This window comes from Chamaea fasciata, unplaced genomic scaffold (genome assembly GCF_029207755.1).
Source record: "Chamaea fasciata isolate MVZ Bird 193981 ecotype frontalis unplaced genomic scaffold, bChaFas1.0.hap1 SCAF_4, whole genome shotgun sequence".
Taxonomy (NCBI): Eukaryota; Metazoa; Chordata; class Aves; order Passeriformes; family Sylviidae; genus Chamaea; species Chamaea fasciata.
In genome coordinates, this window is record NW_027094089.1 from 14751311 (window position 1) to 14895489 (window position 144179).

The window sequence follows — 144179 nt, forward strand, 5'->3', positions numbered from 1 at the left end:
GAATGGTCACAGCATGAAGCCTGATGGAGGTTCAAGAAGTGTTTGGTCAATGCGCTCAGCTACATCATGGAATTCTTGGGCTGCCCTGTGCAGGGCCAAGAGTTGGACTTGATGATCCTTGTGGGTCTCTTCCAGCTTAGGATATTAAGTGATTCTATGATGCCTAGTACTTTGGATAGGGTCCACTGTGGGATCACATTTACAGGAAAGTGGACCAGCTTAATCTTCTGGAATTAAAGAACGAGGTCATCTTTGTGAATAAAAAAACCTGGTGTTGCAAGAAGAAAGAAGAAGCAGAAAAGTTGCTGACAGACATAGGGATCTCAACCCAAGTAAAATGATTCCTACAGTATCAACCAATTAGATTAAGAAAAAGATGTGTGGTTGCCTCATAGACAAGATAGAGCCACCAGTCAAATGAGATGTATGGATAAAGCGGAGCTACTAATCAAATAATGTGTGACTGTGTGTAAACCAAGAAAAGAAGTAAATATGAACAGTGTTTGGAAGCATAGTAAACAGCTTTTGCTAGATTCACATTGAATCGTGTCCTTTGTCTTCTCTCGTCACTCCACCAGCCAGGTGGAGTTTGAACTCCCATTCCTGTGTGACCTAACACAAAGTATCAGGTAGGAGAATAGGAACTGTCTCTTCATAAGATTAAAAGGAAAAAAAAAAAAAAAAAAACTAACAAAAACTTAGTCCCAGAACTGGACTTTCTATGGACATACATGCTCACTGCTTTCAGACGCATCCCACCTACTGTGTGTTCTCTGCTGCATTTGCTCAGTCGTTGGATTCTCCTAGACGTGAATCTAGGCTGCCTAATACTGAGGGGTCCAAAACTTATTTGGATGATGGGGTACAAAACTCTAAATTTGAAAGAGCCTGTGTCCAATCTCTGTTTCCTTCTCAAAAACAGGATTTAAAATTTTAATACTGTAACACAAATTCTAGGGCTTCAGCAACCTGGGGGTGGCCTAGACAACACTGCACTCTGTCACTGTTTGTATTGAGATGTGTGTTTTCAAAGGCCAGACAACTTTTAAGAGATTAATACAGCTGCAACCAATTTCACATACAGAGGTCTGGGACTTCCCTTTGCATATTCAGTAAAACACACAGCAAATGGACACCTAAGATACCTATCAGCACAGATTCATAGATCTCAAAGGAGAATTGATCATAGCCCTCTGCAAGCATGACCTCCTGTTTAACACAGGCCATATGATTTCACCTACTGTGGCAGAGGGAATTATTTTTTCTCTCTCCCTAACTGAACACTATCAGGCCCAATAGTTTGCTGGTGGCTGAACTATAGTTTATCATTAAGTAAGACATTTATTCTTGGTGTAAATGCTCCATTATGTATTTACCAAGCTTACAAAGTGCTTAAACACCTTGACTGAATTTATTCTTTACCATTTGAATTTATTTGACGTAACCTTCCTGCCATCCAATTTTATTATGCTTTAGTGCACTGGACTGAATACTCCTTAATATAATGTCCCTGGCTAAGACTGTTAAACAAACTATCACCCACCAGACACCAGAGACCAAAATGGGCACTTTCAGTGTAAAATCTGCTGTATCAACTGTCTGAGGTAGTTCAAGGTTCTGTTCCATGGCAGAATAAATTAAACTGAGACTGCCACAGAGAGATACCCTGTCCCACTTGTACCACCCCTGGTGTTCCTGAGCTCGCTGAGTAAATCATTTCAGTGAGTTCAGCCTTAAGAAATCCAATACTATAAAAGTGATGGATCAGGATTTTGTTGGCTTGCTGCCTGAACTCTGTAGGTGCAGGCCCTACCCAGCACTGGGACAGGCAAAAAAGGCAGCTCTGACAGATGGAATTAGGCTGAGAGGAATTCACAGTTTCAGGGAACCGCGGTAGATTTGCACCATCTGTGCAGAATGGTCACAAAACACACAGTAGCCAGTATGTTAAAGCTGATCTTAGGATCTGAAAATGCAATCCTGAACTTAACGTATGTCTTCCAAAAAAGCAAATCAAACTAAACCAAACCAACCCAAACCTCCTTGCTTCAACTAGTTATTCCTGAATTGATCTTCACTGTTGGTCAGGGTATTCACCACCATGTGTAGACTTCCAGTAACGAAAGAGCATGGGAGGAGTGACAATTTATAAATAGAGTTTGAAAACCAAGATGGATAATCAATCCCAGAATGCATCTCTAAGACACTACATCCTGAATAAACACGAAAAAGAGCTGCTGTGTCTGAAGTGAACTAATGCAAGGCAGATTAATGAACTGACCTGAATAAAGGGAATCCATTTTTCATATTCTTTTAAAATGTTACTTTTCCCCCCTTTTCTAAATAAGCAGCTGGAATGTTAAATCAGTTAAGTGCATCAATTTGATAAAAACTATGCAAATCTTTAAATATATAAAGACACCATCTATAACATTGACAGTTCAGATAAAGGGCTTAGTTTTAGTTGGAAGTAAAAGTTCCCAGTATGGAATGTAAATGCAAACATTTGTTTTATTTCTTTTTTGAAGTACTTTGTATTTTGTTCTCTGACAGTTAAAAATTGCATGGGTAATTTATTGAAGTTTTCTCTCACCAGAAACACAGTCCTCCCTTCATGAAAAGGCTTGCTAATGTTGTAGGAGGCTGGATAGAATTGCAGAACTTGAGGGACAGTGGGAAGGAAGATAATGAACATTGACAAATGACACAGATAGTAAAACAAATAGCAGGCAGCAGTTCAAATTACAAAATGCTGGGGTATTAAAAAGAAATCTATCATATGTGCCAAGAAAATGCATACACTACACAGCATTCCTGTGCTTCCTTCCTAACTTGGGGGTCACTATCCATCTTTTTTACCCTTTAAAAGGGAACTGACTATTACTGATGTGCCCAGCTCAAACTCTTGCCTATCAAGAAAGAAAGGAGCACAGCAAAAAAAAAAAAAAAAATGGAGGTACATACACTCCTTCAGTCTCCTTCTCTAAAGGAAACTTCTCCTTCCCCTTCCTTCCCCTTCCTCTCCCATCTGCTGTATCAGTACAACAGAGTCTAACAGTGATACTGAACAAGACTAAAACATAAAAGTGATGCAATAAATAAGGTTTTGCTGTTTGTTTTAACCCAAATAATTTCACAGACCTGGTTTACACAGCAGTTGTATCAACAGGGCTGAAGGGATGGCAGGGAACTTTGTGTGCTGCAGAAAAAATGTAGGATGTAACTACTTCCAGGGGAACCATTCAGACAAATGGTTTGTTCTGCCCATTCTGCCTGGGGAGAACAAATTTTAGGACAGATTCAGCTCAATGAGATTGCATGGCAGTTAAGACTTTGCTCAGTGCCAAAGTGTTGTGTGGTGGGATTTTATTTCCCTGAGTTAATGTACATAAATGGTCTTTCAAAACTAGTGTCTCTAATCTAATTTTGACTTCACAGAATCTAAATGAGGATGAGAAGAAATTATACAGGCGATGTGAAAATCTGAAGAGTCACCTAAAGACCCAAGAAAAAATGTTATGAAAATTACTGTGAATTAGATGCTCATTTATCTAATTCACAGTAATAAAGTGTTTTATTACTGGAAATAGTTTTGTGCCTTCCCAAACAACAAAGTAGAAGGCAGGCTAGAAATTCTACCCTCTGAAGTCTACTCCTGTATAAAACAGCACAAAACTCACTTTTACAGGGTCTTCTGTAAATTAAAAATATGGAGCTCAGAGCACTTCACATGTCTGCAATCAAGCCAGCACCATCAGGTACCTATGATCAATGAAATGAATGTATTTCTTGATATTTAGGTGTCAGAAATCATGTAAAAGGTCCAATTTAAAACAACCGAGCCAACATATCTTTGGCAGAACTTTTTCTTTCTTTCTTTCTTTCTTTCTTTCTTTCTTTCTTGCTTTCTTTCTTTCTTGCTTTCTTTCTTGCTTTCTTTCTTGCTTTCTTGCTTTTTTGCTTTCTTGCTTTCTTTCTTGCTTTCTTTCTTTCTTGCTTTCTTTCTTTCTTGCTTTCTTGCTTTCTTTCTTGCTTTCTTGCTTTCTTGCTTTCTTTCTTTCTTGCTTTCTTTCTTGCTTTCTTGCTTTCTTGCTTTCTTGCTTTCTTTCTTGCTTTCATTTTTTTTCCCCCCCAAGAAACCACTGTTTCTTGAAAACCTCCTCTCCCTGCCTTTTGGGTACATTTTGTTTTGAACTTTTTCCTTTAAAGAACATAAGGAGCCATAAAAAACCCAGTGCTCTGAGGTCTAAACTACTTAATTAACTTTTTCTAGGGCGTTACAGAATAATTATTACTTAGAAACACAAAATCATTATGGTTGGAAAGACCTGTAATACCATCAAATCCAACCATTAACCCACCACTGGCAGGTTCACTCTGAAAACACCTCCCCAGGTACCACATCTAAACCATTTTTTAACATTTCCTGAGACAGATTCCACCATTTCCCCAGGGCAGCCTGTTCCAGTGGCTTGACCACCTTTTTGGAGAAAAATTTTTCCCTAATATACAGTTTAAACCTTCCCTGTCTCAGCTTCTTTCTTTACGGCTGACTCTCTCTGCTTCTAAGACAAGACTAGGATTCAACACATGTCTTTGTCAGTCTGCCAGAAAAAAACTGAAGATCAGAAAGGTGGCTTGATAACTATCAGTCTTTATCTCACAGCCTACAGTTTTGAAAGTCAGTAATGCAGACAGATGGTGGCAAAACAAGCCAAATTCCATGGGAAACTCAGAACTGACATTTTTTCATTATCATTGTTAAGTTACATCAGAAAACAGAAGCAGTAAAACAGCTTAATATGCACAAAGCATTTGCTCAGTCTGCAAACAGCTCAGAGATTATAGTGAATAACTCCATGGACCAAACAAACTGTCCAGGCAGATTTTGCAGCATTCTACAGCAACAGGAACCTTATGCAAGAAAGGTTTTGGGTGGTTAAACTTATTTGATTAGAAAGAGGGATATGCATGGGATGTAGCTCATTTTAACTTGGCATTGGTGGTGGGAAAGGGCCCTGCCCTTTTTGTGCCCAGCTCTCCACATCCTCCTGGATGGAGGACAGGTCTGTTCTCAGCAGCAGTTCAGAGCAGCCTTCAGACTGCCTCTAAAATGGAGGAAATGTTAAATGACTCGAAATGGGTATGAAATGAGTGCTTTAGATACTTGCTCCTATCAGAAAGGTGGGACCCATATCCTCTCTGCTCGAGCAAGGTTTCAGCACAGTGCTGGGTCAGTGGTTGGACTTGAGGATTTTAGAGGTCTTTTCCAACTTCAGTGATTCAACAGTGGGGATTGTGGAGCACACACATCCCTGGAGCTCTGCAGTCTGTTCCTCCCCTCCCAGACTGCACACTGGGCTCTCATGGAAGGAAGCAAATGCTGCAGCTGAGCGCCTGCTGAAGCAGCACCATCAGCAGCAGCAGGGGCATCAGGGAGCCTTGGGGAGGAAGAGCCCTTTCTGTATGTCATCAGGGGATTTCCATCAAATCCTACCGAGTGCCCTCAAAGCCCTGGCTGAGCCACGCGCTGTGCACTGATTTTCAGCATTTTCACCCCCACTCTTTGCTGCACCAAAATCCTTAATTATTCTTTTCTTTTGTCTTTCCTCCCTCCCAAGCCTGCTGCCTCCCCATCAAAGCCTCATCTTGCCTTCAGTCCCTGATCCAGTTTGTTCCCGAAGCACACCTGGGTCCTGCGTGCTGGGCTGGCGATTCCTGTGACACTCCGATATCCCACGCAATTGCCTCAGTTAGTTTCCACTGTACATGGGTGTAGCATTACTGTGGCATCTGTGCAGCTCAGGTGTGGTGGTGCAGGTTTTGGTTTTCTATTTGTTTCTCTGTAGTGGTTTATTCCTTGTACTCCCTCCTGCTCATTTCCCTTAGTTCATTTAAAGTTGCTTGTCCAGTCCCTTTAGTTGCCAATCATATGTTACATAACCAGCAGGTCCTGTCCATCAATCGGGGGCCTCTCCCTGCATCCAGAAAGTTCCAGGAGAGGCGTTGAGTGATTGGGCAGGATTCAGGCTTCCCCCTCCCCTTTCCCTATGATTCGTTGTTATCCCTGTATGTTAAGTGTTGAGTCACTCCCTGACTGTTTCTCATTGGTCTCATGTTATACCCACCCATTTGTACCACCCCCCTTTATAAGCCGGGTCACTCAGGTGCTTTGGGTCTCTCCTGAGGCGGGGCCCTGGGGTGTGGATCTGGCGTCCAATAAACTCAGTTGCTTCATCTCAGTTGAGTTCTTCCTTTTGTGCTTCCTGCCTTCACCGTATCCCTGCTTCTGGTGACAAGATCCCCGGTGTTGCTGTGGTGCCAGGGCTGGCCAGAGCTGAGTGACACGGGGCACCGCGTCACTCAGGGAATATCTGCTCCATTGTGGAGCTTTTCCATTACTTCTAGGAGAGAAAGATTACTGTGCTCTTAACTGTATCACTGCTTTAGCCGGAGCGATCATCCTCTGCCTCCTTGTCTTGCCTACAGCCACTCAAGCTCCTCTGCAGGTGTTGAAACTTGGAAAAAATGGGTTCTCTGCAAGGGAGGTGAAATCACAGACCATCAAGGCTGTAGAAAGGTATTTCATTGGAAACCTTAAAGCCCGAATCACAGAGCTGGACAAGGCTGTTATAATTGCTGTGCCTTGATTGAACTTTGTGTAATCCCAGCCAAAGTGCAGCTCTTTGCCCCATTTGAGCTGTCTGTAAAGCTGAAGAGCTCCTCACGCTGCAGGGTAGGACTTAAAAACCTCATCAGGCTCAGACTGCTCAAGCTATTTGCAATAAAACATAGACAAGAATTTTCTTGCAGGGGATAGGTCCAGGCTTTATCATGTATATTTTCCATTTGAACCCATGAAAGCGCTGCCCAAATTTGCCCCGTGGCCTTCAATGGGAGACTGAAGGACAGTGGGATGGGCATACTCAGAAGGTGAAACTACAGACAATGTGGATTGTTTTAACTATAATAGTAGCAATAAAGTGTCTAAAAAAGTAGTTTTGTTCAGTAGAGGTGATAAGAAGTGAGGGCTAATGCTTTCTGACAAAGCTGATAGGTTTTCCTTGGATCCAAGGTGATAAAACAGCGTTTTTCAGTAAGACAGCATGTTGGGTTCAGAGTTGTATTGGGGTTTTTTTAAATGTAAAATCTAAGCTCCTAATATCCCTTATTCTGGGGATTGGTAGAGGAGAAATTAGCTGGCATAATTTTATTTGACAGACACCAAAGCTAAAGAAAACATTTTCAGTGCTGGAAGGTTTACGTTATCATTTTTCATCTGTCTTAGCTTCTTCACAGTATAACTGCTGAAGCTGCTGGCTGGTTTCTAATATATCTGATGTTGTACTGAGGAGGTCACAAAGAGATTTTATGGATGTGTGTTGAATGGAAATGAATCTCTTAATCAAGAGAGGAGACTTTTAATTTCTTTTCCAATTAAAACAGCTGCAGTGTGAGAGCAAGAATCAAGAATCTCCTAAAAAGAGAAAGTGTCCCAGACATTTTTATAATCCCCCTAGCTTTAGGAGACAAACTCCCAAAACTGAAGCACAAAATGTCACAATTTGAAGATTCAGCTGAGTGACCACCCTATAGCAGACCAGTCACCTCTGTTTTTAAAACTTCCACTACTCAAAGAACCAGTTGTTCCCATGCAGTTTTTGGGTGACCAAGAGATGCCCCCTCGGATTTGATCTGTACCTAGAAGGAAGCAAAGCCAACACTGTCTTTTTTCTCCTTTCGTAACTGATTCTGATTTTGCTTACTTCCCTTCATATGTGCATGTCTCCTAGAAGACTGCTTTAGTACACCTAAATCAAACTCCACAGCAGTCTCCAATAACTTTGCTGGTGGGTCTGAGGCAAATACAAGAGCTTGATGATTTTTAACGGCTGTTAAACCCTTTGTTTCCAAGATTTTTAATCCATTTCATTAAATGTTTCTTAGCCATTCATTTATCCCACTAGATTATTTGACATCATCTAGTTAAAAGACTAGACATCAAGACAAATGGGCACCAAAATTCTAAACCACCCTCAGCCCATAACAAAATTTTTCAAAAGCATTACAACTCTTCCCAGAAAGCCCTTAAAAGGCAGTGGGATCATGGAGACAGAACTGGACTTATTCTAGAAACTCTGCTGCCTTTCCAAAATACAGGGACATTACCCAAGGGCTGGCAAAGACAGAGCTCTGTAGTTTCCTTCCATAGTACTGCTCAGCAGGTATGTGCATTCCTCAACATGTAAGGAATTTTTTTCATTCATATTACAGTTTTTGGGGCTCTAAGCAGTGTACAGAAATTGATTTATCTTCATTTAAGTGTTAACAAGGCATATCTTCCTTTGAACTGGAAATACTTTAACTACATTCATCACTTCTCCCAATTAAACTTTTTTCATCCAGTTTCTTCATTCAGGAGAACCGTGTATTTTTCGCTATGTTTCGTGTTAGTTCATATGATTTCATTGCTCAGAATCTCACTGTGTAACACAAGAGGCAAGAATAAGCCATGGGACAATAGAAAGAAAAGGCTGTCCTAGAGTGGGTTTGCTGCTAGAAACAATCTCCTGTGGAAACTCACTATGAGAAAGATCTGAAAAGCACAGGTGTCCTCTCCTCATCCTTTAGGAAGAAACAAAATTAGAGAAGCCCTTTTTCTAAGGGAGCTGTGCTGAGGCAGTAAATCAGTCCCCACAGAAGCAGCACATCATTTTTCATGTCTCAGACAGTATGATCTGCAGGCAGTAATTCCCTTTTGATTTGGGCCTTTTTTTACATACTGAGAGACTACAGCACATGATTAAAGTGGAATCCCAAAATGAGATCTACTGCCTTCAGGGGAAAACTGTTTCTTCCAGAGCAGCCTCTCATGTCCTGCTGTGTCACTCTGGGTCTTTTCCTGTGGCAGATACTATTTTCATATACTATAGTTAATTTCAGCTAATCAAACAGCTCCACCAGTTGAAAACATTATGCTGAAAACTGACCTTAACCAAATATACATATAAAATATGTATCTCTATTTTTGACTTACTCTGGTAGAGGGAGAAAAACCTCAATATCCTCAGTTCTGTTTTTCAGCAGTGCCAGGTTTGCTTTCATAGTGGGTCCCTCTGTGGAAAAGTGATTAAAGGGAACAGAATCACTGTGTGCTGAGTTTTAGAAAAGTCTGTCCAAGTCATCTGACTCACTGGAATACAGGCTTGTCTTGACAACTGGACTAAAAGTTGTTTTACAAAGCTCTTTATGTTCATAAATACTATCAATAACATCTTTCATGGTGCCTTTTCTGCAAGGTACAATGTGAGCTCACACACAGTGAATAATTAACAGCCAGTGGGTTAAGAATAGTGGATATGGAAGCAGTTCCCAAGAGGGATTTTTTCCTCTTTTTCTCACTTGACTTTTCAGAAGAGTATTTAAATAGTTAGAGACAAGAGGGATTATATCTTAGAGGTAATTAATATCAATCAATCATCAAAACTAGATGCTTTTGTGAGCTCTAATGAATGAGGAGTCCAACAGCTTGGGGGATTGTGCCACACAGTGTATTTCTGGCCGTGTCCTCGCTCTTGTCCCTGGAGTATGGTGGGACTTTCACTCCGTACAGGGGTTTCTGAGAGAAATCACAGCCCATGGAGAGAAGCAGTACTCAGGGAAACTGTGTCAGCCTGGAGTCCAGGAAGGACACAGGCTTTGGCTCTCCTTCGGCAGAACGTTCATCAATAGCTGACAACTGTTGTAAAATGTGTGATGAATTTCTGTGTGATGTCTGATTCTCCTGAAGGGCACTTTCTTTCCCATTTCTTCAGAGCAAACCCATCAGATTGAGGCTGCCACAAACTGAAAGCTTACCTGCTCTCAGAGCCCTGATTTAAGTGCTGGTGGCGTTTAAACCCAGCAAAACAGGCATAATACCATGCTCAACCTGAGGCACAAACTTTAAGGTCAAAGAGAGTGACTGAGTGATTTGTCAAAGTGATCTTACTCAGTGGGTGGAGTAAGTGCCACAGACACTCAAATTCTGTTCAAGAACTGTTCTAAGCAATCAGGTTCCTCCTTTTTCTTTCCTTACGGTCTCAGCATTTAAATAAAGAGAGTTTTTATCCTGCTTCCAGCACAGTTAGATGTTTCTTTTGTGTGGCTTTAAATGTTCTTTAATTATCATCACACATAATCAAATAATATTATCAAAGAAATCAGCCCTTCAGACAAAGGGACTAAGAACAGTTACAGTTGTGTTCAGCTCTTCAGATGAAGCTCACAACAGCTTCAAGACACAGCATGGATGAGGTTCAGGTGCTGGCCACTGAAGTCAGGGCAGATATGGGGGGGGAGGGAGCGGGGGGAAGAAAGAAAACAAAACCAAAACCCCAAAACGTAAAGCTGGAATATTCTAAGTGAATTTAGAGGAAGAAAGAGGTAAAATATTCCATGGGATTCTTCCTACCCAAACAAAACTTACAGCCTTCCTGGGTTAGTAACCTGGAGTTCCTCTTTTTCTGCCATCTCATTCCAAAGACTTGTAGTGAAGGTAAAAGCAGTAAAAAACACAACCTTAATATATACTGAAGCATAATTGATCTGGTTCATAATCACTGCTCCATGGGGACTGGCCATGCTTTAAAATCAAGATATATTTAATCACAGTGTTCCACTGACATCAGTTCAAAGGCAGCTTCAGATGCTCTCATCTTCAAGAGAAAACTTGCTTGCCCAGACTTCAGTTAATCCCCACACTGCCCAATTTCTCAACATTTTCAACCTTGTTCAGAATCTTTGCACAAAATCCTGTCACATCAACTTATTCTTCTGTTTGAGCACACAGGTCTTCAGCCAAAACAGAAGTATGAAAACTCTTCCCCAGACTTTTTCTTCCCTGCAGCGTAAATCAGTGGTGTAGCTGCTTATTAACTTGTTTATTTGACATAATTGAAGCTAAAGAAAACCCCCAGGGTTCAATCTCCTCAATTTTAGTCCATTACAGAGACAGCCAGTCTTCTGGCTTATGCAAATCAAATTCTTCCCTCTTTTGCCTAAAAATTAATTTTGATAAAACATTTCTTCAGCACGTGCTTCTGATTTTCTTATAACTGTAAGATTTGCGTTTTTAAACAGGAAAATCTTCAGTCTCCTGATATACTCTTGTGTTTTGCAAAAGTTAAACATTTTATAATTCCCATTTGACATTAAGTCATTTAAGTAATTTTATTTAAACTTCTGTACTTTGGAAGTAGACCAAATCTCTGAAAAGCATATTAAATATTCCCTTATGTTTGAATAGTTTTCAGCACGGAATTTCCTATATTATATATATATATATATATATGTGTATTTTTTTAAAAAAGCCTTTGCACTCATCAAAAGGAGATATGAGTATGGAACTTTCTTGCTGAACAAACCGGACCTCTATGCAAATAATTTATTTTTCTTCTTAAGGCACATTTTCTTCTTCTAAGACAAACACTGATTTATCTCTCCTTCCTTCCTTCCTTCCTTCCTTCCTTCCTTCCTTCCTTCCTTCCTTCCTTCCTTCCTTCCTTCCTTCCTTCCTTCCTTCCTTCCTTCCTTCCTTCCTTCCTTCCTTCCTTCCTTCCTTCCTTCCTTCCTTCCTTCCTTCCTTCCCTCCTTCCCTCCTTCCCTCCTTCCCTCCTTCCCTCCTTCCCTCCTTCCCTCCTTCCTTCCTTCCCTCCTTCCCTCCTTCCCTCCTTCCCTCCTTCCTTCCCTCCTTCCCTCCTTCCTTCCCTCCCTCCCTCCCTCCCTCCCTCCCTTCCCTCCCTTCCCTCCCTTCCCTCCTCCCTTCCCTCCTCCCTTCCCTCCTCCCTTCCCTCCTCCCTCCCTCCCTCCCTCCCTCCCTCCCTCCCTTCCTTCCTTCCTTCCTTCCTTCCTTCCTTCCTTCCTTCCTTCCTTCCTTCCTTCCTTCCTTCCTTCCTTCCTTCCTTCCTTCCTTCCTTCCTTCCTTCCTTCCTTCCTTCCTTCCTTCCTTCCTTCCTTCCTTCCTTCCTTCCTTCCTTCCTTCCTTCCTTCCCTCCCCAGAGCATTTACAGTGAAATGGATTACAAAATGCACATATGCACATGCAGTATACTTCTAAACATAGGAGCAGCTATGCAAGGTTGGCTGTATCACGTCATGCCCTCAACTGTGACAATTAACAGAAGTTGAGAGTGAGACTACATTGGTAAGAATAAATGAATATTTTCCTGTTTATTCTCTCAGTTTCCAATGACTTGTAGATTCAGGATATCCATGAATTGTGGGTAATACTGTATTTAACTGACCTTGATGGATGTTTCTTCCATCTGTTTATCTAATTGCTATTTAGCATCCACAAACACTACGATAAAGAGCTCCATAGTTCAATTATGCATTGTGTAAAAAGCTCTTTTATTTGTTTCCAACCTTTGTCTTGTTAACTTCCTTTTGATACCATCTGTTCACCAAGAAAAATAAAATAATTTCTTTTTTACTGCTTTTTTTCCTTACAAGTCAGGATTTTCAAGATAGCTTAGGATAGAAGGGCCCTCTGGAGACCACCTGGCCCAACTCTTTTGCTCAGACAGAGCCACTTGGAGCAGATGTCCAGTTGGGTTTTGTGCACATCTACTGACGGAGATTTCAACACTTCTCTGGGCAGCCTGTCCCCAAATTTGACCACCTCCCCACCTCTTGTCATGCCACTGCACATGGCACTATGGGGAACAGTCTGACCCTTCTCTTCCTTCCTTCCTACTAGCTGTTTATAAGGTACCCCTGTGGGTAAGATACCCCTGTGTCTCTCTTCTCTAGGCTGAGCAGCCCCAGCTCTCTCAGCCTCTCCTCACAGTAAAGTCCCTTCCTCAGCAAGTTTTTGTCTTTCTTGTACTGGGTAGCCCAGAACTGGACACAGCACTGCAGATTTAAAGAACTCTTTCCCAGCCTTCTTCATTCATCTCCTTCCTAGTCTGAAGCTTCCTGGTCCAGCTATTGGTCCTGTGTTAGGAGGCATTTTCTTCCCTTGCTTATGGTTTTTACTTAGCTTCCTTTTCTCTAGGCCCAATCCATTTTGAAATCCATCTTGCAATCCATTTTGGAATGGGACAGCCATGGCTTTTCTTGCATTCAGTGTGTGGATGCACATGCATACATGCAGCAGCATGAGGATGCTTTCTTTACATTCTCAAATTCTAGCCAATCCTAACATTCAACTGCTCTTTGACTACTGAGCATGAAAAGATTTTTCCTTAAAATATTCTGGGTATTAGAACTTTGAAATCTCTTACCTGAATAAGCATTTCACCAGTTGGAGCTGCATAATACCAGTTTTCTCTTTTGGTGATTGTCATGCTCCCCTAAGCAGACTTTCAAAACTAACAGGGTGCTGCTAAGAAAGATGGGGACAGACTTTTTGTTTCGACTTATAGCAACAGGAAAACGGATAGTGCTTTTAAGCTAAAAGAAGGTTAATTTAGACTAGATATTAGGAAGAAAATTTTACAATGAGAGTGGTGAGGCCCTGGCACAGGTCAACCACAGCAGCTGTGGCTGCCCCATCCCTGGGAGTGTCCCTGGGCAGGTTGGATGGGGCTCTGAGCAACTTGCTCTAGTGGAAGGTGTCCCTGCCCATGGAAGGGGGTATGGAATTGCATGGTCTGTAAACATCCATTTAAACCCAAATTATTCCACCATTCCATCATTTTGTTACAGATAAACTTTGGATAACTGTCTTTGCAATCCAGCACATGGCTTCATGGTGTGGAGTCAGTCGTAGGAAGGCATTACTGCCCTTTTAACAATAATTTTTCAGGTTTAACTTTTGGATATCTCTTTCCAGCTCTATCTTTTGTGACGGTAAGGTTTCTGAATATATTACCTGGTTTGTTCTCCACCAGAAGTCATTTGGCGAAGTGTAGAAATCTGACTAAAAAGATTTTACAGTGTGCTTACTCAGTTTGGTTTAAAACCAGTAGTTGACAGCTGTTCTCACTGTGAATTTGAAAACAAAACCTTAATTTCTGTTTTCTGGTATTTTCAAGATGATGAGAATGAAGATGTGCAAGTATACATTTTCTTCACAGGCAGCTATCCAGTGTCCCTTCTGATTTTACAGTGAATTTAACTATCAAGATCTAGCTATGTTATTTCCAAATGCCTTGTCATTTGGGCTTGGATTGCTAGTTTTTGCTGTAACTACTTATATTATAGGAACACTCACTGATTCCAGACCTTTGGTAATAATCACTCTGCGAATGTAATGATATGATCCTTGCTCAGAAGATCTTGCAGATTTAAAAGGTCAAGAGACAACAACACCAATGGATGCAAGAGATGAAATAAGAACCATTTGGATACCTGATGCCAGATAGATAGGATTTAAAGGAGACTATTAAAACTCTTCATACATATGAAATGGGAAACAGCTGGCATGGTATCCATGGAGCACTGGGATGAAGTCTGTCCTTTCTTGTGCCAGGAGGAATTCACTGTAATTATTTCAAATTCAAGTAAACCAAATTTCTTCAATTATTCAAATAAATATTAATAAGAAAAAAATCCTCCTTATTCTCAGTCATGATGGATTTTATAGAATTAAACAAAATATGAAGGGAATAACCAATTAAATCCTCAAGAGATATTTGAAAACTGCAGTATATGTACTGTACTTTGTGAGTAGAAATTAATGTTTAATTTCACATAATTCATGCAAATCTCTGCCTTAGAAAAGTTAATAATTTATGCCTCCTCTAGCATCTTTCCACTACCAGGAACTGAACACCTTTGCTATTTTAAGCTTCACAAAACACCTGAAAGCAGGTAAATGAGAGAGATCAGAGAAAGCACATCTGAAGCCTAGCTATCGTGGCAACTGGATGCTATGGGAAGATTCAGAGCCCAAGCTGGGCATAAGAGAACAGCTACTTGGGGCTGTGTAATTTCGTGGGGCTACGTAATTATCTCCTCTGTGATTTAAGCTTGGTTGAGGTGCCCACTTGTGTGAAATACACTTGAATCTGCTTTCGCTTCTGAGAAGTTAGCATTTCTAGAATGTGGTGCTCTTTGCTACAACACCATCCATTAATAAATTCAGGGAAAAGCAGTCTGTCTTCTTGAGACACCACCATCTCCCATGGTTCTGGGGGGAGACTGCTCATTATAGCTAGCACAGAATCTCAGAATGGTTTGGGTTCGAAGGAGCCTTAAAAACCATCTCTTTTTCAAGCCCCTGCCAATGGGAAGGGACATCTTCCACTAGCCCAGCATGCTCCAAGCCCCATCCATGGGCATTTGAGTACGGGAAAAGTATCACTGTGCTCAGTGATGGGGCTTGTGCTACTTAATTGTATGTGAAGGTCTCAATTTCTGGTGAAGATGGGCCCATGGAAACAAAGATCTTTTGGGCTCATGGAAACAAAGGTAACAAGCTGGATGAAAACGTGATGGGATTAACCCTTTCCCTGAAAATTCCTGTACCTATGACCCCTCTTGGAAAGCAAGTGTGTGACTATAGAGTCAAACAAATTAAAGCCTAAACATGAGCTGGATGCACACCTAATCCACACCTCACAGTGAATTCCACTGCTCAGAGTCTGCATGCCCATGGCTATGACCTCCTCTTAGAGATGAAGATTGTCGCTGCCCGGGTCTAGCTGCGGGGAGCGGCAGTAGATTCTTGTCAGCAGGGAGACAAGGGCTAAGATGTTCCTGCCAGCAGGAGTCACTAATGTCGATAATTAAGAAGTGGGAACAATGAAGATAGCTCAAAAAGCAAAAACTTTAATAGCAAAACAAAGAAATACGCCGTACATATAGGGCTCCTTCTAAGACCCAAAACTGAGGAGAACGTGACAATATATAGGGTAGGTCGAGCGTAAGGGTCCAATCAGAAACCTGAACTGGCAACGTAACCATATTTGTAAAACATAACAGACTAATCATAATAACATGACCTTATTTGGAGTAACTTCATTAACATGCAAACTCCCATGAACCTTTACTACTCGCCACAACTAGAAAGGGGTTTCCACACAGCCTTGAGTTTAGAGTTGCTTCAGCTTGGCCAACTCCCACAGGAGATGGCCCAGTGCTTTGAACCTCTCTGCAGACAACTGAGAGGACCTGACTCCTTAAAATTATCCAAACCTCCCATGGCTGGGACATCCAGTTAGGAATACCCTCTGTCTGGTTCTTGCAAGGAATATGCCAGTACGGGAAAGCAGAACTGTCACATGTGTATTTTTGCTTCATAGAAATACCTGCATCAAGTTCTCAGCGTGGTCCACAGAAGTCTATTCAGTATGGTCAGTGGAATTTAGTAATTTCAGAATCAGCTTGTACTAAAGCAGGCACATGGGCCTTGATGCAGTTTGGCTAAAATGAAGCACACAGTACCATTTGAAATGGCCCAAGGTAGCCAAGACTGCCATGGCAGGGTGACAAAGACAACATGGAAAATACGGGTAATCCATGCTCCTGTAGAGCAATACTTAGAGTCCAGGAGGGATAGTGGCTAAATGAAGCACCTACGTTGAAGAAATCTCCTTCAGAAATCCTAATCCGTGATTAAAATAAAAAATTAAGGTTGGTGATCCTTACCTGCTTGTCTGGCAAGGCAGATGGGAAGAGGAGATCTTCAGCAGCTGTCCAAGGGTAGTGAAGAACTGAATAGAATCCTGTAAATACTGAAATATACTGGATCAGAACATGCATACAGCTGGCAGCTTAAATCTAGTATAATTAAAGTAGGGGTAATTGCCCCAAATCTGTGTCGATGTGGCAGCAACTGTAGTGGCCCAAGATTCCTCCTTCACGCTCATGCATTACAGTATTTTGTGCAAAATGAATTCAAGCATTAACCAGTGACTGCATCTTCAGAGAATCTAATCCAAGACTGACACTGCAGTCACAAAACTCAGGACAGCTGGTCCCTGCCTTTGCCCCAGTACCAATACTAGGGCTGAAAAATGACAATGGTTACAACATAACTTTGTATAAGCAACAAAATCAACAACCTTTATGACTGAACAGAAGGCTCAACATTAAAACTATTGAGGAACATTAATAGGTACATGACCAGGAATATAAACATGGACAACCAAATAATGAAATAGTGGAAAAGCATGTGTTAAGCAAGCCTTTTGTATACACACATAATAGAGATGTAAGACTAAGTTGTAGGCATCCTGATTTATGCTTATTTCAAAGTTTTAAATGTTGTTCCTGCTCATTTATACATCTGAAACTGTAAACAAGAAAGTAATCCTTGGGACTCATAATTCTCAGTTGTTCTTGTACAGCCCCATTTGCATCCCATGTGGCAATAAAGCAGAAACAAAATCATAAAACTTTTAGCTGTTCTTCTGGCTGTATCTCTTCAATGAATGAAATAATTTATCTGTTACAACATACTAAATCAGGATCAGGTACACACTAAGCTGGATGACACAGATGCAGGAAACATGGACACTGATGAAAAGGCCTGACAATGTGTCTTGTGGCTATTGCTTGCTTAAGCTGAAAAACTGCTGTATTTCAGTCAAGCTTTACTTGTGCACGTACAGTACTCTAGGATTAATTAATTAATGAAGGCACAGAAACATATTAATTTTCCCTATTTTTACTAGAGCTTTCTAAGACAGACGGGTGGTAAGACCTGCCAGAATACTGTTTGACAGGAACAGTGTTTTCAGCAAATATGTTTCTTCAGGCATCTTTGAGCTCTAAGGTACGGAACAAACAAAAGTCAATGAACCAAGTCTGAACACAAAATGCAATCAAAACACACTGGTATTTGGCAAGTTATAATGGCACTTCCCAGATCATCTCAAATTAAAGCCCCAAGCTGTGATACTTTTTGTATGAGACAAGTTAAAAATGGGTTCTGCACCACTGAGTTTACAGAGCTGGGAGGGAAATGGAAGTTCAAGGAGCAAAAAATCTTCAAGGCCAATGGACGACATGCCATGATTGTAGCACAGAGCCTCTCAGTTCTTGTTTCAAAGGTAGCATTTGTCAAGTTAAAAGCAGAACATGAGCTGAGACCTGTCATCTCCTTGTTTGGAGAGTAAGATGCCACGCTGCACCTTGTTACTGGCACCCTGCAATTTGGAAAAGGTAAGTGCAATATGGCCCAATATCCTTGAAAACACACCACCTACAGGTCTTAGCAAATTTTGTGAATTAACTATGCAAAACACCTCTGAACTATATAACCACATTTTTTCCCTATATTGAGGATTTCAACAAGTACAGGTCTTGGAGGTCTCCATAGCCAGGTCTCTGCTATGTAGTTGCCTTTTAAGACAACCTCATTCACTGTCCCAAGGTTTGCAGCTGTGCTTTCCCTTGGAAAAACAGAACGTCACCAGAGACCAAATGTGAATCATTCCTAAAGAAAGAGCTTCCTGCCATGCCTTCCTGCCATGCGATGTCCTCATCCCTGAAGTTGGTGAATGACTCAGACAACCATCACTGCACCAATATCTCCCACTTGCTGCCCTGTGGTCAGAAAACTCAGCATCTGAGTCTGTCACTGCAGGATCAAGGAAGTTATCTACATAAGAGTGGCTCCCAACAGGGACAGAAAACAGGAGAAAAATTCCAAGTTTAAGATTAAAGGGAAGGTGCCTACTTCAGGGAGTAGACACTGCCACTAGACCACTGTTTTCATCAGAAATTTCTCACTTGTATGTCAGTTAATGAAAATACAGCATTAGAAAAATGACAGGACAGCTGAATGCACTGAATAAGTACAACTGACATTACCAGATAAGGGGAAAAACCCAATCCAGTATTTATTGGAAAAGCAAAAAAGCTCTCTCCCTGCCCTGCCCTGAGGACACAGGACAAGATGTTATGCCATCAGGTAGGCAAGATGCACAGCCATCTCTCTATACATGCACCCAGATATGAAACTTATGTTACCTCACCTGAACGTCACAGGAAAGAAATTTGTGGATGGTGTGTTAAAAGCAGAGATTCCATGTAATTGCTTCCTAGAAAACTGTTCATATATGTGTGTGCAAGAAAATAAACTTACTTTTAAAACTCATTTTTTTGTGATGTGAGTTTTTGAGTCTGTAATCATGAGAGATGTTAAACTAACTGTGAGAGAGAAAACTCTTTAGTTACAATTACCTTAAATACTGATGCCCAGTGAAAGAAGACGCATCAAAAAAAGACTGTGGTGAATTATTTTCACACTTTATAGATGAGGTAGGAACAAAGCAGTTTGTTTGTCACTTTGGGATATTTGTCTGTACGATTTACTGATTACATAGTCCAATCAACATCTACACAGACAGCAAGACAAGGAAAGTGAAATTATCTGTCACTTGTAAGAACTGATAAAAACAGGGCAGGAGACTTTCTCCTTTTTAATGCCTTTATTGGATCGGCTTAGGGCGGGGGCCTGATGGGTCGCATGTACTCCACCAGTGCTCCCAGAACTGACTCAGAGGAGGAGGCGAGCAGCTCTGTCTGCTGAAGTGCAATGCAGGTAGAGCCAGGACTTCCATCCTCATGGGAACACCCGGAGTCACAGCTAGCTCAAAAGTCCAGGGGTGTCACTCTGGGTCAGTCTCATATTGGTCATGGCGAGAAGAGCGAAGCCAGGGAATGATGTCCCTTCTCGACTTTAACATGTCCTTTTAGGTTTTTCTTTTCAAGAGTTGGCTTGTTGTTTGTTGGGGCTTTTCTGTTGGGATGGTGTTTTGCCAGAAGCCAATTTGCATATACTTCCAGTCACCATTTTGGGAAGCAGCAGGGCTCAACAGTGACCCAATGGAAAGGGAAACAGAACAGGGGGTTACAGGGAACACTGAACTGTTAATATAGAACACTGAGCTGACAACCCGGAACACAATATGAAATACTGAACAACAACCACAATTCTAATTATTTCTTTGGTAAGGCTTATTCATCTCAAGAACTACAGGCTGGACTGAAGTGAATTGCCTGACCATGGAAGAAAGGATTCCAGAGCTACCCAGAGTGCCCACATTAGTTCAGCCAGACCTTCATATCACTTTTCCTACACAGCAGGTTATGAACATTGACCCTCATAAACTGCCACCTTCAGATTCCTCACCACTGATGAACAGGACACTCCTGTATCAAAGGAAGGAATTTCCAACGGCTCTGCTGAATTTTGCACAGCTTCCAATTGCAGAGGTGTTTTATGTGGAATTTAAGTACCTCCCTGGGGTATAGCTTAATTCCATTTGGAAAGGAGTGTCCCACACACAGCTGAAGTGACTAATGCCTGTTTGTAGATGAGCTGATGTGGTGGTGCATTTTAGTTGTTAAAATAATTAATGGTTACGAGTTCTGTACCCCTCTGTTCTAGTTTCTGTACTCTGCTGTTCATATTTTGAAGATGGTTTATCCTGGAAGTTGTACCCTCCCTTGAGCTGTCCATCTATTCTCGCCCTGCCCACTTTTCCAGACTCTTTGTCAGTCTCCCACCATGGGCCAACTCCTATCTAAACCCCTCCTTGGAATTCCCCTAAACCATGATGCCCCATTGGGCCATGTGACCCCTTCTCCTCCCCTTGTCCTCCCCATTGGCTCCTAAACTGTGTCATTCTGTGGTGAAATCCTCCCACTGCTTTCCCTCATTGGTTGTGTTCAAGTTTCCACGCCTTGGTCCTCCCCTATTTATTAGTCAGTGTACCTTAAGATCTGGGCTCTCTTCTGCATTTTCCCTTTGAGAGTTTTTTGTGAGAATAAACCATTTGGATTACACAAGCAGGAGTGCCTCCTCTTCATTCTTGCCTCAGGCCTGTGTCTGTTAACCGTCTCAGTGCTGTAGAGCAACAGTTGTAAGCCGCTGCTCCCATCAGCCTGCTTGGGAATAGTGTCCCTCTGGCACCAGCGCTGGGGTGGCAGAGAGCTAGCCCGAAACTCTGGCACAGCGTCAAGCTATGAATGCTTCACCAAGCAGTGTTCTTGCTATTTCCAGTTTGAACCCAGGCAGGTGAACCACTTCACTACTACTACTCAGGAGGCAACTGGGGCTGGGATTTTTATCCTCCAATATGAAGTTTCTTTTCTTATGCCCTTGCAGGGTCCAGTCTAAATGATGGAAGAACAGGAGGGCACCAATATCACACTTCAAGTAGCCTCACTATTACAAAGAATCATCACATCAGCTGAAGAGGTTAAAAAATCTATTTTAACACAATCCACCAGCAATCTGTTTTCAATTACTCCCTTAAGACTCCTTAAATGTAGACGCTTCAGATACTTCTTAATAACCACAGTATTTTACCATCTGCTGATGATACAGGTCTTGTGAGTAAAACCTCTCCTGACTACAAAAGGCAGGTCATTTAGACTACTTCTCTGATATCCCCACTCTGCCAGGGGGTGTTAAGATTCCCATTCACTGTTCCTTTTTCCCTTTTCCAAAGTCGTCATTCCTGTAAAGCCTCACAAAAGCACTTCTTATTTTAAATTGCACACAAGAACAACAAAAACAGGTAACTGTCTATAAGAACAGGGGTGTTTCTTGTCAACAGGATAGAGGCCTTTTGTATTAAAAGTACAGAGCACATCTACATTTCATTCCCCTACCCTGCCTTCCCCCAAAATACTACTTCGGCAGTTAGTGTTTCTTTCCCCCCAAAAGAAAAGCCTACTGTGGCACTTTCTGCACTTGATGCACTAGCAGTTGAAAACAACCAATGAGAGTCTACAGTAGAGAAGAAAAAATGAAATTATTTCACTTGCTTCTCTCACCCTTAATCCCAAAGAATCACTACAGATTCTGTAAGAAAAAAAGAAAAATATGAGACCAAGTTGAATGCTGAAAGGCAAATAAAGGACCCACAAGGCAGTTTTATTGTACTTTTTTATCTCTAGTAATATAAAATACAACTGCTGGTCAAAATAAGTCCATGGCAAAATTACTGACTTTTATTTCTTTTGCTCTGTAACAGGGTGAGTTTTGACAAGTTACTCTGTGACACAACTGGTACAGCCTACTTTCCTACCACACATTGCACCACACTCCAATACACATCATGGAGCTCCCTGCCTCGTTCCACGCAGAGCTCTAAGTGTGTCTGTGTTTACCCCCTGCTTATGCACTCACACAAACAGAAGTGCAGGGTAAAACTCCTGTGGGGGCCTTCACCTGACTGGGGTTCTATGTTCATGAAATACACAAGGATTTCACCTTCAAGAATTGTACTCCAAAAGACAGAATTTTATATAGTTATTCAAGGGATTCAGAATATATTAGAGAAAACAGCCATGTAATACAGTCATGGTATTACACAGTGATATCAAGCCATGATAGATAACCTATTACACATATTAATTCCAGTGAGGCAAAGATTTCAATTAAAATAAAAAGTTTTATTTAAAACAAGGTAACTTACTTCCCCTTTAGCAACCCAGCTTGTTTGTTTTTTCTTCAACTGCCTGTCTTACTTTAAATAAATGATGCCACATGAAGTGCTAAGAGCCATGAGATTTTACAAAACAACATCAGAATTTTGTATAAGGCTGTTAAAAAGATAAACCTATTGATGTTTTTCAATTTTCAACAATACTTCGTATTTAGAAGACAAGGCTTAAAGTATAAATTTACGTACATCTAGTATGTTATAGCAGCCTCAGTGCTGTCCTGTTCTTCATTCTATAAGCGTTCCTAAGAGCTAGGAACAGAATATGCACATCAGCCTAAAAAAAGCCACTAGCTGGATGACAGACATATACAGTTAGTTTGTTTGTCAGTGCTCACTCTTCTACAAAATTCTTTAGCAAATACAATGAAAATTTGTGCAGAGTCACTCAACATGCAGAAACACAGATGAACACACTGGTTGGACTATTTTCCACTGGTTCAAGCAAGCTTTTCTGCTTCTGTGCCTACTATTCTCCATTTAAGAAGTGGACAGTGAACTACAGTGAAGTCTGGCTCTTCCTAAGCCTTACCTACTGCAATCACATTCCTCTTGGGTTCACATGCTAACATTTATAACTTAAGAGTATAGTTTTAATAGGCTGTTGCATAGTCCAGCATATGAACAGGATAATTGTGTTTAGGCTGTTGCATAGTCCAGCATATAAACAGGATATTCTAAAACACAAGACATCGTGAACAACCATGCATTAATACGTAATGTGTTTTATAAAGGTCAGTATTTAGCAGTTTATAAACATCTCTGCAAAGTGAAATGTGTTGTAGGATCGAGTTGATGTCTTTTGGGTTTTAATAAGGAGAAAACCTTGGTCTGTCTAGTCAACTGGTACACAGTGGGTCATGCCTATATCCTTCAAAATTAGACTTGAACAGGAGGAACAGAAGTTTTCTTCAAAAGAAATGGATAAAAAAATCCCACAGTATGTACAGTTGAAAGGGCTGGGGGCGTCATAGACAAGACTTCAAGTCAAATAAAGTGTGGCTCCTTCATAAAGATTAAAAGTTGTCTGAGCATGTAGGATGCACATTCAAAACATATTCAAAGAACAAAAAAGACCTTTTTTTTTTTTTTTTTTTTTGCCAGAATTCTCTCTGAACATCTGAAAAGTTCAGGCTCTCAGAATTATACTTGGAAGATACCACAAAGCACTGCATGTAGAACAAGTTCATGCAAAAGTGAGGCAGTAGAGGAGTATGTAAGTCTGACAGAAAAAAACCCAAAACAAACAACAATAACAACAAAAAAACCCAAAAACCACAAGAAAATGATAATTACTACTTCTCCAAAGAAGAATGAGCTAAAGACAAGAGAGGTAATACTGTGGTTCCTCTGTGGCACTTGTGTGTCCCCAGACAACCACGAGCATTAAACAGCTAAGGTAATGCAGTTCTTAAGTCACACATGCAGGGGAAAAAAGGGAGAAAAGCACAAAGCAAAATTGACTCACAAATACCGGTCAGATTCACATTCAAATCAGACTCTCTTGTATTTGTAATTGGGACGGATTTCTTCTGACTTAAAATGTTACTTAAAAAAAGACAGGACTATTAGAGCACCCTTTGAAGAGAGCCACACATTTATGAAGCGCTAATTACTTTACTGATCATACAAACTATATTAATTATTAACTCAGTATGTGACACAGAAGTTATTTCGTGAGTGGCCTTATTCCAGCATCAAGTAAACTGAGAAGTGAAAACCTTTGCAAAAAGACAGTAGTTACAAACATAATCCTCTAGTGTGCCATGTCTCAGCAGGTAAGATTAAAAAGACGAAACAGAACAGCTCAAGACTTCAACAACAAAGGTTTTTATTAGAGTGAAGAATATATAATCACTGTACAGAAAACATTTAAAGCATGAAATACTGAACTGCTCTTTGTGCATTCCCGTTGCTGAGCCTGTTAGTGATCATTTAATTGTCTGTTTACCGCTGGGATAACTTACTAGCACTTAAAAACACTTTTGTAAGCAGGCATAAAATGATTGTCCTTTTTAAAAGATAACATTGCCCAAGGCAGAAATAAATGATCATATGAATTAAATTTCAAACTTATTCAAGGAACAAAGTGGGTGGGGAGGGATGAGAGGGGATTGCTGTGGTTTTGTGAGGGGTTTTTCTGCACCAAGAAACTGTAGCCTTCCTGCTTTAGCTTTGCATCTACTTCTATTTTAAATAAGAAAATATATTAACACGTACAAGAATTCACCATTAAATTCAGCCTCTTCCAGTTATCTTTGGCTTGAGAGGAAGTTGCTTACTTCAATCTTTGAGGCTCCCAAGGATGGTACAATCATCTTCCTTTAAAAAATGGTTGGTTTTAAACCTTTAATGAACAGAGACTCAAAAAGCTTCTCTACCTTCTGACTTCTCAGTTCTTCGAAATATTAAGTCTGCAGCTTTTGCCTTCCAAAGCTGTTAGGTGAAGTCCACAAGGGCTTGAGAAAGTCTCTGTTTTGAGCATTTGCTTGTTTCCACCATCACCAGGATAAAAGCTTATTTTCTCCAATACTAAAAGAAAAGAAAAAACCACAACAGCACAGAGATTACTCAATCTGGTTTACTCTCAAAAAACAAATGCTATGCACAAATTGAACTCTGTGATTAAAAACATGGTGAAATGCCTACGGGTAGATGATTTTCACAACCTTTCAAGGGAAAAAGCATGGAAGCCAACTCTATGCCCCTTGACAAATTATTTCACCCAAGACACACAGTCCTGCTGGTAGACATTCCCTATCTTACTTTGGCATCCAGTATGAAATAAAACAGAAACTGTGCTGAGGTGTCTGCATTCTGTGATGCAAAAGCACTGTGGTTACAGCCTGGAGATACTCTAAATCCATGCAACTTCTACAGCTGAAACTGAGTTCGCTCCTAAAAAGGTATCAGCCAAGCATTAATAAACCCCCAAAATTGTACAGTTACACTATAGGTGAGACACGCTGCATCCCACAAGATTTCACTTTTCTAATCACTGGTTACCATTTCAGCCCTGAATGCAACTGTCTTGATTTGTAAATTCACAAGGGAAGTAAAACATGAAATTATACACTTGAACTGTAGATTTTCTCCTTCCTCTACAGAAATAAAAAATGCTGCTAAAATTAAAATTACTCTCCAGGGAGAAATGGCTATCCAGTCTTCATTAGTATCACTAAAATTAGTATGCACCTTTTCCTCCTCTAGAGAACTATTGTACATCCCAATTAGCTTATTTTAAATGTTGAATTTATTTACTTTTGAGACAACTTTTTTTGATAACCATTAAGGAGACAGGCAGTGCATGAAAAGGTCTGTAAAATATCTGATAACAGATTAGAGACACATTAGAAACTAAAGGCTTCATAACACAGCTGTAAACTGAGAACAATTTAGAATATTGTTATAAAAGAACAATACTGAGCTGATTCCAGAACATCTAGAGTACTTTATCCAAGAGCTTTACTTACCTACAGAGTGACATACAGAATACTGAAACACCATGGTTACTATAATAACCAACCTTGTTAAAAAGCTTTTAAGTGCTGCAGTAGACTGCACAAATTCCTCACAGGCCTATTTTGGAGGCAGTAAGAGAATAAATACCTACTGATAAACAAAAAATGTGTTGAACAGCATTTTAAATGAAATATTGTGTGGCATTAGGCCAAATCTGCTGTTTACACTTGTGCCATAACACCTGTGTAGTGCTGGGTTTTTTTCCAGACAACTTATAATGCTATGAAGAACAAGGCCACTGGCAGTTCAATGCAGAATTCTAGATTAACAAATTGAAAGCTTCAATTGGCCATTGAGTAAGATGACCCCTTTACAGCAAATTCAAGACCCATTAATTAACAATTTGCAGACTCCATGAAGACTACAGCAGCAAATTCTTAAAGACTGACTCAGACAAAAAGGAAGGATAATGATTTTGACTGATGAAGTAATAATTATTGCTAAGAAGCAGCCTATTTCACCCATAATATAAAGAGAACAAACATTAATTATACTTACTTTTAACGGGTCTTTTTTAAGTTTTGGATTTTTTTGAAATATATTAATAGAACACAGATTCTTAAGACTTGTCAACTGATTAATCTCTGTCTATTCTTTTTGCATTCTCCTCCCACTTGCAATCCAGCATCTTCACAGAAGAAAGCCTGCAAGCCTAAATTTTTTTAGAGTATGAATAAAGGCAGTAACTGGAACTCCAAAATTATCATCACATGGAGTCATGAGATGCCTTGCACTTACAAATCAAGATACTTGTTTTTCATTCTAGGCACCAGATGCCTGAAGCAGAAAGGAAAGCTGAAACACACAGGTTGCATGCTCTGCAGCAGTGCACAAAGATTGCACAGAGCCTCAGAAAAACGTCTCTGTGCTGAAATTCAGGATGGGTCAGCTAGAGAGGTAAAAAATCCCAGACTAAGGTAACTATATCAGGCCTACATTAGTGGCTGTCACATCTGCTTATTCAGTATCCAAAGTGTCATACACCAGTGGGCTTGCATATAAACTCCCAAAAATATGAATGGAAGATGCAATCAGTGCCTGATGGAATGTGTATCAGCTTTTTGCTTAGAACACCATTCCCAGGAGCCAGAATCACAGAATGGTTTGGTTGGAAGGGACCTTAAAGATAAACTAATCCCAACTAATCTGCCATAGGCAGGAACACCCTCCACTAGACCAGGTTGCTCAGAGCCACCTGGAGAGAAAACCTGGAGTAACATTCTTGAGTACTTTTAAATATTGTAAACAAATCTGTCCTGTGATTTTAAAAGCAGGGTTAAGAACTGAAGAAAGATCAAACAAAAACAAGCCTGAATGGAAAAAGAAAAGGTTACCGGAATCAAACCTGTAAACTCTGACTTACTAATACACTTTCACAAACACAGTAACAATTACCTGGGAGAGTGTGGCAGTCACCTAAGGCCAGTGAAGTTAAAAAGACATGTTTTTTAAAAAGTGACCATCAGTATGTGATGAGAATAAAGGCCTACACAATACACTAGACAAACTTAAAACGTCAATCTTGAAAATTTCTAATTTTTTTTTTTTTAATTTGAACCTTAAGGCAGATGCCAGGCATTTTTCACTTTTTCTTATGAAATTATCATCCTCCATCCGAAGTTCAAAGTAATCCATAGTGAATTACAGTAATACAAATAATTACACTTCCTTTTTTCACATCGCATAAAACGTCCCCTTTATTAAATATGTAGACATTATTTCTTTTCATCCTGCACCACAGTGCAATTCTTCAAAATAAAAACTAAGTTTGAAGAAAAGAACAGATACTTTTTAGCAGAATGGACAGCCATAACAATAGTTCTCCTTAGTTCATATCAGAATTTGACTAGCCTTTTGAAGAAAGAATCAGTTAAAAACCAGGATAATGACTGGCTTTTCAGAGCAGTTTTATTTTCCCTCTTAATTCCATTTCTTGTCATGGTCTAATACTTAAGGCAGTGTATTATCTTAAATCCCTGATAAACACCAACCAAATGTCAAATCGTTTTAAGGAAAAACCAAAACATCGGAAACTCAAAGCAGAAATGCTTTTGTGAACACAGTTTTATTTAACATGGGAATCAAGTATTTTATTGTCTTACTGTGTATTGTAGTAAGACAGCACAGAGTAAGATGACTTCATTCTTCATACGGGGTATATTGTAGTAACAAAAATAACAGAGGCAATAATCTGTTGTCAACTCAGATCATCAGCAAGAAGGCTGCTATAAGGTCTTCCTGGAGCTTTCTCCAGTCTGAACAGTCGCACCTCCCTCAGACTGCCTGCCTAGCAGAGGTGCTCCAGCCCTCTGGACTTGCTCCAACAGGTCACTGTCCCTCCTGTGCGGGGACCCCAGAGCTGGATGCACTGCTCCAGGGTCTCACCAGAGCAGAGCAGAGGGGCAGAATCCTCTCCCTCCCCTGCTGCCCACAGGGCTCTGGATGCAGCTCAGGACACGTTTGGCTCTCTGGGCTGTGAGTTCCATGGCTGGGGCATGTCCAGCCTCTCACCCACCAGCACCCCCAAGTCCTTCTGGGCAGGGCTGCTCTTGGTCTTTCATTCCCCAGCCTGGATGGGCATCGGAAGTTGCCTTGTTCCCGATGCCAGACCTTGCGTGATTGCTAAGGTGCTTCAAAAAATTTTACAGGACCTCTACAAGCTTGTTCTCCAGTCCTTACAACTAAAACACAGTTTCACTATCTTGTAGTAAAATGAATTAAAACATCATACAGTGAAACATACAGCCTTAAACCTACCACTCACAACCTCTTACTAGGTTACTTACTGTGATGGTTTACTCAGCTATCACAGCTGGTCTCCAGTGACTGAGAAGAAAATACCTCACCTGTGCAAACTTGTGTATCTGCTCCACAACCGCTGCAAAAAGAGCATGGACACTTTCATCAATTAGACTCTGCATATAATGGACAGCTTCTTCATCAGACAGGTCCAAACGAAACTTGTCCTGCACCTGGAACAGGAGCAGAAGTGGCTAAAATTAGTTCAGCGGTTAAAACCATGCATTATTCTATCCATGTATACAGAAGCAGAGTGATTTTGGCTGTTTAGTGGAGAGTCTCTCTTGTTTCTTAGCTACAGCAGATTATTGGAAATGTACAATGTGATTTAAAACACCTTACTTCAAATCCTTTAATAAAAAGATCACTATTTAAATAAGCTAGAAACAGTCCCCTAATTCAAACTAGTAATTTCAAAGCTCAAGGTGAAAAAGTCAAGAGAAGCACTTGGAAAAAAAGTTTAAGCAGAACTAAATGCTATGAGAAAAAGAGATAACATTCAACATTCACTAGAGAATTAAATGCTGCTTGAGAAACAACAGAGACCTTTGCATATTATATACAAATTTAGGAGAGTCTGGATGATCCTAATAATTTTAGAAAAGATGTATACTTCATTACTCTAAATCTGCTTTCAGGTAATGTTTGTCTTTCAGAAACTGTAAGGCAGTTAAATAAAGAATACAGAATGGGAGGAAAGTGCGAGCAAATCAACTCTTTTAAAACTGACCTTTATATGGTATGTGTGTGAAGTTCATTAACTTCGATTGTATCCACTGCCCACAGACACTTGCTTGGAGACACTGCTACCCCTTATATGTTTTTTTGACAGCAACATTGTACCAGTAACACAGTCTGCTTAGTACTTGAAACTTGTACATGAGTTAAAAGCTGAATGCAGAGTAATTAAGAATATAACAATACCTGTATTTTCCTGATATAACAATACCTGTATTTTCCTATCTCCATCTTGGCAATGCCAAGAACATCTATGAAGGGGCAGTAAATACCTTTCTGTGCCTTCCACCTAATTCCAAGAAAATCGTTCAGAACTGATCCAGACAGCAAATTTCCCTAACATAGTGGAGCCCAGCCTTAACTCCACTGAGCCTGGTTTTTTTAGCCTTTTCCCCCTTGAAATCTCTTCTGATGAGCCTAGATCTAGCAGTCTAAGCAATACTATGGCCATCATTTTAAAGTACTAGTTACCTTGCAAAGTAGCGCTGGTAACAGTATGTAAATTGCACAGCAAATTCGTATTAGTTGTAGAAGATTTATTGCTGCCATATAGTCACATGCTTTATTGTCATAAAGATAAATCTTGAACAATTCAAGCTCTTGTGGAGACCATCATATTCAAGTATTTCACCCTCTTCCATAATGAACTAGGTAAAATGGTATCAAAAGATCTTTTACCCTATCTTTATGCCAAGTCAGAATGTTTCACATCCTAGCTAAATGGTTTCAATGATTAATTGTACTGTTTAACAACTGTGACTTATTTTCTATCTGAATTTGTCCAATTTCCATCAAACAGTTAAGCTCATTAAAAATTTTATATTAAAGAGCTGTCAATCAGAAATCTCTCTCATGTACGTAAATATCAAACGATTTGTTTCTTAACCTTCTTGTGGCTGTGACTTCAAGACAGAGTCAAGTCTGTCTTGAACATTTTCCATTAATTCACTATTTTTTAGCCATTGACAAAAATGTGAGCCAAGTTATTTCAAGAATTTTCATAATAAGGTTGAATTTGTGAGATGATCCTACCTTCGTATCCTATATTGTATGCTTTCTATGCACCAAGGATATCACATACTCAACCACCCTCTTAATGACAGCAAAAATGCTCCAGGATTTCAGTTGAGTGTTAACTGATTTCAGTTTAGTATAACTTTGTGCTCCTTTAAAAGGCAGCATATTCCAAAATAGTGCCCTTCTGTGTCCTTAGGCTTTTTATTAGCACTGCAATAAAAAGCCTAAGTTAGCCAGCACAGTATGGAAAGACTAGAGAATTATAGAATCCTTTAGGTTGGAAAAGAGTTCTACAGTCATAAATTTTCTTCATTCAAAAAACCATTAAAACTCTATTGCTGATATGCCTGAAGGAAGCATAAACTGCATTCTTCCTCAGCTTTCTCTCAAAAAGACATTTGATCAGTATGAAAGAACAGATAAGCCAAAAAAGTTCAAACTTTCAATGAAGCGTGTTACCAGTGAGAGATTCAGCAGTTTATTCCAAGAAGTTCTTGTCATGAAGAACTTTAATCTTCATAACAAACAGGATGAGAAGGAAGTTTATCAACTCCCTCATCAGAAGTTTTAGACAGTGAATGATGCACACAGTAGAATCCAACGGAAATTGTTGGACTACTCACATGCTTGCAAATATGCAAAAGCTTAAATACAGCCCCAAATTACAGCAGAGGTTTGTTTCAGGTCTGATTTAGTGCTCACAGAAAAGGTGATGTTAATGAGAATTCAGCAAAATCACCAACTCCAGTTTCAAAAAAAGAAAAAAAAAAGGGAAAAGAAAAATCACTGTAACACTCTTTTACACAACTTCAGTAATCAAACACTTTGGCAATCTTCTAATTTGTTCATGGAAGACCTCAGAATTTTCGCAGTTAGTTTTTTTAAGATGTAGCTTCATTCTATGGAATTAATAACTAGCTAAACCCACTTCCCATAAAACACACTGGGCACACTGATACATGTGCAAAGAAATTCAGCCATGGTTAGATCTTACAATCAGTTCACAATTAGCAGAAGGATGAAATTATGCCCAGTATTAGACCTTTGCATGAAAGTTTTTCAGCCCTGCATTAAAACTGACTGCTGATGAAAAAAGGTGACCATCATTTGCAGCACAATCACAGAGAAAATGGGAATGTAGCAAGGTAGCAAGTCAAAGAAGGGGAAAAATATTTTACAGGAACAAAAAGAAAGAAACACTACTTCACACTATGATTATCCCAAAAATCTAACTCAGAGGGGAAGAGTGAAACATCTACCAGAATAACAGGCAATGTTAACTGATGGTAAGCTCAGACTCCATTCTTTTACTTGAAGTGTCTTTAAGAACTAAAATGAGTATTGTTTGGAAAATGGCATCAAAGATGTCCTATGAAGCTGATTTCACAGAAAACTCAGAAAACTCACAGTATGCCCCACAAAGCTTTGTAAAGTAGAAAAAAAAAGGATGACAAAAAGAGGACATGAAATATTCAAGAAAATACTAACCATTTTATTAAGAATGGTAATTAAAGATCTGAGAAAATGGGCAGGCCTGTGTGTTCATTCAGTTGAGTGAATCTCCAAGTTCAACCCTCTGTCTTTGAATATTTTGTATTTTTGGAAGTGTGACATATTTAGGATTGAGAAATCATATGAAAACACAATTGGGAGTAGTACTACTGTGAGTAAGTGCACTTCCCTGCAGAGTTCCAAAATTTTCACTTGGGCCTTTTGTTCCCAAAGCACAAGGCTGCCCTCTCCTTCCAGCAAAAGGCAGATTTGTCTGGACTTTTGTCCTCAAATCAGACCTACTGTACAGTATAGACCACAGTTACCATAGTGAACTTAGGAATTTTTCACTAGCAAGCATCTTTTCACTTGTAAAACATTACCTGAAATGGATTAGGTACTTAAGGCTCAAGGTTATAACAAACTTTGGAAATTCTGTGGAAAGTTTTATAATCTTCAGGGCAGCCCCCAAATCCATATTTCATGGCCACTCGTAGCTCTGTTTTTCAGAATTAGTGATTGTAGTAATGAATTTTAAGGTGACATATAATATATGTATATGAGAGTTAATGCTGTTTAGTTTTCAGACAAATTGCAAGTTAGACATTCTGAAGACTGGTGGGTGCTTTAGTATTTATTCTTTCAGCAACATTAAGCAACACTACTTATGTTTATAGAATTTTATCACGCTAGTATGGGATTGCTCATTGAAACTTCAGCTGCTTTATAGAGAAACTTCCGTGTCTGTTTCCAGCGGGTTACAGTATACACTGGATGTAAGCACTACTGAAACAAGACAAAGATCAATTAACAGCAAAACAAGAAAAAACCATAGTATTTTTTCATTATTATTTTTACTGTTTTGCCTTGTAATTATTACAGTAGTCAGCATCCAATATTCACGTGGCAGAAATTGGCATTGTCTGGCTTAATCCTTATCGCATTTCATCTTTTTCAGTAAACAGTTTCTTGCTATCCCTGTTGCTTGCAGTCCAAACAACTCACACCACAAACTATTCAGATGCTTTATTTGCATGAACAACTTCATTTGAGAGGCTATTCTGACAACAGTCTTTGTTTCCAAGGGTTCAATTTGAAAAAAAATGTGGTTTCAAAACGAGCCCATGTAGGCTTCTTTTTTTTTTTTTTTTTTTTTTTTTTTTTTTTTTTTTTTTTAATGATAGAAGACAACAAAGATATTAGTGAACATCTCTAAATTGAACTTCTTTGAGAACTGGGATGAGAATCAGTCACTATGGTACTCAAAGATGACACTGTTCCAGCTCAGAATTTCATCATTCTGGCTAAAAACTTACAATCAACTAAAGACTGTGATATAAAACAGGAGCACAAAGTGTTCTCACACCTGGTTCATGTTTTGGTGTTTACTCCAACTTCTGTATTTTTTCAGTAGTTTGAAATTAATTAATATGCATGAAAAATCAACAGCCTCGAAATAAAAAAGCTGGGTGTGCAGCTGCAGCATCATTACCCAAATGGACAAAGAGATAAACATCTGTCAAAGCAAAATAAGCTCCATGGTAATGTGGCACTTTCACAAAGCATAAACCTCCCTGGAGCAGCAAAAAAAATACTACTAAAATGAACAGACTCTAATCCAGCAGAAGTGACTTTACTTCTGTTGTAAATTTCCTGCTGACGTTAATAAATCTCAGGAAGATTTCCTAGCACCACCTTTTAACAAATACTGCTATTTCTGGTCAGGTGAAAAGTGACAGATATCCACTGCCTAAAAAGGCTTATCAAGTTCCAACTTAGAAAGTCCTTTCCATTTCACTAACGTGAACTGAACTCTCAATTATCCTTTGGCTGACTGGGGAGCACAGGGGGGTGGGAAAGCAGTGTGAGTTTCACTACAAGCCACATGAAAAAAATCTGGAAAAATAAGCTCAGGTTCAGAAACAAGGTAGCTCAGAAGCTTTCTGTTGTACCTCCAGTCACATCTCTGCTTCAGCTTTTATACCTGTGGAATAAAGGTAATTTTTTTTTTAACATGAAATATGTTAAAGTAAAAAAATAACCAACCAAAAAATGTATCTGCTTTCTCTTTTTGCTAGTTTCCAAACAGTTACACTGATCATTTTCTTATCAATGAAGCCCTCATCAGTGTTCACACAGCCTTGTAAACAGAGAGTTCTCTCAGTATTACAGCCCACAGTCAGATGACTTTCCTCTCTTCTGGACAGTTTGATTTTATCCTTTTTTGTGTCTCTCCAAAAGTGGTACCAAAATGAATAGGGCTACTTTGACAAGCAGCAGATAAGCTCCTGCTTATGGGAGCCAGGTATTTGTGCTGTCTGTGCTCACAATAACCTTGCCTATAACACAGCATCTTTGCAGCACCTTCTTTAATCAATGGACATCTGAAACAGAGCTCAGTCAATTAGGACACTGTGCTCCAATGCCTGCTGAATCCTTTGTCTGCCAATGAATCACCGGTCCCTGATGATTTCTCATTTAAAGGTCAAATCTGCTATGAAGGACAGATAGAAACCATCTGGCTTTCCTGTAGAAAAATAAAAAGCTTTTTTTGTTAGGAGGTGACAATGCTGAATCCATTAGCTACATCTGAAGAGTGATGGTGCACCTCTTCCTTACGCAAAACTGGCTACATAATTGACTCCAGATTTTAGTCATTACTACTCAGAATTTATAGCATTGGCTGATTTTACAAAGCCCAACAATTAGCAATTAACACTGCAGCTGTGCTGAAAATGGAAAAGCAAGGAGCAATGGCAGGAAAAAAGTGAGTGTAGTAATATCTTCATTGTATTATCAGTTATGCATTGACAAGTCAATAAAACTATTTCAGCCTAGTCTTCATCCTGAAATCCAAGAAATGGAAAAGCAAATGTGAAGAGTCAAAAATTTAAAGGCAATTATCTCAGAGGCCAAAGAAAGGGAAAAACACACTGAGGAGAATCCTCTGCTACTCTTCAATTTAATTCCATTTTGTGACATTTTTGAGCCAGGTTTTCAGAAAAGCCTAAATCAGAGAGTGGCAGTAGGAGATGGCGTCATGAACTGTATGATGAAGCACACTATACTGACAGCTTTCTTTATAAATAGTATGGAGAGGACAAAAGGACATGAAAGGATCAAAAAGACAACTAATTTTAAGCTTTGCAGTTACGTTTTCTTGGTCAAAAACTGAATTTTACTATAAAACTGAACACCAGGAATCTGAAAAGGGTTTGTCTGGGTTTGAGGATGGAGACAATTTTGTGCAGTTGGTAATCCCTGGTTTCCAGGTTTTCTTAATATAATAAAATATTGAATATAATGAATATAATGAATGGGTGATCAAAAATGGAGTGAGGGAAGTGAGCCAGGACAACAAGCTTTTCTTGTCTTTCTGGGAAAGTACTAGCCTATTTTTCCATAAATACTCAGTAAACTCACTGAGTGATACCGTGTATACTCACTGCAAGCAGACAGCTGGTTCAAAAACCAGTTTTCCAAACACTTTTCAAGAATAGTTGAGAAACTTCAAACAGAGCTTTGTTTGTTTTTGGGTCAATGCTTACTTGCTTATTTTCAGTCCAATTTTAGCTGTGAGAATGCAAGGTTAAGGTCAGCACTGATTTAATTTCTGAAAACAAATGCTCTGCAAAGCAAGTAAGAAGATACTGTCAAATTCTGATGGCTTTAAATCTGTACCTTCAGGTCCAGATTTAAACCATTTAAACAATAGTGAGTTTCTGCTTCTTTTCATGCTAGCAGGAAAAAAATTACCCTCATTGCCAGCTTGCTCTGGTAAGTAAATCAGTTTGTGTAGTTTGCTCTCTTTTGAACAAGAAGATTGTGAAAGCTTCTACAGGGAGGACAGGAGCAGAGCACCCAGATGTGCTTAGACCATCCTCTGCCAATAAACCATTTCAAAGAGGTGCAATCTATACCTATTTCACAGAACACTGTACATGACATAAGCTACTGTTTCAATTTTGCCTTTACTTGATCTGTTTCTCCCAAGACACTTCATAACTTTTGGACAAACACCACTTGGACAATATGCCTTCCATTAGATTTTAAGCTTGATTATGCACTTGAATTCTGTCAGTAGACCCCCTGAGATGTCCCACTGTTATTAGATGGTACAGGATAATTCGGAAAAAAACCTGCCAGAACAGTCTGCCGTTGTTCCTCAGGTTAGTAGTTACAGTCTTAAAGAATATTTTCTGCACTCAGATTTTTCTAAAAGGTTTCATTTAACATTATCAGTATGAAATGCTTAAAAAAAAAGTAATCACGACTCAAATCATCCAAGGCCTCACAGAAGAGGATACGTTTCACTGAAGTTTCCTTATGATCTGACTTGGTTTCCTTCTATGACTAAAAGTAAAAAAGTCTTTCCAACATCTTCTCTTAACTACTCTTAACTAGTGAGCATCCCATTATCAAATACCTGTACACTACAGGAAATGACAAGAGACAATACAACAGATCAAGACATAAAAAAATCAAAGCAGCGTTCTTTATTTTATTTCAATTTCTTTTATTCTAGCCCATGGTAGAATACCATATGGTAGATGCAAAGTTTAGTTTTATTTAGAATATGTGTACTCTTATTAAAATCAAACCTTCATTCTGGCTCTCAGACCACAGTAGATTATTTGCTGAAAATTTAGAAAAGGGGAACACAAAAATTATATCTGGATGCAGTTTTTAACACCTTCTTGTAACCAGCAAGCAGACACTTCCTGCAAAGCATCTCCCTGCTCACTAGTAGCACAGGATGCCCCTTTGCTGAAGACAAAGGTTAGATCGGGAGTTCAGCTACCCTCTAACTATTCTTTCATACATCTAACAATGCTTTCACTTTGACGAAGCAAAATTGTGGCCGTTAAAGAAAAGTCTTTCTTTAGCAATAGCTTTTAGAATAATTCATAATGGCAGTAATATTAATAACAGCATAATATTTCATAACAGCAGCATAGCTATGCCTGCTGAAAAGTTCCAGTATCAAAGATCTTTATGTCAAACTAATTGTTTGACAAAATAATTGCAGTGTAATATTTCAATAGGCATTGTAAGATATATAATATATATACTACTTCAGTAAGCATTCCTTTGTTTTACAAAAAAGGAAATTACTCTCCTTGCAGTTTCATCATCAAACTAGTATTCTCAGTAATCTCCAGACTGAGATAAAGCTAACCTATCTTGTTGCCTGTAAGCCCAGAGCCTGAGTGGCTTCAGGTCCCTAATGCAAAAGAAGGGCCCTACAGAAAAGTGAGCATAAATGCTGCCACTACAGCACCAATGAGGAAAATGCTGACTATGAACTTCACCTCTACTCTTCACCAGGACACCTTCTTAGATCCAGGAACATTTGTAAATCTCCACCTTTGTCTTCTGTAAAAGTGATATCCTGACTGAAATGGCTATTGACTGGTCTCACATATCAAAGGTAATTTAATTTTGCAGGTCAGTCCAAAATGGACCTTTACCTAATCTGAGTCTGTTGAAATATATATGGATTTTTTGTTAAAGCTTTAGGGAAAAAATAAAAATCAATTGAGATGCTGAAAGCATTTATTCAATTTTTCTACAACAAGGTACAGTATTACCTTGTTAAATGACTGAATCAACTTGCCACTCACACCAAGAGAGGCAAGGTACCTTGTTCCTTTTTTTTATTAGTTCTAACAAAACTTATAACTGATTTCAGATGGGCTAATGGGTATTTAACACCCCAAACAAGTTTTCTGGTACGTCATTAAAAAAACCAACAAAACAAACAACAGTAACCTATTCACTGTTATATAACAGGTTAAGATGATTCTGATCCTTGTCCATTTAAAGCTGTTTTCTGATTTATCATTTAGAAGTAAGATAGTAAAATGAAAAATTGAAAACTAAAGAAAACAATTACTTTCACAGGAGCTTTGAACATTGTCATAAGCATCCATCAGATCATAATATCAACAGCTGTTTCATGGAAGACTCCTCTGCTTACCCACTCTTTAGGGGATCCCAGGATGATGTATTATTTTTGCACAAATTTAAGGAGTATACTTAAAGGATAACTTTGAACCAAAAATACCAAACTGTCAACAGGGGTCAGAAATAGCTGAGCTGTCAGAAAAGAAAAAAAAAAAAAAGTTTATATAAGATAACTAAACTTGAGAGAGCTGAACAATTTGGCTATCTTCTGGCAATACCTTATTGTGTGGGTTTTGTTTTTCTTTTTAAAGGAACAAGCACACTCCAAATTAACTTAAAAGAACCTGGCGAAGTAGGATCTTTCTCAAAGTGATTTGCATTCCCTATCAGAAACACTTGCCTTACTTTTTAGTTCTATGTGCTTTGACATTTTAAAGCCTCTGTGAATGGACAGCCTGGAATCTCCCATGAGGATAAACGTCACAGTTCACCAAGATGCAGCACTGTGAAGCTCAGAATCCCAGTAACTAATTTCGGCATTTGATCTAATAGTGATCTGTCATGTAACAACTAAGCTTGTGCTCTTTTCATGCAATGAAAGAAAGCACTGTTATTTCTACTTTGTAATGGAATTTAGAAGTAACTACATGGATCTAATTCAGAGTTCAGGTGGTCAGAGCATGCACTGGTAACGCCACAGTTGCGGGTTTAATCCCACATGGACCACTTACTTAAGAACTGGACCTGATGACCCTTGTGGGTCCTTTCCAACTCAGAATACTCTGTGAATTTCCTTTTCGATTTTGCTGCTTTTCATCATCTCCAAATGTATGCAATACCGTCATGATTTACATAATTTTGATTTTTAACTGTTGTACATAAGTGAACTGTAACATAACTCTCAGCTGCAGAAAAGATTTTCTGGCTTTCAATTCTGTATCGATTTGTTAAGTCAATAAAATTATATTGGAAATTTACATACAGTAAAAGAGTATTCAAGTGTCTGAAAATTCCCAACTATTGCTATATTAAAACTATCCTTTACAAGTACTTTACAGAACCCAACATCCTATTATCATTAATTACTGAAGGCATATACCCTTTGAAAGCATTTCTAGAGAATTTTCCACCATAAAATGCACTGCCAAGATATGAATAAGAAACAAGGATATTGCATGTTAATGAGCAGTAAGTATCAGAAGACTTGGCAAAAATATCAGAGCTCACAAGAACACATTCAAGGCAAGGATAAACAACACTGTCACATGAGCAACCTGCCCTAGTGGAAGTGGCCCATGGCAGGGGGATGGAATGACATCATCTTTAAAATCCCTTCCAGCCCAAGCCATTCTGGGATGATGTGATCAAATGACAGGGAACCCTGGACTAGTAATAAGATTAAAATGTATCCTAAGTCTCCAACTTACTGGTGCAAACACTGAAGAACCAGCACTTCTGAAGTTCAATGAAACCACTGGTTTGAGCTCCTGATGACTGTTACAGTCAAGTACAAACTTGCCCCAAATTAACCCCTGCTCTACCTGTTGATGCGTACTTCAAATTTTACTAGGATTTATGGTGCATTTAATACTAGACTTTGCAATCCAAAAGATCTTCCCCCTCTTTACTGTATCACTCATGTTTTCAATGAGTAAGCAGAGCCAAATGTGTCTTGTTTATAAAGACGAAATTCTTAAGATAGGACTTGCACACTGTTGGGAAGGTCTCTTCCTTGAAAAGAAGATGTGTCTACCTAAGTGTAGTTACTTCCCAAACTTGGCAGGTATTGAACTATTTCAGTTGCCTGCTTCAAGTTTTAATCTCCTATGCTCTATGTAAGTAACCTACACAATCTGTAGGACATTTAGGTACAGAAGTGAGGTCCAAGTATTGATAAGAAGAAATAATTTGCTGTCATTTTCTCAGAAAAACAGCTGAGTGGAGGGAAAATCGTCATCTTTACCACAAAACACAGCACTCGTGACTGGCTTCGCTTCCTGGATTTGGAACTGAACAGCTGCAAGAACTCTGTATCGATTTGAAACCAAGAAACTCTAAACAGAAATGCTTGGATCCTTGAAGAGAAAAGGAAAAATTTGTGCAAGTCACAATTTAGTTTTCTTTAAGGAAATTGTATTAGAACATGAAATATTTGAAGATTCTGAATCTCTGCTATCATAGCTTACTTAAAACAGTGAAGAACAGCCCATCTGAGAGACAATCTACCGCTTGAACAAGAATTACACTAAACTAATTTCCACTGGATACATAGGCTCCACAAAGTCTTTTGGGTAATTAAAACAGATAGCCCTTCACTGTAAATCAGGTTATAAATCAGATTATAAAGCCCCAACATTTGTCTAAAATGTAAGTGTAATGAAATCTAGATGGAGATGTATCTAGTATTTTTCATGTCAACTATTGCTCAAACACCAAATGGAGAAGAATGACTTAAGCTGGTATAAAAGGACAAAGGTAGAATTATGGGACACAAGTCTGCCTTCACAATGAACAAAAATTTCTTGTTGAAGATATACCAGCCTACTGGTTTTAAATCTTCAGTAGACTGAAGATTTAAATCTTTCAGTAGACTTTTTTATCTAGAAGAAGACTAGTTTTATAAACCCATCCATGACTTAAAGGTTTCTAGACCAGATAGAACAATCTTTAATGACACAGTCAGCATTGACTGCTTCACTTTTCCTTAGTTTAGAAAGGTGGAAACACTGGTTTTAGCTAAAATACGCAGTGGAACAGAGTACTAGAACAGAGTATGTAGCATTCTATGTATGATAAAAAGCCATTCTGTATTCACAGGCACACATGCAAAGTGTTCTCCAAGTACATTCTCCTATCTTTAACTTCAGTGTTTCCAGATATTGCTCAAAGCTTATGAAACAGGAGCAAGTATTTTCAGGTGAGACACAAATAAGTCACCATCACAAGTGAATGAAAAATTCATAATGAGATATCCGGGGTTACTGAAAGACAGTGAAAGTTTTGTGATTACCTTTTTTACAGTCTTGTCAGGTTCAAGAGCAATATCTGGAATGTTGGCATCCACCATAAGGGAAAATAAATTCAAGATCAAGTTGGAATACCTAAGCAGAAGAGCAAATTAGATAAAACACATTGTAAATGGTGCAAAAGACATTTTGTAATGTAACTTAAGAACTCATCATCAAACTTGGTAAGAACTGTTAATGCTTCAAAGATCCATTTTTTAATACTAATTGAAAGTATTTGTGTTAAAGAACACAAGATACTGATATAAACTATCAATGTTTACCTTCAAAATCTCTCAAACTGCCAAAACTGAATGAAATGCTCTGATTTTGTTACAACTTTCTAAAATTGTCAGAAAATTTACTCAGAGACACATCAAATACAAACAATGATTTAATATATTTTTAGTTTTAATGCCATTTTCTACCTCTGGTAGGATAAACATATGCTAAAATACTGATTTAAAGGTTATTTTTTATTAACAAATGATACAGCAGCATGATACATATTCTAAGAGATGAAGTCTCCATAAGTAGAAAAAATCATTTTTCCAATCACTGCAAAGGCTTTTGACATAATGAGTTAAATATGTGACCAGATCCAAGTCTTCAGTTGCTCAGTTAAGCTCCAGTAACAGTGGTAGCACAGTACACTTAGAAAGTATAAATGTCATCTATAACCATTAAAAGATACAGGAGTTTTAAGCCATTATAAGAAACAAAACTTTTCATCTTTAAAATGGTATTGGAAGCACTCATGACAATTTTTTTTTAAAGAACACCATTTTGACCTTGCAAAAAATTAGCTGTCAGTTTCTTTATCAAAGGATAATTTTCAAGCAGTTCAATGCAAACTGAAACTCCCTCTGCAAAAAGATCTAGTTCCCTTTAAGACACAAAAGATGTTACTGACTTCACCACTTGAAATACTGCTAAGAGAACCAGGAGCATCACAGATGATAGAAAATGGATGATAGCAGCAAAACTTGTTTACTAGGAAGCTGCTGAATATATATCAGCTGACAACTGCAAGGAGTACAAAGTACTTCAACTAAACAAAAGGTCTGCTTCATAGCTGCATTTTACAAAGTAAATATTGCTCAGAAAGACATCTCTATAGAAAAACCTAATTCCAATAAAAACTCTTGACACTTTATTTATTAACTAACACTGTCTAAGACATTCCAATTTAAGTTTTAAAACATTATAAGGACAGCATTAAAATCAACTGTTTGGCTAGAAATCTTCAGCGCTTTATTTCTTTCAGCAGTTTTACTTCACTTCCCCAGGGGCAGGAGTCAGGAAAATTACTTTTATGACAAATTGAAAGAAGAAAAGTTAACTCTATCATTTTGTTTTGGGTCTGGCTAAGGAATCTGGCAGTAAGGTTGCTCTGCTGCTAGGAACAGACACCACAGATTTTAATGATTTTTTCTTCTACTTGCCTGAAACTCACAAATTTCTTTTTAAACCTGCTTAAATGTTACAGGTACGTGCTCTCAACTCTCTTACCAGGCTATTGGTACCTTCAGTAGTTTTCCCTTCAAACTGATACAGAATCCAAAGTCTCAGAATCCCTTTTGCTCTTCAGCTGTACAAAGGATAAAAGCTTATAAGCACTATAGGTTATTGGAGCTATATATGTGATGGAGGCTTGTGAAAAAAGGTTTTAAAAGTCTAGGCATCATTGTTAGATGCCAGTTAAGAGATGGTTCTGTTCCATACAATGAAGTCTTCTGATTCTTGACCAACAAGATTACCTGAAGAAACACACTTGGGGGGGAAAAAAATCAAGGAAAGGTAATTTGGAGGGAGTGTGGAGTAGAAAAAACCCTAAAATTAAGGAAGAATTTCTCACTATACTATATGCAGGTCTGTCCTCTGCCCTTCACAACATTTCTATTAACTCAGTAATCAACTGCTATCCTTCTTACAGCTAACTTCTTTGGCAAATACGCCGTCAGGTTTACAGCTGGGGAATTGACAGCCCAAACTCACCTAAGGAGAGATTTTGCGGAATCACCCGAGTTAGAAGCCTGACTTGTAAAAAATCAAACACCTTTGTCAAGCAAGGGCTATCACTTATCATTGACGTCTATATTAGAAAGGCCTCTGAAACAGGTGACATCCATCCACAGCCAGAACAAACTGTGAGCCAGGTTTTCCTAGTTTTAAGAAGATTTAATGGAGTACCTAAACCAAAACCTAAATCTTCCTCACATCATTCTTTGCTTTCTTCAAATTCAGTACAAATTAACTCACAAAATAAATGAGGACTCGGCTGCACTGAAGGTTGATTAACTTCTGGTTTGAACATGAAGTACTGTTAAAGAAATTCAACAAAAAGGCACTACTTCTACACAGAAGAGGTCTCATATATCAAGAAAAAAAACCACATCAGACAAAAGGTCAAATTCTCATTGCTGTTTTCTGAGAACAGCAACTTTTGTTTTTAAGTAGTTTATCTCAAATACCTGTTTGATCCTAAGCATTCCTTTATTTATTTTTTCAGTATTTACCAGACCCTTTGCATACAGATGTCCTAAACCAATCAAATATTTAGGGTGTTGACTTTGCAATATTCTACCAAATTTGAAGCTACAAACATCCGCTATTAAGACAAAGACAGGAAGGTATACAGTAATCTGCAGTCCCAAACTAAGGCCCTGCTTACCTGGTCCAACTCAAAATTTCTAAGTTTAAAATGCCTTAATACTAATTCTCTTTCAGTGGAACATGACATCCCCCACAACTCAATTCTCTTCTCAAGAGCATGAACACTCCCTAATCATTGTAATGTTGCAGTTAGCTGTAATAAATTACAGCATTTAGTCTTCCCCAAGTATCTTCTCACAGTCCAAACTCAGTGACTATGGACCTGATCTCACCCAGCTTCACTTTTGCTCTTCTGTCTTCACCATCTAATCCCAGCTTTTAGAACACTATCCAGACCCTGCACTGCCTAGCTACAACCTTTCCAAAGGAGCAGCACTTCCCAAGGGCCATCACAGCTTTCCACTTGTTGCGCACAGTGCTTCCATTCAGATCTGGACAGCACCCTCAGTGACTAAACTGAGAACAGACTGGGGAAAAAAACTGCTCTGGCCAACGGGACAACCTCACCCACACAGGGAAAAAAAATCTCAGCCCAAACTACAGCTTCTGTCCCTACTCCTACTTACCTCCTACTCCTTCGTCCATAACTCAAACTGAACAGCAAGCTTCTCACAGGACTAATGCAGGGGAAACCCTTACTTGGAAGGAACAAAACAATCTAGAGACTCACTCTGGAAAAAAGTTCTGAAATGCTCTGAACTAGATGCTTTGCTGCCACAGATTGCCCAGAGAGGATGCAGAGTCTCCCTCAGTAGAGATATTCCAGAACGTTTTGAACATAACTGTGTGCCATGTGCTCTGGAATGACCCTCCCTGAGCAAGGAGGTAGGACAAATGATCCATTTTGTGACACTAGCTAATCTGCTGAAGATGTGTAAGCAGGAAATTCTTGGTGGAAAGGAAATGCTGACACGTGGTAGGATTTAAACATCTTTAAACAGGCTCAACAAGCATAATGAAAACATAAAAGACTGCTACAACACTAGTGAAGATGCAAGTTCTGCTGACAGCCACAATTTGCCCTGCAACACATTCAGAATGCAGCAGCTGCTCCTTCACTACAGCACTGCTGACAAACACAACTGATTACTGATGCTCAAAAAAGTAGAAAGCACCTCCTTATTCCTACTCCCCACGAAAATCCCCCAAACTAACTAAAGAACATACAATAATGATCATATGCCAAACTGCTTACAACCAGAAACAATGGACAAAACTATTCTTTCACTTGTAACTTTAAAAATTGTTACATTTTTTTCACTATGTAACATCCATTCCACCAGGAATTCTGATACACCAAGATACAACACTTGAAATATGTAGAGAACTGGGTATTCCCCAGGGAAATAAAGAACTAAAATAAAGCACAATCTGATGGAGGTAACAGAGTTTGCATTTTGTTTTAGCTATCAGAGGTTATGATTTCACACTGCTTGGCTGGAAGATGTGTCTGTGAGTAAGTTTCTGTCAATATGCAGAACTGTTAGAACTGAAGTGTTCCACATGCAATTATTATTTTTTAACAAGTAATCCTAATCATTTTTACTTCTAGCTGCTTAAAGTAATAGTTACAATAATCCTAATATTATCATACTGTATTGTTGTAAGCCTTAAGGATATTTATCCCCAGTTATTTAAAAATGTTTTCCGATAAAGTAAAATTCTGGCGATACTATAATTACAACTACAATTCTGGACATTAAAAATGAAACTATCTTGATTTACAGTTTAGTTGTATACCCAAATTACCACTATACTACACATTTACTGATGATCTTTGTAGCAAATCATTACATAAATTAATTCATTTAATAATCTTTCACTGACACAACAGACCTTTCCACTGAAATAGCTAGATTTAAACAATAAGAACAAGTATATGTCAAGTATATGAGAAATAAGAAACACTTATTTAAGCAAAGCAAAGTTCAGAAGTTGGACTGTTCTTTGAAGTCATGAATATTGCTGGCTGGTAACATGCCACTGGTTTTCTGAAATTGCTAAATGGCTTTTTAACCTATTAATAATGTCAGTTCCTAGACCAACTCCTTAGTCTTCTTCCTTTAATCAATTGAAGAACTACCAATGCAGCATTTTATTTCTTATCACTGGCTGCTTTCCATATTCCAGGCACTTTTCCCATAAGCTTTACTGTATTACCAATTTCTTACACATATTTGAAGGCTTCTATTAGGTAATCTTTGATATTAAAATGAAAATCTTTCCGCTTCATTGAAGACATGCTAAATCAGATCCCTGGATAGACCAAGAGTATATACCTGTGCTCTACTCAAACAGAATAAAAATGAGCTACTTATTTCAGAAAGTTGATGGGTAAGTAATACAGTCACTGCAAAAGAATGAAGTTGATTCCAAATTTAAAAGAAAGATCTGTTGGTTCACAGACACCAGAATCTAAAGAGTTTTTAGCTGCCACAATTCTGGGTATTTAAAGAAATTTCTAACATGCTTGATTGTCACTACAAGTTGCTAATTTTTGTTCCACAGGAGCTGAACTGAACTAAGCATATGTACGTGTCATCCTCAAGCCAAAGAATTTGATCATCACTAATTTAAACTGGAGGAGGATAAAGCAGCAAATGAGTCATGACTTAAATTAAAATGACAGTTCCTTGATCATCAATAATCAGAGGAAAAGAAGCTTAAGGGCAAAAACATACCCAAAAAGAAATATAATTTAATATCCGACTTGAGTTATGAAATGAAGCTTTTAAAGTTATTAAACAAGCAAAACTGGGGACTTCAACTTGAACAACTACATTCACCCTCCACATTACACCAACACTGTGATGTTTTCATTCCTTTGTTTCAGACAAATTCTTGTGTTCACATTTAAACAAGGTTTAAATTTTCAACAGAAACATGTCAGCAATTCATTTACTCTTTAGAGTGGCTTTAGAGTGGTTCTAATGAGTTTTGGCATAAACCCAATGCTGTTACCTGCGGAGGTGGAGGAAGGCTGTGTAGCACTGCTTACGGAACTCCTGGTACTGCTCGCTCTGGGTGCCTCCCATGCCTTCCACCATCTCCTTGTTCAGCTTCATCGGGGGAGGAAGGGGCTTGGGGTCCCGGCCCAAAATATAACCAAAGTCAATGTGAAACAGTTTACCTGTAGAAGAAGGAAAGGCAAACACTGCACATAATCAAAGTTCTTGCTCCAAAACTTAGAAAAACAGAATCATTATGAAGATAGTAAGGAGCTCCTAGAAAGTTTTCTCTAAGGCTTATAACAGTATATTTTTTATCTTCAGCTGTTAACTGGAAATGATGGTTTTAAAGGAGCAAAGCTGATTAAGAGTACGAACAAGATCAGTTTTCCTGCTTTTTTGATTTTTAAACATGTGGAGTATATTCACAAAGACAACCAATACTGAAACTGGTCAGTAGATTTAAAATGCAGTTTACATAATAGATACTACTAATTCTTTGGACCTTCATTATAATTTGTTAGCAAATTTAAATATTAATACTTAAATGCATGTGCAATGTGTGTTTTGCATTTGGTTGTTGGCATGAAATATGATAAATTTAACATACAGCTCATATAAAAAAGAGAAAGTAAGACTCATAATCCTATAAACAACCTTTTAAAGCCATTGATCAACAAAGAGGAGTTCTATGCTGCTTACAAAGTCTTTGGTGCTGTTCAAGTAGGGTCAAAAATTATCAGTGGTTTTGAAATACACTGAAGAAACATCATTACAACTTCAAATTTGAAACTGGATTTCAAATCCACCAAAAAGTTTGTCATACCCTTTTTCAGTACTAAGATGTATTGCTTCATTTGACCACTCAGTCAGTTCTCAATTTAACTGACTGCATTTAGAACACTTCTGCAGCATTAACTCAACAAAAATTTGTATATGCCTCCTGTCTTCAAATGCACAAGGCAATTGCCCTTCCTATCAAGAGCCTGCTGTGCTCACCATAATGCTCACACATTACTGGGGGCAGAATTCAGTGTTCCCTTCCAATATTACTGAACTATGCTTGTGATATTATTGATAACAAAATGAACAGCTCAACTTCCCTTGGTAAGCTTCAGTTTACCTGCAACTTCACAAAACCTAAAATATTTAGATTACCTGAAGAATAAGTATTTTATAAATACACAAAAAAATATGTTATAGAAACAAAAGTAAAACAACTAGTAATTCTTAGGTAGCCATTTTTTTTAGAAATAATCTTGACTCAGTTGAATACTGTCCATGTTAAGCAAAAAAAAAGTCTCTGAATGTGTTCTGCAAATGTATTTTCAATCTGGAATGTGTAATTTAAGCAATGACTTGAGCCATATCACAGCTACATTACAAAAAGATGGTTAGACTGCACATATGCATACAGATACAAGATAGAAGATCTTTTAAACAGGAAGGAGGAAAATTATTAGCATGATTGTTATCTAGACAAACACAGAACAGAAGATAGTCTTGTTTCAGAATTACAGAACTGAGCAGCATTACAGACAGGGGTGTATTTGCTATGGGGCATTTTAACCTTCAGCATCTGCATTAATTTTAAGATTTTGTAAGATCTGGAAAAAAAATGGAGCAGTCATATTTTTCAGTTAATCACCTGTCTTTGACTGTTTCATTGAATAATAATGTAGTATCAATAGAAAAGGCTTCTTGAGATCTGTCATAAGCATTTCTTCTTCAATCCAAGAAACAAATTCCATGACAGTGCAATTTCAAAGAGAGATCACAAGTAACCTGAATAAGAGGCAAAGTGTTTGCTGACTGATAAATGCCACAACCATTACATTTTGCATAACTAATTGTGCTATTAAAAAAAGCTTTCCTTCAATACATTCTTTCTGGGCTGGTAGAGGAGATTCTTTTAGAGCTTATTTTTGTACACCAGATTTGTGAAGCAACCACTTTCAGAACCCTTCAAACATTAGGCTAGTAAAAATGTTTAACTAAAAAGTTTTAGGGACCTGCTTTCTCTTCGCTTATTCAAATCTGCCACCTTGAAGAGTCAAGAGACAACATTTTGAATAAAACAGTAACTTTTGTAGCAGTAATTTTTTTTTTTTTCAGTTTGCTCTGGAGATAAGGAATAAAAGATGATAATTAATAATTTACACTGGTAACAAAGACATTTAAAACATCCAAAAATATTTCAATAATCAAGTGATAAACACTTAGAAAGTGAGATGAGGGCATCCTGCATTAACATTATAGGTTTTCTAGCTGTACTTCAAAATTCAGCTGATTTTTAGGCTGCCTTAAAGCGTATGTACAAGCCCACATTTAAATAAATATTTTTACAACCTTTCAAACCTGTCTACTAAACACAGACTTGACTAATTTTAACTCAGCTCCTGCAAGATCAATTAAACTAGCACCCCATGTTACAGAACATGGACAAAAGGCTCTCCCTGGTGCCTGCACAAAGCTGCTACACCAGGAGCACCATAAGGGAGCACTGAAGGTCTAGAGATTTCTACAGTGAAACCTGACTCATGTTACCCTTCAGGACTTAACACCTGAACAAGTGAAGAACAAGCCTGCTTTGGACAAATTAAATTTGCTATATATTTAATAAGGAAGTAGGTGATGTTTATATTCTTATTTAGTTAATAAATGCATCAAGTTAATCAACTCAATGATTTCAAGTCTTTTAATACCTATATAAAAAGGTTGCAACTATGTCAAGTGATCACCCCAAGAGCCATTTGTATCAGGGTGTTACACTGAATATTCCACTTTCATTATATTAATGTGACAATTTTCACTCAGCATAAGTCTTATTTGCAAGAATAAGGGGACCTTTGGAGGACACCTGGTCCAACTCCCTGGTTGAGCAGAGACACCCAGTACCAGGTGCCTTAGCCAGGGCCATGTCCAGACAGTTTCTGAGTATCCCCAGGGATGGTCTCTCTACAACCTGTATCAGTCATTTCCCTGTAACAGTTCATACAGCTCATATCATGGTATTTATATACAGTAATCACCTGTCCTCCCAGTAATCCAGCCTTCATGTGAACTTTATGCAGCAGTACTTTTTCTAAAGGCTTTTAACTACCATGTTTTACAAACAATTACATGTCCTTCCTTCAATATACAATGTGTCATAACACATACACTTCTATCTCCTACACCACGTTTTACCAAGATACTTCTTCTGATTCATTATGCCTTAATTTAAAGGGTCCTAATCTTCAGACATGCCTGTAAATTACAGACAAAACTGGACCTCTACTTTGGTTTACTACAGTTCCCAAATGAGTGCTAAATTATAAAGGTGAGGGGGTTTTTTTGTTTGTTTCAGTCATGATTTAAACTAAAACCAGGAGTTACTTAAGACAGCAGGTGAAACAGATCTCATCTTTAAAACTAGTGCACTAGAAATCACCCTGTCCTCCCCATTTTTTTTACTGTAGAAAAAGCAAGACACAAGGCATTTACTGACTGGAAGAAGGTAAGAAGCTTCCAGGAGTAAGCAGCATGCTCATGTAAAATCATTTAATTGAAAATCTAAAAGCTGATACTGTTGGGTACTTTTGAGCTTTTTTAAAAAAATTCTTTTATTCTATATGTTTGACTGTCTTTTTCCACTCAACACCTGGTATTCTAACATATGGAATAAAGAGGACAGGCCACTGGACACTTCAAGGATATGGCACAAAACACGGACGTTAACTTGACTAACAATCAGGGCAACAGGAATTTCAAAGTCCATACGACTTCCTTTCCGCCTTGAGAGTGATCTTTGATTAAGTCAAGCATGGACCTTGTAGAGAATAAAAACTGATACCTGGTACTTGCAATAGCCAGTAACACCTGACTGCAGCTGGAGAGGGTGATCTGTCCCTCACTTTCACTGCTAATACCTAGATTTTAATACAGGAGAAAGTTCCTATGGGGCAGCACAGAAATTGTTTCATTTTTCTAGGAAAAATCACTGAAAACCAGACAGAACTCTGAAAACCTTAAACAAAATGCAGAGGACAGAGCAAATTAGACGCAATCACTGAAATAAAGTAAGTCTGATGGCAAGTGTCTCTTAACAGTAAAAATGCAAATTACTTCAAACTACTCTGTTCGCATTGTTCAGGAAGAACAAAAAAAAACAACCAAACAAAACACCCCAAAATTTCATTATTTCGTTGTAACCCTCAAACACCACTATTATTTTAACTTGTCCCATATAAAAAATGTACAATTTAGTGATTATGTTAGCTGAATTCCTATTTCAAATTTGAAGCAATAGGATAAAAATGCCTCTGATGAAAATGACTGGATGGATAGGGTGTTTTTCTGGCTTTCCCAGCAAATTCTGATGTTACTGTCAGAATTTCTGTTTTGCTAACAGACCACTGCCATGATGAAAAAAATCGAGATGCCTAATTTGTTGTAGTAATTTTCATTAGCAGCATCTTACAACTTTTCCAGGGCTACACAACAATGAAAGTAAGGTGAATTTTTAAGAACTTATTCAGGATGCAGGTTCTGAAGTCAAATGCAGCAACAGATGGAGGTGAAGTTTAACACTGTCACCCATGTAACTGCTAAGAGCCCAGCTTGTTTTAAGCATTATAACTCACCTCCCTCCCCCAAGCTGTCCATTCTCAAAATACATTCCATACAGGCATATTATAAGAAAAAAATAGGTCTGCTATTTATAACTAGATGACAAATGCTGTTCAAGGTACCTAGAAGAGAAAGTGTTTTAGTGGATCAAAAGCTAAAAGATTATGTTCTTTTTGCAATAAGCACCACAGAAAATTGAATTCCAGAGAAAAATCTAAAGCACCAAAGTATGCATTAGTTTTTACTTTTTTTTTTTTTTTTTAAATAAGGATGTCCCTCTGACAAGACTAGTAACATCTAAAAACATCTTTTAAAATTTATATACTATAGTATTTTGCAACATTAATAAATGTATTTAACAATGTACTTGTCTAAGTACTGATACAGAGTGAATGTTTGAATCCTGCAGGTTTTCCATTTCTACCATCTCAGACCTGCTCTGGGATAGATTTTTCTGACTGAAAAACACAGGAAGTCATTTCATATATGAGTCTGTTCAGGTCTTGCCTGTCTTTGCCTGGCAGCCCTTTCTAACCAAGACCGAAGAATAAGTGTGGTATCAGTTGGTGACCGCAGTTCTACCTCTAAGCATTAAATGAGAAGACAGCCCAGTTCTTTCATCTATTTACACATGATACCAAATGCAAATGTGGTTTTCAGGTTCTGAGCACCCAGTCTTTGACCTGGTCTTATATATTAATAACCGAATTTTATCCACATAGCAATTTTCCCTCCTGCTACAGAGCAATTTCAAGTGTAGGGCTCAGGTCAAAACCCCTATACTTTGGAAACTCATACTGGGAACTTGCATTTTCATGCATGTGACCCGAGGTTACTGAAAGATAAGCAGGCCATCACTAGGGTGAGAGTAAGTTGATCAGACACATACATAAGCAGGACTATCAAGAAAGCCATCTGAATGTCTAGCTTATCGTACAATACCTACACATAGCCTGGACCTTTGTGAAACCTCGGCATGCCTATAAAGAAAGTTGAAATTACTAAGATACCTCTAATGGGACAGGAGACTTCACTTGTCTCTGAAAGCTGAAATACTTTCTAGCTCTCCTTATGACTGTACTGACTGCCTTGCATATATGAAGACATCCATGTCTGGATATTTTATTAGTACCTAGATCCAGACCACAATCAAATCAGAGAGTGTAAGAACTGCAGAACAAAGTGTTCTCAGGGGAAGGCATGGCATAATTGCAATATACTAGCCTAATGCATATTCCACAGAAGTAAACTGAACATGCTACACCTTGTATATCATAATCCAACTTCACAACCACCCAAATGTTCCTTCTAAGTGTGATAGATGTAGTATATAAATTTGCGTATAAAATACTGTACGTAATAAATTTATGAATTGTCACTAAAGATTTGGACTCTCAGAAGCGACTCGAGGGCATCTCCAAAATTCTAAGGTCCATTATGCAGCTGTGAAAACCACAAAATTTGCAACAGAAACAATAAAGTTGGACAGGAGATAGCCCATTCATCAAGGGTGGACCCCACTTCCCCGGTACTCAAAATCTGTTATCAATCTTGGTAGAGGATCCGGGAAGATGACTGAATCAGTGCCTCAGAGAGAGGATCTGGGAGGATTCTTGAGAGATCTTTTCATACCACCAAGAAACCTTTCAAACCTCACTTGGAAATAAAGGAATACATGAATATTCAAACTTTCAATGGACATAGCCGCCAGGCAGAAAAACTGTATAAAAACTGTACACCGAGACCCAGCATTTGTGGGCAAGGTTGGACAGCACCCTTGTTGCTGTTCCTCTGTCCACCCAGCATTCGATTGATGTTGTCCAATTTTATTGTGGCATTTTAAAATTGATCTTGGAAATTGCTAAATAAATTCTTTGATTTTGGATTGGTTCTTAATCATTTATAACATAAGGCAACAAAAGGAACGTTGGCTGTTAAATCAGATGCCAGCTTCAATATATAAATCATTCTGTAACCCTAAAAGGAGGCACTGACGTTGCCTAAACCTGGGCATACTGTGGTGATGTAAGCCCTACACCTCCAGCAGGTGCTTCCAAATAGGGAGAGTCTCAGTTTACCTTCAGACATTTTAGGGAGTTAGCTGGAAAGTTCTGTGGGTTTCTCATTGTAATTGGCTCAGAGCCAGCACAGAAGTGTGGACTGGATTCCTAGAATGTAACTCAAAGTCTGTTGTTCATCTCATTGGGCCAAGGGCCAAAAAGTCCCCACCTAAGTGGTTAAGTACTAAAGAGAGAGAATAAAGAAACTCCACACTTTTTGAGGTGATGTAGCAAGTAGGAGACTTGGCTCTGTGCTGTGCTCGGCTTTGTTTTTGTTTTTTGTACTATTTTCCTTCTTTATTAAAACCTTTTCGATTTTTCAAGACACGCTTGATCATGCCGTCTCGCTAATTAATATTAGACACGTTTCTGCCAGGCTGGCCCTCAGAAGTGTGGGTACAATCCATAGCATTCAGCTGAAAAACAGTGTATTGTTATCTACAAACCACAGTAATATCTGACACAGATTTAGAAACAAGATGTTAAAACACAGAGCAATTGAAAATGCATTTTTTTCTCCATGAGAAGTAAAAAGTTCACAGTTTTCGGAGAAAATAAATATCCCTGTCACGCCATACTAGCATATAATGTGACCTTTGGGTTACCAGCCAAGACACATTTATGAAACTGATGCAAGCCTTTTTGCAATTTTTGACATTAGTGACAGATAAGGATGTTTTGACTGAAGGTTCCCTACATCTCCTTCGAAACACACTTCTGCAGCTATCCTTGAAGTATAATGATACAGCACTTAAAAACCTGAAATTACAGATTTCAGGATGGAATGTTCCATCCTGATGTCTTGTTCAAGACCACTACTACAAAAAAAACCCAGTCTATTTCTAGAACTATAGGCAAAAAAGAATCCTGAAAGAAAAATAAATTATTTTATTAGATTACTGACATTTCATGCAAAAACCCACATTTCTAATGTGTAGAAAACAGTATGTTTTTATGAACTTCTCTACCTAGTGCTTAATATTTAAATTATACAGTATCTATTATAAGCATAGACATCTATGTGTTACAAGATGATGCACCAATTCTGTTGGAAGAAGACTAACAGATGTGGCTACTTTGACCAAACTGCAAGGTTGAGCAAAAAAAATGTAATGATATATATAAGAAATATGTGAACACACAGCTGGTACCCAGCATTCTTACCCTACTGGAAACCTTCAATTCATTAAATAAATATCATCAAAAAAGGATGCATATAGAATTATATAATTTTGAAGGAGGTACTTGGAGCATGCATTCTTCCAGAAAAGAATGAAATTAGCTTTTCCTAACTTAAGGCTAAGCAACTCCCAGTAGCAAGAAACAAGGCTTGGTAGCAAGTCTTTGTAGTACTTAGAACATGTGGAACACAAGTATTTCTCTTGATAGCTCACAAAAGCTCTCAGTTTGTGGTAGATCATGGGTTTTCAAACTTGGAATGTATGATGGATGTGCACTGCCCTCTGCTGTTCTCCCCAAATTCTTACAGTAAAGCCACTGTGCTCTACTTCTTAACAGAGACAGGTAAGATGCACTTTACCCCAAATCAAAACACTGAACTATTACTAGTCTCAGCATGCAAGCAGAGCCTGCTATGGAAAGATTTATACCCACCCCCTCAGATAAATGAGAGACCTCTCAAGACACATCTTTAAATGACTGCCTGGATATTTTCAAACAGGTAAGGTAAAATACACTTGCTTTAGTTGTTCCCCCATGAACTTAGAGCAAGACCTTTTACCCTTATCAAAGCCAATTGTTAATTTTCTACTCTTTCAGACAGACTATCATGGTTAAAAGCAGTATATGCTTCAGCCTTACCTGTAACTAACAAGCCTTCCACATGTATGGGCCTCTTTTTCCAAATAAATCTTTTTTTAAACTTTCTCATGCAATGAAAGTTTCACTTCATAATAAACACTTAACCAAAATTCTTAATTCTTCACCACTATGTAATGAAGGTATCCAAGCAATCAAAACTCCTAGGGAAGCTGTAGTTCAAAAGCAAGCAAGCAAGTGAAAATAAGCCAAACAAAAATTCAGAAAAACATTCCCCTATATGAAATGTTATTTGTCAAAGCTTTGTAAAGCTCATGCAGCTACACATGAACACACTTTCAAATGAAAAAAAAAAAATTGAAATTCCCTCTATCCCAAAGCAGTGATTATAATAGTTGAAGTAGCTTTATTTTCAAATCCTTCATTTTCTCTAGTGAAGAAATCATCTTCTTATTATACACTGAAGTAAATATTACCTTAAATGAGACAATATAACTTACATTTTAAAATATAATCTACTCTGCAATACTCCAAGTGTTATATTCACAAGGAAAATGAAATGAAAAAGTACCAACACATTAAACAACTGTTGCTATAAAATTATACTGCTAAAAAGAATTACCTGTTTTTGTTAGCAACAGATTATCCAGATGTCTATCTCCAACTCCAAGGATGTAAGTAATCACACAATAACCAGCTGTAACAAGTAAGTTGTAAACATTAGCATGAGTACCTTTCCTGGAGAGTAACAAGTTCCACACAATTAACAACAGCACATTACATTATCTTAACTCTAGTTCACTAGCAATAAGTATACCACAGAGACTTAGGGCAGGAGTGGTGCTAGTGAAGAATAATCAGGATTATCAGCACTGTGAAGAACATTTGAAGTACTAAAACTCTGGAACTTATTCAGTACTGTTGAGATTTTATTTTGTCACTATACAGTTACGTGCCTAACCCTAAAAGAACTCAATTAGTTCAATTATTGGGATCCATGTACTTCAAAAGAAGCTGAAATATTTTGAGCAAAGTAACTGTACATGTTTTGAACTGAAGCTATTTTAAGGCCACTGTAGACAAGTGTTAGGCATTGATATGAGCCTGGATATCCACATCAGCAGCATTCACAAGATCAGCAGTGATGAACAACAAACTGTTTTAATTGTTGCTTTCAACCATTAACCAGAACAGGCTGAAGCAGTTCTAAAGACTGCACCATCAGAAAGAGAAGGGCAAAGGAGAAGACACTGTGGAGTCACACCTGAATGCCCGTGGTTTTTTGGTGGGTTTTTTTTGTGGTTTTTGTTTGTTTGGTTTTGTTTGTTTGTTTATTTGGTAGAATGAAGGGATTTTTTTAAACTTTTTGAAAAACCAATGTGGTATTTTAACACAGCCATCTGTTTACTGAAAATGAACTACACTACCACTTTTTCTATTCATACAAATGTAACCACAGCCCCCCAAATGCCTACTGTTTTCAAAACCAATTAGAATTTTGATACTGCTGGTTTATCATTATATAAACACATGACCCTGCATTATGAAGGCCCCAACTTACAATACAGAGAGGGCAGAGATAAGATTATTGCTGGACAGAGTATTTAACTCATATTCTCCTTTAAGAACCGCCAAGAGCAGACTTGTGTGTGACGTGCCAGGCTTAAAATTACTCCTTTCACCACATTTCTGACAGCAAAGTACATGCACAGTGCCCTGTTTGAAGCCACCTAAACTGAAATATCTTAATACCTCATCCACCACACTCTTCAAACTCCACCTAAGAAGTTAACAGCTGTTAGACTGTAACTCACCACAGCTCTTAACATACGTGTCCATCACCTCTGCGCTGATTCCATGAGGGCCAGTCTCACTAGGGGCATGTTTTCTGAAGAAGTTCTAGAGAGAATGGCATGAAGATATTTAGCTATTCCACATGATATGAAACTAGGTCTTTAGGAAAAAAAGATATTTAAATCAAGACCACACATGGCCATTATTACAATCAGGTAAACTAACAACTTCCCCCAAAACACCTCATAAGATCTAATTTAATATCACTGTATTTATATTCTGTCTCAATCATCACATCCTTACACTAGACACGGAAATTGAAAAGCAGTTTCCTTTATTAAATGTTTCAGAAAATTAACAATGCCCTCAAAAGTTACTCATCAGTAACCATGAGTGACAATACTTCCAATGCAAACTGCTGAGATCATACCAACAAAAACTAAAACAGGATTAACAGTCCTCCTTTTAAATACATTGGGCAAACATGCTCTTACAGGGTTTATCATCTTTATATGCCTCCTTATTCCTCAATAAGACCAACTGCTGCTATAGAGTTTAAAAAGAAAAGCCAAAGTCATCAAATGGAAAATGCGAATTTCCTGTGAAATGTGGACAGGGCCAAACAGTCCTTCCGTCAGCCCAAAAACAACTCTTAATCTTCTTGAGTAAGAGCAAACTCAGTTATATCCACACCTAAGAAAAGTTTCTTCCAGTAGGCACAATCTAAGGAAGCACTGAAAAAGGAGCGTGTTAGTCCCCTGTATGGTGTACACGTTACTAAAATCATAATGAAAAGCTAAGACACTTATGAAACGAACTTCTAAAATATGAACTGTAATTTTAAGATTGTTGATAGAAGGTAAGTAACACTGAAATACCAAAACGTTTTCTTTCCTGCAGATCTGTGTTACAGCAGGCAGCACTGATTTACTGCCTTTTAATCTTTTCAGTAGTTTAAGTAGTAGTTATACACAGTGCTCATCTTTACTAGAACAGCTGTGAAATCCAAAACGAACATTTCCAAAAAGAGTAAACCAAACTTCCACAACACCTGAAAGTTCAATTACTTTTCATTTCCTTGGCCTACGATGCCCAGCTATTTTAGAATGTCTCAGCACAGGAAATTTCACTCTTTTGGCACATTACTTCTCCACAGGAGTAATTGCTCCTTACGTATGCACAGCAATTGAAACAATAGGGCACCTATTTCCAGTCATATTATGATGTTCTAAGTAACTGAAAAATAACAGTTTCACAGGCATTCTAGATATATTATTTTATAAAATATGTGATGGACTAAATTATGAAAAGTACACGTCCAAGATTATAAAGGATTGTCAAGAAAGCACTTTATAATCTGTAAAATTACTGACTGTGCAGATGTACCTTATCACAACATCTGCAGAATGGAAAGCTAAAAAAAGCAACTTAAGTAACTTGATGCTGGTCACTGATTAGTGATAAGCATTTTAATGTGTGGTAAATATTTGGTAAATTTATTTGTTAAGCAAATAATAATGAAAAACTATAAACAATTTAAATCCTATTTTTAACATATGTAGGTTATAGGAGATGAGAGCTAGTTTGCTTTTGCTCACAGTTACTGAGCTACAAAAATTGCAAACTTCATTTTCATCTACAAAAAAGGAAAAAAGCTACCATGACAAATCAAGTCCAAATAAATATGCTCCATTTTCATTTAAAAAACCTATGAGATACTCACCTCATATGGCAATTTGGTATGTTTTTATCCAGCTATATTTATCTCAACCAGGTGAGCTCTGCTACCTAGCTTGTGTGCTATGTCTGAAACCTGTATGTGTCTTGTGTGCAACTACTCAGTTGTATGTCCCCACTCAAATCCATGAGAATTAAGACAATCTGCTAACAAAACCAATTCACAGTACCTATACATCCACAATTGAGGGGAAACAGGCTTCAGAAATTATATGAGCAAATTATTTAGTTGTTTCATCAAAGAAAGAAAAGAACTAATTAAAAAAAATTGACAAGGTCAAATGAATGAAAGACAAACACTGAAACAAAACATGCAGCAAGAAGTTTCAGGTGTCCTATTCACTACAGCAAAACCAGGATTTCAATATCATAACTAAACTCCACTGTAATTTATTTAGTGTTAGTTTTAGAACCTGAGATACTCCAGTGGTCATTTATATACATATATATATAAACATATGCAGGTGTATGATACCATAAAGGTATCATATATATATTAAAAATACCTTTTTAAACATCTGCTGTAATAACCCCAAATGTTTCCAGCCATAATTTGTCTTATAACAGATCAAAAAATCAGCTGAGACACTAAGAGAATTTTGCATAAGATCTAAGCCTTCAGCTTACACTGTTTGATCAGAAGACAACTTACAACTCCCCCATCACGTACCTGGATAGTTTCCTCAGTAGCAAGAACTTCTGCAACCGGTACTGATGGAATAAACTGCATGAAGCCTAAGACAGAAAACAGCCAAAAGAGAAAATCTCCAATGCACAGAACTTCCAAGCTACTCTGTAATACATGTTTACGAGCAGACAGAAATAAAACACAGTCATTCAACTGCTTCTCATAGGGAAAAAAAATACACTTTTTTTGTCCGTTTTTCCATTTTCCTGCCTTCAATACTTTTAAAACAACTTACCATCAACACCAATTTACCCTACAAAAGGTGTGGTTTTACAAGTTTTCAAGATGAGAGAAAGTACGTTGATGGCTAAGTATTTATCCAGAGTATCTCTAAATTTTTTTTGTTTTCTCCTCCATTTCATGCAAAGATCTCTAAATAGGAGTGTTATTTATTCATGATCACACTGCAAGCCAGCAGCAAAGACTGGTAAGTGCCGATTTTCACGTACTGCTAAATCCAGACCAGGCTTCTTTTATGAAGATATTTGAGTCACCTATGGAACACTGTGGTGACATGGATTGTTTAATTCCACGACTTACACTCTTAACAAGACTTTCTTACACACTAAGAACAAAGGGAGGAGATTTTTCTCCATACTGTATTTATAGGAAATAAACGTACTCATACCATGTTTTGTACTAGTTGCTAGCACTTTATAGGGTGTCAGCTTCAAATCGAGATTCTCTTTCCTTAACAGCTGGAAAAAAAAAATACAAAAGCAAAGATGAATACAATAGGCAGATTCTATTACTAAAACGATGTGTATTGGACATTGATCTCCACTGTTCTTCACTGAAACTGATAATGAGTGAAAGCCTGGCAATTCTTTTTTTTTTTTTTTTAGTAATCTACATGGGGTAATTGCATGTCTGTACAGAAAAGAAAAAAGGCCACCTACAGATCTGAGAACTCTGGGATTATTAGCAATATAAGCTGCATTAACAGTGTTTTACAGTCTTGCTTCTGACAAGGAAAATTAAGAAAACAGAGACAAGGATGTAGATTAATAATTCTCACCTTATCCATGAGTGAAATAATCTGAAGGATAAGTTGATCTTGACGTAAATCATCGCCATGCTTAAAAATTACAGGATATTTGCCTCCGTCTTCTGTCTTGAAGAATAACTGAGCAGGCATTAAGGCACTCTGAAAAAGGAAATACTCTACTAAGCTGGTTCACAGCAGTACTCCTATTACCACCCTGGTGTAATAGAGCTTAAAAATACAGTTTTTGCATTATAGTTGCATTGCCTCAATGCTTTAGATTGTACCACTTCCAATTACCAAAAGTGTAACTGTATTTTAAAAAGAAAAATGCCTTAATGCTTTCCTTCCTTTTTTATCAAGGATACATTCTCCCTCCCTGCACCCCACAGCAGCAGAAGAGGAAAAGACAGAAGTATTCAGGGTTTTTTTTGCGTGCATGTAATTCCAATTAACAAGGAAGCACTATGCAAAAGGTCACAACAAAACAAATTTAAACTGATCAGATCAGAAAGCGACACAATTATAGGATAAGCAACAAAGAATTCCTAGGGGCAAGTCATCTTAAACAATTAATTGTTTTCTTGATCTATTAAGCAAAAGCAAAAGTGCCTTTTTACATTATTGTTTGAGAAAGCTCATTTAATTGTTTGCAATTTTTCCATGTAAAATGGGTCAAAGGGGATCAATTACCTACATGAATGATATAATCTATTGCAACTGACCAAGTCACTTCCCCCCACAGCAAACCAATCAAAAATAATGGAGCAAAATAGTCTTGAGCAGTTAGACTGGATTTTCAAATTAATACTGCAAAATTGTTAAGTTCCACAAGTAAAGGCAAAATTATTCTTTACGCAGTCCTACAAAAGCTAATGTGATGTCCAAGGGCACCAAAAGTTAGTAATTCTTCCCTTTTTAAGTCCGTTTGTTTTTTTATCCCATAGACCAGAATGAGACATTAAATGGAAATACGTAAGCTGTCAGAATTAGGAGAAGGAAAAAAAAAAAATCTCTGATTTTGAAACAAGTTACATCTCATCACATTTTTGGTCCTACATTTTTTGCATAGCTACAAAAGATCAATATGGAAAAACTGCCTTGAGTTTGTCCTGAAGAACTTCACCTATTATCATTGATAGGAAACTTCAGTTGCTGTTCCAGCAATCTTCTTCTCCACATTCTTTCCCCAACTCTTAAATTATACTCACACAAAATGATGATTTGAGTTTGCAAAGGTTTGCCTTACTGACAGAATCTTTTCAATGTTTCCTCCAACCAAAGGTGCATGAGCATGCAACTGCAGAAGCCTATGCTTCAAGGGAACGAACTTGATACAGAAAGGAGCAAGCTAAAACTGGTAGAAAACTATGCAAAATGTGTTCACTTCTGATTTTAAGTAAACTTAAATTAGAACACAGTAAACAAGGAGTCTGATGAAACTACCATGCATAGTAAGTCTAAGGACCTATCTGAGATGACAGATTTAACACCGGCTGCCACAGCAACCTGCATGAATTTTTTCACAGACAAAGGCCTCCTGGACATAGGCCCGACTTGTACAGCAAATTTTGGTCATCCCAAAATTAGATTGCAGTCACCTAGAGGAATTGCACACAAATTTATAAAATGGTCCAACACCACTGAGCACAGGTAGTAACCTACACTGCACGCATTAACTTACATTTCAAACAGTAAAATAAGCAAAATAACCCCAGCCCTTTCAACAGTACATTGGCTGTTTTATGGTCACAAGCAGCTGCTACAGTTTGATCTTAGGAATTACCAATCATAGGGATATAGGATTTACCTATCAACTGACTGCAACTGCATGAAATGGACCGTCACAGTGCTCTCCACTCTCTATGAACTTAAGCTTTATTAAGAAATGGAATAGACCGACAGATCTAGACGAGACACAGAACAGCTGCATTCATTTGCATGATTTTGACCTTAAAGTGGTACTCCTGTTGAATACAGGAACAAAATTCTGGGAAATTCTCCACTTCATAATCTGCATCACTCTTTTAAAAGCTGCTTTAAAGTTTAAGTTGAAAAACAAAAGAAAATAAGGAGTTGTTTAACCACTCAAGGAGCATGTTACAGTTGCATTTTGCCTTGACTATGTCTGTCCCTTTACATCTTTCAGCTGATGTTTCTAAGCTTAGGACTCACAAGACTTGTTTCTATTTCAGCTGTTCAGAAGCTCTCATTTACCTTGAAGAGTGTGGCTTTTTCAGGGATTATTCCTTTAATTTTCACCTGAGGTTCCAGAGGAAGTGGAATAAGTTCCATATCTGCTAAATTCATCTTTTCATTATCAGCTAATAATGCCTGAAGCCTCTCATTCTAAAAGAACAAAAATTTGTTTAAGAAGAAAACCCCACAAAACAAAACACATACTAAGTACATATGAAGCCCATAAACAAAGGATGCATTACTAACAAATATTCAATTTATTCAATTCTTTATCCATACAAGGCATCATGGTTTCACTCATATAATCCAGGAAAATAAAAACTCTCTATCTGCAGTAATCTGAATAACAAAGGAGATATTCCACCTAGTGTTAGTATAGTCAAGCAATTTTCTAAGTTCCAGATATAATTTAGTCTTAAAAAACGAATTTCTAAATTGCCTGCACAAAGAACAGGATGATTTGTTTTCCATACCAAAATTAAATGTTAGTTATGTTTCAGAAATTGATTCAAATCCAACTCAGAAACTTTCTATCCCTCAATGCCACCAAGGAATTTCCTACCACCAAGGAACCAAATGGCCAACAGCTTGCACTGATCTGATTTCCAGACTTGCTCAACATTCCTACAGCTGTAGTTATCAAAAATACAAAACTCATTAATTTTTGAGCACTTTACACTTGGTGTACTACATAGTAATGGTCATTTGACATTAAAGTCTCTAGCTTTTTCCCTTGCTGAATATAACAGACACAGACACCAAGAAGGCCCACAACTGTTAGAAATAGTTCTAGTGGATAATGGCTGCTTAGCTAGATTGCAATCTAAAAGTAAAAGCTGTGTGTTTCTTAGTTTTACAGAAATTTCCTAAAACAATATACAACTGAACACTACCAATGAACAAGCAGGAAATAGAATCTTAAAAATTGAAATATTCTTCTATTCTTTTAGCCTTTGTTACTGATATACAGAACAAGTTGCCTTACTTTTTGTTAGTAAGTGCCTTATTTTTCTGCATAGATACACCCCATGCGTTTAAAGAAACCATCACACTGAAAAACCCATGTTTAAATATACTGATGTGTATCAAAGGAAAAGGTTATACACAAATAGAAATCCATGTGCCATTTCCACTTTCTTTCCCATACCTGCCTGTCAGGTGCATTTTAAACACTTTAGCTAAGAAGGACAAAGCTTCTTAAAACATGACAATAACCTGATATTCTCTGACATGCCCCACAACATGTTCAGTTATATCATCAACTGTTTAATTATTCTTATATCTTTCTTTGGCCAAAACACCTCATAAGTGCTCTCAAGGACCTCCTGTTTTCTAGCTACAAACTTTGAACACACTTTGGAACTTCCAACTATCAAAACTTTTCCAAAGCTTGTTCAGAGTTAACCAAAATTATTACAGAAGGATGGAGATCTGTTATAGATCTTAGTGCAACAGACTTTAATGAAAGGCTAACATTCCTATCCTTTGTCAAATTTAAGCCTCAGATGGGTTTTCCAATTCTTTAGTTACCTTTTTCTTACGATTCCCACTTTCACGCTGCACTGCCTTCATTACATGAACCAACCGATCTACAAATGTCTGCTGGGCTGCCAAAAGCGAGCGCATAACTCTGACAGACTTATCACCCTAAGAGAATGAAAAGAAACAGAATTAAATCCTCATTCTGTAATTATTTTACCTAGAAATCATTTCTTTGTTCTTAAACCTATGGGCTTTTAAGAGGTTAAGTGAATAATGATCAATTTTCCATCAATTCAAAAGGCATTTTCTGTAAAACACAATCACAGTCTCTGTAGCTGGCAATCAATTTTCTGACCTAATAGTGCACTTCAATTTGCTTCAGCAATTTCAGTGGTGAACAGTCATACATGACAAACCAATTCACACAGCCAAAGTAAGTTAGTGAGGAAGATGGCGAAACATTCTTATGAAGCACAAGAGTCAGATTCAAGTAACCCCTCACTAAAACTGGAAATAATATTAAGTGTGAGATATATGAAAATCTGGAAAGACTGCATATCTGCTATACAGTAAAACTTCAAATTCACTGACATTTTTTCGACCGTTTCAGGTTTTTTTTCCCGGTTGATCCAGCACCCTCTGCTGCCGACACACACAACAGCAAGTGCTGTTTCTGAGTTCCAGATCAGTCTCTCCACTTGTGCTTCAAGGATAAGAGTTTACAATAAATAAATAGTAAATAAATCACATTGATTACACAAGGCTTTTAGAAGGTTTTAGACCCAGTGTAAGGCAGAGTATTTTAGAATCAGTATGTTACTAACAGAAGCAAGCAACAAGAGTTTTCTCTGTATGCTCTTTTCCTTTTTGGCAGTTTCTTCAGCTTACTACAAATTCAAAATTCAAGCAGAAGTGGAAGCTTTTATAAAATTTTAATGCACGTGACATACACACATAAAAAACCCCAACTCATCCTCTTAGACACCTGCACGTTTTTTAAGGAAGGATTATCCCAAACCATTATGGACTTCATCACATAGAGGGATTACCTTCAGCAAAGCCTGACTGAATCTTCTCATCACGTTTAAGTACATTTCATGAGTCTTTGGGTCCCTCTGCTGGGTATCTTGGTCTTCACACTCCACTATTACATACCTGCAGCATAAAAACAACCCAAGTTCTACCATACTCTGGGAGCTGCATGATTTGAGTGAAACACAGTAGCCCTGTATTACATAATTGGAACTAAAAATGAAGATGATCTTTGAAATCTTTAGCCCAACCAACAGCAGAACAATTAAAATTGCACAGTCCCCAACTCCATTTGGAACAGGAGAGTCTATTGAAGTGTCTGGGTTTTCACTTACGGTGAAGGTTCATCACTCAAAGAGGACACACATGAAGTCCAAATCATATAAACACTCTGGCCAAGAAGTACAACCAAGCATGTTTTCCACTGTCGTAGCACCGGCTACATAATTTAGTTGCTGCAAACATGCTGTTCAAGAGCACCTACAATGCAAGGAGAATCTCACCCTACCTGCTCCCTGTTTTACTATAAGAAATAGTGGAAGAAAAGGTGCTGGTCCTAAAGCAGCCCCACAGTGTCGACATGCCAGTTTCCATTTCTAAAATTATGAATCGGATACAAAACTTAATAGTACAATCTGGAACACTTACACTCAAAATTTATTTTGATGTTAAGCAGTCATTTGGAATGCTTTTGTCTAAATTTCTACTTGCAGCACTGACAAGAGAAAAGCAGCTATTTATTGAAAGCTATGTATTTATGTTCTTTCTGTTGGTCAATGTATCTCCTAGTACTACCCAGCAAAAACATGCAATAAACATACAAGAAAGTAAAAACATATAATAAGCATTATTAAAAAAAAGGAAGAAATTAGCATCTCAGTAAATTTTCAAACACTGCATTTGGATTCAAAAGTGACTAATTCAAGACATTCTCTTGGACATTACGCTGTCAGCAAGAATTACACCTACCGTATGTTCTTGGGCAGAATCTCTTTATGACAGAATAATTGTGAGACAAGACTAGAGATCTGTCATTTGCAGCTGATCAGATTTAAGCAGTCTTATTTATAAATGTACAATATATTACATCCAACAGAATAAGACATATATAACTTATTCGTGTGTATAACCCCAATGAAACCTGTAACTAAAGATTCCTTCTAGTGCCTTGCCAATGCAGTGTTATAGACTGTTCTCTCACCAATGTCTGTATAAAAGTCCAAAGTCTGTGCACCTAAACTTGAAGGAAAAGGGGAAATAATGAATTGAAACATGCTATTTTCCATTTGTTAAAAAGCCCTGGACAGTTTCTCAAAGTTATCTTGAAACAAAGAGTAAGAGTAATGCTTTATACTTGGGTAGGTGCCTCATCTGTCCAAAGAGGAGAATGAAAAAGCAGTAGCACTAACTTCTGAGGCCACTGCTAAAGGACAGCATAGCTTTACAATGACAAGTGACCGAGCAGAAGGTTTAATTTTCAAGGGTTATTATACTTTTTCCATTGATTATTTTAGCTGCATGCTATGTCTGGATAGCTGAAACATACAATTGATCAGCAGCCATGAGGATTTATGGCTACGTCAGCTCAAACAGTGGCTGCAACATTTGTATTTTGTCAAAGAGAAATTAAGATGTCTGAAAAGAAAACAAAGAATAAACTGACTAGGGTTTTTGGCTTGGTGGACTTTTCTATTTGTTTTTTTGAATTTATTTTTTGTAAGTTATAAATCAAAAATTTCACAGTTATGGACATTTGAACTTTCTGTAGACGGAGTGTCTGAGGTGTTGCTGAAATGTAAGAGAACAGTTTCTATCAATGTGATAGAAATAAGCTAAGCTACTTATCTTAATGAAGAACATTTGATTAGGTCAAGCACGTAGTTTCTACTCACACCAATTCAGCCTGCAATTATCTTAATAATTTACATTTAATAGTAATTTTTAATGAAGCTGATCATTATCTTTGGCTGCTGCAACAGAAGTAACTACTGTTTGCAAACGTACACAAGTCATTCAGTTAAGTGTTTTAAAATTTAACCTACTAAGAATAATTATACAATAAAATTTAGGAAGTTATAAATGGAATCTCTCAGCATATTTTATACGTTTCTTGTAAGAATTTTATAAAAAAAGTTTGCTATGTTTACCTCACATATCACACTTAGTTCCCAATTCACAACTTATCTATGGTTAATGCTCAGCACACTAAAATATGATCATATGCATTAGTATTTTTACTTATTTGATGAAGCTACAGACGTTGCAAAAGAGAATCATATGACTTAGGTTTAGCCATGTAAAAGGCACCTAAGGTCTTGCTTTTAACATACATGTATATATACAAGTAAATAGCTGTAAGTGTTGTGCGTATGCAGATGTTTGTACATTAATACACACATAGACAGACACTTTCACACAGCTCTACTCATCTCAGTACAGCTCTACTCATCTCAGCTTGCTTCAAATGAAAAAACTCCTACCTGCAAATGCTTGTTCAGAAGGCTTGCAGATTACTATTTTAGGCATCTAATTTTACTGAAATGAGGCAAGATCCTAAGCTAAGCTATCCTATCTCTTTATGGTATAGATGAACTAATATTTACAACTAAAGTTCCCCCTTAAGAATGCACATATCTGCAGTGCCATTTTGTTTGTGCTCATAACCATAAATGAAATAAAACTAAAATTAGGTTACAAAAAAAAATACCGCTTTACGAATCTTCATAACATACACCTTCGATTAATATTTAAGTGCATAACTTCAGTATTCCAGCCAACACTGCCAAACATAGTAAGCACAAAAATTACAACCACACAGACAGCAAAGCAGAGCAAAGATGAACTTAAATCTCCTCTCCAACACCATAAATAACTTGAATGGCAACTTTTAACATAGTTAGGTTGCTTTTGTGACACTGTACCTAATGTCCTAGACATCACCTTCTTTTGTCTAACAATAAAGCACATTTCTGCATTTTATAAGCCTCTGTTTATAAATTACTATGTTCAAATGCATATTGTTTTAAAATCTACTACTTTACTCTGAGGAAAATTGAGATTCTGAAGCTCTCAAGACAGGTCATCTTTTGGTGAGCATGCTGCTGGGAAGTATAGCTTTGATTTCAATTACATGTTGATACAGTACAAATAAACAGTTTTTAACATACCAGTACAAGTAGTTTGCCAACGTGGAATTTTTGCATGCCCGTGATATCAAGAAAGTGCAAAGGTCTTGCTGGAAGGGATTTAAGAAGAGCAAAAAAAAACACCAAAAAACAATAAAGTTATAAAGAAATCTAAGCATCTGAGAGAGAGGCAAAATTAAGGAAAAACACCAAGCAAATTTAAGAGTTGTGAAATATATATTCCTTTCTATAATCTGAATCCAATCCAATCTAATATTTAAATCACATTAATTTAAATATTCCTTTAAATCCAGCAACACCACTAAAAGTAAAAGGTCTGTTACTCCAATAATATATTTACCCACATAAAAAACACATGATGCTCGCCAAAAAGAAAGTTTTATTGTGATTTCTATTTATAATGTTACTCTTTTCTCCTATAGATTTATATCATTTATAAATACTGTAACATTCAACCCTCAAAGAGATTTCTGTTTTGTATACAGAGCATCTAACTTCTTGAAGATGTTCTAGTTTCCAAGAAAAAAAAAAAAATTGCATGGGCTACACAGCATGTAGCTGCTGCTTTCAGGTTTAATACTCCAGGTAGCAAGAGATCTGTGTACCTTTACTGATATGCTCAATTTGAGGCTTATTTTCTACGCACTATTAAGACTCAAATAGGACAATTTGCAACAAGGATCTTTAGTTCAAAGACCAATTAACCCACATATCAGATTAAAAACAGATTCCTTCAAAATGTCTTTACCTTCTATCTTTTCCCTCCTCCAGTCCCATCCCTATTACTTGTCTACTTCTGGCATAAACTGAATATAGTCCTTGGCAGAAGTAAATCAGCAAAGTGTCTTACTTAGGTTCAAAAAATATGACGTGCCAAAGAATATGGCTACGGAAAGAACAGCTTGCAGAGACTGAAATATTTGGATAACTATTTCTCTTAAAAGACTGTTTTAGAACACCTCAAACACATACAGTTTTCAGTGTCTAATCAGTATGTGATAGCCTTTGCTATTACATAATAATTTTCTTCTCCTTTACAGAAGAGTATTTTAATTTCATGGAGAGTTCAATTTCCAATCCCCAATGTCAGATATCATGATCATGTACAAAAATAGACACCCTCTAAAAAAAACTCAGTTAAGCTATTGCTATTTTCTTACTTGCTATTTACTTTAAATCTGTATTCTTTGGGCACTTTAAATATTCAGTTAGACACACTCAAAGGATCCAAATATTCACAAACAAGAGCAAGAAACAGTACCACGTCACTGGAAAAGTACAATAAATACAAAGTAAATTGTGCAACTTACATCAAGGTTTTCATTTTCAGCAAGCTCTTTTGTCTTAGAAGTAAGAGGTGGAGAGGAAACAGGTGGAATAGGACTCATAATCTGGGAACTGCACAAAGGAAAGCACATAATTGGCAGGATTCAAAGCTCTTCCTTAGGGGCCAGGGAGCATACATGGAAATCACAATGAATTTCACTTCCACAGGAAAATAAATTCACAAAACTGTGAGAGAAGTATCTTTGAAGGTAGCATCCCAACCCTGTTTCAGAACAAACTGCATGAACAGCAACTTTGGCAGCTGCAGTTCCTGAAAACAGCAAAAATCTGTGCTTAGAGAGCTATACAGTTTATGCCTGTGAAGGACATTGACTTAAACAAACTTTACATTTTATTACATCTTCCACACAAAATAAGCAGACATCGACAGGAATTCAAGAAATCTGCATTTTCAGGAGCTTTCTCAGATGTTCTAAGATGAAACTGTTAATACACAACACCTGCAAGCACTAGTCTTTGGAATGCAACTACACACAACAGAGTAGACAAACGCTTATGCACAAGGCAAAGTTTTCAGATGGTAAATTTACCTGAAAGGAAGTAACTAAATAGCTCTCCTAAGATCTAAGTATCATTGCAGCCTCAAAATAAACGACCCAACCCACCACACCCACTTTTACAGCTTTGCAGAAAGACCAATGAAAAGCTGTAGGACAGTAACACAAAAAGTACACCCTTCGTGTTACAAGTCATTAGAAGCTTAAGACTGAAAATCCTGAAAATCTGTAACAAACATTCACAGAACAGTTTGGTTACCATGGTCGTTTGCACATTGCTTAATACTTTATTAGCTACCTCATTCTTTCTTTTGGATTTCTGCAAGTATAAGAAGTATGCTTCCAGAAGTCTCGCCCTGCACTGTCTTTTGCAGAAGCAGGATGAAATTTCTTTCCGCTTCAAATTGATTAGACTTTAGATCCACACTCTCTGATGAAAATGGAAAGTGGAACCTCATATAACTTCAGTGAAGACGTCTTAACTTTTGCAAATACAGAAGGAAGCAACGGCAGTGTTTTTTCTGCTCTACAGAAGTTGTCTTCCTTTAGTGTAGTAAGATCAAAGGACACAACTTTAACATTGTTTGCTCTGTAAACTATGTGTAATGAGGAAACACATTTCATAACTGTTCATGATTTGTTGGGTTTTGCTTTTATTCTTGGGATTTTTTTTTTAATGTTCAGATTACAAAATAACATGTTGAATATGCAATGCTCCCCTAAAAAGAGAAAAAAAAAAATTGATGGCTTAGAATTTTACATGTTTCTGCCTCTCTGCTCGAACTCTAAGCTTCTTACCTGTCTATTTCTGGAGCATTAGATCCAGATGTTGTCATAGTTTCTGACATGGAACCTTGACTGTCCCTCTTGCTAGGCTCCAGGCCATTCTTTATGTCATCAAAGTTTTCGTATTTCAGTGCTTGGACTAACTGTAGCAGGTACATCAGCAAATCCTTACGGAGGAAAAAAAAATCCAAGTGTAAAACAAAGGTGTCAGTCAAAGTAAACTAGAACTTCTGTTTACAGAATTCTAATTTACAGATAAACTTAGTCAGGATTTAGTGACCTCTAACAACACAGAACTCAGAACCACAGAACCACAGAAATTGAGGTCTCCCTGAACAAGCAATATACCATAGCAACACTGGTGTTGGATGCAGTTTGATTCCCAAAAGATACTGAATACTGAGTCTACTATTTCATTGTTACTCAAAGACAGTAAATTCTAATTTAGTGAATATTCAAGTGCAATTACTAATTAATAATTCCCTTTAGTGAAGCTGCCCTAATTGCTTCCAGCATCCAGAATAAAGCTTTCAATTTGTGTCACACAAGAAGAAAACTGAAAATTCAAGCATAAAATCTGGACTATGGTATCAAGAATGGAGATTCTCTCTTCTCTTATGGACTATTTTTTTATCCTTTGTGTGGCTGGGGATCTAAGAGAAAAAACACCTATCTAATCTGTTTTACATTGAAGAATAGAATTTTAACCACTTGCTGTTAAAAATCAACTCGCCTTTACTGTTCAACTTTTTCTGTTTAGTTACCATCCAGTACCTTGCAAAAGGTACATTTTTAATGTCAAAAGAGCATGACCTAGGCTACTGAAGTAGGCTTGAAAAAATATGATATATTTATGCTCCCTATTTCAAATTCTATTGATTGCCAAAGATTCAAGAGTTATGGTAATACATTCAAACCTGGTTTGTTTGGGGTTTTTTAAATGTCAAAATAAAATATATATATCGCTGATATTTAACATATTAGATTTTAAGTGGGCTCTATTCATAACCACAGCTCATCACATTCTAATCAGTATACAATTAGAAAGACCGCATTTCCACAGATATCTTCTACTCATTTTCTTTAGCAAAAGAGTATTATGATATGCCTCAATTCACCAGATGAATCTGCTGAAAATCCTTCCATTGGCTATTTAAGTTCAGAGCACTTCTGCAGGTTAACACTCAAAACTGACCACTTGGTTTTGGTGAGAGTATACTGCTGTTTAACCTTGTTTAACAAAACTGGCTACTACTGGCAGTTCGTGCTAAGACAATTATCAATGTGCGACACTTAATAATGTGAAGGCTGCTCCCCAAAAATCTTACAATAAATAGCAACACAGTGAATTATATTTTGTTTTCCTTTACCAATATTCACTAAAATTTCGCAAAAAGTAGAAAACATTTCAAGGACTCAATGAGAGTAAAAATCCTGAGATCAGCTGACTTTTCCATGTAACCACAGACCAGTGAATACCTCATCATCAGCCTGCTGAAGCCTGGCGACAGCATAGCGCCGCACTGTTGGGTTGGTGAAGTGAGATGACAGAAGTTCCAGAGAGTCTTCCACATCCATGGGCTTCCATTTACCCAGCAGCTCCAGTGCTTGCTTTGCCTCTTGTGGTAGATCCCAGTTGACACACTTCAGGAATTTTGTCAAGGCCTAAATAGGAGATTGGACAATTCATCGGTAAAAAGCTAGCCAAAAGAAAGTATTTCAAAATTAATGTCACACACAAAAGCAGAACTAGATTCAGATTATATTTACATAAGCACAGATCTGGAATAGCTTACTGATGTAAGTGACAAAGTCCCTTCCAGCCCAAACCATTCAATAACTCAACTTACCTTCTCCTGATGAGTAAGGTAATATCTGAATTTCCACACCAAATCCTGTTCCTCATACGTTAGTTGCTTTGTTGGTGGATAACTCACTATGATCTATTTGATACACAGTCAGAAACTGAGTTTAAAAATGTGAACAGGCATAATCAACAAGTTAACAAAGTATACTGTGAGAAAGCACAACACTGACAAAACAGAAATAGCTAGAGAAAAAAAAAAAGCAACAATACAGAGCTATGGCATCATGGTGATGCTCCTCAGTTACATGTTTGCTTGAATTGACAGTGCAGGCAAACACAGTTGCTTTAAGTGTACCATTCACACCTACATGACACGCACAAAATACACATACTTAACCTCCCTAAATGGTTAAAAAAAACCGAACAAGCACCTTGTGTTCATCCTGAGTTGGGCCCTTCTAACTAAGCACTCTGAAACATTTCAATCATGATTTTCCATAAACAAATTAACTGTATTTTTCTTAAACTATCACCATATATTATTAGCAACCTACCTAATAAAATTGAACTTATCCATTGTATGACTGACTTACATTGAGCTGGTCTCGTGTAGCTGCGTTAGGCTTCAGGTCATGATCAGAAGGTCCACTTCTTAAACTTCGAGCAAGTTTGTGATGTTTGCTTTCTACTAAGTTCTCCTGAACACAGAGGACAAGTCAGTATTTATAAATACTAAATTTCAGAGAAAATTACTACTGAAACAAAACCATCCAGCAAAGACTCACCAGTCTCTTGAAAAATGCATGGCAATGAAAATTCAAATCTGAAAGTACAGCATCTTCTGGCTTTTGTTTGCTTATTTTACAAAAAAATCTCCTTTAACAATATGTGGAGGGTTGTTGGGAGTTTTGAGGGTCTGTTTCAGTTTATGACTTAACAAACCCTACCTTGCATTTCTCTGAATCGCTGCAAAATGTAAGCATTTCAGTCAACACATCCATGATTGACAGCACTCAAACGTGCTAGGCACTTCATAAACACTTTCTTTAAGATGATGTTTGCTGCATTAAGCTTTGTATGCAAGAAAAAACATCTCAAAAACTTGTCCCACTGTTAATACCATGTTAGCAACAGTAGGAGCCACAATAGGAGCCACAGTGCCAACGAGTTTTCAGCAGCCAAGGCAGTTTCCAGCATTGTCAGACTTGCTGTTGCAGTGTTAGATTACTTTGTGCTCAAACAGTGTTGCCAGTTCAAGCCCACTTACATTAAGGTTCCCAAAGCTGCCCATACCAGTCCCACTGAATTGGCATCCACAATAATGGAAATCTTTTCTAGAACTGTACTTAGGCACTGTCTACATGAAAGACAACATACAAGAGTGTAGGGAGAAAATATTTTAACAGAGGAAGTGACCAAGAGTTACTGCACCAGTCTCTAAATTCTACAATCCTCTTCTTCAGCTCCTTCTTATCTTCCCACCCTCTAACCGCTTTTGCCAACAATCCCCTTCTCTGGCTTCTTGCACCTCAGAAGCAAGCACATTAGGCATGGAAAGGAGGAGGTGAACATAAGCATTAAATCAATCCTTGTATTTTAATCTAGCAGCAGCAGAAATAGAAAAAAAAATCCAAACCCACTGATATTTCTGAACCAGTTAAATATATCTTTCCACCAGAATTTTAAAATATTTAAGATGGCAAGCTTTCATCTACATTTATGTAAAGTTCAACAGTAACAGTAATACAGTTGGCATTACATAGAGCATGCTTACCATAGACATCTGGGGATCTGGGATCTTAACAATTTCAGGACTTGTTAAAATTGGAGATGACGCATCACCATCCTGAATGACAAAAAGTTGAAGACATATTAAACATCTCAAGTTTTAGCGAGAAAATACATCATATTAATGCATTGTGAACTCTGCTCCAGTGAAGAATGATTCAACTGCTGACAGTTTTAAGGGGAAAAATAAAATAATAAGCGGATTATTTTTCTTGTTTGTCTTTTTCCCAGATGGCAAACAATGTGGCAAGACAGATGGAAGTTCACCAGAGGAGATGCAGCCTGACAGCTCACTACTAGGCTGACACACAGGTGAGTAGAGAAATTTGCCACTATTGTCACGTGTCCTCTGGAAACAGGAAGACAAACAACACCAAGCTCTACATTTTCACCAAACCCAAAGAATTTTCCAGAAAAAACCCACCATGCTGCAGAAAATACCTCCTAAAAGTTCAACACAGACAAATACAGCAAGATATAAGTAACACTATCTATCAGAGATTCTACACGCTTAGAGTCTAATTGTGCTGCCTAAGTATGGAAGGGAGAAGCTAAAAGATTCCTGTTTGAACCAGACACAAGAAAATAAAAAATTAAAAGCCTGCTGTAGTAATGCACCCCATACAACCAGCAAATGTTTTCCATATAGGGAAAGTCTAAGGCCCACCCCTTAAGGTAAAAAACCTAGATTCTTCCATAGCCTCCTGACAAGGATTGGCTCAGTGCCAACATAGGGGCATGGATTGGACCTTGGAAATGTTACTCAAAGACTCCTGGTCCACTCATTGGGCCAAGGGTCAAAAGCCCACCTAAGCAATTAGGTGCTAAAGAGGGAGAACAAAGGAACTCAAGGCTTCAGGCTTTTCGAGATGTGGTAGCAAGGCATCTGAGGTTTCTCAGGTGTCTGTGCACGGCTTATATTTTTTCTGCAACGTTTTCTTGCTTTGTTATTGTTTCATTATTAAACTTTTTGATTTAGAAAACATCCTTGAGAAGCAGTCTCGCAAATTATTATAGCCACTTTTCTGCAAGGCTGGACCCCTCAGAGAGTGTGGGGCACACCCACAGCCTGCCACAACATTACAAAAGTAGCAACTCTGTCTTCCAGACACACAGCAGTGTGGTTTCCTGCTTCATGACCTCTGGAAGGTATCTAAGCATTAATAAAAGCTATGAAAGGACATTCATTTAAAATACAGAATAAAACAGTCAAACTCAGAGCAAAACAAGCTCAGTACAACATGTGCTCTGCTTTATTTATACTTAGTCTGTTTTCAATTATTTTGCTGTAAATTTGAGATCAGAATAATTTTTTTGACATACCATCATTTCCCCAAGTAACTAAGTTTTGAGGTAACTTGCTCAGGTTTCTTTCTGCCCCACCCTCTTTTTTTCCCTGTTTTCCCAATCACATATGCCCTTTGGGATAGCTTTACTTTTATACTTTTCAGAGCTAACTTTCAAAGGAGAGGTTGTTTCAAGGGGGAGAATAATTTGTCACTAACAAGATACATGAGTTAAAATTGCCATTAACACTCCAGGAGAAACATCTTTTTTTTCCTATTACATTTTATGTTGCTGGCTACAGTAAAATATCTCTTATTATCAAAATGCTTCTTCAGAAAGACACTTTCAATTGCATTTATTAGTGTCCTATGCCTTTCTGAAGTAACCATTTTAACAGAAGTCAAAGTAAAAGCAGTAAGAACACACATATCCTTCGTAATTAGGGGAAATGAACAGACAGTCTGCCTGAGATGGTCCCAGAACATAAGCTGGTTGCTTTTCTCATTAGTCTTTTAAAGAAAGCATGCATGCAAACATTGCAGAGGCACAGATGACATTTGCTTACAGTATCTCTGCTCTAAAATCATATTGCCTAAATAATGAACTTAGCTCTGACCTCACTGCACAGAAATAACAGCATCAAAGTATTTCCATAACAACAAAACACACTGCATCACTAACAGTAGACTGAACTGGGCTGGAGTCACAGTGACAGATCAGCATTCACATTGTACTAAGCCTCTGCCATCTCATCAGGCAGAATGCTCAGACCATGTCACAGTAATTTCATTGAGTCAAATTCTATAAAAAACAATGAAATCGTTGCACGTGGGAGAAATCTTTCTTTTCGTAAACACACCTGATGACAGACTGATTTATCTATCTACTAATACTTTATCTTCCAATTCTAAACTATAAGGCTGCAATCTGAATTTGCCTTTATAAAAACAAAAGATTCCAATGTCCCAGTGACAAGTCTCCACTGCTTAGAACCTTCACATGAAAACCCTGTACGAAAAACTTGACACAGGAGGGGATTCAGTAGCAACAAGCTACTAACTTGCTACTTACAAACATTCAAACTCTTTATAGTATCCACGCCCCATGAGGATTCTCTAGGGATAAGCAGTAGTAAAACACATTGATGTATCTTTCCCTCAGTGAAAAAAAAAAAAAAAAAAAATCAGATACATTAACTGGAAAAGTAAAGGTTTCAGACTGGTTGAAGTGGAGCACTTACCCCCCAACTGGAAGTCTGTGGCAGACATTAAAAATTCAAAACTCACTAGGATGAGAATGACAAAGGCACTGTTGTCTAAAGTTTGCTTACTTAAAAAACTAAAAAAAAAAAAAAAAAACAAACAAAACAAAAAAAAAAAAAAAAAAAAAAAAAACAAAAAAAAAAAAAAAAAGCCTTTCAGTGTGTCATGTCAAAATGTTTATAAATTAAGGTTAAGGAGGTTTTTTTTCCAAGACTAATGTTAAAATAATGATCTGTACATTCATTGCTGGCAACTCTCTTTGGAACGTTTCAAAAGAATCATGATACTGACTGTTTATTTTTTAACTCTTTGAATGCAGTCAGATCATGCTGTAGACTGAAGCTGACAAGTTCTAGCTATTCCGTTCAAGCACCAGGAAAGCCATTCCCAATGTTTCACCGCACAACAGAATAAAGCCTTAAGCTCCTGCACAACAGAATAAAGCCTTAAGCTCAACCAAAACTCGCCATGAAATCAAGTTTTTCCAAGAATTTGTGAGAGAAGTTATGGTGTGAAGAGTGAACATTTTGAAATAATGAAATGAAATTTTTAATGAAATTTTTCATTTGTTTAATGAAACACTCAAGAAGGCACAATGACACTAGCTGTCCTGTGAAGGATGTCATCTGTTTAACTACCCTTCAGTAATTCTCCATTATACCTTGAGAGCAACACGTGCAGCACCACAACCCTGACTATACAAATCTAGTAAACCAAACCACTGCCTAAATAGTACTTGAATTTGGCCAAGTGCATCCTTTTCAAGTGTCTTTCCTGATCATGCCCATGTAGACGGTTTTAGTTCATGTTGTGGGAATCTCCGAAATCCCTGACATCCTCTAACTGCCAGCAATCCCATGGTTGTGATGAAAGACAGACCAGATCACAAGAACACGGTGCAGGCGCTGGACCTTCAGCAGCCTCTTCCCTCAGTGCATCTACTCCTCTTGGCTGCAACGCTTCCTAGCACAGGCAGAACCTGAGATGATCTGCTATTTTGCCACCAGAAAACAAAAGCAACATCAACACTAAACAGCACTAACTTGCTTTAAGCTGCTGTATTACAGAGCTCTGCAGATATTTCACTACAATAAAGTCAGTGTGTGTGACTTTATATGAATATTAGAGTCCATTTAAGACAGTCCACAAAATTTGCAGAATTTTCCAAACCAGCAACATTGCTCTGTACTTGCCCGAAAATCAGTTGCAGAGCATAAATAAGTAAGGAGGTTCTATTTATCTTATTCTTTAACCAAAACACCATTTAAAGTAACACCAATGAGAACCAACATCTCCCCCATAAAAAAAAAGGACAGACAACCAGTGATGTAGACACTACTTCTTTCTTTAAGTCCATGAAAAGGTTTCTGATAATCAAATTTATTTATCTTTTTTAATAAGCTGGATGCAGCAGTGCAATCATTTACCCGAAGACATGTTTCACTTGAAACCTGCACAAAAATACATTAGTGATAAATGCTGGTGTTATTTGTACTTGGTAAGTCACACAGAATTTCTGTCTAAATGGAGAATCAAAAGTGATGCTGTCATTACTAGCAGACCCTATCCCTCACGTCTGGAATGCTGTATTTAAATGAAGTTAACACAGAACATGGCAAGAGACACTGCCACTTCACTTCTTTGTAACTGAATGTCGAGTCAAAGAACCTCAAATCCTATCAGTCGCTGCTTAACAGGCTAGTTCTTCCTAAACACTTGAAAACAAATATATCAACAAAACTGTGACAAATAATCTCCACTTCGACTATCAGTCACAGGCAGGTGACAACAGAACCTTCTTTCATCATGCTCAGTGCCCTGGATTGGCAATGTCCGATACATAGACTGCAGACTGTAATTGGAAGCATGACAAAACTGAGAAAACGGGCACTAACTTATGTACCATTTCCTATGCTGTCAGAAAAGGGTCAAGAAACTGTTGGAAAGCTACTTTGTAACAGCAAATCCCTAAAACTGCAGTTAGTTATAGCTCTAATATGCACTATTACACATTCAATTACTTCATTTCCACAAGAGCAGCCAATTTATAGTTATTCTGTTCCATGCACTTTTAATATGCTTCAGAAACACCTGTTAAAAGAGAGATGCATGCTCGGAGTCTGAATCTTTCCTGTGTCGTGCACATCTCTAAAACCACAATGATGGAAAAAAAAGAAGCCATGCGTGTAAATCAAGAACAATTCATCTATAATGGCAGGTTGCTGAAGGCATGGAAGAAAAGTAATTTTTAGGAATGCCATGTTCATTTATAAAAAGAAAAGAGCCAAGAGGACACAAAGTCACATGCTCATACATTTGCACCTGTGAAAGGTATATCATGTTCTCATGTGAAGAGCTAGCTGTTATTAAAAAGCTTCAATGTTTTGATCATATTTCTCTTATGCACTCCATACACGTATTTCCTTTATTTCCACAGAAGTAAATAACTTTATTTTGTTCATGAGGAAATCTGACACATTGTAGGTTTCATTATGATTTGTAATACCAAAAAGTTCTACAACAGCACATAGTCTCTACAATTGCTGGTTCTAGGATAGGTACAGAAACACTGTGAAAAAAGCTGTTCTAAAGGCAAAATGATTTGAAATGTGTGGAGAGGTGTCACTGTCAACTACAGTCCCCAAAAAGAAATGTTAAACAGCTAACCTAGATACAGCTGCCTAAGACACACTTTTACCCACATTACCAAAATTTACCAAGAAACTAAAGTAGAAGAAAAACAAAGTCACAAAAAGAAAATCAAATCAACTGTCCCAGCCCACAAAATCCACAAAAAAGCTCCAACCAAACAGTACCCTCAGAAAACAGTCCTGAAAGCTAATAAATCCCAAGTCTTAACTTGCAATATATCAAATAGTTGAAGCAGATTCTGATCTGTTCTCTCTTTTCTTTTTATTTTTTTTTTTTTTTTTTTAGTTCTGCTTTTTGCTATTTATTACTGTATTTTTCACTGACTTATTCAAGAATTTTTAGTTAGATCACAGCTCTTTTGGTCTAGGTCAACTGACAATAGTCATTTACACAGAAATACTTGCAATCCATTTTCCATGATGTTAACATCTTGTGTACTCAATTAAGTTTTTTCAAATTCTCAGAATAAGCGCTGCTTAAAGTTACTGCCTCTGGTCTCAAGAGCACTCCAGTTTCTTCTTCTATCTTCTTTCTCTTTCTAGTAATGCTACATTATTCAGTAACTTTCTGACTGCTTATGAATCTAAACACTATGAAAAATCTAAGAAACAAGTTAATTTGAAACCAGATTATACATACACTGCTTTTCCCATCTCCCTGGGTCTTTCCACAATATAAAGGACCTTTAAGAGTGATAATGCCTTCCAATACCACATGATGTCTATTAAGCTCATTGTTAATCCTTCATCTCATTAAATTTTAACTTCAGAAAAATATGAAGGCGTTGCTTTGCAGATCTGTTTCATAAACAGCATGAAAAGATGCAAGACATTCCAATCCAGAAGTCTTTTACTTAACTACTCCACAGCATTTTCAGTATGGAAGACTAAACTTCTGTATTTGTTTATTTTACAGGAAATGTTCACCAGCAGAGCTCAGTGCAAAGTTTTAATAATTCATTGTATATAAAGTTAAGACTCAATACAGGTACATTTCCTCCAGGTCTAAGTCATAATTTTACATGCAGCTACTTGGAAAGTACTGCTGGATGACTCAAGGAACTATAAATCAGAAAGTTTTTAATCACTCACACTTGTTAAATTCTGTAATCTTGAACTCTATTACACAAGTGACTGACATCTGCAATCTTGTTGCATCTATACTATTTGATTTATATGTACATTAACAGTTGCCACTGACAGCTGTCTGCTGCTCTACTGCTGCAGAATATTTCATCTCAGCAGAAAAACTCATTCATTGTAGGTGCATATGCTGCTTTTTAAAGACAACCATAAAGCCTGCAGGGCACATACCTTTTCATAGTAAACTATTCCATATTCTTTATCATCGCACTTGACGCAACGGAATTCAATCATCAGGTACATAAAATTGGAGCTTCGTTTTTCCCTCTGAGGAAAGAGCCAGCACAGATGTGTATCATTTATTGCAGGGCACCAATCTTCAGCATTCTGAGTACAGCAATTACCCTACTTCCTTTGTACTGTAACTGATTAATTAGGTTATCAGCTGTTGTAACAGTTATTTAGTTAATCATTTCATAGAACTACTTTAGACCATACCACCTCTTTCCTGACATTCTTACTACCTCACATTCCCACTTCATGATACACATTCACACTGAACAGATATAAACCTGTTTTCATCAGCAGCTTCCAGCTGTGGGCTGCTAAAGGTATAAAAAATGCCATGCAGAATATTCAATGATCTCTGGGTAGTTAGTGTTTGCTTTTCTTTTTTTTCTAAATCATTACCTATAATTATGCACATCAAAGAGAAAAAAAGAAGATACAGAAAAGATGAATCATTTTTTAAAACCAACACCATAAAAGAGACAAAAACTTGGAATACAAGATTAGATTTGCAGCTAATTCATCCTCAGAGGAACACTTGCCCATGTATGCATTTTTTAAATGTTTTACCTAGAAAAACGTCCTTAGAACTTTAAAATCTGGGTGGGAAACAAGAAAGAAGTCTAACAAAGAGTAATTTCAGTTCATTTAATGCATTCATAATAGCTTGACTTTCCACTACAAAGTGGTTCTCTGTTAACAAAGTACAGGTCTAAAAACTTTTATGTCACTGTACTTTTACTGTCAGTGAAGAGGAAAAAATGAAAGACAAAAAATGTTAAAAAATATGATAGGCTAATTTCTAAAAAAATCAAAATATTCATAGAGGCTTATAAAAACACAGATTTTAGTTGAAAAAAAAAGAATCTGACCTTCAAAGCTCTAGTTACCAATAAGACAACAAAAATCTCAGGGCACAGGAAAAAAACAGAGTTCTTTGGTGCAAGATAAGTATAACAAATTAAACAGTTTGAGCTGATTTTGCTCGATGAGGGTTAAAATCTCACACAGGCATTAAACTACCAGATTACTCTCTTTTTAAAAAATATTCGTTCAAAACTTACAAATGTCTTTTCTCAGCACCCAAAGTTAAAAAAATAAAGTGGAACAGGTCTGAAGTCAAGGAACAGGCCAAATGTCTAAAAAGTTTTCCATCACAATCTAAATCCTAGAGCTAAGTTAGTCATGCCTAACAGTGTCTGTTCCAAGCTGTTCCAATTTATTAATAAAGTCTATCTTCCATAATCAAGTTCACCTGAAGCTGAAAACAGCTGAGACAGCTGTGTACCATGGTGGATGAAACCCTGGATGTAACTTGGCAAGTGCACTGGCTGCCCCAAAACCAACTCTGTGCTGAGATGCTTCTCAGCAGGGTGGGCAGCAGGTCACCAGAAGAGCCCTCTGTGCTGTGAGACCCCACCTGCAGGGCTGCATGCACCTCTGGGACCTCAACACAAAACAGAGGTGGTCCTGATGGAAGGAGTCCAGGAGGCCACTAAGATGCCCCAAGGGCTGGAGTACCTCTGCTCTAGAGACAGGCTGGAGAACTGGGTTTGTTCAGACTGGAGAAGAGTAGGCTCCAGGGCCTTTAGAGGCGCTTCCAGTGCCTAAAGGGGAACTGCAGGAGAGCTAGAGAGCTTTAGACAAGGAGTAAAGAGCACTTTACTGTAAGAGTGCTGAGGCTCTGGCAGAGGTTGTCCCAAGAGATGGTAGAAACATCATTCCCAAAAACATTCAAAGTCAGCCTGTACAGAGCATCCTGATCCAGCTGAAGATATCCCTGCTTATTGCAGAAGAGTTGGACTAGATGGCCTTTAAAGGTCCCCTCCAAACCAATCTATTCTGTGATTCTCATTAGTGCTAGAGTAAAATCAACTTTCATCTTCCAAAGAACTACTTTTTCCTTTACCTATGCACTGGCAGTTGAAGAAAAAAACACCCAAGTAGTGAAGGTTAAGTCTCCTAAACAGGTGAAGGTTCATATTAGCATGATACAACCCCTTAAAATTCCAAACTTGATGTACAATGACTTACCTCATTGATCATCTCGATTTCTCGAAAGGTGAGTCTGTCCAGCCAATCCACTTTCACCATGTGACCTTGCCGATGTGACTTGGTGAGCTGCACGAAAAAACCACAATGATAACAGTTAAATAGCTCAGAGCAAGAATAAGAACACCAAAGTTATAGCAGAGATACTAGTATGAAATCGGAGGAAAAGAATAAAGAAACTGAAGAAAACATCACCTTGTACAGCACACACATAGTAACATAGTACACACCTTGAAAACAGCCAAACCATGCCATAAAAATAAGTCTACTGTCTGAAATACCAATCCCAGCAAAGAGCATAATTATCCAAGCACATCACCCTTCCATTTTTAACATAGCAAAAAAAGGAACCTTTTTCTTAACTAAAGTCACATAAGACAGACATCCCATTTTTTTAATTTGTATTTGTATTATGTTTCATACAGTAAAACTCACCAAGCCAAACAAAAATAAAGTATTTCAAAAACTATCTATACTGAATAATTCTGCCTGTGTCAGCCTTACCTAAACAGGTTTCAGACTGGGACTACAACTGGATCAACTGAAGACTTAGAGCAAGTCACAGACAGCTTGCTCTCTCTCTCAGTCATTTGATAAGTAGCTTGAGTTTTATTCCTATGTTTACAAATTGCTGTAACAATAGCAAGAAAGTTGTTTAAAGGACTCATTAAGAATGGAAGATAAGATGAGAGCATATTACTTGCGGTTTCAGATACACTAACACAATTGTTTATGAAACATCCAGCAGCAGACCGCACAAATATAAAGATATCCTTTTCAGCTGCTAAGAAATGACAAGTGTTCTTCAAAAAAACCAGTACTTATTGCAGAATGCAAGAGATGCAGAAGGACTAGAAGACATGAAGTTCCTTAATCTTTCAAAGAAATTAGTATCTGTCTAGAAAATGGCTAGCAAAGAGATCTCCTCAAAATTATTCTTATTAGAGGAAAGGTTACAATCATTATTTCATTGACTTTGTTTTGTGGCCAGCCTGGCCACCCATGAGCATCTGAACGTGAACAGGCCATACAGTGACACCAGCTGTCACTTCTTGTCCAGCTAGGGGACAGGCAATATACAGAGACCTAGGACAGCAGGAATGGAGGTACTGGATTCAGGAGAACACAACAGCAGCCTGTTGCTTCTGCACAGAACTGGAGATGGTATTAGTAAAAAAAAAAAAACAACACAGAAGATTTAAGATTTGGGATACACTGTCCAGATTGCACAGTCTGTCAGACATGCACTAGACCTTCCATTGCTCAACACTAGAGATACACTGAAAATAAAAATGACTATGAAGATAGAGAAGTAAAGAGTATGCACCAGTTTTACATTAATATTATTCTCTCTCAAATCCTCACTAAGGATGTCTTAATAGTACAAGCACAAGTATGTTGGGCTAAAGTCTGTCAAATCAAAGTCTTGGGGAAAAAACTTGCTCACAAATTCTTAATTCATTTTCTTGTTCACTTCACTAGAGAATAAAGAAAATAGAAGTTATTTTGTGTGTTTCAGAAGATAATTATCAATATTTTAAACCTTTAAACCCCCTAATAGAGGAAGAAAGGTGTATTACAGCAATTAATTAGGTCTGCATACAAGACTTGGAAGAGCTGTGAGCATACAGATACATGTGAAAAACTGTTGTCTTGAATTAACAGTTAAAGTTTAAAATAAGAGAGAAGCTAGTGTATCCCCTTCAGAGAAAACAGCATTCATCATCTCCCACTAAGTCAGATGCATCCCTTTAGATGGCATCTCAACATTATTATTATCTAATTTCATTCAGCCAGCAGAAGGTGTGAGAGAAATGAATGGATCAAAAAGAACTTAAGAGTACTTTAAGTTGAATAAATTAACACATCAGTCATGGGAGAAACATGTCATTGATGTTTGATCATGCTAAAATATTCTACACTCTTCCCATTAATATTCCTTAGTGCACAAAAAAATCTGCATTTGCAATGCCTCCAGAATGCAAAAAGCCATGTTTTTTTCATCAGTAGCAGTTTTACTAGTAACTTTTTACTAGCATCTTTTTCATGTGTTTTGTGAGAGCACAACCATATGGCACCTCAACATGAAAAGGGAGACTTGCCACAGTATCAATTATTTAAGGTAAAAGGATGTAACTCCTAGACCACCTAGTCACTGATTTTAGACAAATTCCATGCAACAATAAAAACCACATACAGACATAAACTCAGAAGCATGTCAAGAAAAGTTATCTTTCAGATGGAGAAAAGAGCCTTCATATGGTCTTCTCCAAAGTTACCTGTTATTTGGAGGACTCTAGTTTGGGCTCTGGTACCAGATATCAACCAATAGCACAACACTATTTTTTTCTGTTTATTGAACAAGTCTGTTCAACAAACAGATTTAAAAACAAACAAACAAACAAACAAAAAAAAAAAAAAAAAAAAAAAAAAAAAAACAAAACACAAACCCCAAAACAAAACAAAAAAACCCCCAAAAACCAACAAAACAAAAAAACACCCTAAAAAAAACCAACCTAAATCAAGAACAACAAAGTCCACACAAACTCACCGGGTATGTACCTAAGTCCTAGTCCTTTTTCCCTATATTTAAATATACCTTCAGACAGAGTAGCATGAGGAGGCATTCAGAAACTGATGAGTAAGTCACAGGAAAACTGAAGCTGATTGTGTTTGAACAATGGCTGTTTAGGTGCAACACATCACAAGAACCTCCTCTGCTGTGTAAAGAGCTAAGCAAGTGAAAGCTTCCATAGACACACTACCTAGAAACTGCACTAATTTCCCTAGCATCTGATGGTAAAATGGTTTTAAAAAAAGGACCACAACAAAATATGAGTGAAAACACTCCTCTTTCAGAAATTAGCATCTCCCAAAACAGCTTTCAGAAGAGAATGGAGGCAGTGATGTCATTAGCTTTCTATTAGCCATTAACTACAGCTCTAGAGAGAGCTGAGCTAAAGAGTGAATAGTAATGTTTGCATACCAGAACTAACATGAAAGGGATGGCCTACACTCTCAGAAACCCACTGCATCCATCATTTAACCACGTGAAGAACTGGAAATAAGACTTGATATTTAGTGTCTCATTACAGAGATTGCTTAGGCCAGCAGGCATTTATTCTACTATGATCAAGAAATGGGGCACCACTGGCTTTAATGAGTTTTCCACTATAAATTCAGCGCAAACTGCATTAATAAAACTTAGACCCTTAAATGAAAGTTAGTTTATCACTGTAATAAATCTCTAGATGGTTCTATCTTTCATTGGGAATCCTACAAAGGTCTGCATAAAACCTGGGAGACCAAGATAAAGAAGAAAGCTCACTGAGTAAGTGGACTGAGCAGTTTGGAAAGCTTGGGGTAAGCTTTCCTGAATAATCAGAGATCAGCTAGTAAAACACCTGATCAATTTCAGTAGTTTTGATGGCATGAATGTACTCTGCCATCAAAAGCCTGGAGGCAAAAATACTTATATACATATTCATGACCTTAAACGAATGAAACTTGGGTTAATTTTTGCAATTCTACTCAGGTTCTTTCTGATGTAGAGCTATGTCACACACTTCTGAACACTACACCACACACCCTCAAAGCTAATGGATGGTTTCTGAAAGAAACCACTGTTCCCCACTAGTCACCGTTACAAGATGCTCTTATTAAACCTGACGGAATTTTGACTTTTAGCATACTCAAGGCATATTCATGTTTTCATTCTTTACAAATGCTGTGGGTTTTGTAAAGAACATGTTACTCTATTCCATCTGGGTGGAGCAGAATTGCTTATCTTTGCCCAAAAAAGGTCAGATGTCGCTTACCAGATGGTAGAATGCCACTTACCTCTCTTCATTGTTTCACTACTCCCATGAAAGTATCTTCTGCTAACAGACCATTAAAAGCTCACCAATGACATGACACATTACATCACACTATTGTAAGATGCTCCACACAGAGAAGAAGAGCCAAACCATCTTAACCTAGATAAAAAAGAGCCACAGTGCCACTAGGTATCCGGTTTTCCATCGAATCCCTGGAGGAAGACCAGATCCATCTCACCAACACTGGACCCTTTTTCTTCAACAGGACCATCCCTACTCCAAAAGAACCACATCTGCCACTCCAAGAGGGCTTATTTTGGACTGCTTCCAACACCCTGACCAACAGGGTGTCAAGTTGTATTTCTGACTTTGTCAAGGTTTTCTAGGATTTCTTGTTTGTTTGCTTGCTTATTCTTCTGTACTACAACATCTGTATTTTTATATCCCTAGTAAAGAACTTCTATACTTATTCCCAAAATCTTTGCCTGACAGCCTTTTAATTACAAATTTATAATAACTTGAAAAAGAGAAGAGCTTACATTTTAAGGGAGACTCCAACCCTCCCTGGCAGATACCTGTCTATCTAAACCAAGACAACAAAGATTTTAGAACTTAAGTTGTTCCAACAGAATGCTATGTGTATTAGGAGGTTTTCTAAAAAAAAACACTTCAGAAGTAATTAACTATGATCTGCTTTGTATAAATACTGTAAAACACCTAAATAACCAAAGGAAGAGAGCTCTCACATAAGAAAACAGCACAGGAAGCTGTCTTCCTTTCTCTCCAGTGAAGTGCATGCTTTTCACATACATTTGGAAGGTTACTCGCTATTCCATTACCTTTGCCAAGCGGCTCATTTGATCTTCAGATACTGTACTGCTGGTTCTCCCAGGAGTTTTGGTGGGCTCGGAGCCATCAGCTTCTACATTGGGCCAAACTTTCAAGTCATGCATTCCTTGTCGAAACATACTGCAGGGGAAAATGCAGAATCACTTCAGTAAATTCAAAATAATACAGCTACCAGAAATCAAAGTTCAGCAACAGCTGCAAGAAAATGAAGTGGCTTCCTCTGCCAAAACTACAAAATTGCGTAATTTAACACTACTGCAAAAGTGCCTTGCACCTTGTGCTCTTTATAGCCTTTATTTTACTGGCACATGGAGTTTAGAAGAAAACTGTGAAGTCAGAGATAACTTATTTGGCAAGTGGAAGAAAAATGGGCAGTTCCCAAAGTCAGTGGGGTGGTACAAACACAAACTGAGGTGAAAGCTCAACCTTCATAGTTTTATTATTTGTAATGAAGCAGAAAACATGCCTCTTGACTTGCAAATTATAACAGTAACCCTAGGTCTGCCAGTATTAAAAAAAAAAAAAAAAACCAAAAAAAACCCAAAAAAAACCCACACGAAAAAAAACCCACCAACAATTAAAAAACTACTTAAGTTGCATTTGTAGGTCCACGGACATAAAGCAGCCTTAAAAAAAACAAAAACCAAAACCAAAAACACCCACACCGTGCAAAAACGCCACAACTCTCCACACACCATTTTCTCCATCAATGCTTGAAATTGAATTGATAATTGAAAGTGAGCAGTGAACAGAACTTTGCAGGGTAACTGACCACACCTTTTCTCTGCAAAACCCGGCTTACCTTGCATATTTGTGCTGATCTACCCATAAAAAATGTCCTAAGAAATCAAGTGCATTACTTTTGCCAGTAAGAGCTGTTCACTTAACTCTAGCAACTTCAGGTAAATACAACTGACAGGAACATTTTAAAAAGTGAACCATTAAAAATGAGAAATAACAATTAGAAAGACCATTGGACCTTGAATATACACATCAATTCGGGGAACACTACTGCAAGGGTTTTCATTTAAAAACTACAAAATTCAAAATTTTTTTGCTGGTTTCTCTCCATCTACCTTATCTAAGTTCCACATGCTAGAAATAAGACTTACAAATAAAATTAATTTTTATCTTTTTCCATGTACTGTGCTTTAATGCTTTAACAGCTACCAGCAGTCTATGTGGCACAGTCCAATTGATCAGGTTCATTTTTTTGTCATAAGGCATTTTTTTTTGTTAAAGCAGTATCCTCAATAAGAGAGATACAACCTCTCTCTAGAGTCATTTTCTGCATTCAAACATCATTAGAGCAGCTTTCCTAATGATAATCTAAACTTTCCCTGCACTTCAGTCTAATCTTATTATTTCTCATCCACTGGCAAGACAAAACAGGCTATTTCTAACCCTAACCCTAACCCATTTTCCAGCAGTATGTACATACAAGAAAAATGTTCCTACATTCTTTTTTGTCAGCCTGACTAGGCATGAGGCAACACTTCCCCCATCACACCTATTTACTAGACATTCAGTGATACAGGCTCCCAGTATTGACTGAAATTTGACTGAAGTTGGTTGGAAAGAACAGAACACACCCCAGCTGAGTGAAAAGGAAAGGATAAGAAAAGGAAAGCAAAAGCATACAGCAGCGTCTCTGATACACACACTTGTAAACCGCTTATGCAGTCAATGTTAGTTGCACATTTTACAAGAGCACCGCGATGCAGGACCACACAAAATTTAAGATTCACTCTAAATTACAAGTCTGTTCCTCTGTTTTCTTGGGCAGCTGCTCCCCACTCTGTAGGTGATAACAATCAATTGCAAAAAAGTACCTGTGCCTCATAGTCTTCCTTAGACCACAACCTATCTTTTCAGTCACCTCTGCACTTAGGTAAGATACTTCCAGCACACTTGTAATCCTTTCAACCTTAATCTTATCATCCACAAATTTACTGAAAACACCCTCTATTGGATCTTAGCATAACAACTTTGAAAAGTGCTGATTTACTGAGTGACATTTTACTCCCTATAAATAACAGTACATTCACAGCCTAACTGCAAGCCAATTAAATAATTTTTTTTAAGTAATCAGTACTGGCATCCATGCATTACAAGGGCATACATGTGAAGCAGTTTCAACACTTGCCATCTTAAAATCCAAGTTAGTAGATCATAAAAAAAAAGGTGCTATACAGAAGACTTCTTTTATACAACACTGCAGGAAGTGCGAAATTACACTCAGGAATAAGTGGAGCAAATCACCACATATCTGATTTTTCAAACATGGAACTGTTAACCTAGTTTAGAAAATATTTAAAAACTTATCTCTCATAACTTGTGCTATGTTCCTATTCACAGGTGAGCTTCAGATGTGCTGAAGAAAGTGTGAGAAAGATAAGAAAAAGCAGTATACCCATATTTTCCGAAGAGCGAGACAGTTGTTCCTCCCACAGGAACAGCTTTACCAGGTCCATACACATCCCAGATGGTCAGAGCCACCTGAGCATTTCGAGGCAAGTCTGGATACTTCACAGGCAGTTTCAGCCACTCATTCCAGCTGCAGAGAAACATTATTAGTCTTAAAGCTTCACAATTCAAGTTACTTTCTATTAGTTTACACAACCCAGATTCTCCTCAAAATAAAAATTTCTTTGGGCAGATGAACTATTTTCCTGTGGGCTTTAACATTCAAACACCTGTCTGAAGTATGACTAAAAGGATACAGACCAAAAGAAAAAAATATTCTATCTTGACGACTGAGTAGCAAGGATCACACTGTCAGAGAACAGCATGAAAATGTATCACTCCAGGCACCAGAAGACATGCCCAAGCACACAAATCACAATTTTATCACTTCCCCTCTACACAAAAAGGTTGGTTTTGTGCTGGCTAGAAAACATTAATGATAAGGGACACTTGAAAGGGAAACACACATAGGGAAACACAAGCCATTTTGAAGAAGACAACAGAAAACAAATCTTTCTGGCAGAATGACAGAAACAAATACTTGATGCCCCACTATGAGGAATATGAAATAAAAGGCAAGGCACTTACTTCCATCTAGTGCTAAAAGCCTTGTAGGAAGTTCTAACTGGAAGAGCAAGAGGCTTCCCTTCTGCAAACACCTGACAAGTTACATACAAGTCAGAGCAAGTCTCTTGGTACAGTCCCGAGAACTTCAGCATCGGATCTTCTAGGAGCGCTTTGTAGCTTTTCTGTTCTCTTTTTCCTTCCAGACTTCCTCTGTGGGAGAAAGAGCAGGGGAGGAGGAAGAGGAGAAAACATAAATAAACCGGAATTTATTCTATCCATAGTAGAAATCCTACTACATTTCTGTAGTTTATATTTAGATTACCCAGTACTGAGGCTATTCTCACTTTGCATTACTTGCTTGTAGTGAAACCCAAACACCAGAGATGAACTCAGGATGTGAAGTGCTGAGCAAACACAGAATGTATTGCTGTCCTGATTTAGGCAGGGGTGGGGGGAAGAGCAGGGAAGGCCAGTATTACTTGTTTGTCTCTTAAATGGAGGTAACTTCTAGTATAACCTGTGGATTCTCAGACAGACCCTAAATAGGGCAACAATAAATGAGACATATACTGCCATTATTAAAAAAGACAAAACAAACATCAGATTACATGTGCTCCAAATACTATTTGGAAAAATAAAACCCAAACCAACTATGGTAAGTAAATCTTAATTTTTAAGATCTATGAAATGTATGACTGGTTTTCGAAGTCAATCATCTCTCAAATTCACAACAAAATAAAGTTCACTTAAGCATACTGTTCAAATAAAATTTGGTTAAAGCCTTATAGCACTCTGAACAATGTTATTGTTAAGGCAAATTGATGGAATTTCTCAGGCTTCAGCTATACCACAATGAAAACAGTCATGCACAATGGATATCTGTCTGTGGACACAGAAGTTGACCCAGGAAAAAAAAAAAAAAATTGAGGTGGTGGTGATAGGAAAACATGTGAGATCAATCCTCCACCAAACAAAAATCTATTTGTTTCCACACTACCATTTCAGAGTAAATGAACATGTTACTTGCATAGAACTGGCACTGCACATTCTAAGGATGACATATACTTCTGTATGCTAAAACAAACAAACAAAAAAAAGCTAATTTTAATTTTGTTTGGTGGAATGAACTGTCCAAGAGGTAACATGAATCAGACTCCTGACGGCACAGAATAGTGTAGGCTAGCAGGGACCTTAAAGATCACACAGTTCCAACCCTTGACACAAGCGGGGCCACCTTCCACCACCATTATCTGTTCAGAACTTAAACAACCCTTAATAAGGTTCTCCAAGTTAGTTTGGCAGAACAGTGGAATGTACTTTAATATACCACCATTGGGCACACTACGTTTGAGAATAAGCCACACTTATCATTGCTGTGATGAAGAAAAGTACTTAAAAAACAAGCCCAAAATTACATGACTGTGTGGTAAAGCCAGCTTCAATGAAAGTGCTTCCACATGCTCAGGTAAAAATATATTTACATGTTGAAGCACCTGGATCTTCCTACAGTAAAACAACCCACCGTGCTTTCACAGCAGCATGGAAACAAGCAGGAAGAGTGTCATCAGTTTCTCTCTTTCCCTTAACTCTCAGGAGTGAGCTGTGGTGACACAGGTGTGGCCCTCCAGTTCCTGAAGGGAGCTTACAGGAAAGAATGGGCAAGACTATTTTTAAAAGCATGTAGTGCCAGGGCCGGAGGGAGGGCAGGGTGGTGGGGGTGGATGGTTGCACACAGAGTAGCTAAAGAAAAACAAATGTTTACTGTGAGGGTGGTGATGCACTGGCTGAGGTTGCTCAGAGAGGCTGTGGCTGCCCTATCCCTGGGAGCGTTAAAGGCCAGGCTGGACGGGGCTGGGACCAACCTGGGATAGTGGCAGGTGACCCTGCCCATGGCAGGGGGTGTAACAGGATAGGCTTTCAAAGTCTCTTGTAACGCAAACCAATCTATGATTCTATGACAGTTGAGAGGCTACGAGAGCCTGCCCTAACAATCGCTGCCTTGGAGCACCTAGGGACATGGCACATCTGGGTTCGCAGCACAGCTCCAGCCCGGTCTCTCGCCCGTCCCGTCCCGTCCCGTCCCGTCCCCTCCCCGCGGGCCGGGACGCTGGCAGGGACGCAGCACCCGGGGCTGAGCCAGCACCGCCTGTCTACGGCCACCGCCGGGCTGCGGCACCGGCGCACCCCGCCGAGGGGCGGGCGGCCCCCAGGGCGGCAGCGACCGCTTCCCACTGAGCCCCGACGCCGCTTACTCACATCTTCAGCTGCACGTTGATGTCCAAGTCACAGCTGTAGACATAATAAAGTCTCTCCGTCTCGCCCATGGCCGCCGCCAGTGCGCCCCGCCTACCCCCTCAGCACGGGCGGCCAGCAGCGCCGGCCTCCCCGGCCGCGCTCCGAGCATGCGCCGCAGCCGCCATCTTGAGTAAGGGAGGAAGGAGCGGTGCCGGCCCTCGACCAAAATGGCCGCCGGGCCGCGGCCGCCCGCTCTTCCCTTCTCCCCCCCCTCTCCCCCGCCCACGCCGTGGGTGCGTGGCGCAATGTGGCGGTGGCAGCGATCAGCGGCGAGATGACTTCTGTGGCGCTTGAGGGCGGAGAGGGATGAAGCCTGGCAACAACCTCACAGAACCGCGAGTATCCTGAGTTTGAGGGGACCCACAGCGATCACTTGAGTCCAGCTCCTGACCCTGCACAGCATGTCCCAAATCCATGGTAGGAACCATGTGAGTGAGAGCATTGCCCAAAGGCTTTTTAAACGTAGACCGGCTTGGTGCTGTGAACACATCCCTGGCAGTCTGTTCCAGTCCCCCGCCACCCTCTGGGAGAAAAACCTTTTCCTGAAATTCAACTTAAACCTTCCCTGACTCAGCTTCATGCGATTCCTTCAGATCCTATTGCTGGTTGCAAGAGTGAAGAGATCGATCCCTGCCCGTCCTCTTCCTCCCAGGAATATCTCAAAAACCACAGTGGCGTGTCCCCCCAGTCTCCTCCAGGCCTAACAAACCAAGTAACCTCTGCCACTGCTTTTCAGGTTTCAACTCCAGACCTTTCACCATTCTTGTGGCCTCCTTTGAACCCTCAAAGAATAGTTTGGGTTGGAAGGGAACTTAAAGCTCCTGTATTTCCAACCTCCTGCCATGGGCAGGGACACCTTTCTCTAGACCAGGGCTCCCCCCAGAGCTCAGAGCCCCTTCTAACTACACCATTATTTATACACAGAAGTTCAGAGTTAATAACTTTTCCACCAAAGCTCCTCCATTATGATTAATTAAGTAGTTTTCATACAAGTTAAATATTCTTATCTTAAGGAAAGGGTCTTCACCAGGGCAGGGGTCACACAATGATTCTACATGTGGCACAGGCAGCCAGAAACTACCCACAACTAAAATATTGTAAATTAACGCATGATTAAAAGGAAAAAAAAAAAAATCATTGGTTTGAGAATTAACACAGATTGTGAGCACCTTTCAGTGACAAAAATACAGGGACTATATGCATATTTCTCTATGTAGGCAAAGCTGCCAGCACTGACAAACAGATTCTGTGTTTTATGATCCTCCACAACTGCTGAACTTCTTGGGACTGCTTTTTATGTTGTAAAAGTATAAAAAAACCTGTTTTGCTCTAGCTCACTGTACTTAGAACATTGTTGGTCCTGAGGAAGCATTCAGACAGGTGCTCCCTCACACCACAGCTCAGACTAGAAAAAAAGTAATTGTCACCTGGAAAGAGCATTTTCTCTTCCATTTACACAGCAGGACAGGCTTAACAGGTGGATGTGGAAGGACATCTCAGTTAGTCCTGTTCTCCTGCAAGTCAGCAGCTATGAGGGAAGGGGCCAAAGCAGGGGAGCAATGCTTCTTTTAAGGGAAGAAGGACTTTCTCACCTCAACACGTTTTTTTCCCCCCTCAGGTACAGTGATCAGAAAGTCTTTTCTTCCTGTTTTTCTAAAACAAACAGGAAGTTAGAAAAGTCCATAACTCAGAACCTATATCACTAAAATTAAGTCTTTGCTTTCCAGCACTACCACGCTGGCATGTATCATGAGTGTAAAACATAAGTATAATTAAATTAACAAATTTCTCTGCACAGTAAAGATGATCTTTTATCCATTTTTTCTATTTGAATTCTCCACTTTCTCATCACATTTACAGTTTCAGCAGTCCTGGCAGCTGCCATTTGTTTGTTGCCTGCCTCATAATTCTGTTTGTTTGTTACTTTTGTTCTATACCTGGGTTTATTATGTAAAATCTCTGCTTTCTGTAACAGGAATAAACAAATGTATTTTTCTCCTTGGGTGTGAATGAAAAGTAAAACATAAACCTGCAAAAAATTAAAAGACAAGTCTCACTTTTTAAAGCTAAGCAATGTATGTCTCTGTGCACAAACAATAAATATTTTCATATGTGTGTACCTGTTTTGGTATGATTTTTAGTCAGAAAAAATCAGATTCTTTCTCAATTAATGAAATTAGTGGTATCAGTTTAATAATCTTGCAGTCTATTGCACCACTGCAGGCATTTATAGGTAATTCTTAAAGCTTTGTTAAAAAAGCAAAAAGAAAAGAAAAAAGCTAAGGAGAAAAAATTGCTGGAGGCCTCTGAAAAAGACATTAAAAAAAACTTTTTGAAGTAGTTTATCACCCAACTTTTTCAGATTCCAATGTGCCTAACTAGATAGGTAGATTAGATGAGGGAAAAGTAGAGAAAAATGTTTAGGAGAGACATTTTTGACAAGAAAATTGAAGAAATATGCCATTTCAATCGAATGTCACTTTATATCACTTTCTCATATTAATAACCTTACTTTTCTAGGTTCTCAAATACTGCCACAGAGGCAGAGATGAAGAGTATTTTTCAGTTTGCAGGGTTCTGAAGCACTTGAAAGAGGCAGTGATAAACATCTAGGACCATTGCTCCTGCTCTGACGTAGTTCTAGCTGGAGGTGATGAGTGTCTGTACTGCCATGCACCTACAGCCGGTAAAGCTGAATGGGGCCTTTCTCTGTAGAGCAGATGCAGAGCTCGGTAAGGACACTTTCCTGTTTTACTCTCTGCTGCCACTGCTATGTGTCCTTCAGGGTACTTGACATTTGTGGCAGCATCTGTTCTAAATGATAAAAGCAACCAGCATGGGCTGTTGCCATGTAAGTCAAGTAGTTCATATCACTCACAGCTCTGTTGATATGGCCCCTGCAGATATGGCCCATCCATATCCCAACTGGTCCATCTCTTCTAAGCTTCAGTGACCTCTCCTGTGGCCAAAAGATATGATTATTTATGTGTGTGCTTTCCAGCTCGAAGTGCCTGATGTAGTGGCAGACTGTGCTGGCACTGGTTACCCAGAGAAGTTTTAGTTGCCCTATCCCTGGAAATGTTCAAGGCCAAGTTGGATGGAGCATGAAGCAACCTGATCTAGTGGAAGGTGTCCCTGCCCATAGCAGAGGAGGAGGAGGTTGGAACTAGAGGATCCTTAAGATCCCTTCCAATCCAAACCATTCTGTGTGTCTATGATCATGTGATGTAATGGTGGTTTTACTGCTTTCAGGAAGATTTTTGTAGTGTGACACCTAGGGCATGTCATGAGAGCATTTTATGGTGGTTGCATATTTCTGGTTTTGGCCTCTTGAAGTAGGGCAGGATCATTCCAAGTGTTGCATTTCAGACGAGGCACATCTGTTCTCCTGTTGCTGATCTGATAAGCAAACTCTCCTGGCAACTCTGCCTGGGTTTCTTCCTTAAAGAGGCTAATACAGGCCACAAGGGAGCCCAGAAGTGAACTAGTATGTGATTACATATATGGATAGCAGAAACATGTTATGGAAGCAAACCAGTCTGTCAAGATTTGTGAAGCTCCATGTGCATTGTGAAGCAAATTCTGACTTTCATTGTGCCTACAAAAGGGGTATCCATCCCTTCTAGGCTTGGGGTGAAGCTGAGAGTGACATGAGGGACTATTAGGACTTACTGGTGGCCAGTCCCTCCTGCTTATGGCCCATGACCCCATTTCAGGGAGTTCTGTGTCCAAGCAGTGTCACAGAAATCAGTCTCCTGCTCCAGCACAGCCCTGCCTGACCCAGCCATGGACTCCACTGTGCCAATTCCCACTCCTAGACTAATGTCCCCTCCCCACAGAGGTGCCTGGTGCCCCAGTCTGGACCTGCCCTGGCAGCACTGCAAGTCTTCCCTTTTTTCTGGTGGATGCAGTGGGAAAGCCCCTGGCTTTCTGCCCCAGGACAGCCCAGGAACATGTTCTTGTAGTGCTCTAACATTCAGCTGTTTGATCTTGAAACACTGTTGGGGGTTAGGTTTGTTCCCTCTTTCTCTAAAGAATTTTTTCCCCATAAGTTACCAAGGAGACCTAGTGTTGGATACTTGAGAGTACTTAACCGAAACAAAGAGGTGGACAAAGTTGGAAGGAGGAGGTAATGCAGGTAAAAGAGAGAGCTTGAGGCAGCTGCGGGCTCTTCTTTTTCCAGCTTTGGGGAGAGAGAGAACGGCTGTTGCTGGTTGGAAGAGTTTCACTGTGGCCAAAGGGATCCAGTGCTGGGAAATTTACTATCACCGGTTCAGCCGGAATCCTGAGTTTTCTCTGCCACCTGCGGGAGCTGGGCCAGCCCTGCCTCGCCTGCGGTTTCTTCAGCGCTGCTCCTCTTGCTACAGTGTGACCCTGCACCCCCTGCGCTGCCGGGACATTGTGCCCCTGCCTGCCGGGACACCCTGCCATCCCAGCTACCAGCCCAGGACTTTTCACTGTTTCAGCTTGGCGCTCTGAGGATCCTGCAGGGACACCGAAACCAAACTGCCCTGGGTTTTGTGAAACAAAGCCCTCAAAGTTCTTTATACTGTTTTCGTTTGTTATTAATGCTGTAGTTGTTTGGTGGAGGTTTTTTTTGTGTTTGTTTGCTTTGTAATACATACTAGTAAATAACTGCTATTCCTATTTCCCAAATCTTTGCCTAAGAACCTCTGATTGTAAATTTATAATTGAAAAAGAAAAAAAAAGGGTGGAGGGGGGTTTACACTCTCCATTCCAAAAGAAACTCCAGTTTGTTTTTTTTTTTATTACCTGGCAGATACCTGTCTTCCCAAACCAAGACAGATTTTGGCAGCCAAGTGTGGGGCTTGAGGGCACTGAGAAAAGAAAAGAGAAGAGACATAGCAGTTCTTAACTAACCTAGTACTTTCTTTTGTGTGCGTTGGATATAAAAACCTCATTAGGCAGCATCATGTGGTCTAACTTACCCTGGTTTGCATGTGGTTGTGGCTGTATTCCTTCCATTTGCAAGCCCTTTTCTAAACATGGGCCCTATAACTAAAGCTACTGTGACTGTCATCCAGTTTATTTTATGGCTTAATAAAGTAAAAAACTCGTAAATTTTTAATTTCCTCCAGAAGGCAGGCACATGAATTCAAGGCTATGATACACTAACTGTGTGTTTTTGGAGTTACTTTAACAATAGTACCTACTGTGAAGAAATGACACTGGGGGAGTTTTTTTCCCAACCCTTTACCCACCTCTTTGGGTCTGCCCCACCAGTTTTTGAAAGGTTTAAATCCTCTCTGAATGCTAATGATATCATACAATGGCTGGTGCTGCTAATAAGCGTATTTTATTTAGCATTCAGAGATAAGAGAAGATTGACCTAGATAACCACCCTAATACCTACCCCACAGAATAGGGATGATACCCCAGAGCCTGACTCTGCCCCACAGCCTGCCTCAAAAAAGACCCACCCAGATTGGGTTAAGGTTCTGGTAAAAAAGATGCATGAAATAAGCCAGATGCTGAGAGAGTACATTTCCCCAGCTCAAAAAAAAACCCTTCCCCTACCCCGAGAAGGCAGAGACTGATGGTGCAGCAGTAGAACCCACAGACGTTACAACTGTCCAGGTTCCAGCTGAACCACAAGGGCAGCCACAGCCAGCAGCAGTTGCCCCTGTGGAAACAAGAAAGTCTAAAGTGAAATCGTCAAATCCTCGTAGTAAGAATAAGAAAAGAGGGCCCTCACAATCCACAGAAGAGCCACAAGTTGAAATCATCACTGAGTCCCTGTCGTAGGAAAGTCTACGTAATCTGCAAGAAGATATTGTACAACGAGGATGTGAGGCTTATACAGCCTAGCTACTTCGAGTCTGGGACCTTATGGGTACAGGCGTACAACTAAATAGTGCTGAAGCAAAGAATTTGAGACCCTTGACCCAGGACTCAGGTATAAATCAAGTATTTGTAAAAGAGCAAAAGCCCCTTTCCCTTTGGGAACAACTTCTAATGAGTGTGAAAGAAAGATTTGTCCACAAAGACAAAATGCAAAAGCACAACAATAGAATGCAATGGAAGACCCTTGAAGAAAGAATCCAACAGCTGAGAGAAGTGGCAGTATTGGAAGTACTTTTTGAGAAAACCGAACAGCATGATAATGACCCCAACAAAATTAAATGCACAAGGCACATGTTGTAGAATCTGGCAACTCGTAAACCATCTCAATACGCCACATTCATCGCAACAATTAATGCCGAAAATAACCGAGAGACAGTGAGTTCTGTTGCCAACAAGCTCAGAAATTATGAAAGTATGATCAGTGGCCCAATGCAGGCTCATGTCTCTGCAGTGATGAAAAAACTCAAAGAAAAAATGAGAGAAATGAAAGAAGAAATGAAAAAATCCAGTTCCCATGTAGCACCAGTGCGAGTCACAGGCCCCAAAATCAGAGCCCAACATCCCCCAGCGAGAGAAAGAGGGTACACCCCTCGAGCTGACCTGTAGTTTTATCTGCGTGACCATGGAGAGGACATGAGAATGTGGCATAAGAAACCCACTTCCGTCCTGGCAGCACGAGTACGTGAGCTCAAGGAGAAACACTAACAGAGGGAGTTCCACTAGAATGAAAGTAGCCTCAGCCTCCCATGAGCAAGCTGCCAGGTATTACGAAAGTGAAAATGCTGTGTCAAATTCCCTTGAAAGAACCTCTACTATGTATGTCCAAGAAGGAAATAATAACCAGTGCTAGAGAGGCCCTGCCTCTAGCCAAGAAGAAGCACGGAAAAATCGAGTTTTTTAGACTGTGTAAATTCGATGGCCTGGCACATCAGAGCCACAAAAATATGAAGCTTTGGTAGATACTGGGTCGCAGTGTACTCTAACGCCATCGAGACATGTGGGGGCAGAACCGATTTCCATTGCCGGGGTGACGGGGAGATCACAGGAATGGACTCTGGTTGAAGCCGAGGTGAGCCTGACTGGGAAGGAGGGGCAGAAACTTCCGATTGTGACCGGCCCAGAGGCTCCGTGTATTCTGAGCATAGACTTCCTCAGGAATGGCTATTATAAAGACCCTAAAAGACTCAGATAAACTTTTAGAATAGCTGCCGTGGAGACAAAGAACATTAAGCAGTTGAACACCTTGCCGGGACTATCAGAGAACCCATCTGCAGTGAGACTCCTGAAAGTAAAAGAACAACAAGTACCTGTTGCCACCTCGATGGTGCACCGTCGGCAGTGTCGGACAAATCGAGATGCCATGATCCCCATCCACAAAATAATCTGTAAGCTGAAGAGCCAAAGGGTGGTCAACAAAACCCACTCACCCTTCAACAGCCCCATCTAGCCTGTGCGCAAGTCTAATAAAAAATAGAAACTAACTGTAGACTACTGTGTATTGAATAAAGTAACTCCACCGCTAAGCGCTGCTGTGCCAGACATGCTGGAACTTCAGTACGAGCTGGAGTCCAAGGCAGCGAGGTGGTATGCCACTATTGACATTGCCAATGCATTTTTCTCCATTCCTCTGGCTGCAGAATGCAGGCCTCAGTTTGCTTTCACCTGGAGGGGCGTGCAGTACACCTGGAACCGACTACCCCAGAAGTAAAAACACAGCCCCACCATCTGCCATGGGCTAATCCAGGCTGCACTGGAGAAGGGTGAGGCTCCAGAACATCTACAGTACATCGATGACATCTTTGTGTAGAGAAAAACTGCAGCTAAAGTGTTCGAGAAAAGAGAAAGGATCATCCAAATTCTGCTGAAAGCTGGGTTTGCCATCAAAAAGAGCAAAGTCAAGAAACCTGACAGAAAAATCCAGTTCCTAGAAATAAAGTAGCAAAATAAACGACGGCAAATCCCCACTGAAGTCATTAATAAGATCACAGCAATGTCTCCACCAACCAGCAAAAAAACCCCACAAGCTTTCCTAGGTGCCATAAGTTTTTAAAAAATGCACATTCCTGAGTACAGTCAAATTGTGAGCCCTCTCTACCTAGTTACCCGCAAGAAAAACAATTTCCACTAGAGCCCTGAACAGCAACACGCCTTTGCCCAAATCAAGCAGAAGATTGCTCATTCAGTAGCCCTTGGCCCAGTCAAAACAAAACCAGATGTGAAAAATGTGCTTTACTCCGCAGCCGAGAACAGCGGTTTGTCCTAAAGCCTTTGGAAAAAAGTACCTAAAAAAACCCAAAGCCGACCACTAAGATTCTAAAGTTGAAGTTACAAAAAATCTGAAGCCAACTACACTCCCACAAAAAAAAGATCTTAGCCTCCTATAAAAAAGTTCAAGCGGCCTCAAAAGTGATTGGCACAGAAGCACAACTCCTCTTGACACCCCAACTACCAGTGCTGGGGTGGATGTTTAAAAGAAAGGCTCCCTCCACCCACCATGCCACCGATGCCACATAGAGCAAATAGACTGCCCTCATCACACAGCGTGCCCGTATTAAAAACCCTAATCGCCCTAAGATTTTAGAAATAATTACAAACTAGCCAGAAAAAAAAAACTTTAGTCTCACAAACAAAAAAGAGCAAGAACAAGTAACACGAGCTAAAGAAGCTCCTCCGTAAAACCAACTGCCAGCAAAAGAAACACACTGCGCTCTTTTCACTGATGGTTCCTGTCCCATCGTAAAAATGAACCGTAAGTGGAAAGCAGCCATATAAAGCCCCACACGACAAGTTGCAAAAGTCACTAAAAAAAAAAAAAGATCAAGTCAACTTGCTGAACTCAAAGCTGTTCAATTAACCCTTGATATTGCTAAAAGAAAAAAGTAGCCAAAACTCTACCTCTACACTGATTCGTAAATAGTAGCCAATGCTCTATGAAGCTAGCTGAAAAAGTAAAAAAAAGTCAACTGGCAGCATAAAAAAAAAAACCAATCTAAGCTACTGATGAATAAAAAGACGTTGCCACTCGTGTAAAAAAGCTGCCTGTGAAAGTCCGCCATGTAGATGCCCATGTTCCCAAAAGTCGAGCTAATAAAAATCACCAAAACAACAAGCAAGTAAATCAAACTGCCAAAATAAGAGTATCGAAAATAAATTTAGATTAGCAACACAAAAAAGAGTTGTTCCTAGCTCGATAAGCCGATGATGCCTCGGGTCATCAAGGCAAAGATAACACCTATAAGTAAGCCCGAGACCGAAAAGTAAATTTAACCATAGACAGTATTTCTCAAGTTATCCATGACTGTAAAACATGTGCTGCAATCAAGCAAGCCAAGCAAGTAAAGCCCTTATAGTATAGTAGGCAGTAGTCCAAATATAAATATAAAAAAGCCTGGCAAATTAACTACATCACCCTTCTCCAAACCCACCAAAGCAAGCGCTATGTGCTAACCATAAGTAGAAGCCACCACTGAATAGTTAAAAACCTACCCTGTGCCTCATGCTACTGCCCAAAACACCATCCTGAGCCTAAAACAACAAGTCCTGTAAAAACATAGCACCCCTGAACAAATCAAATCAAACAATGAAACCCATTTCAAGAATAGTCTTATAAGCACCTAAGCTAAAAAACATAGCATTGAGTGGGTGTACCATATTCCTTATCATGCACCAGCGGCCAAAAAAGTTGAACAGTGCAATAGCCTGCTTAAAACTACCTTAAAAGCACTAAATAAAAAAAACCTTCAAAAATTAAAATATTAATTTAGAAAAAGCCACCTGGTTGGTGAACACTCAAGGTTCTACCAACCAAGCAAGTCCTGCCCAATCTGAGCCCTTGCAAACGACAGAGAGAAATAAAGTTCCAGTAGTACACATGAGAAGTATGCTAAAAAAAACTGTTTAAATTAATCCTGCCTCCAGCAAAGACAATCCCATCCGTGGGGTTGTCTTCACTCAGAGACCAAGTTGCACCTAGTAAGTGATGCAAAAAGATAGAAAAACCGGATGCATACCTCAAAGAGACCTTGTTTTGAAGTGAACTACCCATGACAATGTAGCTGTATCCATATTTGCATGTATATTTTATATATATATTTTAACAGTTTAAACTCAATGTAATATGTTAGTATAAAAAAAAAATTCAAAGTAAATAATGTTAGATATTAAGTTTGTTCCCTCTTTCTCTAAAGAATTTTTTCCCCATAAGTTACCAAAGAGACCAAGTGTTAAATACTTAAGAGTACTTAACCAAAACAAAAAAGTAAACAAAGTTAGAAGAAAAAAATAATGCAAATAAAAGACAAAGCTTGAGGCAGCTACAAGCTCTTCTTTTTCCAGCGTTCGAAGAAAAAAAACCCGCTATTGCTAGCTAAAAGAGTTTCACTGTAGCCAAAAAGATCCAGTCCTAAAAAATCTACTATCACCAGTTCAGCCTGAATCCTGAGTTTTCTCTGCCACCTGCGGGAGCTAGGCCGGTCCTGCCTTGCCTTCGGTTTCTTTGGCGCTGCTCCTGTTGCTACAGTGTGACCCTGCACCCCCTGCGCTGCCGGGACATCCTGCCCCTGCATGCCGAGACACCCTGCCATCCCAGCTACCAGCCCAGGACTTTTCCGCTGTTTCAGCTTGGTGCTCTGAGGATCCTGCAGGGACACCGAAACCAAACTGCCCTGGGTTTTGTGAAACAAAGCCCTCAAGGTTCTTGGTACTGTTTTCGTTTGTTATTAATGCTGTAGTTGTTTGGTGGAGGTTTTTTTTGTGTTTGTTTGCTTTGTAATACATACTAATAAAAAACTGCTATTCCTATTTCCCATATCTTTGCCTAAGAACCTCTGATTGTAAATTTAAAATTGGAAAAAAAAAAAAAAAAGAGTAGAAAAAAAGTTTACACTCTCCATTCCAAAAAAACCTCCAATTTGTTGAGGTTTTTTTTATTATTACCTAGCAAATACCTGTCTTCCCAAACCAAAACAAACACCAATTTAACTTAGCAAATGTAAGTGTTTTAAATTTCTTTGGAAAAAAAGTGTACCAAGAGAAATATTTTTTTCTCATGAAGACTGTAAGTAACTGGCTAGCTACACTAAGATTTAGTTACTTGCTGATATTATGCCATTCTTGTCATTGGAAAAAATATAGCAAGCATGAGATTGCACTCTTCATTGCTCTGCTCATGCTTTAGAATCTCCCCTACCCCTCTTCTGTTTTTCAGCCTGATAGTTTGTCAGCTCCCAGAAGTCTGATGAGGTGAAGCATTGAGAAAACAGTGGGAGCAATAGAGAGGTCTGCTGCTGACACAATTCTCTTTGGAGGGAATGGAGCTATTTTTCTTGTTTTGAAGCAGAAGTGTAGCTTGCAGTTCACATTCGACTGATAGCCACAGAGAAATGTATAACCTATAAATTCCACCAAGAAATATATGCCATCTTCCAGAGGATAACACTGATTCCTCATACACCATCTCTTTTTTGCTGGTGGGACTACCACAGTAGGGAAGAGGACTGATCAGATGTTCAGCCATGCCTCACATTGTTTGTAAAGACTTTCAGCAAAGGTGTTGAAAGTAGCTGGGTTGTCAGACTTGTTTTATCTTTCCTGAATGTGGACATCTGTCCACTAAACACTGGACTGAGACAACTAGGAGCTATTCATAACCCTTAGTGCATCTGTCAGACGATAATGACTTTCACTCACTAATGAACTGGAACAAAACTGACTTGGCAAGTGCCTTTTTCCCTGTAGTAACATCCTCAGAAAGACTTTACATGCTGGATGTACAGCAGAGAGTTTCTGCTATTCAAATACCACAGCGGTGGTCAGGTTTTCAGAACCACAGTGGATGGGGGGTTAGCTCATGGTTATTGTATTTCCTTTAAAAATGGATAAGAATGGAGTTTTAGAAAAGAGCACCCCTTCCCTTCCCAGAACTTTCCTTCCTTTCCCAGAACTTCCCTTCCCTCCCCGGAACTTCCCTTCCTGGAACTTCCCTTCCTGGAACTTCCTTTCCCCTGTCCCCCCTACCCCTTCCCCTTCCCTATGTTTTGCATTTTTTTGTAAGTGCATTAAAAGGTCATTGATTCTTATACTATAGATGCTGACTGATTTTAAGTGTCTATAAGAAACACTTATTTTTTAGTTAAATTCAAACCTTTTTTTATCACTTAGATCCAAAAACTGATTCTTCTCACAGTTCTAGCCTTGGAGCAAAGCTGTCCTTGTAACATGCTCAGAAACATGCAGATGCAGGGGATGATAGAGAGCGGGGAGTAGATGTCCAAGGTCTAGCAGAGTGTTCAGCCAGCAGTATATACCCCTGCAGAGGGCTGAGGCTCTCATTGCCCAATGGTCCAGAAAGCACAAAGCAATGCATAAAGTTCTAATTGAAGACTCAGAGCACCAATTGCTTTGATTTGTGGAATTTTACCCAACAAGCTTCACTTTCCACCTGCTTTTATATTTTTCTCTTTTTCTGTGGCTAAGTAGTACCATCTACTGTATGCCAATCCTATTCTCATAAGTGACCCTATGAGTTAACAAACTCTGTAAGTTCTTGTTTCCTCAGCCTTCTGTCTAAAATTATTCCTTGTCTCAAATGAACCCAGGACTGGCCAGCATCTCTTATCTCTTCACCCACTCAGTCCCATGCTTTGCTGTTACCAGCACCAGCTGTTTCAGTCTGTCTCCGCAAGTTCCACTTTACAAACTCCACAAAGACCACGAGATGAGTGTGCCAACTCCTGGTAAGAAACAACCTTTTTAATTTTGACACAGGCGTAGGGGTCTGTGTTCTCTGAGCCCAATCCAGATTAGTGTGTTTTTGATAATTTCAGGAGCCCAGTCCTCACAGTCTTACCTTGTTCCTGCGACATTTGTCATCCCAGTCAGTCAGGCCTGCACTCAGTTGCCATTGATAGAATTTAAAAATGATAGAATCATCAGGTTGGAAAAGAGCTTTGAGATCATCAAGTCCAACCACTAACCCAGCACTGCCAAACTTTCTCCTAACCTATGTCCCCATGTACCACATCTCCATGTCTCTTAAAATCCCTTCAAAAATGATGAAACTACAGAAAAGACAGGCAGTTGGGTTATGCTTACAACTTGAGTTCTCCAGGGAATAGGTAGATGTGAACAAGAGTATTATTAAATGAATTCTTGATAATAGTGGAATATTTGTTCAAATCCATTAAAACAAGGTATGATTTTACCTTTTTGTGCCCAGAACCCTCAGGTTTCATCACATCAGTTGAATATGAAGCACTGGACTTCTTTAAATATTTAATTTCCATTGAAATGACAACAAAGCTGTGGACTCCCCTTTTGTTATAGAATAAGCTTCTGAAATAACTCTCTTTGGAGAAGTCCCTGAACTCATTCATCTCTATATAACTTGAAGTCAATAAAGTTGCACTAGGGAAGAGTTTGGCCCATTAACTTTAGTTTTCTAATGCTGTTTAGTCAATAAGCCGTATAATTCCCAAAACAAAGAAGGGAGAGGAATAATAATAAAAGGAAACATGAAATGTCAACACAGCCAATTCAGACAGGAAAAAAACCCAACAAAAATAAAACCAAAGTAAAACCCAAACAAACAAAACCAAAACCAAACCAAAGCAAACCAAACAAACAAAAACACCCCCCCCCCAAAAAAAACCAAACCTGCAACCTAACCAGAATACTGAGTCAGATCATCACCTAGAGAAAATTGGTATAAGTTAAGTTCAGTGAAATCAAGTGAATTGTATTCAATTACCGCCAATCAAGTCCTACAATGTAGTTATGTAATTTTAGGTTTTTCAGTTCTTTCTCCCCTTCCCCCATCATAATTTAAAAAACAAAACAAAACAGAAAAAAAAAAGCAAAAAAAAAAAAAAAACCCAGAAAACACCATAGTCTGCTAGATTTTGCAAATTCAGTAATCTGTTAACTGAGTAAGTAAAGATATAATGAAAGTAATAAGTGCTGAAACATCACCCATGCAAAACATATCTCTAGCCAGTCCAATTTTATGCCTAAGGAGAGTGGCAGAGTTCCTGCTGCGATTCAAATCTTATGTCAAATTTATAAACTTGTTTTCTCCATTCTCCTCTCCTATCCCTGTACCCCATCAATCAGAGCTTATACCTGCACAAAAGGCTGATCCATCATTAAGGAGACAGGTTGCAGCCAAATGTAAATTTTCACTTAAAAAAAAGAAGGAATAATACTCATGCTGCAGGGCACGGTCACCCTCTGACCCTAGGCAATCTGCCTCTCAGTCTTCAGAACACAGGCTAAAATAACGTGTCCGCCAAACAAGAGGTAAACTTTTTTTGCTTCTGCCTTTTTGAAGATTCTTGGAGTTGCTGCGTCTGCCAGCTGACACTCTGTCTGACTTTTAAAATATGAAAATCTCCTCCATATGTATTGAGCTCAGTTTTCTACTTAGCATTTCAAGAGCCCTAAGGACCTTCAGGGAAAAAAAAACCCCAAGCAACCAAAAAAAAAAAAAAAACCCAAAAAAACCCCCACAAAAAAAAACCAAACCGAAAAACAAACAAAAAAACCCCACCAAAAAACCCATATTCTGAATTTTCAATTTTGATGACAATTTGCTTTCCATACAGGATGTGCAGACACACCTTGAAAAACTTGTCAGCTGCTAAAGGAAATGTTCTTTGCTATGGGAATGAGGGCACATTACTTTCAACTAACTTAGAGAAAACAAGTTTAATTCTGCACCCCATGCTTCCCCAAAGTAGCTGAACATCTCTTTTAGAATTTAAAAAAAATAACAATCACAGAACCCACAAACATAGGTTTTTCCCATACGGTAAAAAAATATTAAGTCCATCCATCCATCCATCCATCCATCCATCCATCCATCCATCCATCCATCCATCCAGTTACAGAAGACTCCCGTTTTCATAGCATCCAAATCCAAAAAAGGATTCAGGCCATAAACAAAAGATTATTAATTTCTTTAAAATTAAGTTGTTTAGTTGGGATACATAACTTTCCCTAGTCTGATCTAGTCTCCCCTTGGATTAGAGTCAAGGGAAGGAGACAGTAATATTCAAGGGCAATACAGTCACGGTGACCTTCAGTAATTGTGTCAGGTTAGGATGTTCCACCATTTGCAGTCCTGTTTTTCTCAGAGAGCTTGCAAGGGAACCTAGATGACCTGCTTGTATTAAACCCTGCATTTATAAACTAATATTAAAATGGAGTGAATCCCCTCTTTTACCTGAAATTTATGTGTTTTCTCTGTAACCTCCACATAACTGAAGGGCACACTGGAAGCATCAAACATGTACAAATTTTTCAGGGTGTGTTGGATTTTTCATCTTCTGTGCCACAGAGGAAAGGTGCTCAGGAACTGGGAATATGAAGCTCAATGTTTTCTTCTCCAACCAATATTAAGGACAAAACCATAACTGACCCTGAAGTGTTCAGGTACAAGTTGTGGGGGTCCCTGCTCAGAAAACCCAAGGTTACAGAATTCACTGGGCTTCATTAGTTTGGATGCTTAGTATTCAGCCATCATTAGCAATCTCCAGCCAGATGAACTACAAGCTGCACTAGGAACAGGGGTAATAAGTCTTGATTTTAGGGCTCATGTTCCAGCATTAGCCAGAACTTATCTTTAAACTCCTCGTTTTAGACACTGGACTGATGACAGTTGGGGTTTTTGTTTGTTTGTTGTTTGGTTGGTCGGTTTGTTTGTTTGACATTACAGTATTTCCATGTTTTACATGGGCTAGACAAAGTGTGTGAATTCTAACATAATTTAGCATTTCTGCTGCTAATCCTGGTTTAGCTGTGACACAGACAAATCTGGTATTAAGCAAAGAAGTTGTTGCATAAACACATCAAATGCTGCCTCTCTTCCTTTCAGTGGACTCAGGAATTCACACCAGAGCAGTCAGTTAGAATATGCAATTTACACTGCAGACTATTTAAATGTTTTAAAATGAGAACGTTCATTACAAATGCCTTCTCTAACCTTTTATTCATGGTGAGATGCAAATAAAGCAGTGAATGATAAAGGGAGACATGAAAATGAATATGTGTGTTTGCATAAGCTGTATTTCTTTGCTGCTGTGTAACAAAATCTGCTCTTAGTCCCATTTAAGCATCCACTGCTGATTTCAGTGTAGTTGTGAGCATGCAGCTGAAGCCAGGATAAATCCTTCCATCCATCCATTGAGTGATCAAACCATATTTATTATGGATCCCATTTCTCTATGGAAGTGAAACAGGCCTTGTTCTCAAGGGCAGTCTCTGCAACATCACCTCTGCAGCCCCGTGACATGATATGGGTATAAGCCTCACTCCAGTGGGTGCTCATGTTGGCTACAAAGGGAAGAAAGTCCCACATGCCTCTGAAAAATCTTGGGGAACAGTCAGACACCAGCAATTAGAAACTTGTTATTTTCTTTCAAAAAGTGTTTAATAATAAATAGAAGTGCTAAGCTCAAAAAAGCAAGTTGAAAATTCATGATCAGTTTTGTCATTGCTTTTCTTTCTTATTGGTAGGAAGAAATTACTCACTTCTCTCCCACCCTGAGATAAGACTAGGCTTTTGCACTCTATTAACCCCAGGGACTGAAAGATAAACTGTTTTCTAACAGGTGAATTAGTGCTAGATAGCACTACCACAAATGCCAAGTCATTAAACATGTAATTGGATTTTTTTTTTTGCTATCTTAACTTTTCTACTTTATAAAGGATCTTTACAAATTAATGACAGAATATGAAGCTTCCCTGAGAGCTATTTGCCCATTAAAAACAGGCATGAAAAACTCCTATCCCCATCACATACAGAACTATCCCACCAATTTCCAATTACTTCTGCCACTGACAGTTCACTGGACTGTTAAGTCATATTCTGCATCATGCTGCGTAATGTGGTTAAGTCAGACAGGTATTTTCTGCTTTTCTTTTTTCTTTCTTCTTTTTCCTAATTTTTCCCCCCAAATGTGAAGCAATTAAGCTATGTGAGTAATGAAAAAGCAGAATTTTGGTACTATAAAGACATAGTTAATTTAAAGGTGGATGCCTAGAAATCACTGAATAAATGCTCCTAGCACCCTGGTCCAAAAATGTTTCTCTAAGTTTACTCAGGACCTCCAATAAAAGCCTGTCTTATGTCATTCACAGATGTACAAAGGCAGGAAGCTTTAGTAAAAAGCTCAAGAGCTCACTTTTGTATCAGATAATGACAATGATAGTATTAGTGTTAATGGTAATAAGGAAAATGATTCACTGTCTTTTTTTTTTTTCTTCCATTTTATGAGAACCTTCAATTGAAAATGCAGTAAAATATTGAAAAATACCACTTATGTGAAGAGCTGGAAACAAAAATATCTAAGGCTCTAGAAGCTCTTTGATGGGAAAATCTAAGTGATAATTGTGTTAGCTTTCCTGTTAGGTGATCCAGTCTTTAAACAGAGATGTTATGGTTATCACTGGGAATTGAATATGGCAGTGAAGCACCCTGTCTTCATGGACAGCCCCCTGTGAGTTAGAACTACTGGGGCAGTTGTGTTCTGTGTGTTGTGTGTTGTTTCACTTCTCAAAAACCTCACCTCCTTGAGGTGCTTATGATGTATCCAATAAAGCTCTTTGCAGGTTGGTGATTAAGTAACACAATTCAGAAAATGTTATATGCAATTTTGATGATTTATGTGGGATTTAAGGAAATATTTATTAAATAAAAAATAATCCATCTCAGCAAGGCCAAGGATGAGTGAGCCAAAATGTAAATGGACTTAATAAAAACATTGTGTCAGATACAGACTTTCCTTCAGGTTGCTGGTAGGATTCCTTTTGAACCAGTTCTGTGGTGTCATTCATGAGCTTAGGAGGAATTGTGACTTAGTCATTTCTGATTTTAAAAGAGAGGTAATCAGTTATTATTGAGGAAAGGGAAAAACCTATGCTTCATAGAAGTTGTGTGATGTCTGTGAATCATTTCTGTGATGCAGCTACAGGAAAGGCAAGTACAAAAAAATCTAACAGGAACTTACAGGCAATAATGGCTACAAAGACAAATTCAAAATGGAGTGGCCACAGAGAAGGACTATTAAAATTAACAGGGGAATATAGAACCTATTTTACATGGAGACTTTAAAAGAGACTGGACTTTAAAATAAAAGGGGCAGGAGCAAGGCAGGGGAGTAATATTATTACTGTATAATTATCTTTACTCATGGGAACAAATGGTATTCCAATTAAGGAAAAACAATGAAAAATGTAGATAGGTGCATGTAAGTTGCATAGCTGGGTGCAGCTGTCCTCTGGACAGAGGGTACTGGGAATACCCACTTGCCACTTTGAAGCATCCTTTCAACATCACTGTGTATTTATATTATGTCCTTTATCACATACAGTCCATGTATATTTTTCAGAGCTGTAGGGCCTGTAAGAGAGATGGGACCACATCAAGATGCTTTAAAACACTTTTTATTGCTGCAGTCTTGTGGAAGGGTGAGAATATCTTCACCATACCTTGAAAGTCAGTGTTCAGTGGTCACAAAATCACAAGTTAGAAAGTCTTTTAAACGTTAATTATCCAATAAACTACTGCCACAAAGCTTGTTTACATCTTCGCTCCAATAGTTAATTGAACCGTCTGACAGGTCTTGCTGCAATGCTAGCTTGCTTATCTAATTATATAGTGACACACAAACTACATGCTACACTTTAAAACATTTTTACGATTTCTGTAATTACTTCTGTATCCAAACTTACAAACATTAAAATTTTCCACTACTTAGTTTAATATGTTTCTTTCTAAAGTACAAATTCACATTTTTACTTGTGGTCTCTAAACTTGGAAGCCTTTTCCAAGGTCTCAGGTTGCACCCTGTATTCTTTTTTTATATTTGGGCCGGCATGCAGAAGATTTTGAGAATTTTCTGGGCTTGGAATTCCCACATAGATGTCTTTTTTATAAGTCTGAACTACAGACGTCTCTCAAGTAGATTAATGTGGAGATATTGCTGGATAACATGGTATTTGTACTGGAAACAGCAAGTCATTCCACTGGCCAAATTTACAGGATTTTTAATTTGCCAGACTTTTTTTTCTTTCTCTATCTTCAGCTCTCTCACTGAAGTCTGGTTTGATATTTTCAAAACGTATCTTGGCACTCTGATTCTGGGAATTTAATTCGGCCTATGCAACTAAACAGAAGAAAATAACTGATGCTTTAAGACAGTAAAATGCATTTTCACCTCTTGCTGCTTTTCCTTTCCTTGTATGCGGTTCTCACTCCTTTGGCCTCAAAGATCTCCAGGCAGAACTTTAGATTCAGATATTTCTTAATTTTTTAACCTTGTGCCTATTTACACTAGTGCGATTACAAGGTGGAATGTATTACTAAACCAATAGAAGATGATTTAACGCCCCTTTTCAGGGTGCTTACCAAGGCTAATAATTTCAGAAAATAACTGTTTTAAATTCCCATGCTTTGTTCAAGCACTCCATTGCTACTCTGCAGAGCTGTACACAAATAATATAATTTTATAATGAGTGGAAAAGCTTCTGCTCCAACCTGTAAATTAATAGCTGAAATTTACTCTTGAGCAGAGAGCTGGTGTCTGGGCTGGTTCACACCTGGTATCACTTCAGGGCTTGTGTGAAATTCAGGCAGGCCACGGGCTTTGTGGTAGGTTTTTGAGCAAGGCTATTTTCACTCTGCAGTCATATGTTTCAATAAGGGACTTCTCTTGGTAGCATGTGAAAATGTTCCTGCTAATTTTGCACCTTGAAAACAAATCAGGGTTTCACAGTTCAAAAGCAGAAACCAACCAGTTATAAACCGTCAGATTGACTGTAATCTCAGAATTGAATAGGTCTATATGTTCTAACAGACAGTTAGGCCGTTAAATTGCAAGGCCTTTCAGTGTTTGTCTAGGTAAATAAGGACACATCCAAATTGATTATCTGTTGTTTGGAAGTAATGATATATAATAAACTATTTGCTCTGGATAATGTAACAGAAATTTGCTGTAGCCCACAGATGTGCCCTATCTTCCCCTTTCAGAGCAGGATCTCTCCATTAGCTGCGGTCCAAGTCTCCACATTCCACCTTTCTGCCCTCCCCACCCCCCGCAGGCAAGATGCATTTGCCTGAGGAAACAAATGTGCACATTCTTCTTGCTCCCATAATCCTACATGATGCACCTGCTTACGATGGGGATTCCTCAGAAATCTGCATGCAGGTACATCTGAAACTCACAGAAAAATACTTCAGGGACATTATGTTTGATCCTGTTCTTTCCGGTGTCATTATATTCATTTGAAAAAAGAATATCTGTCATCACAGAGGTCAGATCTACTGGCTGCTCAAGAATAAATCTTGTGCTCATGTTAAAATGTCTCCAGCAGAACTTCTAGGATGAAAATTCACAGCTCAAGATTAGGCAGCAATTTATGATGTATGATACAAGCAAGCAGCATGAACAGTATTCTAGCAGGAAAAGGGGTATCTCTAAATTTTGTCAAATGGAAAGTAGTTAAATGGTGCTTTTCTCACGTAGGAAATTAACGAAGTTTTTTAACTGTCATATAAGAATTCTCCCTATGTACATATTCTTGGTTGCTCCAGTTACACTATGGCTGTATGCAAATATGGCTGGAAATCTACTTTGTGCAGGAGAGGGCATAAGCAGCTGGGACAGAACCAGAGAGAGAAACATTTTTGCATCAACAGCAGGACCTTCTTGATGGGATCCTGTTCCATCACTTGTGACAAACACCAAACTGAATGTTTGTGGGGACAAACTGAGAGAGGGTAATAATCCATGCTGAGGCAGTGTGAGAATGATAAATGTTTTATTGTCTTTATTTTTCTCACATCACTTGCCAGTTAGACTTACAAGGTGAAATTAGTAACCTTCTGTGGTGGAGTTTGTCTTGCTAAATTTTAGCTGACTTAAGTATTTTGCGGGATATTGTCTGTAAAAAAAACACTTGAATTTAGACACCTAGAGATGTTTATGCCCAGGTTGGCATTTAGGCTGTTCTTATGGCACTGCCTGTGGCTCCTGGGGAGCTGTTGGAGCAGTCCTGAAGCCTGGAACTCATCCCCTCACTCCATGAGCTGCACTGACTGATGGCTCTCATCTCACAGCACATCAGCAGAGCTGAAGTATGTGAGGTCTCTGCTCATCCTTCCTGATTTCAGGCCCTTTGGGCTGCTGTGGTACCTTCCTGCCCTGGGCTGCCAGTCAGGCAAAGGAGAGTCTCCTGAAAGCACTGTTTTGAGGACCTTGACCATCAATGGAGGTTGATAGCATGGAACCTGACCTGTTTTGATGAGCAACCTTTGTAATCAGGGAGAAGACAGGTGTCTTAAGCATTTTCATTTAATCTGTCATAAATGTCTATTTTAGAATGAGGCAAAATCTAATTTCTCCCAAACTGTCATTTAAAGGGGACTCAATGGGATTACTTAACTGATGTTTGGAGCCTTGTGCTGGAAGAGGATCACATAGATTTGGTGGAAAAGACAAGCTCACCTCTGCCTGTTAACAGTGTAACTTTCCTGATATCAGGAGAGTAACACAATGGGTACATTTAACCAATGTCCACTGACATAGAAAGCAAGATAACTAATCAAACAAGTGAACCAGGCTTATCTCTCAGTAATCATGTAATAGATGGCAGGCAGTATGGAAAGGAGAACACACAAAGAGAGATATTAATATAAGATAGGATATAGATGAAGCCGTACTTTCAAAAATAATAAATGGCTCAAATTGAAGGCCAATTCTCAAATGCATATTCAGAGACATACGTGTTGAAATCTTAATGGAAAAATCGTTAAAAAAATAAAAGTAATGCAGTATCATTTATTTTCTCTCCGTAAAGAAAAAAAACCCAACACATTTACTTTTTTTTTTTGAGCCCTCTTTTCTCTGAAGTTGCTAAATATTGCAGTGGAACTGAGATCATGTAAGTAAAAAGACATGAAGATTTTCTTTTAAAAAGGAAAGAATAAATAGAAGAGTGTTTCTTTTTATTTCATTTCAGAAAATGATAAGGCTAGTTAATCTCTTAAAAGATGCGGAAATCTGAATCCAAAGACCTTCCAACAACAGAAATGCAAGTATATTTGTAACCACTAGATGGTAGTTAAAGCACAGGATTGGAATGAGTTTCTCTGCTGTGAGATGAATAGTAAGGGCATCTGTGTTACAGGCTTAGCAAAGTCGAAGTTGGTTTTATTTTTTCCATATCCAGGAGGAAGGGAAGGGGGGAAAGAAACCCCAAAACTAAATCTCTTCTGTGCCTTTTTCTGACTTAAAAAAGAAAAATGGACGTGGCAAAAGTGTTTCTGATTAGATTGGTACAAAAAGATGATGCATTCTTTCTGGATGTATCAGGAGATATGAGGTTCTGTCACTCTTTAGATATAGACCTGAAATACTAAGCTTAAATTTATAGCCTCTTGAATGAGACACAGGACTCTGTTTACTCATAGAGTAGAATGGGTGCAGTTTCAGCAGTTCTTCTGTGTGATCAGTTACTTTATCACCTTGATCATTTCAGAAGATACAATAACTCTCTTTTTTAATACATCCTACTACAGTAGATCCTTTATCAACCTGCTGTGGATTTAATCACACTTCTGGGTCAGGAATCCTCTCTCCATCTATCTCTTTCACATACATGCAAACACATGCCTGCACAGCCATAAATGCCTGCATTTTTTTATTTTTTTTTATTTTTTTTTCCAATTTTTACATTTTCTGGAGGAAAGTCTAGAAGACACATGGACCAGGACTAAAGAAGCCACAGCTCAATTGCAGCTGCTCTCAATTTCCCCATTCTAGTTTCCAAAAACAACTATCTATTTCCAAAAGTAACTAGAAGAGGAATTTCCATCTATAAGAATGGTGTTGCAGGGGCCACCTGGAAATTTAAAAGTGTACTTGGCTGCAGATTTTGGACTTTCAGCCTGACTTTTTAGCATGAACTCAAACCTGTTGTTCTGTTTGTGCTGGGTAACCTCTCCCATTCGGCTCAGTAGTTTAATCTGGTGCTTTGGTTTGATTTCATTCCCCACATAAATTTTTTACAGCCAAGAGGAGCACAGAAGAGGTCAGTGAGATTTTCCAGGAAATCATGAATAACAAATGTCTCTCTGTGGTTCCTCCTGATGAACGTCCTGCTGTGCAATGGGGAGCATTTCTTCCTGACCCTTTCTGCCTATAAGCTGTCCCTGGTGGTTTGTGGATCAATACTGTTGTTCAATGTACATGAAACGGTTAGGCTGATTCTTATTCTCTAAAAAAATATGCCACTACGTCTTTTCTAAAAGTATCTAGAATGATTTGTCTCTAAGGTATTCTATGTCACTGAGATCTAAACCCTCCAAATATTTGTTTGGTGTCTTTGATTATCCAACAACAACAACAACCCCATACCATAAAAAAAAAAAAAAAAAAAAAAAAAAAAAAAAAGCAAACCCAAACACTTCTGTGATATCTTTATACAAACAACTGTGAATGACATTAAGGTTGGAAATGTGCATCTAAAAATGTTATAAAGTGTTAAATGATCCAGAGAGTTAGTAGGGAATTAATTTGTTACCTAGTCCTAACTTTTTTTTAGGAAAGGTCAGTCTCAGTCTGCTGCTTCATATTTCTTTGTTTTTCCACGGCAAGTTTCATCACAGAAAACCAACAGCTTTGGGCCTGATCTAAAGCTCCTTGAGCACAGGACAAGTTCTCCTGGAGGACAAAGTCCGTTCATTAGTTTCATGGCAGCTGCTGTGAGCAGGAACATTTTTCACAAAAACAGTTTCAGGAATGACTCTAGCATTGATCTCGTCACTGAAATTTGCTCTTGTGTAATAGCTTTGCACCGAAAAGTTTGGCTTTGGTAATGAGACCATGTGTGAAACTTTTGAATGTGACCTTTGCTCTACACTTCCTGAGTTTGATCAGCTATTGTCTGGGAATTACTTATTTTCTAGAATGAAGGTTGCTCAGAAGTAAACTTTATGGTTAGTTTTTATTTTGTCCCGTAGTGTTTTATAAAGATACACCCCAGCATCTTCAGAAGTCACACTCTGGTTTAGTCTGTTGGCCAGTTGTGCCCTATAGCATCAAGACGGTCAACAAGCTGAACCTGGCACAAGCATCCCTAAGAACTCTTTCCTCTGTCTTGCAGTTGGCAACATCTGGTTTTTTTACTTGCAACTTGCCTCCAAGCCCCTGAAATTCCTTTCCAATATTTATTCCAAAGCTACACTGCTCTGAATTCGGCCATGGAACTATTTGCCATTTCTTTCTCTGAGAGAAAATACTATCTGTTCCTGTCTGCCTACTGCTCCATCTGTCTGCCTGATCTGCTGTTTCATAATCTGGAAGAGAATACCTTTTGGGTTATTTCATATATATTTTGTAAGCACTACAGAGCTTTGCTTGAAGGGGCCTGTAGTGGTTTGAAAGCAAAATAAATGAGAGGCTCCAAGTCAGAGATACAATTTAATAGGAAAAAAAAAGGAAAGAAAGTAAAATAAAATAGATGCAATAATACAAAAGACCACTGACAGAGTCAGAATACAACCTGAGCGGAGTGATGGAAGCAGTCCAGATGAGGTGGTCTTCCTGAAGCAGTGATCCTGTAGAAAGGTCTGGTAGCTCGGGTCCTCTGGGAATCCAGTGGGTAAGGCCCGCACTGGTGTTCAGAGTCTCAACTTATATCCAGGCTGGAATGCTTGGTTCCTCTCTCTGGGCGGAGCATCTCACAATGGGATGGTGAGTCATATGATAAGGCCTGATGGGCCCATTAACAGGAGATAGTCCAGGAGGGGGTTATCTGTGAGTCGCGTAGCAAAGGTGCTGATGGGCCCATTAACAGAAGATAAGCCAGAGTGGAGGAGGCAGGGAGCACTGCCTCACCTAGTTTCAACAGTTCATGAAGATGGTGATAGAATATACTTCAACCCAGGACAGGGCCAAACTCATCCGTGATGGTGAAACTTCACTGACTTCAGGTAATGGTACAAGGTAAATCAGATCTTCCCTTGGGACTGCTCAAGATAGAAAATGTGTAGATGTGTGTATGAACAGGCAGAGGTGGGGAGAGGAATCAGAAGTAAGATTTTGCAGAAATTGTTCCACAACAATAGTATATCATACACTCACTGCTGCACTGCACAGAATGTGCTAAAGGAGAGCAAGAAAAATGAAGGAATAAGCAGTTCTGCCCACTTCAGCAGTTAGGCTTTTGTTAGAATATTCTTAAGCAATTACAAAACTGCCAGGACTGTGTTTAATTAAATATGTAAGTATCAGTACAAAAATAAAACCCAAGCAACATTTACATCATGCTTACAAGGTGTTATTGTTCTGTTTATTTTTTATAGATGGACATTTTTTCAGGAATAAGCTTGCCAAGTGTTGTGAGAGAGAGAAGAAACGAGAGAGAGAAGGATGTAGAGGGAAGTAGTGAAAAGAAATATGGATGCTACAGGAAAAATGGCAGTGCTTATATTTCAGAGAGGCAAACAAAGTACAGCGCATCTGTGACAAGGAAGTATGACTTGAGTTCCCTACTTAAGGCTTCATTGAAATTGCCCAGTACTTGAGCAAAAACAGATGACAGAGTAATTAGGGATGGTGCATATAATTTATCAGTCACAGTCTTGAACTTCCTGTAGCTGACTGGAATGACCAGATGATTTCTTACTAGTAGACCATATATTTCGGGGGGAGTGGGGGAAAAGGAGGAACATAGCTAAGCACAAATAATAACTCTTTATTTGCCTGGAATCATAGAATAGTTTGGGTTGGAAAGGACCTCAGAGAGTATCTAGACCCAATTACCTGGCATAAGCAGGGATGCTACCAACTAGATCCGGTTGCCGATTGAATGAAACCTGAATCTAATTCCCCAAAAAACTTGCCTGCAGATGTTGAGGTGACGGGAGACACAGTTATCTAGCACCTTTGGCTCTGCTGCTCTTTCTGGGACAGGCTTTGCACACCCAGAAAAGTATGGGGCTGCTTTTGCTCGCAGTGGAAGAGGAGTTCAGCTGTCTCCAGTGTCCAGAGTACACTAAGGCTTTACCTACAGACCAGTCAGGTTCTAGAAGGGATATGTCCTCACAGGATCTTACAGGCTGCTAGGTTTTTCCTAGTGGAAAAGCTGGCACAAGATTTGAGCCTGAGCTTCTTTTTCTAGGCATTAGTGAGATAAGTAAAAGATTTGCATATAATCCATATTTTAAACTGCAACTAGCATGGGGTAGGAGAACTCAAGGACAAAGTGGTCCAGTATATAGTTTATATCATCTTGGTTAAATTATGTCAGAAATACAGGTGCAGTTACTCTTCTTCTGAACACCAACATTTTCTAAGATGATGGTGTGCTGGATGAGGCAGCCAAAGGCGTGCTTCCTTCCCAGCTACCAATACTGCAAACTATTTTGACTCCACTGGCAAAACAATTTATAATTGTACTAAAATGCATCAGGTACTTTCTGGAACTGCTAACTGTGCCATTGCTGTGGGGGTTTTCTTTTGCCCAAAAAGAGGATCAATTCTGTGCTGCAACTCACTACTCACAGCCTTGAGAGATGTACCTGCAGGTGCCATGCATCTTTGATGACTCCCAGGCACAGGAATTAAGTTCAGTAAGAGAGGTGTTTCGGTCTAAATGCTGGGGTCCTGGCTTCAGTGTTACTTCAAAGGAAGATGATCACCACAAACTCATATGGTCTGTATGTGAGGTTCATTTGTCTCCATTGCCTGTAAGAGTGTTTACTAACAAAGAAAAGGGGTGTTCTTACACCAGGGGAAAATGAGCCTATTCAGTCACCAGGAGGGGAAAAAGAGATTAAGATGAAGAAACAGTTGGATTTGTCTTTCACTCCCTGAAAGCTGTGGCTGTAGTTTTAAGAGAGGCTAAAGGAATTAAGTATATATTTCTTTTTCAAGTGAAAAGTCCAAATCTCTGACATAAACCTAGAAAGTAAATGTTTTGCTTGCTATATTTTAGCCTCAAAACTGATCATGCATTGACTTCATCCATGTTCCTTTGTTACCTTAACAATCCCATAGCATTTGTCATACTAATAGCAGACCCTTACATTAATTTACAAAGAGAAACAACTGGGGACATCCATAAGCTCCCACATAGAAACACTGATGAGGAAACAGCTTGGCATTTGGTGCACTTTCTGCATTTTCCTCAGACTGTCTCAGGTGGAGGCTGCAGAATGAAAATGCTCCAGTAATAAACACTTGTGAATAGTGGGGAAAGACACCATAATTTCCGGTGCAAATCCAGTAACCTACCCTGTGGATAGAGGGAGAGGATTGGTTCCCTTCACCATGCTCTTCTCATACCTCCACCCACCCCCCCATCTTCAGGAACCCTCCATCTGAACCAAAAAGCTTTATCTGTCCCTTAGTGAAACATCTTTTATTTGCCAACTTGTTTTTCCCACAGACTCCTGCTCCCTTTTGTGTTTGCGCTAATGTTCGAACGTCTACACTGCATAGCCGGTGATTATTTGTGAGACAGAGTGAGTTAATGCAGATTTGCAAGCTGTTCCCATTTGTTAAATGTCAGAAAAACACATGCAAGTCACTGGCTTTAGCACTTAGCTGCCAGCTGGCTCTTCTGAAAGGAGGGGACAAATGACAGTCTATCAAACAGCATGCTTTCAAAGAAAGAGGAGACCAGTTCCAGAACTGCAGCTTCAGAGGCTCTTTTTAACAACATAAGCAAAACTGGGAGCCAACCTCATTTTTTCCCCCTGGCTGTAATGAACACAGAGCTTAGCAACAGCTTTCCCCCACCCCCAGTAAAAACGAACTGCAATTACAAAGCTTATGACGAAAAAAGTGTCATTTTCCCCCCTCTCTCTCTTTCACTTCAAATTGTATTTTATTTCTTTATTTCTTTATTTCTTTTTGGCTCAAATGTAAGACTAAAAATGCCAAAAGGGGAAGGAGTGGGGTTCTGAGATCAGTCACAAATCTCAGAAGATTGCAGGAAACTGTGCCAAATGGAAGTGTTTATCCATGGGTAAGTGCCCAGTGTAGATTAACATATTTTAATTATGGTTTCTGGGTTTTCCACGCTCCCTGAAGAATACATAGTTTAGGCCTCATTGGTGAGCCAAAGTTTTCAGGGGGAAGAGGTTATTTTTGGTCATGCATGCTGATGGGGTGCTGTGTCCTCACCATGCCTGGGATGCCGAGACATGCCTTTCTCCTGGAGCAGATGCCACAGGATTGTGGAAGTGCTGGTGTCTTTCTGCCACCCGACATGCTCTGACCCTGACCTGGAGGCCAGCGCTCCTCCACTGTGGCTGCCAGCGCAGGGGCCATGGCACAGCTCTGCTTCACGGGGTGATGTCCACCGGGACCTCCAACATCACCCGCTCATTAGGATGTCTCTGAACAGCTGTCATGTGGTGCTGACTTTTTGTCACGGTTGACAGCAGTGAGATTAAAGCATGTAGCCAGAGGCTGAAAAGCTCTGCGTTTTGTTACGAAGCCCTGAGTCATCTAACCCCGTTATAAATATTAGATGTCAGATTTGGATTCACAGAGTCACTTGTAGCCTTGGGTAGATCTCATTACACAAATGGTCCAATTTATTATAGCAAGTCCAATTTATACATCTTGTATGCTGTTTGTATACAAGATTGCCACCATTGTCAAGACATCAAAATCTGGCCTGGTATGTTTAATGCTACATAATTAACAAGCTGCATCATGCTAATAAGCATCTTCCAATTACAGAATAAGATTTTGGAATGAGTGGTCATTTCCCAGGGTTTTCTATGGTTTAAACTCAGTGACAGTTAGGACAGGGCTTTGGGAAGAAAGAGTGTGGTACCAGGAAAGGTCCATCTTTTCTTCCCTGTTCTTATTTTAAGACTAATATCCATTTTCCTTCTTAAAGGAGAAAGAGAGAAACAGATCCATGAAGAAGCTAACTCATGTTGCATAGCCTGCAGAAGAAGGAGTCCCTTCTGTTTATCTCTGTCACTGGAAAGACCCCAAATTCAGTGCTGCCTGATGGAATGGGAAAAACTAGGTGAGATGAAACCTTTTCCGATTGCAAACAGTGCCTGCAAAGCCCATTGCTCTGTTGCTCATAAATTCATTTCAGGAAGACTTTTAAACAAGGAATTTGATGCCAAAGATGCTCTCAAATTGTCATCTAAACCACACCACTTTCAACTGTTTAATCCATGGGAATAATAAATCTCTTGGTCTCTATGCTTTTACCCTGGAAATGTACCCTGGGCACCCCTAAATTTAAACAGTGGGTTGGCTGACACCTGCCTAAATCTCTGTGAGATCCAGGAATTAGGCAAAGTGAAGGCTCTGAATCTGATAGGTGTAACTTGAACCATCCCTGATGTCTTCAAGTTCAGCACAAGACCTTACTTTACTCAAGGCCCCTTTCATAGATCAAAAAGGTCTAGCTATTTAAATGAAAAAGTGAGATATCCCAGCTTCCAGGCTGTCTTCATTCAGATGAATATGAAATAAGAGACTTCAATTGCTCTAAACTTCTCATTATAGTCTCAAACTCTAGGCTTTGAGGCTGTCTGGGGAAAAGGGCTATAAAAGTTATTGTTCTGCAGCTGGAGGAATCTAACCCCATTTTGAATTTTGAATGCTCAGGGTCTTCAGAGCTATGTCCGTAGAGATATTCAGAGATATTTAGGCACCCAACTGCTTTTTATCTCAGTGCCTTCATCAAGAGAGATCACAGTCTGCTTGGATGTAAAGGGTAACAGAAAATGAAAGCACCATGCAATATCAGCCTGTGGAGAGAGGGAGAAGACAGTTGTTAATCTGAAAATTTCCTACACATTATATTCTTAATATCTTTCCTTTTGCACCATAAACTGTTCCCTGCAATTGTGCTTAGAATCATTCAACTGAAAAGAAAAGCTCCCCATGCTTTTCCCAAGTCCATCTGCCTTGGCAGGACTGTCCAAAGGTACCTCCTTTTCTCCTTGCTTTCTTCAGATCTGGCTGGCAAAGCTTGTCAAAGAGAGCATTACAATAAAGTAGCCTCTCCAAGCCTCCAAAGTCTGACTCTGAAATAGCTGAATTTGTTGCATATGGCACACCTGCATTTCTAGTGGCTTGAAAATATTGCTAGGGAAGCACCAAATTCAGCAGCCTGAGAGAGCTGAGACTGTTACAGATACACACCAGAGGTGACATGAGTACGGAGACAGTGTGTATTCCCTGCAGGCACACAAACATGCATGTATTTATACAGAGATGCATCCAGATGATCTCCTCAAAGACACTCTGCACATACACAGCCATCATGTCTCCACTCTGGATGGTCAGGGTGAAAGTCTGTGCAAAATATACACAGATGGATAAAATGTGGATTCACCAGTAGCTTGGCTCACTCAGTCTGACCAGTAGCTACCCGTGAATCCCAATTTCCCTCATGTTGCTGGCACCTGGACGTAGGAGTCTGTAGCCCAGGGTGGTACAGACACCTTGCACCATCACAAACACGCACACACAGAGGTTCCAGACAAGACCACTAGCCAGTCATATTTACACACAGCTGACCAGTTTACCCCTTTTCCTTCAGTTTCCCCCTATTTGGCTGTCCCAAACCATTTTGATTCTCCCCTTCCCACGTTTTTAGTTTTCTTACTTCTCCCAAATACTCCCTGAGTTCCATCCTATCCCAGAGCACTTTTCTAGTGCACCTCATAATGTGCCCCTAGGCACTGACCTTTCCCTGTCCCTGGGGTGCTCCAGAGAGCAGATCCTGTGATTGTTCAGGGAAGGGGGGGGGGGGGGGGGGGGGCGGGGAATACTCTTTATGGACACGCCTTGGAGGAGGTGTGACAAGGGCTCATTTCCTGCCTGAAGTTATTTGGGTGCCTTCTCCATTATTGTGATGTATGTGTGGAGATGAGCCTTTTATTTCACCGCCTGACAAATACCTGCTTTCTTACAGAATTTTCTTGTTGCCTGGGTAGATCCTCCTTTGTCTTTGAGGCATATAAGCTCATAACAAGCTCTTACCTGTAACATGAAGAGCATTGACATGAGTAAGTCCTTTCCCATCATTTCCTTGAAGAATGTCAGGCTCAGACTGAAGCACTATATTCTGGTAACAGAAGAATGTGGTTCATGTATGCAAGTGGCAAGACAAGACCAGTCCACCAAGTAGAGTAGTGTGTGTCTGCGAAGACTGGGGATCTGGTCATCAGCTCATGGACTTCTGACTGTGCAGCATCCCCACTGGGCAAAAAGGATTGTTACTAGTGCTAGATTTTTCTTGGGGCATTACTGTCTATAAGTAATGGCAGCAAAATGCTTCAACAGTTAAGGGTGTCAGATATGCATAGACAATTTTTAAGTGCACACAAGATACAGATTTTCAATGATGCTTAGATTAAAGATCTTCCTCATGTTCAGGTGAAACTTCCTGTGCATTGATTTGTGCCCATTGTCCCTTGTCCTATTGCTGAGCACCACTGAGCAAGGCCTGGTCTGTCCTCTGATACGTCCCTCCAGACACTGAAAGACGGGGATGAGGTCCTCTCTCAGGCGTCTCTCATAAACTAGAATTTTAGACCTGGGAGACACAATAAATACAGCAGAATACTTGAGAACAGGTAAATCTGAAAGCAATGTTCCTATTTACAATTCATTCTGAACCCTGCTTTGTCAGCGTGGCAGATACACTTTGAGACAGAATGGTGGTAAAGTACTTATGATTGAAAATATTATTTCCTCATTTTACTGCTTCTGTGCTTGTTGAGGGAGATTATCCTCGGCATTTGTGTTCGATACCACCTGGAGTGCTATACATAGAGCCAACTCTGAGTGAGTAGGCTGTAGGACCTCAGTTTACCAGCACCAAGCTGGGATGACCAGTTTGCTTGAGCAGCCAGAGCTAGCCTCTCCTCAGGTGGTGATGCTGCACTGCAGGTGTTCACCTATGTCGAAGTCAGTGTAAATTTCTATTTCACAGTGATGTTTTATGCAGAACAGGCTTATGCTTTGGGTCTGATACACAGCCCACAGAAATTGATAGGATGCTTTTGACTCTGCTTCTGAAAACCCCAACTAAATCACTAAATTCTCCCCACCTCACTTCCCTTCCTTGAAACAGGGATAACTGACTTTTCTTTACACAGTGCCCATCTTGCTCAACTCAACAGATCCCTTATCATTCAGGGAGGAAGAGAAGAGAGGGGAAGGAAGGGCAGATGGTATCATCCTAATGCAAATAAAAAATAATCAGACTAATCCCTGCATCATGACCAGAGTTTCATTAGGTTCAGAACTAGGGAAAAACACTGCTGTGTTCTCCGGGAGCAAGTCAGGGGGGAACGTGATAAAAAGTGCTCCCAAGCTTGCCCATTTTTTTTTTTTTTTTTTTTTGGTGTGTGTGTGTGGTTTTTTTTTTTTTTTTGTTTCTGTTTTTGTTTTTAAATTTTTTTTTTCATTTTTTTTTCATTTCTTTAATTTTTTTCCCCTTCTCATTTATTTTATACTGGGAGTAGAGCAATGTGGAAGAGCAAAGACAGAAAATTAGTGTTTGAAGTAAGCTTCTGTGTTTAAGAGATTTTTGTCAGCTTCTCACAAGCAGGGTGACCAAATGCTCACATTGTAGGGGTCTTGTTTTTGTGATCTGCAACCATATGTCAGTTTATCAGGGAGGCATGATCATGGACTAAAGCAGGCAGAACTGAAATGTCAGTGCTCAGGTAGAAGGAAATTCCTCTTTTCTCTGGCTATTTTAGCTGAAATGTTGAGCTCTTAGCACTGCTATTGCTGCTTCTTGGTTGGACTGTTTCTATTTCCGCAGTGTCCTCATGCCTGACATTGCCTGGACCTGGTTCAATAAACACATTAGCCACATCTGAGAGTACAAATATTTCTTCAGAGGCTTAAATGACTATTTGAACATGTGATTGAAGTAACTGCACGTGCAGCCAGAGCCAACCCAGTATACACCATCAGTGCTGACATGTCCAAATTTAGAGAGATCCCACACAGGAGGAACTACACTGGTGTGGGATGACAGGGAACACAGACTAGCTGCATCAATGGATCTGCCAGAAGTGGCCCTGTAAGTCACATCAGAGGTGGTGTGGGATTGCCCATCACTGGAAACTGTCCATGTGGAGGATGCACATCATGTCCAGCGTTGGTTGTGCCTCTCCTCAGCATGGATTTCCATCTGTTTACTCCTACCCACAGTTTGGGGATATCATGTCTTGCCTTGTTGGTGTAGCAATGGTACTGGGATACCATGCAGCAAAAGGCCCATGGTGGCATTTTTTTTGCCGTACTGGAACCCAAAAAGTGGATATGGAGGTTTCCTGTTGGCAGACATGATATGAGAGGAAACTCATCTGCGTTTTTCCCAAAACCAGTTCTTTTTGCAATTCTGAAGTAGGGGGGTTTCTTCCAGTACAACGGCAGCTAGTCAATACACACAATACACACTTTCACAAACAACATGAAATGAGCAGAGTGTTTAATATCTGAAGAATGATTTATAAGGTGTTTTACAGAAAAGTTTTCAACAAGTCTGAATCCTCTATTAAAAGCTGCTTGCTTCATTATAGAGTTACCAAAATAGGCAAAGAAAATATTCCTGGCTTATCCCAGGACTCCTTAACTCTTGACAATTTTAATAAATCAAGGAACATTTGTAACTACTAAATGTTAAATGTGTATTCACAGTTAATTTTTAATCAACTAACAATGGTGATGTGTTAATTGAATGCCATTAAGAAACCATAACTTGATGCATTAGCTATTTTGCTATGCAGAGGAACTTTTCCCAAGGCTTTCAGTTGTTGCCCAGGCTGCCTTTGGAAAAAAATGTTTTAAATGTGTTTAGTCCTGGACTGTTCAAACCCTAAAACTGAGCCAAGTTCACAGGGTTAACTGAGGTTTGTAGTTCTATGAACCTGAGCTGAATATTAAGCAAGCCTAGGCTAAACTTCAAGTTATCTTGTGCCTTAAGGTATGGCTTGCTACCTACAGAGTGATCATGTGGGCTCAGCATGTAGACTTCTGACTTCAATATGTATTGCTTAATTTTTGGGATGTCAAACGAAAGATCAAATACAGAAGGGTGACCTACACACATCTCTGAGCCTTGTGAAACTTTCTGGTTTTGTATCTAGCTTATCAGCTGACTCCTCCTTGGTGTGAGCTAAGTAGAGCAATGGCTCTTTCATTCCAAATAAGAATTTGCATTTTTGCCTTGATCACTCATCTCCTGGATGTAGTGCTACTTGCTGAAGAAGATACTGCTCTCTGTCTTGCTCCATCTATTCCCTTCTGCTCCTGCTGGCCTGTGGGGTGGACTATTTGTGCTGTCTGCTTCACCCTCTTTTTTTTTTTTTTTTTTTTTTTTTTTTTTTTTTTTTTTTTTTGTGAAAGCAAACTAGGTTTGTTTAACCAGTCTAATTAGGAACTCTTTGCTAACCTGTCTGGATCTGAATGTCAATAGGCACTGCTCATATAAGCAACTGAGAGAAAAAAGTCTCATGGGACAACACTGGGCAGGGCAAATGGGAATAAGCTGAACCTACCCCTTTGGCCAGCTATGGTACAGAAAAAAAAGGAGGTGCTTATGTCCCCAGATTCCTCTCTGTGCATAGTCGTTGCATGGATGTTTTATATATTTCTGAAATAAGTCTGATCAGAAATGCAAGGAGGAAAGGGGGAGGAGAACTGTGACACAAAAACAGTTAAGTTATAAATATCTCTATTTTTAGATACTCAGATGAAGTTTGCTATGGGGTTTTTTTGTGACGGCAATCAGGAGAAGAATGAAGAGCATCAGTAAAGATGATTGAAACCTATCCAACAAAAAAATTCTACTGCAGTTGGCTCATTTTCTTTCTGATGTTGTGCTCAATGAAATGAATTTAAACTGTTTATTTTACAATTAACATGCAATGTGCATTTCTGAAGTAATTTATGAGAAACAATTTTCTTTTTACGTGGGGCTGCAGCAGACAGAACTTCAGTTCAAAACGTCAAGGTGAAGCTCTAGGGAGGGAGAAGGTGCTTTCTCATATATGAATTTTGCCACTTCCCATAAAAGTTGTGTGCCCTTTCATGTTTCTTGGCCACAATAATCTCAGGATGCCAGGGGGGGAAGATGGAGGAAGAGGATCAGGGATGTCAGGCTCAGGGGCACCTGCTACTTGCAATGCTGCACAGAGCATTGTCTGATTCATGAAAATCAGAGTACAGTCAAGACAGACATTTGCTATTGTTAGAAACAGGTTGAAGCAGATATGTGGGAAATAATCTGTCTCATGAGAGGGCAGAGCCAAACATTGCTGAGTTCCTGAGACATTTGTGTCCTGTATAACCAGGTCTCTTCTGTGGTGCCCCAGCTGCCACATGCAATGTGTATCACTGGACAAGACAGAGGTAACACTGTCCTTTCTCACAGTCTCACCTGTAAAAACCATTTCTGGGTGCTGCATTAATAACCATTATCCATCCCCATTCTCCAAAGTGCTGTCAGCAGCATGGATGAGCTGATGATCTCAGCATTATCCTGAGATTTCAGAGTGTAAGGTTTGGTTCCTTGCTCTATTATATATTTCCTCTGTGACCGTGTGTAAGTAAGCTCCTAGGGGAAATATGTTGGGTTGTAAAAGGATCTCAAATCTTGAAGATAAAGTCTTAACAAGAGTCAGTGGCTAGAAGCCAGGCAAATTCAAATGGGGAAAAAGGTGCACATTAATAGTGAAGAGGGGAATTGACTCTCAGAACAAATTACGAGCTGAGGGAAATTCTCGTGCTTTTGATGTCTTCAGTCCTACGCTGAAAAGTAAATGTAGCCAAGTACAGATTTATTATGAGCAAAAGCACTGGGTTTAGTGCAGTTATAATTTTGTGGAAGTAAATAGCTGATGATATCCAAGTGGTTAGACTAGGTGAGCTAATACTCTTCTTCCAGGCTTTACACTTCCCGAGCCGGTAGCACAGAAGAATTTTTGGAGGACTGTGTCCTGTTCTCAACTCAACATATAAATAAAACGATTTTGCCTCTGTAGGAAGGTATGATATCCTCCATATGTTATGGAATCCATCTCACCTCAATAAAGTTGACTAAAAGTAACCACCCAGCAAATTGTTATCAAGGTTTTGCTAAAGTTGATGACCAGTGCTGGCACATGCCATGAGTATTTCAGCTGCCAGTGCTGGAGATACCAGATGGGCCCTCTGGTCATGCTCTCTGGTCATGCTCTCTCCATCAACTAGAAAAGAGCCTAGATTAATTTGGACTTGACACTAGTCTTTTAAGTGGATGAAGTTGGATGAGATTAATTCCGTGTACACCCTTAGCTCAGAAGTTTAGCAGCTGTACTGTTGCCTTCACTCTTCTTGTCTCATAACACCTCTCCTATTTATCACTGTTGCAAGACATTCCTACATTTCATACCCACCCCAAAATGACTTTCACTTTACTAAAATCAAGACCAATCCTAGGCATTAATTGCCCTCTGATACGTTTGCCTCTTTCTATATTATCTGTGATGGAGCTCAGGTGTCTAGCTCAGACTTAAATAATTTTCTGTCCTAAATGATAGGTACAGTCTTGTAAGAGATTAAAAAAAAAAACAAACAAACAAAAAAACCCCAACAAACCAGCCAAAAACTATGTTTCATCCTTGTTGTGATTGACTTTTAAGAGATGATTTTTCAAGGAAATCTGAGATTCACCCAGATGAGAGGAAACATGCATATATTTATAAAAAGAAGAACAAGAGCACCTCATGTGACTTCAGCTATCAAAAACTTGTAGCATAACCATGTGAGGTCAGTCATGCGGGGCTGACACCTCTAGAATTGATATCAGCGGTTCCAGATGCCTATCCCAGGATGAGGTCAACCACTGAACAAGCCAGGCTTAATTCATTGTCTTCAAACACCTTTCCACTGATCTGCCCCTAATAAGGGGAAATATTGTTTTATTTGGCTGATCAAGGAATTTGGAACTAGGCACCAAATTCAATTTCAAATTTTTACATCAACTTTCTAAGTAAGAAGTAATCCTACATTGACTGCTTAGGCAGGCACGAAATAGACACCTCCAGAGGGTGATTCAGCCCAAAAAAGAGCAGAGTCACCTTCTCAAAGAAGATCTTAATTTCCTTCTCTCTTTCAACTTTAGAGAAATACAAGGGTTACCAAGACCTAACTTACAGCAGAAAACTAAATAGATAAAATTAATGAGGATGAATCTGTACCAAAAAAATCTTAAAATCCAAACCAACTGAAATTTCAGAAGTCCGCATCTCGTTTGTTGACACTGCTGGAAAGAAGATATATTTTGATGTTGGCTTAAATGCCTCCATGTAAAGATATTTATATATTCATCTATCGATACTTATATGTTTATTTATATGAATATTTATATATGCATACAGATAGTCATATAGATCTCTCACCAAACAATCCTGTAATTAGGTGCTGTCAAAGAAGAACAGTACTACAAAAAGAATTAACATTTTGTTGTGATTGGGCATTCTTGTATTTATTGGCTGTAAATTCTTTTGCTATCTGAGGTAGCACATGATAATCCAGAGTATCTGCTGACAGAGACATTTAAATATTGTCTGTTTATGAACTTCTGTGATGTTTTCCATTTCAGAATTTTAATTAATGTTCTTTCCTCCAGGGAATTATCTCTACTGCCCCTAGGACTGGACATATTTCTCCACCCCTGTGACGTCTGTGAGAAACAACAGAGCAAATATCCAAATCAATTCTCTAATCTCATCTACCACATCCCTTTGACTCTTCTATGGTCTAAAAGTGTCTGAGATGCAGTTTCTTTTCCCCCAGTATCTGTCTACTCCTCATATCCTTTCTTCTTGTCAAGCATGTTTTTGTAGCAGCCACATGTGCTTAGAGCTCAGACAGCAATTTGGACAGAGTAGTCTGCTTTGATTTCCTTTCTTAACAGGAAGAGACATCTGGATCTACAATGGGGAAAAAAAAAAGCCAAGAAGCCACTTTTTGGAACATCAAAGAAAGATGTGATTTTAACATTTAGCATTTCAGCCCCGAACTAGCTATTTTTGCCCCAGGTACAATCTTCACTGACTCTATCATGCCTGTGTTGCTGTACACCCAAACCACAGAGCATTTGGAGAGGGCGGTATTTATTTTCCATCCCCAAAATGAACAGTGGAAGTGCAGCGTGCTGGATGCCAGAAGGGAGTTGGGAGCATTTGAGCCCAAGATTCAGGAGCATATCTGTCTCCATGTAGTGGGTAGGATATAATTTGATCTGTATGGTCAGTTCACTGTAACAGAGCATGGATTGCAATTTTTTTCCACCTACCAAAGCAAGATTTAATACTGCTAGGTCCTGGCATGCCTGAGCATTTCAAAACACATGTTAAAGGTCCATAAGAGTTAAGCAGATGCCCACCTAACAGTATGGGTGTTTTCCACAAAGCTCAAAGTCAGTCATTTGTGGAATGGTACAGGTATGCTGATGGAAAACTTTGATTATTCCTAATCCTCTTTTGTCTGCAGGGGAATAAATCAGAAGGAACATGAAGCACACAGTAAAGGAATTTTTATTTATTTTTATTTATTTATTTTTAACTGAGGAATATTGTGCTGTATATTCCTTAGCCAGCAAAGTAAAGTATAAGCAGATTATACCTTGGTTTGCATCTTCACCCAGAAAGTTGTGGATGAACTGCCAGTTCTTGCTGCCCCTGATGGTAAGAAGGAAAAATGTCTCCTCCTGGTATTAGATTTTCTAATACTGCTTGTCTTACAAAAGTTATTTTGTCCTGGCTTTGTGCCAGTGAAATGAAGCTCGTGTTCATTATGGACTCTTTCTCTATGTCCCTTATTCTTCAGCAATGATATTAACAGATACAAAATACTGTGGTTTGAATTTAAAAATAACCTTCTTTTTTCATCCACCTTTCATGCTTGAATGGAAATTTGTAAATTGTCAAGTTGACTTTATTTTTCCTGTGGACTTGCACCTATTTGCTGTAATAAGAAATTCCCCCTTGGGTTTCACTCATCTCCAGTGTGTGGCAGGAAAAGGGGATTAGGATTGTATTTGTCTTCTTTCTGTAGCCAATACCCTTTCAACAAACCTGCTATTAGTTCTGACTGCCAAAACAGCATCTTAATGCCTTACCTGAGAGTCAAGTATTTTATATTAAGTTAACTTTTGCCTCTGCTGACTTTCACTATTCTATTTACTTTGGAATCCTCATTTTTTTTTTGGAGCTTACTATTGTTTTATGTGCACTCAAACCTGTATTATGCTCTTTGGTTCCTCCTGCTAACCTGGCACAGAAGTGGGGAAGGAGTCTTGGGGCTTCTTCTTTCACCAGTAATGGCCCATTTTAATGAATTTATCCTCTGATTTGGAGAAACTCTTAACCCTCTGGCACCAAGAGATGGGCTTTCTTGACACTAAGTGCTCCACAAATGCATTTTTTCTCAGAGCTATGGACCACTGGTACCTGGGGGGATTTAGACAGCACTTAGCAGACCCATTTATTTGCAATACAAAATAATGTTTTGTTTATGGAATCCTCCTTACAGGGCATTAATCATGAAGCACCTCGTTCCAGCTGCAAATTCTCAACTCTCATCCAGGGGCGCGTTTTTATCACTTGTCATGGTATAAAAGATCGTTTAGGTCTTGTGCCTGTGTGAAGTTCTCCAGATTTCTCCAAGGCGCCTTGCAGTTTTTGGAGGTTTTTGTAAGTTCAAGCTCACAGACAGCAACATCCAGTGCATAAACTGGATGGGCATTTACCCAGCTCTGACCATCACAGGCTGTCAATGAAATGTCTATTACAGTAATTTAGAACTTGACCATCAAAAGGGAAAGAATTTCTATCTGCAAACTATTGTTTTACATGAAAAACAGCTATATGCTATTACCTACTTCAGCAATTACCTATTTTTCTGAAGGACTTAAGTAAAAGTTCAGTAGTCATGATTTCTTCCATGGGAAGGTTGAGTTTTGCATTCCTTCTGGCCACTCAATTGGAATATTTCTCTGGTGTATAGCATCACTTCATCTACTGGTCGAAAATGTATCAATACATTAGAGAGATAGGTCCATGTGTTTTAATATTTTCTGTCTATAATTTTGTCAATGGATTAAATAGAATTTTTGAACTGTTCACAAGTAATTTTATTTCCTTTTTTAAAGGTGAATAGACTGACACAAGAAAAATTGATATAATTTAACCTAAGGGGATACATTTTTACTAGGAAAAATTTAGGTATCATTTTATACTGTCTCTGGCACAGAAACATCCACATGTGAGTGTTGTGGATATGTCTGTATGAGACACAACTGGACACGATGGGCCCTTGAACCACTCACTTTATGAACCAAACCCATCCATCTTTCTTTTCTTTTAGGACAAAAAATAAATGAATTTTTTACTGGCTATAGGATTTTTCCAGTAAATCTATTTAAGTAAGATTTTTTTTTAAAAAAAATTAATTTGTCTTTTCAAAACAGGTTAATATTTGCTCATTTGAGATATTAGTTGTGAAAATTTTGTTGAAAGTGTTAATCCCTAATTTTATTCTCTTAATTTTAGCTCTGCTTTCAGTATGGAAAAATGTGATAATAGCTGATTGAAAATAGAAAGAAAGATATATAAAGGAAGAATGGTGAAGGGAGAAAATGTCCTCCTAAAAAGGGAGTATTTTCAGAAGGAACAAATCATTAGGGATCAAAAGAGTTTTCACAGAATCACAAAATGACTTGGGTTGGAATGAGTGTTAAAGCTCATCTTGTTCCAACCCCCTGCCATGAGAGTTCCACTATCCCAGGTTGCTCCAAGCTGCATCCAGTCTGGCCTTGGACTTCCAGAAATGGGACAGCCACACCTTCTCTGGGCAGCCTGTGCCAGGGCCTCACCACCCTCAATCCAGAAATTTCTTTCAATCTAAATCTACTTTCTCTCACTCCCTAATTTTGAAAAAGAGGCAGTTGTGTTAAAAGTGTCTCTCTTTTTTTGAAGTTTTTTTGTTTTACTTTACTTTCTTTCACTGTTGATTTCAGGTGTATTTCAAAATATTCCTCTTGTGATACTTCCTGATGCAGTCCTGCTCTCTGTTGAAGCTAGCTGGTCTTGGACAGATGCTGATTGGTCTTTCTCATCATATCTTGTCTGCTGTGTTTTGGTGGATCTGGTCCTTGCATAGCCTAGAGACTTACAGGCAGCTCTTTGCTGCAGGATGATTTAAACTGCAGCATTCTGTACTGAATAGTAACAAAAATAGTTATAATTGTTGCCCAAACCTGTAGTGTTTTTAAGAGATAGGCTGAGATACCTAACTCTGGAGAACTTTTGTGCCTGGGTTTATCAGCTACTTCTTGTGGGTTTGAAAAGACAAGTAGCCCCCAGTTTTGGGGTTTGCTGCTTCATGCACCATCTTCAAGAGGATCAATCTTTGTGTGTCAGCATTTCTGCAACCTGACTGTAATCAATATACACTTTAATTGGATCAGATAGTCTCTTAACCCCCGTACCGCCCCCCTCCCCACACACACATTTATGAGTGACAATTTCTCTTTCTACAAGACTGAGTTTTACATTCACCTGCTCGGAAAGCATGATATCTGCTCCCTGACATGTCATACAGCATCAGGACCATCTACTGTCTTGCATGAGGTTATTATGACAGGTTCCTGTGTTTTTGTGGCCTGGCTCCATGAAGCATGTCACATTTGATGAATGTCTGACAAACGTGAGTTGCTATTTGTAGACTTGATTTAGATGAGAAAGAAGTTTTGCTTGGAGAGCTGTTCCCCTTGGATGTGATCTGATTCCAAGCCTTTCAGTTCAGGACAGTCAGTCTGCAGCCCTGACTGAATGATGGGTCAATATCCAATAACTCATGATCAAACGCTGAAGTCATCTTAATCAGCAGAGCTTGGGTTTCCTTCAGGGGATGAGAACACTGTGCAACCACTCTGACAGAGATGCTATTTCCAATTTCTTTAATCTGAGGACATTACAGGCAAAGTTAACTTGGCATGAAACATTTCTTACATTAATTACCACAGCAAGATAAAAAATAATAGATTTTACATTTTGGTGCTCAGTCAGTTAAGACCAAACTTGATTCATTTTAGGTCAAAGCACTGCAATTAGGGTTGGTTTTCTTTAGGATGTGTAGTTTCCACTTAATTGAGCTATACTGTCTGCAAGTTAACTTTTTTCCTCCAACTATAAGCAAGAATCTTAATAATGAAAAATGGATCTGATCCATTGCCTTTCATCATGGTATTGAGGTACAGAGCAAGAAAATTTATGACAGTCAAAAGATTTTGCCATAAAAAGCCCTGCTGTCTCCTGCCTAGTTGAGCCGGCATTGGAGATTTCTCTGTCTTCCCTGTTGGTATGAGTCAGGTGTCAGACTTGGCTTCAGCTTTTCTTTGGGGACAGCATCTGTCAAAAGTGCATGACACATGGAGTGTCTTCACATTTGGTCAAGATCTTCCAGAGCAGTTCAGACCTTATGAATATTAAATTGCAAGTTTGCCTTCTCTTTTCATGGTTTATTTATTTTACAGAAGGCATCTTCTCTTGTTTAATGATCAAGTGATTTTTTCAGGCATATCATTTTCATTATTCAGTATGATTTATAGAAATTTGTCATTTCTCTGATACTGCTTTGTTAAGTTTATCTTGATGAATTAGCCCATGTGTCTGCCAGCTGAGGAGAGGAGAAAAGGATTTGGCAGAACTTTTGTCCTTCTGAGTCCTGAGACCTAAAAAGAGAGACAGCACCATGTAGACATTACATGTGGCAGCAGGGTGACAAGGCAAAAAGCCTTGAGGGTCTGAAAGACAGGCAGTACTGGCCAGAGCCAAACATGATGTGGGGAAATACTTTATGAACAGTGTTTCTGCTAAATCTGAGAGAAGTCCCGAGTCTCATCCTTAGTTAGCCAAATATTGAACCCACAATTTAAATGTCCCTGTTGACCAAAGCCATTGCCTCTTTTTAACAGATGGAAAGGGATTCTGCTAATAGTCAAATTTTTGATCACCAATTTTCCAGGATATGTTTGGGATAAAGGCAGTTCTCCCATGAGAAGAAGAGCTCGTTTTCTATGTACCTGTAAACAGACCATGGTCTGACACTATTAAACAGGACATGCCAAAAGCCATCTATCTTTGCACCTTGTCCTTTACATTTCTTCCTGTTTTTAACCGTCGCTCATTTTTACAGCACCTCAGGTGTGTAAGGTTTTCTGAGCTATCATGAAAGCCAAGCGGTCCCAGTCCATTAGTGACGCGTAAAAGCTGTTTGCAGTTTTATGTCTGCTAGTTTAATCGACTTTTCTGCAGACTACCACATGGTGTTCCTTCTATTATATCACACTAAGGTATAGCAAGAGAGCAATCAGCATCAATAGGATCAAAGCACAATGAGCATAAACCATTTGAAAACTGAAGACCTGCTGTATGAAAAGCATTTCCCTTTTAAGATGGTTTAAGAGTCTTAAGACCCTTTCCTGCCTCTTGTTGATAAACATGGGTCCGAGTGGGCAGTCTCTCATAAAAATCAGAAACCTCCCATAGAACAACATGTATCATATTAGAAAGAATACTTTGGCTTGCTTGATAGCAAAAAGATAGTACTGGGTTACTAAAAGAGATGTGTTATATCTAAAGCCCACAGTAGAAAATTGGGCCACTGATGTAATTGTCTTCAATTAGAGCACCTCTCTGGCTGAGAAGAGAAGAGACACCAAGGAGCTTTTAAGTGGGGAGAGAAGGATGACACAGCCTCATGACTGCAGCACAAGACTGTAGGTCCTTCAGTTGTCTTTTGCTCAGAGAAAGCTGAAGTAAGTATTTTCAGTAACAAGCATTAGTTCATCAGACTTGGAGACCCTAATGTGTCTGAGAAGTCCCAGAGTTCATATATGGATCCCTAGTAGTATATGGTCCCCTTATAGCTAGAGGGATCTAAATCTACCTGCTAACTAAGGGAAAACCCACACTATTCCACTATGAATTTTAGGAAATATTTAACAGTATCAGGAAGACTGTCTTCAAATCATTTTAGATACTCCTTTGCAAACATCAGCTCAATTCCTAGCAGTGGTTGAAATGGTTAATAGCATGTAGCAATGAATCGGAAAGGAAGTGATCACTGAATGGAAAAATCCTGTGCTTGCAGGATAATAGATCTCCCTGATATGGGCAGGAGGGGAGATTGTAGGCTACAAGTTTAAAATACTGCCTGCTGTTATGCTGTTTTGCTTAATGCACTTAACAGAGAGTACACTCCACTGTTCTTGTTCAGCAGCACGGTCTTGGGAGTAAAGATTTGCCTGATCAAACTCAGTTCACTGACAGCCTTGTACATAAAGCCTACCAATATCAGCAAAGTAATAAAATAAACCCAAACAAACAAGAGAGGGATCATTTTGGTCAAGCCTTGCATAACTGAATTAACAGAATGGGAGTCAGCTGTAGAAAATGTAAGATGAATATTTTGCATTTTTGCACTGCTAAAACAGCAGAGTAGGCATTCAAAAGAAAAATATCAAGAAATATGCCTTGATATAGAGATGACGAAGATTTTTCCTATTATGTAGGGTAGATGGTAGGAGCTCTGAGTCTGCTTCTCAATCTGTTATGACAGTTTGCATCACTGTTGCTCCATTTACTCCAGATTTACGCTTCAGTTAGTCTAGACAAGCATGAGGATTCCTGAAGTCATATCTGTGTTACTAAATGTTCTCAGCATTTCAGCATTCACCCATGTGTGTCTGGTGCATATCCTGTGGTTCCGTAGGCTGAGGTGCTTTAGTGTTGTTTCCCATTCAGTCGTTTCATTATTTAACTGTCCCTGGAGGAGGATTTGTGGAAATGGCATTGGAGAACTGTCAGCACTTATATGTTAATGTTTGCATCCTCTTGGCAAAGTGAGTTCCAGATCATGCAAAGCACATGCTCAAGCTCGAATTCATATTCCAGGTAGGCATATTTACAAAGAGCTAAGACTACACACTTATGACTTTTATATACACTTGGAGGGTGGGAAGGAGAGACAGATTTTTGTTTAAGAGCACAGTGCAAAACGATGATTTAGCCTTCCCCAGAAAGTCATCAGATGACATGCGTTTCCTGTGAACATCACTGCAGAAAGGATAAAGCAATTGGATTTTCCTTCTCATAATTCGTTTTGTTTTGCATCTCATTCTGACTGCTGAGAGTCCAGATGAAACCTCAAGAATTTTAAAACTATATAATTAGTCTGGAAAACAAGTAGGAAAGTCTCGTGTGGTGACAGGTACGGAAATAGAATGAGTAAATTAACATGTCCTTCTCACCTTGTGGGAAGAGCACTTTGTAGAAGACAAGGGCTTTGTGATCTATGTTTCATTCTCCCCTTGACCTCCCCTATAACTTTGGCCCAGTGCCTCTGTGGACATTTCCTTAGTCATCTTTTGTCTCACTTGCCTGTTCAGCACTTCAGGGATGCTCTGACTCATGGCATGTTCAGCTCTTACCACAGGGGCTGAGCTGGAGTTTGGGGAGCTGATGTCTCACATCCCTCAACCTCAAACTCCCTAAATATCCTTACCTCATCTATCAAACTAAAAGCTGGTGAAAAAAGTAACGTAAAAGACATTTTACGTAAGCAGCAGTTTTAGCATTTTTTTCATGAAATATACTTGGTAACAAGGGTGAAAAAAGGTTGGCCTTCATAATTGTTAAGAAGCAAAGCAAAAATTGGGGTTTTCCTTCTGAGTACTGTCTGAAATTTCTTAGTTGTTCAGGCATCTAAGAAATGTCTTATTAGGTTATGTATTTCTGTGTGAATATATAACATCTGTTATCTTCCAAGAATCTAGATGTAATATTAAAAAGAGAAAATGCAGCAAAGTTGAAAGATAAGCAATACAGCAATATAGCAAGACCTCCTTGTGGCAGTGGCTGTGTCAAAATGCAGCTGAGTGACTTTCAAATGGAGACCATGTGGCTCTGGTGACAGCCATGGAGACATTTCAGATAAGACTTTATCTGGAAAATAAGCTAACTCTTGGTGGAAAACACTTCTTCCGTGTGTGGAGGTGATGCCTGATGATCTGAGGGCAGAAGATACTGATTATTTGGATTCTGTTCCTGTGCCGATGACCCCAAGGCAGCAGTTGAGCCTCTCTAGGCCTGTTTTTCCAGAAAACTCTGTGAAAAATACTGTTAATAAAGCAAAAGCAGGAGTCAAAATGTCACACAGACTATAAATATACAGGGTAAAGACTGAGACAGGCAGCTCTGGCATCTCAGTATCTGAAAAAATGGATGCCTGACAGCAGCAATGTAAAACAGGGTGGGATTCAGCTCTACATTCAGACTGCAATACCCACTTTTAGGTCGGTTGAATAGTGCTCCATATGCTACTGACTGAATTGCTGCTGAATATAATAAAAGCTCGGACTGCCAAGCTCAACTCTAGGCCTCTCCATATAGACAAGAGTGAAAGCCTGGATCTTTCCCAGGCCATGGCCACTCTTCAGTGACTAGAGGAAGCTTAGCTCTAATCTGTGATCCAGAACTCAGCTAAATGGTGATTGCTAAGAGATGTCCAGGAGTAAAAGAGGTGCAGCATCCTGCCAGCCCTGGCTTTGCTGCTCAGCCCTCTTCACTTAGGATGTTCCCCTTGGCAGGGAGTTGAGGTGACTCCCCACTTCCAGTTTGTGGCAAGCTCTCCTAAGAGACAATCATGCTCCTTTTGGGAGATCCCAAACTCCATCAGTTAATCCCTGGTTTGAGAGAAGGTGATGATGTGCACTTTTGATTTTTGTAGTACAACTTTTCCTCCCAATGTATTAACTTAATGTCATTACTAACAACAGTCAGTTGGTTGGTGTTAGGAGCCTGATCTATCCAGCATTGTTGTCAGCATGTTATATATCATGTAATCTGTCTTAGCTCAGAACAATCAATATATTGCTCCTGAATTTGCTTAAAACTGATGGAGTTGAACCAGTCATAGCAAGAGTGGAAAACATTTGTAAAACTTGCCCTTTAGGTGCACAAATGTTAGGATATCCTCCCCATTTTTCCTCCTCGTGGAAAGCAGTGAAGATAATGGCTAGATTCCTGTCTCACTGGTGTTTAATGAGGTTACTGGTTCCCTTATAACAGTTTGAGATCCTTGAACATACAATGTTACTGCAGACCTAGGCATTGCATTATTATTTTTCTGTATCCTTTTTGAAAGGGGAACATACCCTTCAGAGTATTCTGCTTTGCAAATGCATTGTTATGGTTGTTGGTGTATAAAATTGGTGCTTGGTGTATATAATTTATAGCCTCTAAAAATGATAAATAGCCTGAGAAAGGGAAGGGCTGTCTGTGTTCAAGTACTAGAAGTTTCAAGATGAAAGGATATTTCTAGGAAATGGTTTACAACTTCTCACAAACTATAATTTTACCTGCTTCTTAGCAGTGCTGTTTCTACTTGCACTGATGGAATTTTTGGAAGTATCCTAGCTCTGATCTTCCTGGAAGACTGTTTAGGCCTGCTGCAGTCAGTGGGAATGGACAATCGTGAACATCTTCCACAAAACCTCTATGGGTTCAGGTGTGATAGGTATTACTGGTATCACTGCAATCTTTTTTATAGGAATAAACTAGACATCAATATATTTAGCCTGAAAAAGGTGATAAAATTTGTATATGTTAGAGGAATATGACTGTGGAACTTGCCTCGAGTTAGAGGCAACTGAACTAAACAAAGTTAAGAACAATGTTTAGTACATTTTTATGTGTGACTAAATTATAAACTTTCCTAACAAATATCACAGGGAACTGGACTTGATTCTTTTCAGGCTAGGTTTCTGATCTCACCCCTCTACATTGGTTACTGGCCCTTTCATTTACTTTTAGTGGGCTGACTCTCTAACGCTGTATTCACTAAAAACTAGAACTGCCCAAGTAATTATTGACAAATTAATATACTTGGTGATTGGTTGAGGAACAGTGTCAAAAAATATGTTGTCATGAATTAGATTAGCTTTACTATGTATTCTAGGAGGTAGTCCAGATTACAGAGGAAGGAACGTTAAGCAAGGCAAGGCAAAACAGAGCAAAGGTTTGACTAGAAACTGACATCAGTAACAACTAAACCTGCCATGAGTTTTTTCCTTTTTTCTTTTATTTTGGAAATGCCTTTGAATTCCTATGCACTTTCACTGCTGTTACTGTAACTAAAACATTACCTTAAGATTTTAGATTTCATTGGTATTGATCTCATAAAATGCTGAGCATGTCTGTGACGTTAATGGAAGATGAGACTGTTCAGCAGCTCACAAGTTCAAGCCCAAAATGGTTGCATTTGGTTATATAAAATGCATCAACCTCCCAACCTCATTTTACAAAAGTTTCACATTATTACAGAATCAGCTTTAAATGATTCCATCCTAATGGAGCTCTTGAGTAGTGGTTACCAGAAGCTCTTTCACAGGTCAGCAAAACACTGTTATGTTGATGGATCCTGCTGACAGAGACTAGCAAGAAACAAGTCTTCATGGAAGATGAAATGCATATTTCATTGGAGGAAGTAGAAGTGTTGCTTTATATTTCAACTTGCTCAGACCTCTACTGCAACATTTAACCTCATGGTAACTGTGGTTTTTCCCCTGTAAAAACAGGAAGTATTCACAAAAAGAACATTTTTTTGTCATGAAAATGGGATGAATATATGAATCCAATAGACATCCAGTTTAGAAAACGTCTAAATTTCCTAACATTATTCTTTGCAGAACTTAGACAATGCTGATTATAAAAAAAATGTATAAGAGCAGCTTCATCTGCTTGTCAGCTGCAGTTGGTATAAACAGATTCCTGAATTATCCTGTTAGACCTTCTATGTCAAAATAATGTATAAAACAAACTGCTGATGTCAGAACCTGTTAGGATTTTTTGGTGAAAAGTTATGTTTTATGTAAACTAAGACTTTTTCAGGATCCTGACAGGTTTATATGGCCAAGGAGAACAAGCAGCTGTCCCTGGTCTGTGAAGTCCGTGGGTAGAAGGGTATTGCATGATGCTCCTCCTCCAGGAGACATACAAGTGCTGATGGAGGTGAGGGCAAGTTTCTCCATGAGATTTTACAGGTCCACAGGGACCACTGCTTTCCATCTCACAGACACCTCAAGGCATAAACAACTTCCAGCACCCTTCCAAATTGACAAACTATTCAAAGGCTGGGGAAACTAATCTGTTACCTCAGCCTTTGACAGCGTCCAAAGGAATCTGGGCTCCATTTACAGTGGCATTGAGAAATTCAGCCTTGCAGACAGCAATTTAAATACACCAAACTCATACAATGCCAAATGAAAGCAAAGGTGGGTAATGGATCATCAAGGTTTACTCAAGTAGTCAGGGGCAAAACCCTGCCCTCAGGTTGCAGAGCAATGTTATGAACTCCAGACAGAGGTACCCCAGGGATAAAGATCCTGTAAGTCAGCTATGCAGAAGCATTTAGGTGCCAAATGTCATTTGAAACCCAGAGAAGTCAATAGTCAACGAGATGCCTAGCCCAGAGGCTGATGTCTTCGTGTCTTAGATGGTTTAGCGCTCCAAGATAATTCCACTTTCTTTCCCCTGGGTGTTTTGAATCATCTGAGACAATCTTAGGTGTTTAAGAGATCGTCATCACCATGTCAGAAATTGTCTAGGATTTATGGGGACCTGCAGTTTTTTGGAATGACAGTGAGGGGCCATGGGCATGTCCTGGAGTGTTTTGAATGAACTTAGGTTTCTACATGAGCAAGTGAGCAGTTAAAACAGAGAGTGCTGCTGTGCTCTCTGCTCTACCATTTTTAAAGTATGATGAGTGCATTCTGTTGCTTTAGAAAGGACTGTATTTTAAATATCACTCTCCATTAATCTCCTTTTTTGTTTTTTTGGGGTTTTTTTTGTGGTTTTCTGTTTGTTTGGTTTATTTTTTATTTAACCTCCCAGAGATCTAAAAGCTGAAACAGAATTTTCCTATTCAATTGCCTTGTTCAATATTTGCTTGCAAACATAGGGTATGATTATTTTTTTTTCTGGCCACAGGCTTACTCATGCTAGCGTACAATCTCCAGCTTAGGTGTTACTATTGTTTTCTATGTATATATATGTATATATATAAAAGGCAAAAGAAGCTAGTCTTTTGTTTCTGGGTTTGTTTACATTCATTACTTGGTCTCGTCTTCCTTTGTAGGAAACATTAAACAATAGTAAGTCATTTGTTCTTAAATTTTTGGTGATCATGAGCAGAAAAATAAAAGGGAACTTTCATAAAATTATGGTATTCAGGAACCTGCAAGGAGAGGGAATTAACACTCTTACACCACTGACCCATTTGTACTACTGGTTGGATACACCAAACAACAAAATATCAGCAAAATCTCAGGAAACAAAAAGGGGTAAAAAACCAATTTGTTCCTCATTAAAGTGCTGGAAAAGTCCAAGATAAAGCTGTTTAAAATTGATCTCATAAGCTGGAGAGCTCTGATTCACTGATGTGTTTTTCCCTGCTAATGGTCCTTTTCTAATATTTATCCATTCCTTTGAGTAACTATTAATCTCCTAAGTTGAGAAACTCTACAAATGCAATTTCTAGAGCATTTAACCTTTCATTTTTGCTGCCTCCAGAGTTTGGGTTGACTTGGATACCACACACTACATTTTACTTTGTTTCTATGAGCTCTAAATTGCTAAAATACTGGAACAAAGAATATTTGAAAAGAGATTTCTTTTTTTCCTTTTTATTCTTTTTTTTAATATATTTTTTAATCCTGCACATAAATATGATATTTTTCCTGAAGTGTAGTGAAGTTGAATTCATTTTTGTTTTTTCCACTTGCTCACTTCTGCCTTTTACTCAAGTTCCTTCAAACTGCCATGTGATTGCAAGTGTAATCTTTTTCTTCTGTAATTTGACATCAGAAACGATCAGACAGGTAACAGCTCAGCAGCATGAATGTCTTTCTAATGACCTCTGAGAGAAAAAAAAAAAAAAAAAAAAAAAAGAAGTATCTCATTACCAGACTCATAATTCTAATATCTGGCAATAAATCTTGATTTTTTTTAAAAATGAAAATTTTCTGTAAATTTCCTCATATATGCAGCCATTCAAGTTTATCTTTTTACAGCAGAACTTTTGATCCTTCTCTTTTTCTCCTTATTATTTCTTTTTTTCCAGTTCCCCTCCGCCCCCCCCCCCCCCCCCCCCCATCCTATTCTGGCCGTGACAACTAAAGGCTTTAAAAAAAAATCTCCTGGGCTCTGAACAAAGCCTGTTGTTGCAGGTAATTGTTGAAATATCAAGGGTATTCCGTCCTCCATTACTTAAGCTTTCATTTGTGGCTTTCATGGTTTTGAGGAATGTTTATGGCTGATAGTCCTTTCTTTACAGCTCTATCCTTCAAGCTCTGGCTGATACCGCTGAGAATGACCGCATGAGTGACTGATAAAATGTCAAGAT

General features: G+C 38.8%; 1 protein-coding gene across 4 annotated transcripts; it reads right to left on the reverse strand.

Annotated features, from left to right (window-relative positions):
• Positions 1-24205: 24205 nt before the first annotated feature.
• PIK3C3 (phosphatidylinositol 3-kinase catalytic subunit type 3) lies at positions 24206-92870 on the reverse strand. Of its 4 annotated transcripts, XM_066180880.1 has the most exons (26): positions 92752-92870; positions 90517-90705; positions 89876-90019; positions 87453-87582; positions 82778-82864; positions 80687-80782; positions 74159-74230; positions 73652-73741; positions 72978-73082; positions 72428-72520; positions 72057-72242; positions 70590-70744; positions 69258-69345; positions 67969-68036; positions 64819-64924; positions 63818-63934; positions 62306-62437; positions 60122-60250; positions 59732-59801; positions 59086-59150; positions 56699-56783; positions 55507-55581; positions 46448-46616; positions 40876-40966; positions 28760-28885; positions 24206-24923 (listed from the first exon to the last, which is right to left on the reverse strand). In XM_066180880.1, exons 1-26 carry the CDS (start codon positions 92817-92819, stop codon positions 24909-24911), a joined length of 2751 nt encoding a protein of 916 aa, XP_066036977.1. In that variant the 5' UTR covers positions 92820-92870; the 3' UTR covers positions 24206-24908. The 4 variants fall into 4 exon arrangements, with proteins under 4 accessions (XP_066036977.1, XP_066036979.1, XP_066036978.1 ...); XM_066180882.1 differs by lacking the exon at positions 73652-73741; XM_066180881.1 differs by lacking the exon at positions 73652-73741 and having other exon boundaries at positions 46448-46640.
• Between the last annotated feature and the right edge of the window lie 51309 nt (positions 92871-144179).

Coding starts and splice junctions, on each gene's coding strand:
- PIK3C3 (XM_066180880.1), bottom strand. CDS start 92,819: ATGGGCGAGACGGAGAGACTTTATTATGTCTACAGCTGTGACTTGGAC. Junction 68,037..69,257: donor CTGAAAATGAAAACCTTGAT/GTAAGTTGCACA, acceptor AATCCCTTCCAG/CAAGACCTTTGCACTTTCTT. Junction 28,886..40,875: donor CTGACAAGACTGTAAAAAAG/GTAATCACAAAA, acceptor CTCCTGTTCCAG/GTGCAGGACAAGTTTCGTTT.